At 55.2% G+C, this 121,896-nt stretch overlaps 11 protein-coding genes, 1 long non-coding RNA gene, 3 other non-coding genes and 1 pseudogene across 39 annotated transcripts in view; 8 read left to right on the top strand and 8 right to left on the bottom strand.

Moving 5' to 3' along the window:
- Positions 1 to 249: 249 nt before the first annotated feature.
- On the bottom strand, positions 250 to 5,333 carry SYNGR3 (synaptogyrin 3). Its single transcript, XM_027612015.2, has 4 exons — positions 5,100 to 5,333; positions 2,666 to 2,903; positions 2,397 to 2,539; positions 250 to 2,317 (listed from the first exon to the last, which is right to left on the bottom strand). The coding sequence occupies exons 1-4, from the start codon at positions 5,196 to 5,198 to the stop codon at positions 2,108 to 2,110; spliced, it is 690 nt and encodes a 229-aa protein (XP_027467816.1). The 5' UTR covers positions 5,199 to 5,333; the 3' UTR covers positions 250 to 2,107.
- Positions 5,334 to 7,807: 2,474 nt separating this feature from the next.
- GFER (growth factor, augmenter of liver regeneration) lies at positions 7,808 to 10,794 on the bottom strand. The gene is made up of 3 exons (XM_027611718.2): positions 9,964 to 10,794; positions 9,430 to 9,626; positions 7,808 to 8,492 (listed from the first exon to the last, which is right to left on the bottom strand). The coding sequence occupies exons 1-3, from the start codon at positions 10,693 to 10,695 to the stop codon at positions 8,330 to 8,332; spliced, it is 1,092 nt and encodes a 363-aa protein (XP_027467519.1). The 5' UTR covers positions 10,696 to 10,794; the 3' UTR covers positions 7,808 to 8,329.
- A 592-nt stretch (positions 10,795 to 11,386) lies between these two features.
- On the top strand, positions 11,387 to 15,497 carry NOXO1 (NADPH oxidase organizer 1). Of its 13 annotated transcripts, none has more exons than XM_035722582.1 (10): positions 11,389 to 11,628; positions 12,638 to 12,729; positions 13,141 to 13,251; positions 13,344 to 13,424; positions 13,603 to 13,687; positions 13,791 to 13,968; positions 14,110 to 14,291; positions 14,386 to 14,490; positions 14,717 to 14,834; positions 14,926 to 15,497. In XM_035722582.1, the coding sequence occupies exons 3-10, from the start codon at positions 13,186 to 13,188 to the stop codon at positions 15,236 to 15,238; spliced, it is 1,128 nt and encodes a 375-aa protein (XP_035578475.1). In that variant the 5' UTR covers positions 11,389 to 11,628; positions 12,638 to 12,729; positions 13,141 to 13,185; the 3' UTR covers positions 15,239 to 15,497. The 13 variants fall into 13 exon arrangements, with proteins under 13 accessions (XP_027469623.1, XP_027469622.1, XP_035578475.1 ...); XM_027613832.2 differs by having other exon boundaries at positions 11,604 to 11,628; positions 13,155 to 13,251; XM_027613822.2 differs by having other exon boundaries at positions 11,387 to 11,628; positions 12,879 to 13,424.
- TBL3 (transducin beta like 3) lies at positions 15,492 to 22,180 on the bottom strand. 2 transcript variants are annotated; one of them, XM_035722581.1, is made up of 22 exons: positions 22,063 to 22,180; positions 20,560 to 20,611; positions 20,382 to 20,477; positions 20,248 to 20,295; positions 19,993 to 20,134; positions 19,814 to 19,898; positions 19,559 to 19,729; positions 19,393 to 19,468; positions 19,221 to 19,314; positions 18,955 to 19,136; positions 18,719 to 18,860; positions 18,563 to 18,621; positions 18,374 to 18,477; positions 17,332 to 17,479; positions 17,020 to 17,250; positions 16,867 to 16,937; positions 16,631 to 16,787; positions 16,495 to 16,553; positions 16,130 to 16,233; positions 15,964 to 16,035; positions 15,722 to 15,880; positions 15,492 to 15,639 (listed from the first exon to the last, which is right to left on the bottom strand). In XM_035722581.1, exons 1-22 carry the CDS (start codon positions 22,101 to 22,103, stop codon positions 15,518 to 15,520), a joined length of 2,415 nt encoding a protein of 804 aa, XP_035578474.1. In that variant the 5' UTR covers positions 22,104 to 22,180; the 3' UTR covers positions 15,492 to 15,517. The 2 variants fall into 2 exon arrangements, with proteins under 2 accessions (XP_035578474.1, XP_035578473.1); XM_035722580.1 differs by having other exon boundaries at positions 18,955 to 19,314.
- Positions 22,181 to 23,459: 1,279 nt separating this feature from the next.
- RNF151 (ring finger protein 151) lies at positions 23,460 to 25,795 on the bottom strand. Its single transcript, XM_035722428.1, is given in 5 exon segments — positions 23,460 to 23,637; positions 23,639 to 24,093; positions 24,722 to 24,818; positions 25,138 to 25,283; positions 25,645 to 25,795. Coding segments are annotated over 5 exon segments (747 nt in total). The 5' UTR covers positions 25,648 to 25,795; the 3' UTR covers positions 23,460 to 23,591.
- Positions 25,796 to 27,214: 1,419 nt separating this feature from the next.
- On the bottom strand, positions 27,215 to 27,341 carry LOC113933799. The gene has a single exon (XR_003523503.1). It is a non-coding gene; the product is annotated as a small nucleolar RNA ACA64 (small nucleolar RNA).
- Positions 27,342 to 27,498: 157 nt separating this feature from the next.
- On the top strand, positions 27,499 to 29,720 carry RPS2 (ribosomal protein S2). Its single transcript, XM_027612641.2, has 8 exons — positions 27,499 to 27,610; positions 27,779 to 27,958; positions 28,045 to 28,134; positions 28,429 to 28,536; positions 28,790 to 28,963; positions 29,042 to 29,201; positions 29,418 to 29,509; positions 29,601 to 29,720. The coding sequence occupies exons 2-8, from the start codon at positions 27,782 to 27,784 to the stop codon at positions 29,679 to 29,681; spliced, it is 882 nt and encodes a 293-aa protein (XP_027468442.1). The 5' UTR covers positions 27,499 to 27,610; positions 27,779 to 27,781; the 3' UTR covers positions 29,682 to 29,720.
- Positions 28,592 to 28,725, top strand: LOC113933771. Its single transcript, XR_003523476.1, has one exon. It is a non-coding gene; the product is annotated as a small nucleolar RNA SNORA64/SNORA10 family (small nucleolar RNA).
- LOC113933772 lies at positions 29,228 to 29,354 on the top strand. Its single transcript, XR_003523477.1, has one exon. It is a non-coding gene; the product is annotated as a small nucleolar RNA SNORA64/SNORA10 family (small nucleolar RNA).
- Positions 29,721 to 29,831: 111 nt separating the features above from the next.
- On the bottom strand, positions 29,832 to 32,208 carry NDUFB10 (NADH:ubiquinone oxidoreductase subunit B10). The gene is made up of 4 exons (XM_027612642.2): positions 31,985 to 32,208; positions 30,588 to 30,726; positions 30,213 to 30,352; positions 29,832 to 29,996 (listed from the first exon to the last, which is right to left on the bottom strand). The coding sequence occupies exons 1-4, from the start codon at positions 32,130 to 32,132 to the stop codon at positions 29,893 to 29,895; spliced, it is 531 nt and encodes a 176-aa protein (XP_027468443.1). The 5' UTR covers positions 32,133 to 32,208; the 3' UTR covers positions 29,832 to 29,892.
- Positions 32,209 to 34,676: 2,468 nt separating this feature from the next.
- RPL3L (ribosomal protein L3 like) lies at positions 34,677 to 41,849 on the top strand. The gene is made up of 10 exons (XM_035722311.1): positions 34,677 to 34,809; positions 35,291 to 35,483; positions 36,880 to 37,048; positions 38,268 to 38,403; positions 39,717 to 39,903; positions 40,001 to 40,161; positions 40,368 to 40,469; positions 40,915 to 41,010; positions 41,225 to 41,344; positions 41,709 to 41,849. The coding sequence occupies exons 1-10, from the start codon at positions 34,807 to 34,809 to the stop codon at positions 41,763 to 41,765; spliced, it is 1,224 nt and encodes a 407-aa protein (XP_035578204.1). The 5' UTR covers positions 34,677 to 34,806; the 3' UTR covers positions 41,766 to 41,849.
- On the bottom strand, positions 36,266 to 41,878 carry LOC118356034. The gene is made up of 3 exons (XR_004819370.1): positions 41,750 to 41,878; positions 37,709 to 38,044; positions 36,266 to 37,226 (listed from the first exon to the last, which is right to left on the bottom strand). It is a non-coding gene; the product is annotated as an uncharacterized LOC118356034 (long non-coding RNA).
- Positions 41,879 to 42,140: 262 nt separating this feature from the next.
- On the top strand, positions 42,141 to 46,312 carry MSRB1 (methionine sulfoxide reductase B1). 2 transcript variants are annotated; one of them, XM_027613685.1, is made up of 4 exons: positions 42,141 to 42,296; positions 43,855 to 44,003; positions 44,219 to 44,333; positions 45,456 to 46,312. In XM_027613685.1, the coding sequence occupies exons 1-4, from the start codon at positions 42,242 to 42,244 to the stop codon at positions 45,485 to 45,487; spliced, it is 351 nt and encodes a 116-aa protein (XP_027469486.1). In that variant the 5' UTR covers positions 42,141 to 42,241; the 3' UTR covers positions 45,488 to 46,312. The 2 variants fall into 2 exon arrangements, with proteins under 2 accessions (XP_027469486.1, XP_027469484.1); XM_027613683.1 differs by lacking the exon at positions 44,219 to 44,333.
- Positions 46,313 to 57,744: 11,432 nt separating this feature from the next.
- Positions 57,745 to 64,184, top strand: HS3ST6 (heparan sulfate-glucosamine 3-sulfotransferase 6). Its single transcript, XM_027612861.1, has 2 exons — positions 57,745 to 58,157; positions 63,457 to 64,184. The coding sequence occupies exons 1-2, from the start codon at positions 57,745 to 57,747 to the stop codon at positions 64,070 to 64,072; spliced, it is 1,029 nt and encodes a 342-aa protein (XP_027468662.1). The 3' UTR covers positions 64,073 to 64,184.
- A 14,453-nt stretch (positions 64,185 to 78,637) lies between these two features.
- LOC113933344 lies at positions 78,638 to 79,050 on the bottom strand (annotated as a pseudogene).
- A 36,470-nt stretch (positions 79,051 to 115,520) lies between these two features.
- MEIOB (meiosis specific with OB-fold) overlaps positions 115,521 to 121,896 on the top strand; it is a 30,981-nt gene continuing 24,605 nt past the window's right edge. For 7 of the 11 annotated variants that reach the window (XR_003523425.2, XM_027614151.2, XM_027614149.2 and 4 more), the window contains exons 1-3: positions 115,674 to 115,817; positions 118,754 to 118,830; positions 121,277 to 121,334. Coding sequence is in view for 10 of the 11 variants with exons in the window: in XM_027614151.2 (XP_027469952.2) it covers positions 118,762 to 118,830; positions 121,277 to 121,334 (127 nt within the window). In the remaining variant the exon portion in view is untranslated. Of the gene's footprint in view, positions 115,536 to 115,670; positions 115,818 to 116,541; positions 116,701 to 118,753; positions 118,831 to 121,276; positions 121,335 to 121,896 lie in introns of those variants that run through there. The other 4 variants (XM_035721964.1, XM_027614145.2, XM_027614143.2 and 1 more) reach the window with 4 other exon arrangements.

Genomic DNA, 121,896 nt, shown 5'->3' with positions numbered 1-121,896 from the left:
CAGGTCCCAGGATCGAGTACCACATTGGGCTCCCTGCTCAGCCGGGAACCTGCTTCTCCCTCTCCCTCTGCTGCTCCCCCCTGCTCGTGCTCTCTCTCTCTGTCAAATAAATAAATAAAATCTTAAAAATAAGCACTAACACGGATAATTTTTTTTTAAGATTTTATTTATTTATTTGACAGGGCAAAGAAGCACAAGCAGGGGGAACGTTAGAGGGAGAGGGAGAAGCAGGCCCCCCCGCCAAGCAGGGAGCCCGATGCAGGGCTCGATCCCAGGACGCTGGGATTGTGACCTGAGCCGAAGGCAGACGCTCAACCATCTGAGTCACCCAGGCGCCCCAAGGATAATTCTTTAAAAAGCCACATCTCGACACAACTTAGGAAAAAATCCCAGTTAAGTTTTCCCAAGGGAAAAAACAGATAACCCGCTAAAGAATACGAATCATACTGTCATGGCTGCCCTCGTCAACAGTATAGAATCCTAAAGGAGAATATAGAAATAACTTCAAAGTTCTAAGGAGCAAGACTTCACATTTATATTCCCAGTAAAACGATCCCCGAAGAACGTGGTAGTAACACGAAAGAAGTTCAGATCCATAGACTGATGAAGGAACTGCTAAAGATGTGCGGCAACAAGAAATAATTCCTAGTCCTGCCGTTCTAAAAAGGAGAAGAGTTGGGCATCTCCCCAGCATTTCCAAGAGTCGGCTCTGAGCAACCCAGGGGCAGCCCAGCGGGATGTGCAGTGGGGGCCTCAGGGACCCCCAGAATGTGGACATCAGCCTGGCCACCACCTGCTGCCCTTTCCTGGGTTCTGGGCCCCTCGGGCACCCACAGCAGCAGGGGTAGAAATGACTCGGCCAGCCTCGGGGCCAGGTAAACTCACTTACAGTCTTTTATTGTAAAGAAGTTGCAGTTGAAACATGGGACATTGAAGATATACAGTCACGGAGTGTTCTTTCAGAAGAAGGAGGCAAAGATCCATATATACAAAAACTGTAAACATGTTCACTTAAATACCCACACAGAATTGGTCTATGCTACAATGTACAGGGTAGTTGCCCAACTGCAACTCCAGAAGGAGGTGCCTCTCTGCGAGAATGGAGCCCGGCAATCGCGTTTGTATTGACATAACTTTGAGTGATGCATGAGTAGTCAGCCACGCAGAGGGACCCCAACCTCAGGCTGTGCTGTAAAACGGGGTGCAGGGCAGGTTGCTGAGGGGCTGGTCTGGGAAGCGGAGGGTAAAGGGGTTTGCACAGATGGGCCGTGTCCAGGGCACTGTGGGCACATGGAGCCTCTAGGTCTCCCTCCTTGTGAGGGGCCTGCCTGTCTTGCCAGGCATCCAGGTGCCCAAGCCTCCCTCGGGCAAGGTCTTACTGAAGGGGTGGGAGAGGGGCTGGTGCCCAGGCCTACAGCCATGTTGTGCCTTCCTAGCCCAAAGTGCCCACATCCGGGCAGCCTCCTGGGCCAAGGCAGGTAGGGGCAGGAGCAGGGGCCACAGACAGTGGGGCTGCTTGCAGGGAACTATGAGGTGAAGCCCGAAGACTTGACCACAATCACAACATCAACAGGACCAGGCTACTCTAGCGAGCCCGTGAAAGCAAACGGATGGAGGTTCCAGACAGTGTGCACACAGCCCCGCAGGGTGAACCACCACAACTCTGAAGCAGGGACTGTCACTACCCCTAGGGACATGGGATGGGAGCAGTGCCCATGCTCCCGGGGACAGCCCCTGCACCTAGCTACGGAGGGCAGCTAGACCCGACCCCAGAGTGGACAGGTGAGCCACAGGCTAGCCGGCTCATGAGAGGAATGACCTGCTCGCAGGCTGATCCACTAGAGGCTGGAAGATACATGTCCAGGGCTGCACTGTCCCCTCCTCAAGACCTCAGGCCTGGGGTCAGCGACTAAGGGAACAGGGGGAACTTGGGGTGAGGGGGCAGCCTAGGCACCCTGGGAGCTACCCTCTCTTGGCCCCAGACGGCCCACAATGGCCACCCTCTCTGTCCCTGGCACTAGGCCAGGAGGACCTGAGGGAGGTCCCAGGAAACCCTGGACCCTGGCTTGGGGGCAGCCTTCCAGCCCCGGTGGGGGCCTGCCGGCCACTAGTAGGCAGGCACCTGGTACCCTTTGGGGCTGGTGTCCAGGGTCTCGGTGAAGGGAGGGCTCTGGTAGGTCTCGGTGCCCTCCACGCCGCTGCCCACCGGGTAGCCAGGGTAGGCCTGGCCCGCCCCGGCGCCCAGCTGTTCGGTGGCAAAGAGCGACATGTCCGTGCCCAGGCGGAACCGCTGCAGGGCCTTCACAGTGAGCGCCACCTGAGGGGGAGCCCGGGGTCAGCCAGCACCGACCCCGCCCCACCCCGGCCCCGGCCCGGCCCCCGCCGGCCGCACTCACCCAGCTGAGGATGGAGAAGAAGCTGAAGGCGATGGCGGCCCGCGCCGCGTCTCCCGCCTGCAGCGTGCCGGGCCCGGGCGCCGTGCGCTGCCACTGGTTGGTGAGGAAGCAGAAGCCCACGAACCACAGGAAGGACCAGAGCCCTGCGGGCAGGCGGGAGGGTCAGGGGAGGCCCCGCCCCCCGCGGGCCTCGGCCCCGCACTCACTGGCAAGCCCCGCCCCGCCCCGCGGAGCCCAGAGGCCCCGCCCCCCGGCCCCGGCCCGCCCACCTGAGAAGCCCAGGTCGAGTAGCACCGCGCGGCGGCGGTCGCGGACGCTGCTGATCTGCTGGAAGCGCAAGTCCAGCAGTAGGAAGGCGGCGCAGGCAAGGAAAGCCCCAAGGCCGAGCGCGACGCCGAAGCGGCAGGCGCCCGCGTTCCCGTTGAAGACGCAGCGCAGCTCGGGCCCGCTGTCGGTGTTCACGTAGCCCTCGTTGATGATGGGCCCGAAGACGGCGATGGAGAACACCTGCAGGCGGCGGGCGGCGCTCAGAGCCCTGCGGTGGCCCCCTTAGCCGCGGTCTCTGTCACCCACCGCGACTGCTCACGCCCTCGGGCCTGTCCCTACGTTCCCCGGCAGCACGGGGCCCATCTGTGGGTGGGGTCTTCGGGCACCCCGCCTTAATACCTGCCCCAGGTATTTTAAATTTATGGACAGCGTTACTATTTAGTGAGCATCTACTATGCCCAAGCACTATGCTTAAAACCGCTACGTTACATGCATTCCTCCTAGAATCCTCCCCTCAAACCACAAGGGGGCCGTTGTCATCCCCTTTATAGATGGGGAAATTGGGGCTTCAATTAGTGAAGTCACTTGGCTGATAAAAGACGGCGCTGACATTCAAATTGGGTCACTGGCACTGTGTGGGGCCCACAGGGTCTGCATGGCCCCCTCGAAACTGTAGGAACAGGAGCCTTCACCTGGACCAGTGATTCCTAGGCTCCAGCGGGTGGCGCTGTGGGAGGCAGGTGTGGAGAAGGGGGTGTTGAGAGCACAGCGGGGAGCAGCGCAAGGACAGGGGCACAGCTGTCACCCAGTCCTTCATGGAACCTACCCTCAGCATCTGGGAGCTGTGTGGCCCTGCTTCCTAACATGCCAAATATAGTAACAGGTAGAGCTCACGCAGTGTTGGGGCCAGAGAAAATAATGCCCACCCAGCATCCTGCACTTGGTGGGCACCCAATGGATGATAGCCCCGTGTGACTGATTATTAGCATCGTGTTTGGGCTCAAAGGCGATAGTATTGGGGCACCTAGGTGGATCAGCTGGATGAGCGTCTGACTCGATTTCGGTTCAGGTAGTGATCTCATGGGTCATTGGATTGAGCCCCGAGTAGGGCTAGGGCTCCGGGCTTAGCAGGGAGTATGCCCGAAATTTTCACTCTCCCTCTGTCCTCCCCCAACTCGTGCACTCTCTAATAAACAAACAAACAAGTCCTTTTTTAAAAAGGCGATACTGTTGAACTCTGGGGCTCAGCCAACTTCAGCATCCCCTTACCACAAGGGCTGAAAGGCAGGTAGGTGGTAGACCATAGTCATTTTACATTTTCTTTTTTTTTAAGTAGGCTCCACGCCCAACGTGGGGCTTGAACTCATGACCCTGAGTTGCATGCTCTGAAGACTGAGCCAACCAGGCACCCCTGGACCACAGTCATTTTAAACCAGATGCTGCTCTTTTAGCTCTGGGCAGCCTGTGTTTCCAAAAAAAGACCTCCAGTTTTAACTTCATTTCTCCTCCCCCTCTCCAGCTCCTTGAGATGGAGTCAAGAGGGAAACCCAGGTGCAGGGCATGGACATGTCCCCCCAGAGTGGTCCACAAGTCGGACCAGAGCTCGCACCAGAACACACGGTTCCTCCTTCCTAATCTGCGCAAAGTCACCCCACCCTGGGCACCGCTCTCCTTGAAGACAAGCCAGTAGGTGCAGCTGGCTGGCACCAGGTGCCACCAGCTAAATAAAACCCAGAGATCGTCACCCCACCTTCTCATCTCTCCTGCCTGGAGAGGTGGGAAGGAGGAGCAGGCCACCTGGCCTAGGGATGCCCCAGTAGTCTAGGCTGTCCCCAAATCTGCCCCTCCCACACCACCCCCAGGAAGACCTCCCCGTGCAGAACCCCTTCTTGCTGCCCCACCCAGAGGAATCCCAGCGCACCCCCCACATACACACACAATTGCAACTGGAGGGTCTGGGAAAGGGCTAGCTCCCTTGGAAGGAACTTGGAGGCTGTGTGCGGGCGAAGCAGGTGTAAGCGCTGCCTGATAGTACTCGGCTTCCATAGCCCCCTCCTCGTGCTGAGGCTGAGTGCTCAGACCCAATCCCGTCCCCGCCCCTGTGTCCGCTTCCAGGTCGTGAGAACAGGAAAAACGGGGCGAGGGCTTTGGAAGGGGACGGAGTTAGACCTAAGGAGGAATTGGAGGATGGGGGCGGCGGGCGGTGACCTCTCAAGGTCCCGGGCGTTTGCCGTCGGCCCCTCCCCCTCCCGTAGGTGGGCGCGCCCAGCCCGGTGACGTCACCCCAACCTGAGGCTGGCGGGGGAGGGGCCGGCGGGGACGAGGATGGGGTTGAGGGGCGAGGGGCGAGGGGCGAGGGGCAGCGGGGAGGGACGAGGGATGCAAGGCGAGGCGGGACCCGGGACCGGGGCGGGGGCCGGGACCGGGGCCACTCACCCAGGACGTGACCCGCAGTAGGGTCTGCGGCCGCCGCGCGAAGCTCACGGGGTCCAGGGCGGCCCCCGCGCGGCCCGCGCCAAACGATGCTCCCTCCATGGCCAGCCCAGGAGGGACGCGCGCCCCCGGCGCCCTCTGTCTGTCTGTCCGTCCGGCCAGCCCCGCCCGAGGCCGCCCGGGTGTGCTGCCGAAGGTGCTGGTGCTGGTGCTGGTGCTGCCGCTGCGGCCGCCGCCTCCCGGGAGCGCGCGCCGGCCGCGGCGGGGGCGCGCGGGGCGGGGCCGAGCCCGTGCCCCCCGCCAACTGGTCCGCTTGCGGGGCTGGAGCCCGCCCCTCCCTCCGGCGCCCCGCCCACACACCCCCCTTCACCTACTAGACCCCGGTCTGAGATGCGAGACCACCCCCCAGGCTCCAAGAGGGGCAGGGTCTGGGGGGCCGGGGACTGAGTCCACCACCTCCCCTCACAGGTGAAGTCAGGAGTCAGCAGGAAAGGTGGACGCTAGGCTCAGCCTTTGTGGCAGCCAGGCGAAGAGACAGACAAACCTGATTCTGCCCCTCTGAGCTGGGCCCTTCCGTGAGCAAAGGGGTAACAGAGGTCCAAGGGCTCCAGGTCTTCCCAATGGCTGCAGCTCCCCATTCCAGCCCTCAGGAAAGGGGAGCCCAACTCCCTGAACCTGGTTCCCCCTTGGACCAGAGATCAGTTACTGGGTCCTTTCCTATGAACCCCCCAATTACATCCTAGCTTCTCCTTCAGAGGGTTCTAGCCTCCCTGACAGGGAGGGAGAAGGCCTCTGCCCCCCAGGGGCACTTGTCCAGGAGGGCAGAGCCCACAGACCGGCATGGGTGGGAGTTGGGACATCTCTCCTCCTTTCTTGTGGGTGGATGTTGTCATTCCAAGGGTGCTCACTGAGCCCTTCACACTCCTGGGTCTCCCCAACTGACTTGTGGCTGGCATGTTTAGTCGGGGGCCGAGGGGTGGGAAGAAGCGTGAGAGATGGGGAATTTGGATAAGCTGGGGGCCCCTGCTGGGTCTCTTCCATAGATCCCCCAGCCCAAGTTCGACAGGGTCCCTCCCTCGTGTTCCCGGCCAGCCTGGCAGGGTCCCGGACGACTGCTATGTTTCTGCCTAGGCATTGAAAGAAACGTTTGCATCTGTTGAGCATTTACAGTGCCAAGCCGCCTCACAAGGCCCCGTGGGGGGTAGGGACTGTCTTCATATCACACACAGACAGCTGGTTGACTTCTTCCACCACATCAGGAAGTCAAGAGCTGGGACTCAAAGGGTCCCTGCTGTGCTGTCTGTGTGGATGGAAGAGGACGTCTGGTCCACCCCCTGTGGAACCCACCCCAAGGCAGGCGTAGCCAGATGTGCCACCCACGAGTCTTCCTGCAAGCCCCCGACACCGGGTATCCAGTCTGTCCTGAGCAGTAGCCACTTCCTCTTTGGTTGCCCCCTTTAGTGCCAGGGCGATCCAGACATCCCCACCCTCCTGGAAATGCTTGCAGATGTCACCCTCTCCTCACATCCCTGTTTCACCAGCCCCTCTCATCGCCCTTTCGGGGTTCTCTCTTCTTGTCCACCCTGTGAGCTCCTGTAACTTCTGAACTTTGGGAGCCCTAGAGTATGATCCTGGGGCTTTTCTCCTCCCTCTCTGCCCAGTCCCTTGGTCTGTGAGCTGACAGCTTGAGCCAGAACCTCCCCTCAAACTACAGTCCCACTTGTCTTAGCCTGGATTGGGGGGTGAAATCTCCAGGAAGCCAGAGTTAGGGGAAGAGGGAAGGGAGGCAGGACAGGAGAGCACATCCAGGCACTCTGTTCCTGAGCCAGGCACGGCTTCCCTGGAGAAGTTGGCTGGTTCTCCAACTGGTGGCTGACTTGGGAGAGGCCAGAAGAAAACCACGTGTTGGGAACAATTCCTCGACGGGAGGAACGAGGAGCAATTTCTCTATTGGCTGCTCTCTGCCTCCCATTTCTTTGCATCGCTGTCTTCTCTGGGGGAAGGCCCTGCCGAAGCCAGAGCCCCTGTGGCACCTGCTGGGTGAAGGTGCTGAGGAAGCTGAGCCGAAGGGAGAGGCTAAGATGCTACCGGGAGAGAGACGACCAGTGCATGACGACCGCAGGGAGGGCATACTGTTGCTGGTCCGTTCCAGCTGGGAGCCAAGCCTCAGAGCAGGTGCGGCTGAGCAGACCTGGCAAGGCCCAAAAGCTACATGCAGGTCACCCTTATGCCTGCCCCACCTACAGCGTTCTCCAGAGCACAGATCCCAAGAGCATCTTCATCCTCCCAGTGCTAGGGCCCAAACCCCCCAAGTCAACTCTGGCTCCTTTCTCTCCGCCTGTCGATCTGCTCTGACCCGCCCAGGTGCCACAGGGGTGCCTGCCGTCCCTGCTCCCACCCATACCTGCCTCATCCTAGCTCAACAGCCAGAGAAACCTTTCGGAAGTCATCGTGCCATTCCTCGGCTCCAAATCCTCCAAGACCGTCCTGTCGCGGGAGGAGAGTATTAAAACAATGTCCTTGCTGGGGACATGAAGACTTGGTGCCATCCGACCTCCCACTGATCTCTGACCCTCCCTCAGCTCCAGCACTTGGCTTCCCAGGCTGCCCCTCCTACGGAGCAGAACCTGGATGGAAGGAAGCAAGGGCAGGCCCTGCCCATCACCGCAAGTCCCAGCACAAAACACACCAAAGCCAGCCCCTCAGTCACTTCTGTACCATTTTATTTTGGTCTCCAGCTCTGAGAGGGCTGGCCTCACAAAGCCTCTTGACAGGCCTGGTACAGGTACGTGCAGTCAGAGGCAGGCAGCAGCACCGGTGGGCCCTCCGGGAAAGACTGCCTGTGCTTTCCTCGTAGGCTCTGAGCCAGGACAGTGGCCTAGCCCTCCCTCAAGGAGCAGGACAGGCGGCCCAGGCGGGCCTGTCACCTTCTTGTGCAGGGAAGTGGGCACCAGGGTGCCAGGTGAGCAGCCGGCCGCCCAGCCTGGGCTGCTCCTGTCTCCTTCACCGGCAGCCCACGGGGAGGAGCACGGGCCACTGGGGTGTCTGCAGCGGGCACCCCTGCTTTTCCTCCAAACCTAAGAGGGAGAGGGCCCCCGAGCAGTGTCTGGGGACCATCCAACTGACACAAGAGAGGCTCTGGCTCTGACACACTTTAATGAGTGCCCCGTCCCCCTCTGGCCAGGCTGCCCGGAGACCCTGGGCTTCCGTCCCACAGCTCTGCCGGCCACCACCTAGTCACAGGAGCCATCCTTCCAGCCATCGCGCCAGCGCTCGTCCACTTGTGAGCAGTCGAAGTCCGGCTTGCCCAGCTTGCGGTTCACTTCATTGTGCAGGCGGCACAGCCACTGGCTGAAGCATGCCCGAGTGCGTGTGTCTGGCTGGTTCCTGTGTATCCTGTGGGGGAAGCAGGTGGAAGGTGCGGACAGGCCGCGGTTCCCACCGCCCCTGCCCCACTGGCTCCTTGCCAGCTCCATCCAGGCAGGAGAGCTGGGGCGGCTGTCGGCTACAGCCATGAGGGCCCTTGTGCTCTGAGAGACAGGCATTCCCAGAACAGGGCTGCTCCTGCACTGTCCAACAGTGGCACACTCCTAGGCCTGCTCAACCCCTCACCTGGGGAGCTCGGCAAACCCGGACGAGAACACAAAGCAAAACATTAAGGCACCAATCATGCAACTTTACAACCTCATAACAATCAGGAAGCCTCACCCCAGCATCCCTGGCCCCAGGCAGTGTGTGAAGGGGTGGGGCAGCACAAAGGCATAACTGAAAACCAGACCTGTTTCTAGCACCTGGGGCCCTGGGGCCTCGGACTAGCAAGAGAGCTGTTCTAACTGCCCAGGATTCAAATGGCAAGGGCTGCCCTGGCCCCCACATTCAGCACAGAAACACCTATAGGTGCCAAACAACAGCTCTTCAGCTCCCCAGGGAGGAAAAGGGGGCTCCCCAGGGAGGAAAAGGTGGCTCCCGGAAGCAAAAGCAGTGGGTTCTCAAGGCCTTAAAATCAGCAGTCCTGCTCCAGAAGTCAGGCAAAGTGGACTCATTAACCTGCCCGAGCCTCCAGGAATACCAAGCAAGGGACTCTGTAAGTGAAGCCAGGCCTAGAGCCTCTGGTTGCAGGAGCAGCAGCCCCAGGCATCTTGGCCCTTGAGGGGAAAGGAGACCGCTTAGTTGATCCAATGCCCACTGTTGGTGGTCCCTGCTCTGGGCGACCCTCTGCCACTTCTGCACCTGCTTCTCCAGGCTCCCCTTTATGACATCAGCCAGGGGGGCCCCAGGCCCGGGCTCCAGGAGGGATTGCTCTGCTGCCTACAGACAATGCAGACACACTTACCTCTTCCTTATATCTTCGGCACACTCCTCACACGGATAAAACTTGGAAAATAAATGTATGAACTGGGCCATGTCTTGCTGCTGTTCAGGGGTAGGCAGATCGGGGTAGTAGGCGGCCAGGGTGTGGAGGACAGCCCAGCTGTGGCGGCCCAGTTCTTCGCGGTCCTGAGGACAATCTTCCCTAAACTTGCTGTCCCGCTGCGGAAGGAGGCCGACCAAGGGTCAGTTTCGCCTCCCCGGACCGGAAGCCCACAGAGCTCCCTTCCCCCCCCGCCACAGTCAGAGGCCCACTGACTCGAGACGGAAGCCCTGCGGCCGCCGATCCAACACACGAGTGGCTGAAACCCTAAAGGCCGGGCCTCCCTTGGGGAAAAGGTGTAGGAACAGCCCACCCTGGTTGGGGAGGGGGCACAAGTCTGTGAGGCATAGGGCCTGTGGGACCGCTCGGCTTGGGCCTCCGGAGGTCGGCGCAGATGCCTGAGAACAAGGCGTGGGGGCCGGGACCAGGGGAAGTGGCGGCCCTGGGCATCTGCACCTTCTGCTGCGTCCGCATCCACGTCTTGAAGTCCACGCAGGCCCGGCAGGGCCGCCTCCGGGAGGGGTCCTCGGCGACCTGAGGATCGGGGTTCGGCGCCGGGGCTGGCGTCGGGGCGGAGGCGGCGGCATTTCTTCGTCCCACGCCCCGGCCGCGCGCGTCCGTCACTAGGTCATCCATCACCTCTGAGCGCGCGCCACCGGGCAGGAAGGAGAAGAGGTTCCCGCTGCTGAAGCGGCCCCGCTCGCCGGGCGCCGCCATGTTGCCCGCGCAATGCCTGCCGGGCCAGCTCGGCCTCCAGCTGGGCCTCCAAGTCGGTCTCCAGGCCAGCGCGCGCGCCAGCGCTAGGGCGCGGCCACAGGAGCCGGTCGCGCGTGCCGCGGGCGCGGGCGCGGGCGCGGGCACGAGCGCGGAGGCCGTGCTCGAGCTGGGGCCGGGGCCCAGGGCGGGGAGGGGCGGAGGGGTGGGGCTCTGGCCCGCGGCGCATGCCCAAGAGGCCACAGAGCCGGTGGCCGGGGTCTGGGCCGGGGCGGGCGCGGGGTTGGAAGCCCGGGTCCTGGCCGCGCCCCTGGGCCTCGATCCGCGTCCCGAGCCTGACTCGCGTCGCCCGTGGCGGCGCTCCCGCTTCCTCCAGTAGAAGAGCAGCGTGTTGTGGAAACCACGCCGCCGCCGCGCCGTGAACTCAGGCTGCGGCCGAGGCGAAGTCCGTGTTCCGGCCCGTGACGCCCCCATCGCTCCCCTCTGACCGCCCCGCGTGCCCGCGGCCAGGCTCTGTGCCCTCAGCTGGGACGCGCCCAGCGGCCGGCCGCGCGGCGTCCTGGCAACGCGGGGTGGCGCGGTGAGCGCACAGAGTGGGGCGCGCGCTAGGGCCTGGGTCCCGCGGGTCAGCCCGGGTGACCGGCGCCATGGCAACGGGCGCTGGCGGGTCTCTGGGCTCCTGAGGGCAAGGAGTAGCCTGGATCCCTATAGCCTGCCTGAAGGGGTTGTAGCCACGTCGGGAGTGGCCGCAGCTTCTATACGTACATTCATTCATCCTGAAAATACTTGTGTAGTGTCTAATCTGTTCCAAGTACTGGTCCAGGCGCTGGGCAGGGCGGGGCACAAGATCCGTCCCTGACCTCCTCTCTGGGCTCATTGTCCATTGGTCAAGACGGAAAAAGCAAAAACAAAAAAAAAGTCACACTAACAAATATTCCCTGACGGGGCACCTGAGTGGCTCAGTCGTTAAGCGTCTGCCTTTGGCTCAGGTCATGATCCCGGGGTCCTGGGATCGAGCCCCCGCATCGGGCTCCCTGCTCAGCGGGAAGCCTGCTTCTCCCTCTCCCACTCCCCCTGCTTGTGTTCCCTTTCTCGCTGTCTGTCAAATAAATAAAAATCTTTAAAAACAAAACAAATATTCCCTGAGAAACAGGTGGGAACCATGAACAGGGGTGTGGTAAATCCAGGAGGCTTCCTTGAGGAGATGACACTTAGGCAGAGGCCTGAAGGATGAGGAATCAGCTGAGGAGGGCAGTCAAGGCCAAGGCTGGAGGTGGGCATGGGCAGAAAGGCCAGTGGAACAGGACTTGGGGAAGGTGGTGAGAGGAGAGATCCAAAGGTGGACAGGAGCACACGGAGGACCCCGTCAGCTGCCGTGGGAGCTGGGAATTTAAGGACCATAGGAAGGTGCTGGACAATTTGGGGTAGGGCCACCCCAACCTGATCCCCTTTGTGTTTTGCAAAGATTCCTCTGGAGGGTGAATTTCATAGGAGCTAGTGAGGAGCATGGGCACAGGGTGGGGCAGTTGTCCAAGGGATAGATAAGCCTGTGGTCTATAGAGAGAACAAAAAGGAACCAGGGTTGCTGGGGATGTGAAGCAGGGGCTGTCAGGTGGGGCAGGTAGGGGGCCTCAGCACCCTTCTAGGAGGACCCTGGCTGTGAATAAACAGGCCCTCTCCCAGCTTTTCTCCTGGTCTCCCATGGGAGAAGTGTCTGCCCCACCCTGGACCCTGCCAGGCCAGCTGGGACCTCAGCATGGCCCCCACTGAGGTCAGAGAGGGCGTGACAGCTGGGCTGATGCACGCTGCAATTCAGGCCTATGTCAGCAGGTGTTCGTTGCCTGGGCCAAGATCAGAGAAGGTTTGAGAGCCACTGATTAGACAGATGCACAAAGGCCCTTTGTCAAGGCTAGGGTGATTTCCGAGAGGGATGTCCTAGAGGCTAACCCCTCCCTAGACAGCTTGGGGTAGGAGTCCCAACCTAGAGCTGGTGGCCCCAACAGCAGGAAGAGCCAAAATATACCAGGGTTGGATGGAGCTCTGGAAGTCTTTCCTATAAGGAAGCAGCCCAGAGATGTGGGGCACCTGAGCACACACTGTCTGGGGATTCTAGGGTCCAACCCCTGTTCACCCGTTAGTGGGGGAATTGTGACTTCTGATCTCAGAGGCTGTGTTAGCAGTAAATTGTGATAAATCATAAATTTAGAGGCAGCTCTCAAAACAGTCCTAGTCACCAACCCCCCCTCCCCAAGTGCCAGTGACTGCAGAGAAGGACCCTCTTTGTCCTGCCCCAAGTCTCCCCACCACAGGGGAACCTCTGGGGTGAGCCTGTGAGGTCCACCCCCACATCCAGAAAAACTGACATTAATTATCTATTTAATACAAATTTCCTCCTCTGTGATTTGGAAACATTAAGAGACCTTTCCTCCAATGTGAGCCAAACAAAGTACATAAAGCTTTTAGCCCTGGGTCCTTGGTTCCTGATGACAACAGCAGTCAGCTTCCCAGGTGAGTTCAAGACAGAGCCGTGGGGGCACGCCCTGGAGGAGGCTCCGCTAGTCCCAGCACCACACCGGGTGTGGGAGAGCCAGGAGAGCGGGGCCAAGCCTGGCGGCACTTTGAGGATTCTTCCTTTTCCTCCTCCTCCCACGGGCCAGACTCAGTCCCCAACCTCCACCGCCTCTCTGCCCCTCCCCACCCCCAAGCCCTGTATTCCTGTCCCTCTACCCAGATCTACTTTGGGCACAGTGAAGAACCTGGGAAAGACCCAGGGGCAAGGCAGCGATACAAGAACCTGGCAGGTCTGGGGCGTAGCCGGGGAATTCCAATCAGTCTTCCGGGTGCCCGGGAGCCCCCCTCCTTCTCTCCCCCCGCCCCCCCACCGTGTGAGCCAGGACGCAGTGGGACCCTTGGCCACAGTTTACCCACTCCAGAAGCCCAGGACCGGGACCCGTGAGCACAGCGATGGCTGACCCCCGGCACCCGGTGTCAGTGTGCGCAGCAGCCCTAGTGCAGACAGCGCGGCTTCAGGTATGACGGGCGGAGTCGCTGCCAGCCCCAAGGAAGAAGGAAGGAATTCCTGGCCCAGCACCTCCAAGGCGCCTCAACCTTTCTCCCAACAGACATTTGCCTTCTCTGTGCACTGGTCGGATGACAGCGACACTTTCGTGCGCAGGAGCTGGGATGAATTCAAGACGCTCCAGGTGAGTGAGCCTGGGGCGAACCCGAGTGCCCCCGCTGCCGGAGGGACCAATGGCCTGGACGTTTGCCCTTGAGCCCGCGGGGGCGTCCAAGCCCCTACGACCCCCATCCCGGCAAGGAACCCTCACCCTCCCAAGGGAACCGGTGGACTCTGAGACTGATTCGCTGGTTCTCCCTTAGAAGACCCTCAAGGAAACCTTCCCGGTAGAGGCGGGCCTGCTGCGGAGATCGGACCGCGTCCTCCCCAAGCTTCCCGGTGAGGCCGGTAGGGAGGCCCGCAGGGATCCCTGGAGGGGCAGGGGCACCAGCGGCCTGGTGGAGGGAACCCTGGGGCGGGGTCCCACAGCCAGTTCCCGTCGTGCCCGCAGACGCATCGCTGTTGGTACGCGGGGGGCGCACAGGCCGCGGCCTGGCGCGCCTGCGGCTGCTGGAGACCTATTCGCGGGCGCTGCTGGCTGCGGCGGCGCGCGTGTCTCGGAGCTCAGCGCTCACCGGCTTCTTTGCACCACAACCCCTGGACCTGGAGCCCGCGCTGCCACCCGGCAGGTGCCTGCCTCATCCCCAACTCCCTGCCCGCAAGAGCCCTTGGAGGCTGGGGGAGGAGCGAAGGCTGGGCAGACTGGGGAGGGGTGGCAGGCCCTCACCACACTTCCCACCCGCCCCTCGCCTGCGCGCTACCCTTCCCAGTCTGGTGATCCTGCCCGTTCCTGAAGAGCCCCTACCCCGCCCGGCGGACAGCCTTGCCATCCGTGGCCTGGAGGCTCAGAGCCTGCGCTGCCTGCAGCCCTTCAGCACCCGGGACACGCAGGGCCGACCTTTCCATGCACAGGCCCAGGAGATCCTAGATGTGCTGCTGCGACATCCCTCAGGTGGGGTTGGACAGGACTGAGAGAGCTCGCCCATCTGCCCCCAGGACCTGAGAGGGCTTGGGGGTCTGAACCTCCGCCCACCTCTTGTGCACAGGCTGGTGGCTGGTGGCAAACGAAGACCAGCAGACAGCGTGGTTTCCTGCTCCCTACCTGGAGGAAGCGGCTCCAGGCCAAGAACGACGACCCCTAGGGAGTAGTGGTAATTACCCATCCCACCCCTCCCAAGCCAGCCACCGCCACTGGGCAGTGTGTGGCAAAGCTGGGCCACAGTAAACAGCTGAGCGATTGCTGGACATGGGGACAGAGTGTACTTGGTCCCATCATCTGGGGGATGCCTGAAGGTGGTGACTCCATGGGGGGAGGAGATAGAGGTGGGAGTCCTGGTCCCTGAGGCCTCACAGTGACCCCCAAATGCCCACTCCCAGGGTCTCAATTCTGCGCTTCCCAAGCCTATGAGAGCAGCCATGCAGATGAACTGTCAGTGCCTGCGGGGGCACGCGTGCGCGTGCTGGAAACTTCAGATCGTGGCTGGTGGCTCTGCAGGTGCGCAGGGGTGGAACTTGGGCGGGGCCCAGGATGGGGGGCAGGATCCAGCAACAGCCAAACCCCACCCTCCTTCCCGCCCCCCTCGCAGGTTCAGAGGGCGCTGCGGTCTCCTCCCCGCTGTGCTGCTGCGACCCGACGGGCTGGGCGCGCTCCTGAGTGGCGCAGGGCTCCACCGCGAGGAGGACCGTGAGGAGGACAGAGTGGGAGAGGCCCAAGGCTCCCCCGAGAACCCCCAGGCCACAACCCTTCCCCCTACCGTGCCCACCCGCCCTCTGTTGAGCGCCATCCAGAGCCGCTGCTGCACCATCACCCGCAGGGCACTGGCACCCAAGGACCCCCTCGAGGGTGTGTGGAGCTGCACAGAGGGCAGGCCCAAGGCTCCAGACCCCAGGGACGACTGACACCAGACAAGTCGCCACCGTCACCACCACTGCGGGAGGAGTATTTGAGGGAGGGGCCCCGTGGCCGGCAGGGCCAGGAAACCATACTCTCCCATTTCCCGAATAAAGCTCTTCTGACTGAGGCATAACCCAGTGTCTGTGCTGAGAAGCAGGGCCTTCTGGGTCTTGGCCAGGCCAGGGCACGCGTGGGGCAGGTCGGGGCTGGGGGCTAGGGACATGGAGTGAGACAGAGTCCACACATGGGGAGTCTGGATAGAAAAGGACAGCCTGCAGCATGTTTCAGAGAGCTGAGGGAGCCACAGAGGGGGCCGCAGGGAGGGTGGGCAGCTTCATGTTGTGCCACAAGAAGTCCAGGAAGGTGGCTGCCTGCAGTGTCCGGCTGAGCCGCTGAAAATGTCGCTCTGGGGGAGGACACAGGGACGTCAGGGGCTTCGTGGGGGCTGGCCGGCAGCTCCCGCCCTGCCCGGGGCCGGGACCACATACCGGTGTAGGGCAGTAGGGCCTCGAGGGAGGCCTGCATGCCAGGGTAGGCCAGGAGCTCTTCCGGGGCCTCGTGCCGCAGGAGCAGCCCCAGCACATCCTGTGCATCATGACAGTGCCTCGAGTTGGTGTTCCACGTGACACAGAAGCGCAGCAAGGCCTCTGGGGGACAAGGACAGTCAGACCTGCCCACTGGCTGCCCTGCCCCGCCTGGCCACTGCCCCACCTGCCCATCTGTCCCTGACCTTTCTGATCTCGCCGCAGCCGCAGCACCGTGGCTCCCAGCTTCTCGCAGGCCTCAGGGTCCCTCCGGATGGCTATGGGGGGGAGGCGGGGAGGCTGAGCCCCAAGGAAAGGCACAAGATGGACCCAAGACCCCGCCCCCCCTCCATGGCCCAAGGCAGCACTGACCTTGAATGACAGTCAGCACAGTGTGGGGCCGGTCCAGGGAAATGGCCAAGCCCAGCGCCCGCAGGTACCGTCTCTCATGGAGCAGGTTGTCCAATTCTTGCTGCCTGGTGGAGGAAGGAGGGAGGACAGGGTCACTGGGGGACCTGGCTGGGACTGAAGGCAGAGCCATCACAGGGCTGGCCCAGGAGTCCACAGCCTGGCCCTAAACATCCACTGGTGGCGAGCTGTGTTGCACTCCCAGCCTCAGTTTCCCACGCCATAAAGCAGAGGTGATGGCTGTATGCCCCACTCCGAGGGTGTGACGTATGGGATGGTAGACATATGCATGGCACTCAAGGGGACTGGGCGGGGACCCCCAGACTTACTTGACCACCTCCTCCTCCCGCTTGGCCTGCTCTTCTGCCTGCTCCACCTCGGTCACATCCTAGTGTCAGAGCGAGGTCAGATGAGCACCCTGATGCAGCCCTGCACAGTCCCCACGCCCCCCCTAAACCTCCATACCTTCCAGAGGATGACGCAGGAGTCGCCAGCACCGGTGAGGGCACGATCGTCCAGCCGGCTACAGTGCAGCCCCCAGACCTTGTCCTCATGGGCGTCCAGAGTCTTTACACACTCATTGTTTTTGATGGTCCAGAGCTTCACGAGACCATCAGAGCCACTGGGTTTGGGATCAGGAGGAGTTCAGTGCTAAGACCCATCCTGCAGCTCATCCCAACCCCTATCCCCAGCCCACTCACCTGGACAGCAGCTGGGTACCACGGCTCACAAAGGCCACCTTCAGCACGGAAGCATCGTGCCCCTCGAACGTCTGCAGGATGGGGAGGGGAGAACGTGAGACCACCCCAGGGTGGTGGGCGGGGCCTGGGGGGTAGGGGCCAGGGGGTGCTCACCTTGAGGCAGCTGAAGTCCTGCAGCGCCCAGAGTTTGATCGTACCGTCAGCCGAGGCTGTGGCCAGCACTTGGTCCGTGGGTGAGAACTGGACGCACCAGAGGCCACGCCGGTGGCCGGAGAAGACACCTAGCAGCTGGCACTGCGGCAAAGCCCAGAGCTTGGCTGTGCGGTCCTGTGAGCCTGTGGCCAGCAGCTTGTCGTTGGGGGCGACGGCCACACTGTTGATGTCCTAGTGATGGGAGCAGGGGGCAGCTCAGACCCCCATCCCAGCAAGGGCCCTGGCCCTGCCCCTGCCCCCGTGTGCCATCACCTTGTCATGGCAGCGCTGTGTGGCCTGAGCCTGGAGAAGGACAGGACCGTCGTCTGGGGCTGCGCCCTTGGAGAGCAGGGCTTCAGGGACGGGCCACACCTTCACAGTACAGTCCTGGCTGCCCGTCACCAGGAACGTCTCCTTCAGCCTGAGGCCAGATGTGGGGGCGGGGAGACCCCTGCTGAGCCCCAGCCAGCCCTGTCTGCCAGGGCATCACAGCCTGGGCCTGCAGGACCATGGTCCCGACCGAGGAGGGGTGGGTGCACTTGTCTACTCGAGCCCCCACCACCCGCCCTTGGTCCACCATACCTGGTGACTTGGTCACAAGACCTCAACCCCCTTAGCAGGGAATGTCTTTTCTGCCTGAGCATTTTTTTTTTTTTAAAGATTTTATTTACTTATTCGAGAGAGAGAGAACGACAGATAGAAAGCACGAGAAGGAAGAGGATCAGAGGGAGAAGCAGACTCCCCGCTGAGCAGGAAGCCCGATGTGGGACTCGATCCCGGGACTCCAGGATCATGACCTGAGCCGAAGGCAGTTGCTTAACCAACTGAGCCACCCAGGCACCCTCTGCCTGAGCTTTGTTTGATTTCATTCTTTCTGCCCTGAAGCATCTCCCCCAAACTTTTTTTTTAATATTTTATTTATTTATTTGAGATAGAGAGAGAAAAAGCACGAGCAGAGCAGCGGGGAGGGGCAGAGGGAGAGGGAGAGGCAGACTTCCTGCTGAGCAAGGAGCCTGACACAGAGCTCGATCCCAGGACCCTCGGATCATACCTGAGCCAAAGGCAGACATTTAACTGACTGAGCCACCCAGGCACCCCGAGCCTCTCCCCTTTAATTCCCCCAGCCCCAAGACCACTTCTGAGGAGCCCCGACCTCCAAGAGCAGCTGGGTATCCCTGGCATTCTGTTACACATCCCTAGCCTGGAGCCTCAAAGACCAAGGCCGAAGCCTCCCCCTCCACATCTCCCTGAGCTGGAACCCCATTAGCAGGGTCTGGGCCTCTGCAACACCACGGACCCCAGCCCTGACCCCTACCTAGAGCAGCAGATAGTGCCCACGCTGCGTGTGTGCCCGGAGCCCTGAGCCACACAGGCCACCTTGCCAGCCTTGTTCATCCTCCAGATACAGATGCTCTGATCCTGGGAATCAAAGGGGTGAGGACAGAGGCTGGGCTGGGCGTCGTCCACTGGGACCCATACCTCCACACCGCTCCAGATGCCTCACCTTGGCACAGCTGGCAAAGAGCCACCCCTTCCGGAACACATCCAGGGCCAGGACAATGTCTGGGAGAAATTAGAGAGAAAATGGCCATCAGTGACAGTAAAGGAGAGCATTCTAGCCCAGGAGAGAGTGCTGCGGGCATCAGCTCAGCTCCCTGACCTGTGTGGCCGTGGAGAATCTGGCAGGCCGTTGTCTGCAGCTCAAACACTTTCAGGCTGGGGCTGTTGGAGGCCACAACAATGTGGGAGTCCTTGGGCCCAAGGAACCGGACGTCCAACACCTCCTCGCTGTAGCCAGCAAACTGTGGGGGCAGGGGCCGGAGGGGCACAAGCCAGAGCCTGCATGAGTGGAGGGCTGGCAGCCCCAGCTTCGGGCTGAGCAGGGACAGCACTCACCTGTTTCTGCAGCCGTAGGGAGCACGCGTTGTAGAGCAGCAGGTTGTGGTCGGCAGTGACAGCGAGGAGCAGGCCGGCACGGTGGGCCAGAGCGCAGTGGGTCAGCTCCTGCCTGGGGCCTGGCAGCCGCCGCTGTGTGCACACGCACTGTCCGGAGGCCGCCTCCCACACGCGTAGTAGGCCTGTGAGGGAACGCGGGCTGCTGGCACTCCAGTGCACAGACCTCCCCCAGCCCCTGCTGCCCACCCTGGCCTGGACACACACACCTTGGTCTCCAGCTGTCAGGAAGTGCAGGCCCTCAGACTTCACACCCAGCCCAGGCGCTGGCTCCTCTGGCAGCAGCACGGCCGCCTCCACGCTCTGAGGGTAAGTGGGTCAGAGGCAGTAGCCCACCCTCCCCCCGCCCCCTCGACTGGTCCGGCCCCCTGGCATCCCCACCTCAAACACTGGCACCGTCCTTGTGGCCTGGTGGCTCTGCACGTCCCAGACGACACAGATCTTGTCGCGGCCTGAGCTGGGGGGGTGGGGGAGACAGCCACCTCAGTCCTCGGTCTCAGCTGCGGCCCTCCCCTTCCTGCCATGGCCTGGGTGGCTGGCCACTGACCTAAGCATGGTGTGGCCATCAGTGCTAAAGGTCAGTGAGGTGACAGCACTGTAGTGGGCAGTCATCACAGCCAGGCACGATTGGTCCTGCAGTGACCACGCACGGATGGTGGCGTCTGCAGCTGAGGAGAAGAGCAGCAGGCGTGCGGGGTCCGGGTGGAAGGCCACCAAGCTGTGGGGGGTGGGGTGGGGCAGCAGGTGAGTTGTGTGTCCCTGGGCATAAGGCCCCGTCCACCCTCTGCTGCCCTCTACTCACTGTACGACCCCTGGTGAGCCCCGAAAGTGGTGTGTCCCATAGTGCCGCACAATGTCCCAGACACGCACTGCCCCGTCACAGCCGCCTGTGGGAACGTGTTTGAGGTGAAGGGGCTGGTGTGCCTGAAGACCCCTGACTGTGTGCCCTCCAGGAGCCCAGCCACCCAGCCAGGGCCCTACCTGTGGCTAGCAGTGTGGAAGTGGGGTCAAAGGCCATAGTGGCCACAGGGGCTGTGTGTATTGCCTTCCACAGGCGGGTGATGTTGCCCTCTCGCCAGGCCCACTGAGCCAGAAGCAGTGCCCGGCTGGCTGTTACCAGCACCTAGAGAACAATGCAGTTCAGCTGGGAGAGAAGAGGCACGGCCACATGTCCTCAATGGCTCAAAGTTTGGTTGAGAGGTACCGAAGCCCGCCTCCTATCCCTGCCCCGTATACCTCGTTGTCAGGGCTGAGATCAAAGGCAGTGATGTCCTCCTGGTCCTCCTAGAGGTGAGAGTTAGCATACAGAGCACCATGAGAACAGACTGCCCTCCACACCAGCCCCTTGCCCTGGCTCTCCCCACCCTCACCTGCTCCAGGCTCCGCAGCACGGCCCCTGAGGCCACATCCAAGATGTTGACTTTGGTACCACAAATGCAGAAGAGATGCTGCCCAGTCTGGTCCAGCTGGTGACAGAAGGGTCTCAGCCAACGTAACTCTGTGCAGCCCCTGCCTGCCCCACCACTCTGCCCCTCCCTGGGCTGGTACCTGCACCTTCCCGCCCTTGTAGAAAGGCTCGATCTTGCGCTCCACAGCATAGCTAGAGAGAGAACAGGGGGAGAGAGTGAGTCACCCACCCCTTGGTCCCCAGTGCCCAGCTCTGTGCTGGGTGCTCTCCCAGAGCTCAATCCAAAAGGCCCCTGCCTTGAGGAGTTCCCAGGCAGAGGCGGGGATGCAAGGGATTGGAGATGGCTCTTCTCACTGTCCTCTCTCTGCAGCACCGTGAGGTGGGTGTCACAGAGGATGTGAGACCCAGAGCTGGGCGGTGATGCACACCAGGTTCTGAGGCAGTACCAGCAGTGTGACACCCGTCTTCCCAGATTCCCCTAGAGTGGAGTAGGCCAGACCTCGGGGGCCCTCTGCTGGCGGCGGGAGGCCAGCCCAGGGTACCAGCCCAGGATACCGGCCCAAAACAACACCCCCTCAACAGCTTCCTTCTCAGCTGCAGCCTGCCCCCTCCTCAACCCTAGCTCCTTCCTCCCACTCCCCAGTAGCCCTCATTTCTGCAGCCTCACACTGCCCTCATCCCTTCCCTCTCGGTTGCCTCCGCGGTGGTCCAGGCCACCGCACGCTCATCTGGACAGCTGCTCCAGCCTCTTCACCAGGCCCCCTCTCTACCATCTCAAGTCCTGCTGCCAGAAAGGCCTTTCCAAACCTAAGTGTTTTACCCTGCCTTAAAACCCTCCCCTCTCCTTATGTGTTTCTAAGACCCTGACTTGGAGAAACCTCTGCTATACTTTTGTGTCACACAGGCTGTTCCCCGTATGTGGCTTGGGTCTCTCTTCCCGGATTTCACTGGTGCCTAACTCCACTAGGGGAGGCTTGGCTACCAACATGAAATGGAGTCCCCAACCGTGGAGCCCAGGTGACTATGCCACAGAGATGCTATTGACCCCAGGCCTTCCCTTTGGTATTGCTCATCACTCCCACTGATAAAAATGAGCTGCTTAGTATGCTTATCCCATCAGACCGAGCTCAACGGCAGGGAGGAGTCCATCCGGTCCTGGGCCCTAAGCACTTAGATGTTCGCCAGAGTCCTTGGGGAACTGAATCAGCCCAGGATTCAGGGTCTCCAGGGCCACAGCAGACCGCCCATCTCCTGACCTCTCTTCCTGCTCCATGTCGAAGAGGGACAGGAGGTGAAAGCCCCCAGGCTGTCTGCCCAGAAGTGGTTCTTCTCCCAGTACCTGACGGTGGGGGCCTCCCGCTGCGGTCCAGGACCAGCCCCGACTTGCGCTCAGCCCGCCCCTTCCTCCTTTAGAATTTTTCATCCACAACCCCAAACCGGCTCCTAATTTAATAACCGACGCTGGCTCTCCCACTTTGTAATAACGCAACCAACACTAATCTCGCGGGTCAGTTCGTACACCGCCCTCAGGCTCTGCCCAGACCCGAATGGGCGCCCGGTCCAGGGCGAGCACATTTGCCACTCGGGCTGCGAACCTCGCTCCCTCCCTGGGCGGCACCCACAGCCCTAGCGCCCCAGCTCACTTGGCCTTGAAGCGGCCCACCCCCGCCACGGGCTCCCCCATGTCGTCGTCGCCGCCGCCGCCGCCGCCGCCGCCGCCGCGTGAGAGAAACAGGGGCGCCACTCCTTACTGCCGGCGCGCCGCAGATGACGTCACCGGCCACGACTACTGTGAGGCCATCAGGTTGCGCGCTCGGCGCCATCTTTGCTGTGGGCAGTGCCTGCTGTGTCAGGAAGCGGAAACTGGTGGAGGCATTTCTGGCCTGGAGGAACCAGTGTAGAGCCGCCTAAAGGCGGCTGGGGCTTCTGGGACGGAGGACTGCAGGGCACGGGGTTTGCCCGCTGTTTGCCTTTTAGTGGAAATTTTAAAAAGGAGTCGTAGGAAATGTTTACTAAAGTCATCCCAAGACTCTTGCCCCTCGGCCTTCTGGGATTTGGGTACAAGTGCAGTCAGGTGCTCATGGTCTGGTGTGATATATATCGCAGTAAATAAAGAAATCGGGTAATTTCTGAGACTCAAATATTTATTGATCACATTCTATGTGCAAAACACTGTTGTAGACATTTGGGAGGCACAAGAGCAGGAGGTGCTAAAGGAGAGAGGGCTGGCGGAGGACGGGCAAGGAATAATCGGGAGCGTTCAGCGATTAGTGCTGTAGAACAATCAGGGACTTTTAAATGAGGTGGTGCGGGAGGTAAGGTGTCGGCTGAATGAGTAAAGCGGGGACCCCTGTGGCTGTTGGGGGGGACAGTGCTTGTGGCTACAGGGAGTACTGAGACGATAGGGGCAGGAGGTCAGAGATAATGGCGGTTCCCTGTGAGTCATTGTGAGGCGTGGGCTTTTCCTAGGAGTTCAGGTTTTTGAGCTGTTTGTGTGACTGGCTGGGAAGTTGGTTAACAGACAGGTAGAAGTAACAGGAAGGAGACTGGGAGGGTTTCAGGGAAAACCTCTGCGAGGAAGAGGCATCTGAGGGAAGAGAAACCAGGCAAACGTGTGTGTGTGTGTGTGTGTGTGTGTGTGTGTGTGTGTGTGTGTGTGTGTGTGTGTCAAATGGGATAAAGCTGTGAGGCCTGGGGCGGGCGGGGTGTGTGTGTGTGTGTGTGTGTGTGTCAAATGGGATAAAGCTGTGAGGCCTGGGGCGGGCGGGGTGTGTGTGTGTGTGTGTGTCAAATGGGATAAAGCTGTGAGGCCTGGGGCAGGCGGGGTGTGTGTGTGTGTGTGTGTGTGTGTGTGTGTGTGTGTCAAATGGGATAAAGCTGTGAGGCCTGGGGCGGGCGGGGTGTGTGTGTGTGTGTGTCAAATGGGATAAAGCTGTGAGGCCTGGGGCGGGCGGGGTGTGTGTGTGTGTGTGTGTCAAATGGGATAAAGCTGTGAGGCCTGGGGCGGGCGGTGTGTGTGTGTGTGTGTGTGTGTGTGTGTGTGTCAAATGGGATAAAGCTGTGAGGCCTGGGGCGGGCGGGGGGTGTGTGTGTGTGTGTGTGTCAAATGGGATAAAGCTGTGAGGCCGGCAAGCACAGAGGTGGCAGGACGGGCCAGGCCTGGGCTCTGCGTTTATTTACCCCTCTGTTTACAAGGTACCTTGGCCCTGGGCCCCCCACACCTCGGCCCCAATGCTGCCTTCTGGGGTGGCCTCGGTCTCCCCTTGCGGGGCGCCCACGAGCAGCGCGTCGTCCTCCTCCAGAAAGTCTCCGAGCTGGGCCAGTTGCCTGCGGATGAGATTGGTGGTGCGGTGCACTTTGCGCATGCGCCGCAGCAGGCCCAGCACCAGGGTCCGGCTGCGCTCCTGACGCTGGGTCCAGGCGTCGCGCCGCTCGCTGTACCAGTTGTGGCGTGCACGCTCTACCGGGCCCAGGGCGGCCCCACAGCCCAGTGGGCAACGCTGCTGGGCCCCACGTTGGCAGCGCTGCGAGTGCTCAGCCAGGGCCCCACGTGGCACCCGTGCCGTGCAGCCCTCATTGGGGCAGGCCATCAGCTCGAAAGGGCATGAGTCCTGGTGCCCCCTTCGATGGGCCAGGGGGCACGTCACCAAGCAGCCAGCTTCCGCGTTCTTGCACTGAGGGTGGGGGGAGAGCACCATGTGAGCCAAACCAGGTCGGACATGGCCAGCACTGGAGCAGCCTACTTTACGCAGAATCCCCCATCCGGGACCTTCCTAATCAGGGAGCCTGCCAAGCTCTAATGATATCAATGATATGGAGGGGGAAATAGTTGGGCAAATGTTTGGAGGTGGGAAGAATCTAGACCTCTGAGACCAGGTGCACAGGGCCAAAGGCTTGAGGGATGGGGGATGGAGGGAGGTACATGGCTGGGTTGATCTTGCAGTTGTACACAAGCCAAGTTTGTTTTTTTAAACCTCAGTTTCCTCATCTATAAAATTAGGGGATTGGGGTGATGGCCAGCACAGCAGACACTTCATCCTCTAAAAATCTTGTATAATCCCCATTTTACAGCTGAGGCCCCAGGGGCTCAAAAAGGTTAGGTAACTTGCCCAAAGTCACACAGCAAGTGAGTGGTAGAGATGGGACTCAAACTCAGGCAGGACTGATGACCCCGAGGCTGCAGTGTTGCTGGAGCAGAAACTCTCAGTTCTTTCTGAAAGGATTCTCCTTACCCCCTCTCCTGGCTCTGTCCCTCCCCTGGCAGGAGCGAGAAGGGTGCTGGGAGTGGGTGCTTCAAGCTACCTTGACTTCCAGGCGGCCGATGGTCCTCCGGAGTTTATTTACATGGACCATCTTTTTCTGTTTCACCTCTTTCCTGCAGCATGGACAGGTCTTCTGTCTAGGAGGCAGGAGCGGAGGGTGGGGAGTGTTGGGAGTGGAAAGGGACCAAGAGACAGCAACACGCCTTCCCAGGTGGTCCCTTCTCTCAAGCTGGAAGAGGCCTGAGTACTTCCTGGGGAACTCAGCTGAGGTTGGGGCCATGGGCTGTAAGTACCCCAGGGTGTGGGGACACATGTATTTTAGTGTCCTAGATTTGGAAGCTGACTCTTATGCCCACTGTGACCTAATGCTTGGCCCACCTTCCTCTCTGTTCTGGGCCACAGGGATGGAAACAGCCCTGCCCTTGTCCTCCTAGCCTCTTGGGCGCCCACTAGCACCTGGCTAGCCACCGGAGGATGCATTTCTTGCAGAAGATATGGCTGCATGGCAACCTCATTGGCCTCTTGAGAACCCCGTGGCACACGGAGCACAGGAAGTTGCAGTCGGGAGGGCTGGCGAAGAGGTTGAGATCATATCCACCACTCTGCAAAGGTCAGGCTAAAATCAGTGCCTGGCTGGACCAGGTTCCAGCTACATACCCAGAGGGAAACCCCAGGTTGGGGAGGTGGGCCCCCCAAGTGGAGGGTTGGGTCAGGACCCACTTTGAGGGGGCAGCTGTGAGGGTCAAGGCCCTCCAAGACTACCAGTCCCCAGCTGGAGAAGCTGGTCTTGGTCTGGAGTTAGACGTGGCCAGAACCCTTGCAAAGGTTGGTTTCCTTGTCTTGCTGGGTAGACTGTAACCCACTGTTCACCCTTTCTCAGAGTGAGGAATGGGGTCCAGCTCTGGACAGGTCTCAATTTAGGAACACATTTAAGGGCCAGAGGCAAAAGGGTCCCAGGCTCACCATGATTTGTGTCTGGACAGCAGCTCCACTGACCCCCAGGGCTCAGGAGCCTCCATTTCACAGCAGGAGGGGACCGACCTCACAGTGGCATTGTCCAGCTCAGGCCAATCACAGCCCTGGCTCAGGGCCCACTGGGATCCTGTACCATCTGGCCCTTGCTCAGAGTTGAGGAATAGGTAGTCTGGACCTGGGCGGGTCCCTGAAGCCCCTGTCTTGGGAGTGGTTGACAGCTGATCCCCCAGCAGCACTAGGCTGGGAACTAAACTTCTGAGGACTCTTTCCCCAAAGCTGAGGCTTTGGCAGGAATGTAGGAATCATTCCCTTCTCCCTCCTCAAATAGTGCTGCCCAGGCCGGATCTCCAAAGCCCAGGGACTTTTGACATCGACCCACCATCAGGTCTCCTAGGATCTAAGACTCATGGCGCTAGCTCCAGAGTACAGATCAGGAGGGAAGTGAGGACCAAATTCCCATGCAACCTGTGGTACCACCATAGTGGGGAGCCTAGTCTGTGGGAAAGCTTTCCAGAACAGGTCGGCTCTGGCGATGTGGGCAGGCCTCTGAGAAGACATGGGGAAATCAGTCTCCACCTGAGAAACCAACATATTCCCACACGTGAGGCACATAATAGATAACTGCACATTCGGTAGCACCGAATACCAAGGTCACCAAATCCTATCCCAGACCCTATCCCCCTCCTGAGAGCAATATGGGGCCCATGCAAGCCCTTGAGCTGGGAATCTGACACTCTCATTCTTGGGTTAACTTTAAAAATAAAAGTCCACTATTTCACTGGCAAAAGTGTGTTTATTTGGAAATAACCAGAATTGCAATTCAGGACATGCAAACTATGGCAAGACTACAAGCAAGCCCCCAAAAAACAAAGGAAAAGAACTTTATTTCCTGGAGAAAGAAAGTTGGGAGGGATGGAAGTCCCCTGGACAAAAGCAAGAGTTCAAGGGTGATGACAGTTTCTCACTGGCTGAGTTGCAGAAGTAATCCCTACATCCTTCCCTGTTGGGGTCTGTAATTGATGTTGAGTGGCAGAGCTCCCCCTTCTAGCCTTCCAACTCCACCTTAGCGATGTTTCCCTTCATTGTCACACTCACTAGTGGGTTGGTAGCCCAGTTCAAAGGTACTTTATCTGCTACTGTGGAAGCTATTTGGTGTGTGAAACACACCAGGATTTCAAATCTGGCCCTGCCACTCACGGGATGCCACGGAGGAGTCACCTGCCAGCCCCTGGGACCCAAGCTGTACCCCTCTGTGGCATCCGACGCGGAATCCGGCTGGCCGGCAAGAGGTGTCTCATGGGGTCTCCCCTCCACTGCACACCTTGCTCCCTGCGCTCACAGATGCACCACCAGGCGGATGCGTGGGGGACCGGGAACACCCACACGTGCAGGACTCAGACCGACAACCTCACTGGGCGTTGAGAGCAGAGCTCCCCTCTCCCCGCGGTCCTGGCGGCGTGGGCCTCACGGTCGGGGCGTTGGCATCCTGCGGAGAGAACACGGGGTCAGGGATCAGAGGCCAGAGGCCAGAACACACGCGTGCCGGGGCCGGCGGGGCGCGTGTCGGGGCCTGGGTTTCACCTGCCCACACGGACGAGTGGGCGGTGAGCTGAGGCCCCCGGTAGCTGTAGGCGCCGAATCTCACCCGCGGCTACCGCCAAAGCCGCGGGTGATTTTCAACCAACGCCGACCTCCCAGCTACCACCCAGGGACGCGGCGGGGCGCGGACCTACCTGCAGCCCCGGGTAGCCTGGCAGTGCCGGCGGCGCCACTAAGAGCCACAGGCGCGCAAGCGCACGCGAAGCGCGCGGGGAAACCCAGAAGTGCGCTTCCACCGCCCTTATAGGCCCGTGGCGAACTCGCGGCTGGGGCGGGGCAGCCGAGATCTCGCGGCACTTGGCGTGGTATAAATACTCCCTCCGCGCGACCTCGTTCTTCTTTTCCGAGAGAACACGTGAGTGTTTTTTCTGGTGGTCGCGTGCGCGGGCCCGGCGACAGGGATCTGCGGCCTTCTGGCGGGGCTCGGTGCGGCGCGTTGGCGCTGCTGGGCGGGAGCCCTGGCCCCGGGCGGCCGCAGGTGCCAGGGCCTCGCTGACTGGTTCTTTCTCGACGTTCTTTTCAGCAAATGGCGGATGACGCCGGTGCTGCGGGAGGGCCCGGAGGGCCCGGGGGCCCCGGAATGGGAGGCCGCGGCGGCTTCCGCGGAGGCTTCGGCAGCGGCATCCGGGGCCGCGGTCGCGGCCGTGGTCGGGGCAGGGGTCGAGGCCGCGGAGCTCGTGGAGGCAAGGCCGAGGACAAGGAGGTAGGTTCGGGCCCTCGCGCGTGAGATGGGCCCGTGGGCGGTGCCGATCGGGCGACCGTAGTTATCGGCGCCTTTTCTTCCTCCAGTGGATCCCCGTCACCAAGCTGGGCCGCCTGGTCAAGGACATGAAGATCAAGTCTTTAGAGGAGATCTATCTTTTCTCTCTGCCTATCAAGGTAACGAGGGGGTCCTCTCCCTTCCCCACCTCAAGACAGGGCGTTGGCAGGGGGGTTCCCGGGAGGCTTATTTGGCCTTGGGTCCAGGGATGGTACCTGTCCACCCCGGCCGAGGCTCCACGTCTGAATGCCTAGGTGCCCCATTTTTGACTTAGGGTATTCGACTTGGAGACAAAATGTGGACAGTTGGAAAAGTAGTTCTAGGAGCTGGGTGGAGGTTCTTTAGGGGAAATGGTTACAGGTGATTCCTGAGTTTTTTAGTGAATGCTTTCGTTGGAATCTTTTATCCCACAGGAATCTGAGATCATTGATTTCTTTCTGGGAGCATCCCTCAAGGATGAGGTTCTGAAAATCATGCCTGTGCAAAAGCAGACCCGTGCTGGCCAGCGGACCAGGTTCAAGGTATTCTAGTCACCTCGTGTGTTCCTGGGCTGCGCTTGCCAAGGGGCTGGGTGAGACTCTCTCAGCTCTGCATGGTCACGCTTGTCACTACACGCGTGGCTTTCGTAACGGGGAGAGAGAGAAAGGATCTCCTCAGGACTTCAGAGTGGCCTCACGGTGGCCACTCCTTCCTTGAGGGGCGCCACAGGCCCAGTTGGTGGCTGCTGGTGCTGTGCCGACCAGCGGACCCCTAACCATGTCAGGTTCCTCACAGGCGTTTGTTGCCATCGGGGATTACAACGGACATGTCGGCCTGGGTGTTAAGTGCTCCAAGGAGGTCGCCACTGCCATCCGTGGGGCCATCATCCTAGCCAAGCTTTCCATCGTCCCCGTGAGGCGAGGCTACTGGGGGAACAAGATCGGCAAGCCTCACACTGTCCCATGCAAGGTAGGCTTGGCGGGTAATGGGGCCTCCGGTGGTGCCGACTCCCCCTAGGCCATCTCCTGACTCCTCCACCTTTTGCAGGTGACTGGCCGCTGTGGCTCTGTGCTGGTGCGTCTCATCCCCGCCCCCAGAGGCACTGGCATTGTTTCAGCCCCTGTGCCCAAGAAGCTACTGATGATGGCCGGTATTGACGACTGCTACACTTCAGCCAGAGGCTGCACTGCCACTCTGGGGAACTTCGGTAGGTGGCCCTCAGAGAGGCTGTGGTTTCTCTCAGCTCCGCTTTATCATACTCAGTGTGTGCTTGGCGTATTTTGAGAGAGAGAGGAAGGCCCTCCTAATGCACGGCAGACTGGCCCCAAGTGGCCTCTCTGTTCCTAGGAGCGCAACATTTTCTGTCTGCATCTGGGGTGTTGTGTCACGTGTATCCGCCAACCTTCTATTTTCTCTTTTCCAGCTAAGGCTACTTTTGATGCCATCTCCAAGACTTACAGCTATCTCACCCCTGACCTCTGGAAGGAGACAGTGTTCACCAAGTCTCCATATCAGGTACTGGCTGCCTAGCCACTTCCTTAGCCTGGACAGGTGTGTACAGGGTGCTGAGGTGTGGCTACAGCTAAAGACTTGTGTCTTTTTCTAGGAATTCACTGATCATCTTGTGAAGACCCACACCAGAGTCTCTGTGCAGAGGACCCAGGCTCCAGCTGTGGCCACCACCTAGTTTTATACAAGAAAAATAAAGTGAACTAAAACTTGTTAATAGTGTTTTTTGTGTATTTTTCTTATGAGCTTAGTTGTAGCTGGATTTAAAGGGAGATCGGACCAGTGAGGTCAACAGATCCAGGTTGGCAACTAAAGGTGACACCAGAAACAGGTTTCTTAATTATTCTTTATTTTAATAGTAATCTTGTGAAGGTGCTCAGGGAGCTGCTTTAGGCAGTGGCGGCCTCTTTAGCCGCCTTCCTCTCTGCCAACATCCGCTGCTTCTGTTTTGCCAGGCACTTCCTGGCAGAATAATGGGCCCCCAGGTCATGATCTGGGAAAGAGGGGGACGGAAGTCATGGGCTAAATCTACCAGGATACAGACCAGAGTTTTTTTTTAAAAGTGGGGAGGAAACAGCTAACATACTGAACAGAAAAGGGACCTGGAATATAGTGATTCTCTTAATCACCCCCTCCCCCAACCAACTGGCACAATTTGGGCAGTGAAGTTAGGGTTGAAGGATCAGGCTCAGGGTGGGGGCTTGCTTACAGCGGTCCTGGTAGGCCTTGGCCACCTGGGTGAACTGCTCCAGCTCCTTGGCACAGTTCTGCCTGTAGTTCTCACCTTCCCTCTGCTGACAGGCCTTCAGCCTTTCCTGGATAATGTTGACGATTTCTTGATCAACTTTACTGAAAAAAACAAAGGTGGTTCAAGAGGAATCTTTTCCCTGTACCCAGAGATAGCAGAATGAAAGCAAGATCTTAGGGCCCTATTGTCTGGCCCCTCCACCCTCAAGATCTGGGCGAACCCCAGGAGGCCTTGGTGGCTGGCCACCATCCCATGGTACCCCTGGGGCTAAGAACCCAACAGAGGTGCTGAGTGAGGCTCAGTGTTTCCTAAGGGACACACACAGGCAGGACATACTAGTCTCTTCTCCATTGCATTTCTGCTTCAAACATGCACAAGATATCCTTTTCCTGGCACTCAGTGATGTCTGGCACACGGCGGAACTCCCGGTGGTAGTAGTAATACCTGTTCTTCGCATGCTGCCGCTCTATAAACTCTGTAAAGAAAAAACCCCAGACTCAAAAGGCCCCGTTGGTTTGGACAGGCCACAAAAATTGCTCTTAGCTCTCTTCTTTCTCACAAGACGTGGAAGGGGCAGACTGCTTTTACAAATACTGCTAATTAGACTCTCAGAGAACAGGTGTGGCTGGTTGTCCTGGGTTACTAATGGTGAGGTCCACCGTTTATGGTTTACGGAGGGCTTCCTGGGATCCAGGCACCATGTGTATTATGCCGGGGGTAGCTCCCAGTAGAGTACGTAGGCCCAGAGAGAATTCAGGATTCTGAACCCATTCTCTGCAAGCCCACACCCTACTATAGGTCCTACCTGCTGGCCAACCTCCCCACAACACAGGGTCTTCCCGTGTAGGCAGAGGACCCAAGCCAGTTTTGCTGCCACTAACCTGGCCTCAGCATCCCCACCCAGAAATTGGTAAGTTGGAACTAGTGAAATCTCATCCTTCCAGACACACAAAACACTTTCTAAGAAAGAGTGGGTTCACTGCTGTGCCTTTTCCAGATTTGGGGTTCTGATCTGCTGACCTTATCCAAAGAAAGGAGCCACCGGGGCATCGCAGCACGTGGGTGGCTGGGTTGTTTGAACGAATGAATGAGTTAAATGCATGGATGAAATGCCAGGCACCAGTGACTGAGGGCAGAGTGTGCTCCTGCTGCTGCCTCCACTGGTCTAGCTGAACAACAAACTGGGCCTGGAATATAGTGATTCTCTTGCGGTTTGGACCAGAGATGGGATCTGGACAGTTCTTAAGCGTAAGCACACACGGAGTACAAGTCACAGCACATCTAGGTTGAAGGGACCTCGGCCAGCACTTGACCACCCCGATCATTTTGCAGCAGTTGTGCAGAAGGCTGGCAACACCCGTTTGCTGACTGCCTTCTGCGCCCAACGCTAGACGCAAAGCGTGCAGGGAGAATGGGGTTTAGCAAGTCCCAGGCTAGACTGCGATCCGCTAATATTTGGGCGAGGCCGGAGACGGCGACCAGGGGTGCGTAGAGGGTTCCCCAGGCGGCGGAGGCGCGAAAGCAGTGAGTGGTCTTGGTGTAGGAGTGAGGGGCGTTCCCAGGGTGCAGTGACGGTGGGGAGCGGGGGGTCCAAGGAGGCGACGCGGCCCGCAAGTGCGGACGGCGGGGGATGGTCACGGGGGCGAAGCCCGGGGTCGGGCGAAGGGGTGCGGGGACCGCCGAAGGACGGCGAGGGGCCCTGGGGAGCGGCGAGGCCCGGATAGGGTCTGTACCTCTCGCTAGGGTCACGGGCCGGTCCACGAGGACGTCGAAGGCCTTTGTCAAATAGGTTATGGGGTTGGGCAGCGAGGTCTGCGGCGAGGGCGCAGGCGTGCGGCGCGGGGGCTCGGGGTACACGTCCTTGTCCCAGCTGTCCGGCATGGCGGCCGCGCGCGAGGGCTATCCACTCTTGGACGCACAACCCCCCAGCGCCTAGCTCTTCCGCCGCAGAGGACGCCCTAGCGGGGCTGCGCCTGCGCGGGATGGGGGGGCGGTGCTCGCGAGGCAGCATGGGACATGTAGTTCCCTCGGCCCGCCCAATGGCGGGCCGCGGCAGCACTGCGCACGCTCCCCTCCGGTCCCGCGTCCTTTGAGCTGGGCGCTGCTCTCGGCGCGTGGGATACTCTGGGGAGCGAGGCAGAGGCCCCTGCTGGCATTCCTTTTTCTTTTCTTTTTTTTTTTCTTCCTGCTTACATTATTTTTTTTTAAGATTTTATTTATTTATTCATGAGGGGCAGAGGGAGAAGCAAGCTCCCAAGGAGCAGGGAGCCGGATGCGGGACTCGATCCCAGGACCCTGAGATCATGACCTGAGCCGAAGGCAGATGCTTAACGATCTGAGCCACCCAGGCGCCCTCCTGCTTACATTCTAAGACAAGACAGACACAGGAATAAGTAAACCATTCAGTTTTCTTGGTGTACAGGCACGTGTCAAGTGCAGCAGGGAGCAAGATGAACACAGCTGGGCTCTTCTGGAGAACTCAGGCCGCTAGAACAAACAAATAACAGCATCAACAAATAACACGCCCTACCCAACGCCCTACTCTTTCGGGAAGACTTCCCGAATTGCCCGTTCCCTACAGCCAGCCTTCTCTGGTCTCTGCTGTGTCTTCCAGAGCCTCTTATGGACAGGCTAATGCCACTGAGCTTAGGGGTCCTGTGTGGGGCAGAGCAAGAGGCAGGGCTTGCCCTGGGGGCCCCTGGGTGCACAGTGCTCTGGTGTGGCTCTGATGGTTCTGCCCTGGCTCTGGGCACAGTGTGCCCTCTGGGGCAGCTCCACTGACCAGGGCCCTGCTGACCACCCTTGGTGATCTCCATACCTGGCATGGCCCCTGACCAGTACCAGGGAGGGTGCTGGTCACTTCATGCCTAGAGGCTGGGGCCAGGGCGGGGGAGCCATCAACTCTATGGATGCAGAGAATCGTTGATCATAGAAATGTCAAATCGTGAAATCATGAACTCTTAGAAACACACGCTGTGCAACCAAAAGAATTTTTTTTAAAGATTATTTATTTATGTATGAGAGAGAGAGAGTACAGGAGCAGGGGGGAGGGGAGAGGGAGAAACAGGCTCCCCGCTGAGCTGGAAGCCTGATGTAGGACTCGATCGCAGGACCCTGGGATCATGACCTGAGCTGAAGGCAGACACCTCACTGACTGAGCCACCCAGGCACCCCCTGACCAAAAGAATCTTTTTTTTTTTTTTTTTTTTAGATTTTATTTATTTATTCATGAGAGACAGAGAGAGAGAGAGAGAGAGAGAGAGAAGCAGAGGGAGAAGGAGTCTCCCCGCTGAGCAGGGAGCCTGATGCGGGACTCGATCCCAGGACCCTGGGATCATGACCTGAGCCGCAGGCAGATGCTTAACCATCTGAGCCACCCAGGCGCCCTGACCAAAAGAATCTTAACATTGCCCTGCAACATTGGACTGAACAAGGGAACCCAACAGATTCAGGCTGGAGCCGTGGCCGCCACCACTATGGCTCACCAGAGTAGGAGAAAGCAGAGACCTCGGTTAAGGGAAAGCCCCGGGCTGGCAGCTCTCCGCTGCTACCAGGCAGCAGAGGGACTTGGAGATCATGTAGCAGAAGTGGGATGAGGCAGATGAGAGGGAGGAACCCAAGTAGCTTGTGGCTCTGTGCCCAGCCCTCTGGTTCTTGGCCTGTGCGCCTGGAGTCAGTCCCACCACAGGCCACGTGTCCTGCAGTGCACTCGGGCCTCCGCACTGGCGGCCGCATTCCCTTTGCCCTGAGTCTGCGGGCATCCCTCCTGTGCTTCCTTCCCTCAGGTAGCCTCTCTCGCCCTGGGCCACTCGGGGGGCTGAGGTTTGCCCCTTCCCAGGGATTTTATTCCTGTGCGGTCCAGCCCCAAATAATAAAAGTAGCTTTGCGAGTAACAACAGCAACAACAGAGAATTGTGACATTTGAGTTGCATAAAATCTTAGCATCAGCAAGGCAAGGCCCACAGGCAGGCCCTCAGAGACATTTTACGCCTGTGCAACTGATTCTCCGGGTTAGGAACTTTATAACCGTATAGACTCCTTGTTCTTGGATCACAGCGGTTACCACGCCCCCGCCCCGGCACCCTGCAGTTTGTCCAGGCTAGGCTCACCACCCTCAAGACAGGACAGGAATTCCCTCCACCTCACTGCCTGCCTACTGGGTCAGACCCTCGTCACAGCAAGCCTGGAAGAAGCCCCCTTCCCAGCTGGGGTTCCTTGACTCCTTAGCAGACCAAGGTGTTCCTGTCCTGGGAGGGTAATACAAGGCAGAAAACAGAGTGGGTGTGAGCCAGTCCCAGGGTCCTTGAGGACAGGAGTGACAGGCCTGGCTTCAGGTATCCCCACCCCAGGCTGCCCATCTGATGCCCCTTTTCGCCCCGCCCCAGGCTGGGCCTGCTCCTGTCTTGGGAGCCCATGCCCGCCACGGGACGTGAACAAGCTCCCCTGCCAGGGGCTAAATCTGGGAGCTGGCTGCTGTGCGTTCTGGCCCTGCCACTCGACCTCCGGTGCCTGTCGGGAGGCCCCTTCCCTTCCTGACCTGCGGGGACCGGCTGCCATGGTCAGTGGGCTGGGGGGCAGGAGCCAGCTGGCTTCCTGGGAGGGGCAGGTGGGCTTCTGGAGTCTCTCCCAGCAGGGATGGTCCTCGGGCCTATGGGGGAGTAGGTGACTGAAGGGACAACAGGGGCCCAGAGCTCAGGTTGCCAGGCCTAGAATGGGCAGGAAGATGGACAGATGGCAGTGGCTCCCTGTCCTTTAGCCCTGAGCCACAGTGTGGGCCTGTCCCTCCTGGGCCCAGCACGCGCAGCCCACTGAAGCAGGAAGCCTGTGGGTGAGGAGGGCTTGGTGCCGGCTCTGTCCCTAAGACACTGCCCTGAGCCAACCTCCCTCCTTTCCCGTGGACTGAGGGAGGGAGTTACCGAAGACCACCGGGGTCCAGTCTGGGCTCTCTAACTCACTTCTCTGGGGCGGGGCTCCGGGCCCATCCAGCCGCCCCCACCAGGGACACCCCAGCTCTGACCTCCCTCCCCTCCTGCCCGCAGTCCCACCGGAAGTTCTCTGCCCCTCGGCACGGACACCTGGGCTTCCTGCCCCACAAGAGGAGCAGCCGGCACCGGGGCAAGGTGAAGACTTGGCCTCGGGACGACCCCAGCCGGCCCGTACACCTCACGGCTTTCCTGGGCTACAAGGCGGGCATGACGCACACTCTTCGAGAGGTGCACAGGCCTGGGCTCAGTGAGTGGCTGCAGGCGGACGCATGGGGAGGGTGTGGAGCCTCCCTGCCTGCAGGGGATCTGGAAAGACTTCTGGAGGCTAGGAGCCAGAACTGGGGTCCAGGAGGGGAAGCAGCCCCAGAAAGGGCAAGGCCCTGCCCGTGGGAGCCACAGTCAGGACACTGTCAGGGAGCCCGGACCACTGGCCACACCTTGAGGTGTGTTCTGTCCTGGCCCCCATTTTACAGATGAGGAAATTAAGCCGTTCGGAAACTTGCCGGTTGCCCAATTAGTAAGGGCAGGAGCTACAATTCAAAGACAGATGCCCCCATATACTTTTCATTTTGAGATCAGGGTAGGTTCACACGTGGCTGTGAGGAGTAAGACAGAGGGATCCCATGCACCCTTTGCCCAGTTTCCCGATGGAAATAGCTTATAAAACTATAGTAATAGGGTCATAACCGGGTATCGACAGGCATACGACCTACCCATCCTGTTCAGGTTTCCCTGGTTGAGGCAAGTGTGCATGCGCATTTAGTTCTATGGGGTTCTGCCCCCTTTAAGTGCGCTACTGTGGAACATTCTATCCCCACAGGGGTCCTTCCTGTTGCCCTTCTAGAGCTTCAGCCACCACCCCTCCAAATTCTGGGCAACTGCCCATCTCATCTGCATCTCTCCTCATATGTGTTTTATTTTTATTTATTTTTTAAAAATTTATTTATTTTAGAGAGAGAGGACACGCGCGATTGGTGGGGAGAGGGAGAGGGAGGTGGAGAGAATCTCAAGCAGACTCCCCCCTGAGCATGGAGCCTACCATCGCCCTTGTGGGGCTCAATCTCACAACCCTGAGATCATGACCTGAGCCGAAACCAAGAGTCAGATGCTCAACTGCTTGCGCCACCCAGATATCCCACTCCTAATATTTATTTTAAACAAATACTTTTACTTTGTATTAGTCTCAGAAATAACATCTACAAAATCATTGGTTCGGGACAAATTATAGGTATTTTTCTAGAGCTCATCCGCACATATTCATGACTATTAAAATTAAGAATGTTCATGTGTGCTCAGCTTAAGGAATCCCGACCCTACCCTTTGGGGGATGCCGGGCTGGCTGTTGGCTCTCCTAGCCCATTTCCAGATGACCTGGTGGGGAAACGGAGGCGGGGAGCAGGTCAGGCCTTGTCTGAGATCTCCGAGCCAGAGCGCAGAGCACCTGAAGGGCCCTGAGCAGCACCTGCTCCATGCCCAGGGCGGAGCAGAGAGGGAGGGGGCAGTGAGTGGGCAGGCTGGGGACTGAGGTCAGTGGGAGCCCTCCCTGAGGCCGCGGTGCTCCACTCTCCCTCGGGCAGGAGGGGCTGGAGTTGGCTCTTCCCCACGGGGCCCTCCTCCATGCTCCTTCTTGGGGTCTCTTCCAGAAATTTCCAAGCGGGAGGAAGTGGAGGCTGTGACGATTGTGGAGACACCGCCTCTGGTGGTGGTGGGCGTGGTGGGCTATGTGGCCACCCCTCGCGGCCTGCGGAGCTTCAAGACGATCTTTGCAGAGCACCTTAGTGACGAGTGCCGTCGCCGCTTCTACAAGGACTGGTGGGGGCCGCCCCTAGGGGGCGTACGCGTGGGCTGGCCGTGCCTCCATCCCCAGCCCTGGGCTGGGACGGTGGCGGGGGACAGGCGGGCGCAGTGTCTGCAGTGCACGGCAGGCAGGAACGTGTGTGCTGGGGGTGGGGGGTTGCCTTTGCTTCAGTGAGAGACGAGGGCCAGGGCACTGGAGTAGAGATCGGGATAGAGAAAGAGAGAAAGCGAGGGTTCTAATTAAGGGTTAAATTAAGGGGCTAATTGATGGAATGCCAGAGTTGGCTCAGAGCTTCCTAGCAGCCAGAGTGAAAAGGGGAAAGAGCCAGCTGACAAGCTCTTCTCATCAGAAAGAAAGGCATTTGGAAGACTTAGATCTTCCCTGGTTCTAAGTCCTGAAAGGGAAGGCCTACCTGCCCAAGGAACCTCACACACACCCCCATCCTTACGGAGTTGGAGGCACTCCTGTCCTGGCACGCTCTGTGGGAGGTGACAGGTTTGGGCCCCTGAGCCAGAGCAGGCTGGATGACCGCAGGCAAGCTGGCTGACCTCGTAGAGCCTCTTAGATTGCGCCCCCCCATCACAGACACCATCGGCTGGGGACAGCATCGGGGGGACGGTCCCTGTGTCAGCAGGCTACTGTGAGGGTCACAGGAACACATAGCAAGCACTCACCAAATGTAGCAGGCCTTGGTTTGGCTCTCTCTTCTGTTACCATTTTGCCCCTCCCAGGGGCTTCGACTTTTGTGAACTTTGGTTTCTTCATCTGTAGTACGGGGACCATACATCCATCTTCCAGAGTTTGGGTGAGGGTTCAGCACGAAGTGGCATGGTGCCTGGCCAGCACTGGCTGTTGGCTTTACAAGTGGGGTCTGCAGCTCTAGCAACATGGGCAGGTGGCGGGGGTAGGGGGGCTGCCTGTCCCTCCCTCCAGCTTCTGCACATCTGACACTCACTCGCAGGCCTCAGAAGGCAGGAGGGTGTCCACTCTGCAGAGGAGGAACCCGAGACCTGGAGAAGGAGGGACAGTCTGTGCTCCCAGCAGGTGGCTGGAAGCAGCCCAGGGACCCCAGGGGAGGGCCCAGCGGTGGCCTCCCCGGGAAGGGAAGGAGGGAGGAGGGGACAGGCACTGTTCTAAGAGCACTGCATGGTGGGCTGTGGGCATGTGGGGCCCGGACAGGCCTGGGGAGTTGCCCTGGCTGGCCCCTCTAAGTGTCTCCTGCATCTGGCTCAGGCATAATAGCAAGAAGAAAGCCTTTACCAAGGCCTGCAAGAGGTGGCGGGATGCCGATGGCAAGAAGCAACTGCAGAAAGACTTTGCCGCCATGAAGAAGTACTGCAAGGTCATCCGTGTCATTGTCCACACTCAGGTCAGCCCCGCCACCTTGTCCACACCCAGGCTGCCAGTCCATGCCCTGGACCCACCCTCCCCCATTCTCCTCCACCCCAGCTTCCAGGAGCCCTGGCAAATGTCAGCCTAAAAATACCACGAGCCTGGGGCACAGGCCCAAAGGGTTGGGTGACTGGCCGCGCATTGGCCAGCTGCTGTCCCAGGGATGGCATGCTGGGGGTCAGTGTGCTCTGATGGCTGTGGGGCACCCGCCATGCCTAGTGCTCAACCAGTGCCCTCCCATACCCTGAAAGGCCTGGATCTCCTGCCAAACGTCCAGCGTTGAGGGCCAACCCCCTCCCTCTGGGGCCTGCACAAGTATGTATGTGAGCCAACATTTGTACATGGGGTCTGGTATGATGTGGGCTGAAAAGGTTACTAACACCTTCTGGCTTATTCTGGAACACGCCTTGGCATCTTGTCCTCAGGGAAGGCTTGCTCGCTTAGGCCTGGAGCAGCACCCCGCTCCTCCCTTGCTGTTCCTAGTTATGCCTGTCATTGGTCGTGTCCATTTCCCTTGACAGACTGGAGCTCCATGGGGGCAGGGGCCACGGCTGCCCACTCAGTCTGTGTCTTGTATGCAGTAGGTGCTCCATAAGTACTCATTGAGCACTATGCCATGGCCGGTGTCCCTGCTTCCACCTGTGTCCCCATAGCCCATGCCTCACACAGCAGCAACCAAAGATATCTAAACATATGAAGCACAGTGTCACACCCTGCACTTAGAATAAAGCCCCAGCTTCTCCCCACAAGACCTGCACAGGCAGGCTCCTGCTCACCTCTGACTTCATCCTGCACCATGTTCCTCCTCGCTCACCATGGTCTAGACACACTGGTCTCCTTTCCATCCCACCAACTCCCTGCCACAGGGCCTTTGCACATGCAGTTCCCTCTGCTCCCCAAAGTTTCAGATCTTCACTTAGTGGCTCCTTCTTGTTATTGGTGTCACATCAGAGGGGTCCTCCCTGACTGCCCTATGTGCAATTACTGTCCCCTCTGCCCCCAATATTCCATTAGAATACTCCGCCCTGTCCAAGAATTTACTTGATTTCTGTCTCCCAATTAGATAGTGTCTCCCTGAGGGCCAGGATCCTGCCTGCCTCATTCCGTGCTCTATCCTATCCCCCCAGTGCCTAGCACAGAACATAGTGAGTAGACAGACCCAAGCACTGGAACATCTGTTGAACAAATGCATGCATGAAAGCTGGCCGGGGCTTTCCAGCCAGTCATGCCATATCTGCAAATGGGGGCTGGGAGCCTCTGGGAGCCGACTGGCTGTGCCATGTCCTGCAGATGAAGCTGCTGCCTTTCCGGCAGAAGAAGGCCCACATCATGGAGATCCAGCTGAACGGCGGCACGGTGGCTGAGAAGGTGGCCTGGGCCCAGGCCCGGCTAGAGAAGCAGGTGCCGGTGCACAGTGTGTTCAGCCAGAGTGAGGTCATTGATGTCATTGCTGTCACCAAGGGCCGGGGTGTCAAAGGTAGGGCTGGGTGGGGATGGTGGCTTCGGGAAGGCTCCTTGGAGGGGGTGGGGCCAGACTGGCCTCTCAGGCACTAGCCCCCCTCCACCCCCTGCAGGGGTCACGAGCCGCTGGCATACCAAAAAGCTGCCACGGAAGACCCACAAGGGGCTGCGCAAGGTGGCCTGCATTGGTGCCTGGCACCCTGCCCGTGTGGGCTGCTCCATTGCTCGGGCCGGGCAGAAGGGCTACCACCACCGCACAGAGCTCAACAAGAAGGTGTGTCCACAGTCCCGGTGGTAGAGGGACACTCATGACCAGACCCCAGTGGGTGGGGTGCGTGACCCAGACACTGCTGGCCCCCCCAAAGGCTCTGAAACGCCCCTGCCAGTGCCTGGGTCCAAGCACACGTGCCGGTGGGTACAGACATACCACTGGCTCTGGAGGCCACCTGTGGCCCGCCATGTGCCCTGTTCTCCTGGCAGATCTACCGTATTGGCCGGGGGCTGCACAAGGAGGATGGGAAGGTGGTCAAGAACAATGCGTCCACGAGCTACGATGTGACTGACAAGTCCATTACACCACTGGTGAGCGGGTGTGGCATGCATGTGCGAGCAGGCACGTGGGGTACTGCCCTGCCCCAAGAGCTCAGGCCCCAAAGAGTGGCCACTGGCAAACCATGCTGTTCCCGCATCCTGAACCTCCTCTGCAGATGGCTTACACTCCAGCTGCTGTCACAGGGTGTGGGGTACAGAAGCTGTAACTGTGGCCTTGCACTCAGGCCCCCTGGGTTCAAATCCCAGCTGCAGTAGGAGCAGCTACAGGGCCCAGAACAAGGGACTCCACATCCCTGAGTCTCAGTTTCTCCCTCACTAAAATGTAGATTGTGAAATGAGGTAAGGAAGGACTCAGAATGTGGCTCAGATGCTGCCCTGATTAGTGATCCAGGGTGTTGCCCTGGGGCCAGGCTTGCAGATGCCCCTAACTCGGCAGCCCCTTGTGGGGTCTGCATCCTGATCCACCTTCCCGCAGGGCGGCTTCCCGCACTATGGGGAAGTCAACAACGACTTTGTCATGCTGAAGGGTTGCATCGCGGGCACCAAGAAGCGGGTCATCACGCTGAGGAAGGTCAGCGCCTCTGTGGTGGGTGGGGAGCCGGAGCCCCATGGGCCGTGGGAGGGTTGGGGGGCCTTGCTTGGAGCAGGGTGGGGATGGGGGAAGCAAAAAGGGAGGTGTTCTGGCAGGAGCTGGGTGAGTGAGACCTTCCCGGTGTGGACTGGGGGTGGCGGGAGGGGGTGGGTGAGGACCTTACATCTGGCTCTCCTCTCCCACGGACCCCCAGTCCCTCCTGGTGCATCACAGCCGCCGGGCCCTGGAGAATATCGAACTCAAGTTCATCGACACCACTTCCAAGTTTGGCCACGGCCGCTTCCAGACGGCGCAAGAGAAGAGGGTCTTCATGGTGAGCCCGCCCACCCCTTGTTCCCTGGGGCGGAGCCCCCACACCCTTCCTGCGCCAGAGCAGGGCAGCTAGAGCGGGTGAGGGTGGCGGGGGCGCCCCTGCTGCCGTCCCCGGGGCTTGTAGGAGCCCAGGCCCGGGCACTGATTCGCCCCTGCTCCCGTCCCCGCCGCGGGGCTTGTAGGAGCCCAGCCCCGGGCACTGAGTCGCCCCTGCTCCCATCCCTGCCACAGGGCTTGTAGGAGCCCAGCCCCAGGCACTGATTCGTGCAGGGAAAGAAAAGCAGAGTCGCAGCTGGCCAGGGGCAGGATTGCCGGCCAGACCTCCGTGGCTAGCGCTCCTGTGTCTCCCCCAACCCCCCAACCAGGGTCCCCAGAAGAAGCATCTTGAGAAGGAAAAGCCAGAGACCTCGGGAGACCTGTAGGCGGCTTGCGATGGAGGGAGCCTGAAGGAAGCGCGGCGCGACCCCCGCCTGTCCTCGCTGTCTAATAAAGTGCGGAGGCGACTCTGCCCGCGGTGTCTCAGAGTTGGGAGCACGGAAAGGAGGGTGGCCCGGGGCTCGGCTCGGGGAAGGACCGGTGCGGCGTGGCCCCGCCCCGCCCCGCCCCGGCGCAGCTCAGCGGCGCCCCCTGGCGCTCGGGCGGGGAGGCGGGGGGCGGTGTCGGGGACGGGGAGGAGATGTCGGGGGCGGGGCCTCGGGGCGGGCCCTGCGCCGCTGCTCGGCGTGTCTGGACGTGATTGGTCCTCTGGAGGGGCGGGGCCTCTGGTTTGCCCGGCAGGCTCCGGGCAGTGATTTGTCCTCGGGAGGAGGGGCGGAACCCCGGGTGCAGACCCGGCTGTCGCGGGCCAGCGGCCTCGGATCCGTAGCGGGCGGCGGACGTTAGCTGTCTCGCTGGTGCCATGTCATTCTGCAGCTTCTTCGGGGGCGAGGTTTTCCAGAACCACTTTGAGCCGGGTATGATCCGTGACCTCCTGAGAGGACAGCGGGGCGGGAGCGCGCGTTAGAGGGGGCGTCGCTGCCCTCGGGCGGCGGTGGAGCCCTGGAACCCCGGAAGGGCGGACCCCACGGGGGCGAGTGTGCATAAAGGGGGTCCCGGAGGAGAGAGGGGGCTGGGGGCCTGGAAAGAAGGGGTACCTGAGGGGAGAGGGGACACTAGAGAGAGGGGTCGATGACCTCGAGGACTGCGTGAGCGAGGCGGTTTCCCGGAGGAATCTGTGGGGTCAGGGTACTTGGAAGGGGTGATGCCAGTGGGGGGGGGGAGGGTCCAGATTAGGATCTGGACTTCAGAGGGACGCGATGGATGATCTTGTCCAACGGCATCCGCTGATGATACCCCAGCCTTTTCCCCTCCCCTGTTCCTGGAACCCGCGGGGTAAGCCGGCAAGCACAGAGCGTTCCCTTTTGACCCAATGTGCCCGCCTGGGTGCTTCCCCAATCTGCCCAGAGCCCTGGGGTTCCAGCTGCCAGGCCACTCAGTGCCAGTGAAGTTTGACCAGACAGCCTGAGTGGAGGTGGGGGAGGAGGGGTGGGGTGGTTTGGGGCATGGCCAACCCTCAGCCCTGGCCCCAGGCTTTGAGATGCCCTTCTGGGCTGTGCCTCCTGGTAATGGACTAATATGGTAGCATGCCCACAGATAAGACTAGGGCAGTGCTCTCCCTGGGGTGGGATCTGTTGGGTGTCAGCCCCCTAGGGGGCTGGGCTGTGACACTGGGCATCTGTGGACGTCAGCTGTGACGGACGTCAGTTTTACAACCTTTTTCTCCCCCCCTCAAAGTGATCTTTTGGGGATAGATTAAAACCTGTTCTCTTCCCTGGCCCTCTGTCTTCCTGGGCCCTCTGTCTGTCCTGGAGACCTTCTTGTTGGGACCATTCTCTTCCCACGTGGAGAGCAGGCCAGTGGCTTGGAGTCCAGCTTAAGGCTTCATTGGGCATCAGGAATGGCCACTTGGGAAGAGAGGGGGGCTGGGGCCTGCAGGGCTGGATGTGCTGCATCCTCATCAGACCACTGGGCTCCTTCCTGAATGCACACCCTCGAGTGGAGTGTTCTGTATCACTCAGTTGCCTCATCTCTAAACCGGAAAGGTCCTCTTAAGAAAACAAAACGAAACTGGAAAAGGGGCACCCAGATGGTTCAGCCAGTAGAGGATGTGACTGTTGATCTCCGGGTCACGAGTTCAAGCCCCACATTGGGCATGGGCACCTGCCTACTTAAAACAGCGAAGCTAAAATGGCAAGGTGTACATCACAGGACTATTGATAAGAGTCAATGAGATAAGTGAAAAGCGGTTCTCCTGGGCTCTGGCACATGCTAAGAACCTCTGGATGGGAGCTCAGTGGTGTGTGCCTCATGGAGCCAATACCCAGGCCTGGGGGTGGCAGGCGAGGGTGTGGGGAGGATGTGCAGGCCACCCTGCAAATGGGGACAGTGCTCTGTTCTGGGAGTGAGGATTTGGCAGCTCACCCCAGAGAGTGGAGCCAATGTATCTGCCTTTGCCTTTCCTTCTGCCCCCAGGTGTCTATGTGTGCGCCAAGTGTGGCTATGAGCTTTTCTCCAGCCGCTCAAAGTACGCACACTCATCCCCGTGGCCCGCCTTCACTGAGACCATTCATGCTGATAGTGTGGACAAGCGTCCAGAGCGCAACTCACCTGAAGCCTTAAAGGTGGGTGCAGCAGCAGGGGATGGTGAGGGGGTGTTGGTCAGGGAGAGCCTGGGGTCCTGATGGAAACAGGGAAACAGGACCGCTTTCCTGTGCAGGCCCAGGATGGAGATCGACCTCCCCCACCAGCAGTTACTTTGGGAAATGGGTGTTGGGGGGGGATACCATGTACTGGTGGCAGGAGGGGCCACTGCATGGTTGTTTCGTGGTCTTGCCAGGTGTCCTGCGGCAAATGTGGGAACGGGCTGGGCCATGAGTTCCTGAATGATGGCCCCAAGCCGGGGCAGTCCCGCTTCTGAATATTTAGCAGTTCGCTGAAGTTCATCCCGAAAGGTGAGCTCACCTTCCGGTAGCTGGACACAGGCCTGTTGACATTTTAGAGGGCCAGGGGCAGCGGGCACATTATTCTCATCCACTTACAGTGACAAATCCTGGGGGCCCCAAAGCACACTGCTCAGGAGCTGCCCAGGGCCACCCCAAAGGGGCAGGTGTCCTGATTGATCATGTGTGCCCCAAAAAGGGGCATCTGAGGGTGGATGAGGCGGAGGGTTTTCTGTGGGGGCCTGGCTCTTCCCGGAGACTGGAGGGGCAGGCAGGGCCAGGCAGAGGCCGAGGGCTGGGGCTGGGGCTGTGTGGCCACGGGCTTGCTGCTCAGCCTCTCTGAGCGGGTCTCCTCCTCTGCATGGTGGCTTTGCTTGCTAAGCCCCCTTCACAGGCCTGTCTGAGGACAGGTGCATTGACGTGGTGCCCCGGGGGCAATATGCTATATGCTCCTGTGGGCAGTATGCTTACTACGGGTTTCTCCCACTCTCTGCAAATAGACTGCTCCTACGAAACTTTTCATCAGCCAGAATGGTGTTAAGTGAAGAGTATCTCTCGCTTTCTGAAAGTTTCCCTTGTGCCACTACACTTTTGTGAAAGACCTTATACGTTAGCGCCTGTTTTCACTAACTGGAAGAAACCCAAAGGGGATTTTCACTTATGAGAAAAGCCGTTGCCTTATTACTATAGGGAACGGGCGTGTGGTATGAATGAAACGTAAAAGCAAAGTGGCCAACCTTGACCTTTGGGAAAGCAGGGCTCCCTGTGCTGGCAGTTTGGGCAGCTGTTTCCCATGTGAGTTTTATCTGAGCACGGCATCCCTTCTGGCCCTTTGGCCTCCTGCTCACATAGGTGCTCACAAGCCAGCCCACGTCTCTGCCCAGCCAGCCCCTCTGGACTCCTCCCTACCCTTTGTAGCTCAAATCCCAGCTCCCCATGTGCCCCCAGCAGGACCGTAGCTGATGAAAAGTATCGTATAACAAAACGGGGCACACAGACTCCCCCAAGCTGGGTGCCTGAGTCCTCCCAGCTGCCCGGTCCTGCAGGCTGGAGCTGGCTGGCTAGCTCGGGATGGCATCTGAAGCATAATGTAGCAGTGACTTGTGTTTCTCTCCCCTCCCTCCTTTCTTTTAGGCAAAGGAACTTCTGGCTCTCAGGAGCTGTAGGTGGGCAGCGCATACCCATTCCAGCTGGACACTGCCCTGGTCACACTCTGGCCATCGCACCTTGGAATTGGAACCCCAGACATTCAGACGGGGTGGGGGTGGGGGCTGGCTGAAGCATCAGGAGGTCTTGGCTTTGCGCAGGTTGTCTTTGGGAAGAGCACTGTTTGCCATGATGCCCGTAGCCTGCTGCCAGGATGAGCCTGGAGGGCCAGCTGTGGGCTCACCTTAGCCTCCTGCTCATATGGGAGTCTCAGGGAAGTAGGCTGTAAGCCTTGATTACACCCCACCTTCTCTTCTCCTCAGCCCACTGCCCTCTCCCTGCCTGTCTGGACTCACCCCTGTGGGACCCGATTCTGAGATGGGCTCTGGCCCTCGCCAAAGCTCGTGCCCATCTCCCCCAGGCTATACGGGGAGACAGAATGCAAAGGGAGGCAGCCTTCACCGGCTGCCCCAACTCCGGTCACTACATGATGCACTCTGATGAAACCCTTCCAGGCAGCCAGAGTGGTGAAGATCTGTGACCTGCTGGAGGAGCGGGCCAAGGGCACAGACCCCTGGTCTCTCAGTTTTGAGAGAAGAAATCCTCCCTGTTTCACAATCCGGGTGGGTACACCTTGCCTCACTCAGGCTTAGGACAGTGGTTGCTCCATTACCTTGATTGTGCAAGGTCAGGGCTGGGGAGCTCACAGCCCAGAGCTCACACCTTCCCACGAAGTGGTGGCTGTAGCTTCTTGCACACACCTGGGGGGGTGGGTGATGCCACGGCCCCTCCCAGTTTAACTCCCCCCTGGAGTCCTCAGGAGATCAGTAAACAAATGGAACCCAGGCCTGCTGTCTTCATTCCCTTCAGGGATGCCAGGACACCTTGTTTCACTTGTTCTGCAAATATTCATTGAGTAGGTGCAGCCTGCTGCTGGGGATGCAGCCATAGGACAGAGGGGCCTCACTGCCCCAGGGCCTTCCGGCGTGTTTGAGGGACAGTTCCCGTCAGGTGATGGTCGGGCTGTGAATATTTACGGCAGAGCAGTGATGCTAGACTGTGTGGAGGGGCAATGAGGGGCCTGGTGCTTTGGCCCCACTGGTCAGGGAGGAGGATGCCAACGGGAGGATCATCTCAGCAATGACAGATGAGAGAAGCAAGAGGAGCTTCCCGGGTGGCAGCATAGAGCACGCAGAGAGGCCCTGAGAGGGCACAGACGGCAGGCGACAGACAGATGCATGCTCCTGCCCTGAGGGGGGAGGTCAGAATGCCACCCATGGGGGGTAGGCTGCACTGCAGAAGAATCACATGATTTTTCCAAATTCTATGGACAAATCCAGGAACGTGTAAGAATGGATATTAAGGGGGGCGCCCGGGTGGCTCAGTCAGTTAAGCGGCTGCCTTCGGCCCGGGTCATGATCCCAGGGTCCTGGGATCGAGTCCCACATCGGGCTCCTTGCTCAGCAGGGAGCCTGCTTCTCCTCTTTCCCTCTGCTTGTGCTCTCTCTGTCAAATAAATAAATAAAAAATCTTTAAAAAAATGGATATTAAAGGGTGGGATGATGGTAAAAGGAAAGTAAAGTTGGATCAGGCTGAATTTATTGATAGGGGCTCACCAAGCAGAGATTGGAGGTTTAATGGTACAACTCGGGATGAGAGGGGGCTCGAACTATTTGGTCACTCGGTTGGCTGAGACATGGCCCGGAAGGCGGCCTGTACTGCCTTGCTTTGATGGAGGGAGGGTCCAAAGGCTTAGGGACATGGGAGTGTCACAGTTGGTTTATCCTTTAAAACCCACTCCCCCACCTCGGGTCCAGAGGACATGCCTTTCACCATGATTGTGAGCAAGCCCCAGCATCTTCTCGAGGCCAGAAATTACATACAGGACTGGCAGCGAGCTGGGAAAACGAAATGCAATGGGGATCACTGGATCCCGAGGGGCAGGGGTCATGTGCCCAAGGCAAGGAGGGTATGGTGCCTGAGACAGACCGCGGAGTCGGAGCGCCAGTCAGGTTGGTGTGAGGCGCAGAGAGCTTGGCCGTTGGCGAGCTGGTCACGGTGTACCTGGACGTGAAATCGAAGGGAAGCCTCCTGAATTCTTACTGATCTGAACGAACAGAAGTGTTCCAGGTCAAGTGAACAGAAGTCTAATTTGAATCATAAAAACAAAGTTATGATCCCTCAGTCAGTTCCCAGACTTGAGCCGGTTTACAGACCCAGGGAGGCTGGGTCCCCTTGAGGAAAGATCTTGGTACATGGCCAAAAATTGTATACTGTTAATCTTTCCCCCAGCCTTCCCCAAAAGGACCTATACTGGGGTGACTGTGCACCAGCGAAAAGGAAATAATCAGACTTTCCGGGGACTATTGGACACGGGCTCTGGCCTGACTCCAATTCCAGGGGACACACACGCTCTGTGTCAGAGGAGGGCTGATGGAGGCGGGCGGTCAATGGACTTTCAGCTCAGGCCTGTCTCCCCGGGGGCCCATCCTGTGGTCATCCCCTAGTTCTGAAGGCGTCATGGAAGTGGACATACTCAGCAGCTGGGAGCATCCCCATGTTGGGAGGACTGGGGCCTGCAGGTGTGAGGGTGGGGGTGGTAGAGGAGGGATGAGGTGTCAATGGGTGGGGAGGGAGGGGCAGGGAGGCAGGTGACACTGTTGGTCTGTTCATTCTTTGATGACGGGACTGCCCTTCCCCACCCCCCACCCCCGATCCCCAGCCACATACCAGGGGTCCCCGCTCTGGCAAGGGGTCGCTGGTCTGTGCAGGGGCTGCTGGCTCACTGTGTGACCTTGGGTGGAGCACTTAACCTTCCTCTGTGGAATCCAGCCTGTCTCCTGGTGGGGGGTGGGGCAGAGGGTGACGACAGATGTGTGGATTCCAAGCAGATGTCACTCTGTGGGTTAGATTCCGGACATTGAGTTGGCCAGTGGTCATCTGCACAGAGGAAGTTGTGCAGCAGCTGGGAGGGGTCAGCACTGACAGAAAGCACCACGGAGAACCATGCAAAAGAACCCCATGCAAGAGGGGCTTTTTGCTCTTTGCCCCACCCCGCAGTGTGGCAGCCTCCCTCTCTAGAAAACATCTCCAACTCTGCCCTGCTGGGGGCCAGTCCTGACGGCAACTGCTAGAAACATCCCCCACCCCCGCCTGGGACTGCAGAGGATGTGCCCTCTGCCCCATGATTCCAGTTCCTACCTCTGCCTGACTTCTTCCTGCAGGAGCCCCTCTGTGTCCCAAGTTGGGGCTGCCCTAGTCACCCGGGATCGTCATCAGCCCCGGGGCACTGCCTAGGCCAGCCTGTGATCCGCACACTCCGAGTCTAGCAGCCAGCCTTGGCCGAGGGCAAGCCCACTGTAGGTACGCAGGGACTGAATGCTTAGTGCCCTTCCATGGGCAACATTGCCCTGAGTCTCTACCCTAACCGTCGTGGGTCAGGCACTCATTCTGCAGGGGAGGAACAGGAGGCTCAGAGATGGGGAGGGACTTGCCTGAGGCCTCAGGCTCTCTCTGCCCACACCTTTCCCTTTCCTCTTCTCTGTGCCCCAGATGAGGAACAGTGGCTCTGGGAAGGTGGTGACCACCTTTTGAGCATAGTCTGAAGGCAGCAGGCATGTTGAAGCTGCCTGGCGGTGGGGAGGGAGCCCGCTGAGTGGTTAGCAGGAATCTCCAGGCCCAGGGCTAGGATGGACTTTGGGCTTTGCTCATCTCTCCCAGCACTCCTGGCTCAGCATGCTGGCTCAGCATGTCCCTGAGTGAACTGGATCCAAGAACAGGCTGGCCTTCTGCAAACTGGACCGATGTGTCCAGGACATGGCCCTGGGGCTGGCTTTCCGGGGCCGGATCTATAGCAGGGTGGGCTGAAGGAACTGTGGGTGTCTCGGGCTGGTGCTGGGGCTGGTGAGGCTGGGAGAGATGCCGTGAGAGCAAAATGCCTGACTACCGGGCTCCAAGCACACCCCCACACATCCAGGTTCCCTGGCAGTGGGGAGGGCTGGAAGCAGGGTCCTTGGAGGGGTGGTGGGAGAAGGGTGGGCCCCAAAGCCCTGAGGTCCCCTTTCATCAGGAGCTTGGATATGGATGGCTATGAGCAGGGTCTGTCTGCCGGGGGCTGGGTGGGAGCGAGGTGTCTCCTGTGGAATCATAAATCTCCCCCCACCCCCTTCCTTCTGCTGGGTTACACCATCCCCTTTGGCCTGCAGCCCTGCTTCCTCCTTGAGAAACAAAAGACTCTTTGAGAACCCAGCTCCCGCCATCCCCCACCAGTGCCCCCTTCCGTGCCAAGTGGAACCTCCAGGGCACGGCCTTGCAGCCAAGGGTTCTGTTCAGGGGCAGACAGCTCGTGGTGCTCTGTCAACCCCAGTCACCAGCAGCCGGCAGGCCCGTGCACGCAGGGGCACCCAGGGCAAGGCACTGGCGGGAGAGAGAAGACAAATGTCTGGGATCCCACTGACCCCCTGCAGGGGCCCACAGCGGAGGGCGTGAGTGAACTGACAGTGCGTGAGGCTTGTGCTCACTCATGGCTTTCCATTTTTCTGAGTGACAAGTGCCAGGGACAGCCGTGACCCCGGTGGGAGTGCTGCCGATGGCTAGGTCCCAGGAACCCCCTGACTCCAGGCCTGTTTGTGGGCTGGGCCGGCAAGTGGGAGGAGGCGCCCCCAGAGAGGTCAGCGAAGGTCACCGCCAAGCCCGCCACCGTGCCCCCACCCTCATACGATGTCCTGGTAGGGGACCCAGGGCGATGACCCCCTTCCGAGTGCACCCGTGGTCAAGGACCCCTCCCCATATCTAGCACACAGTCTAGCATCACTGCTCTGCCGTAGATATTCGCAGGCACCGTGCGCAGCACCCACTGGCAGGGGGCGAGCTCGCTCCGCGCTGCACGTGCCCCAGGCCGGGTCGGCCAGGCCCTGCAGTTCCCCGAGGCGCCGCCAGGGGCGCAGCGGCATCTCCGACGACGAGGACGGGTCCGCGCTGCGGCCCAGGGCCCCGCGACCCCCGAGGCGCTCCGTGGTCAGCGCCGGCGTCCCCGGGGCCCCTCATGCCAGTACCTGGGACACAGACTGAGGCCTAACATGCCAGTACCCGGGACACAGGCTGAGGTCTCCGGGTGTCCGAGGGTGCAGGGCCCATCTGGTGGGCTTCGCAAAAGTGACGGGCATAGGGAGAGCAGTCGAGGCCCGAGTCAGCTGGAGCGGGACAGAGGTGGGGGAGGTGGGACGGCTGCAGGGTGCGCGGGTGCTGGCTGGACGCTTCCAGCCCCTACTCCAGGGCAGCCTGGCGGGACCCACGTGCACCGACGCCCCCTGCCTCCCCCTCCCCGCGGCCCTTCCACACCCCGGCCCACCCTGGGGCACCAGGTTCCGGGCTCCCACCTCCCACGCATCTTTGCCTGGCCCCGAGCTAGCCTCCCCCAACTGCTGTGATCTTTGCAAAATAACAGACCACAAACTTCCCTCAGCGGTTCCCCCAGACTCTGCTGGCTCTGGTCCCACAGACCCCATTTCTCCAGCTAGATTTCCACTCCCCAGATGATAGCAGAGTCATGCACCATAACTATGCGGTTTCTATTATCCACACCCCCAGCACCCAGACCCTTGCAGCCGGGCCTCACGGCCAGCCAGACTCCTTTCTAAAACATGCCCCTGTGCTCCTGCCTTCTCCAGTTTGCTGTTCCTTCTTCCTCATCCCCTCCCTATGTGCCAGAATCCTTCTAGAAGCCTCTCCTGGTGGCTCTCTCCTTCCCCCCCACCGCAGGGGCCCTGGGCAGGTCTCCTATACATGTGCACAGAATGGGTCCCTGCTGTCCCCTTGCAGGTGTCACCCCTGCCCAGGTCAGAGACCACAGCACCTTCATCTCATTCCCTTCCCAAATGCTGAGCCCTGAGTAACCAAGGAACAGATACCAGATTCCACTTACTTCTGCCCACTCCCTCTATCTGGATGAGTGAGCCAAGCCACACATCTCCATGAGTGTGTCCGTGGTCTGGGAAATGCAGGGACCCCAGGACCACTGACCACCCTACCCTGGCCCTGGGGTTCTGCTTACCAGAGCTTAGGGGCCAGAGGCACAGAGAAGACAGTTGGTGGGCCCCCTGTGGCTGACTGGAGGGGAGGGGCCGAGGGTTACCTGCAGATAGGCTCCCTCCACCCCAAGCCCTCACCACCCCCCAAGGTCTGTCTCCAGGCGTGATTTGTTCCTTGTAAAACTGCAGAGATTATCCATGCTTCAGCCCGTCTTCATGTCTTATCATGTTTCATCTCCAACGACGACGTTTACAAGCTACTCTTGGCTTCAAAGGGCTTGGCAGCTGCATTTCGGGAGCGGGAGTAGCAGGAGATAGGGCCCTGTGGGCTCTGCACGCCCATGGTGCAGTCTGCCTGTTGCCTGGGCTGTGCCCTCCACCTCTGACTCTAGTGGCTTTTTGTTCCCTTAGTCTAGACACTGTGGATTTTTGCTGGACCCCCATCTCTGACCAGGAACCCCTGATGTGTGTCTGGAGGTATGGGGAGAGCAGGGAAGCTGGAGTCAGAGGGAGGACGGCAAGGGCCGGTGTAGGGAACAGAGTCACTGTTCTCTGAGGAGGGGGTTGGGGGTCAATTTTCAGGGTCCTCTGGTCAGACCAGGAAGCCTGCATCTTAGGGCGGGGGCTGGTGAAGGGGAGGAGTTTGAGGCGCCTGCCCCAAGATGCTCAGTCCTGGCAGCTGGGTTCTGGGTCTCCCTTGAGGGCCAAGCCTGACAAGACTGGCTGCATGCCTGTCTGGCCAACTGTGCTGGTGGCGTGCTTCCCCTGGAAATGAGGGGGCATGGAGTGTGGCCTTCTCTGGTGTCCCGTCCACCGGCCAGGCTGGACTTGCTTCTGGGCCTAGGTCACCGGTGTGTGGAGAGCTGCACACTTGGGGCTTCCCACATTGGGACAGGTGGCTGGGAACCAGTGGCAAGCCTGTGAACACCCCCCACAGTGCACACCCGCGCACACATACACCCCACGTGCACACACGGTCCAGGGCCCTCTGCAGAGCACGGGGCTCCTGAGCCTGTACCTGCTTCCTCGTTCCCAATGGAACATGCTCACAGTCACCGTGTCATCCCTGGGGACTCTCGACAGGGTATGGATGGCTAGATCTGGCCCCAGAGCCCCAGTGCCCTGATGTGGGGACCATTGAGATGATACCCAGCCTTCCCCAGGATGCTAAGCGGCGTCTGCTTTCAGAGGCCTGGCTTGGGGCTGTGAAGCTGGAGGAAGTGGGGATGGTGTGGGGGCAGAGAGAGTCCTGTCTGCATGAGACCCTTTAGATTCATTTTGAGGATACAGGCTGTTGCCAGCAAGCCCCTCTTGCACCCTGGAAGGGTTGCTATATTGTTATCCCTGCCCACTCTGTGCTGATGGCTCCAGGAAGACCTAAGGGAAAGGAGTGAGGGGGCTGGAAGCCAGCTGGTGGCCCTACCTGCGCAGGAGAGGGGTCTGGCCTCTTTCGGCAAATCCTGCGGCCTCAGGCAGGCTCCCTGCAGGTGTGTGACCGCTTCTGTGTGGCTACTGATCCCGGAGGCCCTCCTTCCTCCCCACTTCTGGCCAAGGGAACCTCTTCATCTGTCTCTCCTGACACTGGGAATCTCATCTGCCTTGGCAAAGCCTTCTGTGCCCCACTGTCCCCAGGGGGAGCTGGTCACTAGGAAGCCAGGCCCCAGGAAAGTCTTTCCTCTCCAGTCTTGTCTCCAGGGAAGATGAATTATGAGTAGTGAGGTCTGCCAGGGCGGGAGCAGCTTCAGGGCACCCCTGTGCTGGGGTCCCCGTCACTCGTCCACTGCCTCCTTATCATAAACGGCTTGGGAGCTAGGCACCTGGAGAGATGGGGGCTAGTGTCATCTTTGCTTTCTAAAGTAGGAAAGTGAGGTTCAGGGAGACTTGACAGCTGCAAGTTCCCCTGCTGGGAGGGGGCAGAGCTGGGTGACAGCAAGGACCTCTAAGCACTGAGCTGGGCTGCACGTGCCACCCCCCGACCCCCAGTGCTCCCTACCAGGGTGAGGTGGGAACAGTGGGCTCCCAGGGCGCGGGGGGGTGGTGGGGTCGTGGGTAGACGTCTCTCAGGGGTTCCTCTCCAGGAGGAAACCGCATCCTCTATGTGCTCAGGCAAATCCGGCATCTGAAGTGGAAAAACCCCACACAAATCAAGGACAGCTGGGAATGCCCTCGGCCGCAGCCCCCTCGCCTTGGCCCCCCTTGTAGGCTCCAGAACCCCAGCAGACTGCAGGAGTGGGTCTAGGGGGTAGGGGTGTGGTTCCAGGGAAGGGAGTTCCTAGAAGCCCCGCATGTGTGAAATCTCCCCCAGCTGTCCCCCGTGGAGGGAGGGATGCACAGTGTTAGTAATCACTTTCCGGAGCAGGGCAGCTGCTTACACACCCCACCCTGCTGCCCGTGGGGGCTCCTGCTGGGGGTGCCCACCCTGCGGAGGGGACAGGCTGCGAAAGAGGTGGAGAGGAGTGTGGGGAGGGGTGCGCACGTAGGCTCTTTCAGCTGCACACGTACACACACCCCCCGCCCCCACAGAGCCAGTCCACTGGTCATTCAGCAAACATTCATGAGTGCTTACCATGGGTAGCTGTGGAGCCGCAGAAAGGATCAAGACTGACTCCATCCCTGCCCTTGCAGAGCTCATGGGTAGGGGGAGGAGACAGATGGGGCTCACAATCACCCACGAAGGAGTAATTACAGTCTGCAGAGGCACTCGGACATAGCTGGGCAGCTGGGTCATGGGTCTGGGAGGCCAGGCTGGGCTCTCCCCTCACCATGAGCTTCCTCCCTAGGACTCCCTCCCTAGACGGGCGCTCTCTGTCCCGCTCTGCTCTGGCCCTCCCTGTCATCTCCCCCAGGGATGGTGTTTACTTGGTCCAGCAGGCTGAAGCTCAGCCCACCTCCTCTCCCCAGGTCTCTCTTCTCCCTGCCCGCCAGCACAACAAACCTGACTAGCTCAATGTCTGGCGACTGGCCTAGGGAGGGTGGACAGACGGACCTCTGCCTGGCCATCCTGCCTGGGCAGGGAGCCCAGACTGGGTGAAGGGGGACTGAGCCATGTTGGACCCTGAAAGCCAAGCTCCCCTCACCCCCGGGGAAGTCTGGGTGGGCAGAGAGACTTGCTGATGCATTTCTTCTTGACAGAGGAGGTGAGACTGGACAGGCAGGAGGTGGGTGACCCTCTCAAGGTGCAGGGACAATCACCAGCCTTGTGCTCCCATGGCCTGGTTTCTTTCAAGTCACTTTCTACCATGTGGCTCGAGAGGGGGATCCACTGTCCCTAGATCACAGAGGCAGGAGCCAGTGGAGAGCCAGGGCTGGACCCTGACGGCAAGCTGGGGTGGGGGCAGATGGGAGGGGCCCTCAGACATCCCGGGCAGGAGGGGAGGCAGCAACCCTGTGTGTGAGGAGCACAGATAGGCAGATTCTGAAATGCCCAAATTCAACCTTCAAAAGGACTCTTCATAAAGGGCTAAACATGGAGTGACTGTGTGACCCAGCAATTCCCCTCCCAGATATATGACCAAGAGAAAGGAGACGTGTTCACACGAGAACTTGTGAACGAACGTTCACAGCAGCCTTATTCACAATAACCCGAAAGCCGGAAACAAGCCAGCGTCCCTCAACAGACGAATGGATAACAGAAGGTGGTCCATCCACACAGTGGAACATTACTCAGCCATAAAAAGGAACAAAGCTCTGAATCTGCCAAAACATGGATGGTCCTTGAAGACGTGATGCTGAGTGAAAGAAGCCGGTTGCAAAAGACCACGTACTCTATGATTCCACTTACATGAAACGTCCAGAACAGGCAAATCTGTAGAGACGGTGAGCAGGTTAGAGGTTGCCAGGGGCTGGGGGAGGGGAGAGCGGGGGGTGACTGCTAATGGGGGTGGGACTTCTTTTTGGGGTGATGAATATGTTCTAAAATCTACTGTGGTGAAGGTTGCACGGCACTGTGAGCATACTGGAAACCACTGAATTCTACGTGCTAAATGGCTCAGAGGCATGGTATGGACGTGACATCTCAGCAAAGCTGCTACTCAGCATCAGGACTGAGGAGGAAGGAACAAGAGGCCCAGGCTGGGCTCCGAGGGTGCACTCCCTCTCGGAGACGGGCCTCTGCCCTCCACCCCTGCCCCATGCTCTCTGCTGCTGCTGTCCTCGGGATGCTTGCCTGACCCTCACCTCCTCCAGAAAGCCTTCCTTGCCCTCTCCCTCCATTTACATCCTTCCACCAGCTGACCTTTAACAAGTGTCTAGTTTGTCAAGTGTCAAGTATCAGCCAGTTTCTGTTAGGTGCTGGGGATACACTGGTGAGCAAATGTTCCAAGGCTGCCAGCCTGGGTGTCCCCAGATTTGCACCCACCCCTCACTTGACAGTTGGATGGTGGCTGGAGGGAGGGGGTCAGCTAGTAATCTGTCCTTGTCTCTGGCCTCATTCCCCTGCCCCCAGCATATTAGTGTCCTGCTGTTCTTGATAAATTCCTTCTGGAAAGCCCTGAAGCAGGTGTCTGGGTGGCGGGAGGGCTGGGGGGCTGAGGAAAAGGCATTCTCAGTGGGAAGAACAGCATGAGTGAAGAAGGAACAGCATGAGTGGAGGCTGGGAGGTGGAAACCCACTATGCCTGTGCTGGGCAGGGAGACAGAGGGGCCACCAGGGCTTAGTGCTGCATTCGGAGCCCTGAGAGCTGCCTCCTGTGACTGTGGGAGGGTGCTGCAGGTGGAGTGGGGCCCCACCCAGCAGAGCTCTAAGGAGAACCAGCCTGTCTGGAACAAATCCCCTTCTCAGCTAGACTCGAAGAAGAACTTCCTGTGACCCTGTGTGTATCAACATGCACCGACAGTGCTGTGCCAACAACCCGCCTCCAGGGCTCCTGGCTGAGTCTTGCCCTGACAAGCAGGTGCAGGCCTGGTGTCTGGGACCTGGGCTGGGGCCCTGATCAGTGGTCTCACCCCATTGGCTCTGCAGAGCCCCCTCAGTCCAGGGCTGCCTGTGGGTGGGAGCCCTGGAAATGTTTGTGGGTCATGGAGGCCCCTGCCCCTTGGAGGTACCCCAGGTTTCTGGGACTTGTCCAGATGCCTTTAGTCTCAGGAACAAGCAGAACCCAGGGCAGTGGACTCTGAGCATCCGCTGGAGAGAGGCTGGCCTCTTTGGGGAGCCCACACCCATGGGGAACCTACTTGCGGTGAGGAAGTCTGGGGCAGAGGTGGAGAGAGGAGACGGGTCCAATTCCCTGTCTACCCGGGACTGTTGCTCACTGAGCCCTCTCTCCTCTGTGCTTTTCTTGTGCTGTGCTGGGGGTTCAGTGAACCTGGGGGTGCATAAAGCTCCCACAGAGTGTCCAGTGCCCAGCAGGTCCCATAACTGTGAGTAACCCCTGGATCTCACTGCTCCTCAGCAGGAGCTCCTGGGGGCAGGACCTGGGTTCCTCTTTCCATTCCCCCATCCCGCCTCTCCTGAATCTTTTCTCCGACAGGAGCCACGTTGCCAGCGTCAGAGATGGGTCCCTGACACCCCAGGGCAACGCCAGGTGCACAGACAGGCGGTGTGACATGGTAGAAAGGGTCAGGAGATAGGTCTGCATGGGACCTTGGGACAGACGCCTGTCATCCCTGAGCCTGTTTCCCCGGACTCTAAAATGGTAATCATACTTGGCCAACCCTCTCCAGACGCCAGGGCTGTGACCCTGACGAATGGCAAGCCTACTGTCAGCAAAGCGCGCCCTCTTCACCCCTCAGACTTCCCTCAACGCCCGGGAAACCCTCTGCGCAGCAGGGCCGGGGTCCACGCGCCTCCTCGATCCACTTGCTCGGCCCGCGCACCTGCTGCTCCGCCCTGGTCCGGGAGGGCCCGGGATCCATCTTCTAGGAGCAGGTCCTGGGGCAGGCACCTCAGTCCTGTCATGGCTCTCAGAGCCGACCGGTCACCGCAGCACCCAGGCGCATAATGGTGACGACCCTGGAGCCGAGCGGGCTGGAGCGCAGGGTGTCCGAGAGGGCGCGTCCAGGTAGTCTCTGATGCTCCAAATTGCGCCCGGGCCTCCACCGGCGCCGGCGAGTCCCGGGCGGAGCAGTGGTCCGGGGGCGGGGCCTCGGCGCCGGGCGGGGCTTATTGGCCCCGCCCCGCCCGCCAGCTCCAGCCCGCCCGGTGGCGGGGCGTAAAGCAGAAGCCGGGCGCGGGCTGGCTGAGCGCGGCACGGGCCGGGATGCGCTCCCTCCTGCAACCCCCGATCCAGGGCCTGGGCGCGGCACAACCCCATGGCAGGTAGCGGCGGCGTGGGCGGCGGGGCCGGAGGCGTCCAGGGCGCGGGGGCCGGGCCGGGGGCCGCGCTGCGGGCGCCGCGGGTGCCGCTGTTGCTCGCCGCGCTGGTGCTCGGCGCCTACTGCCTTTGCACCCTCCCGAGCCGCTGCCCGCCGGCCGCCCGCGCCCCGGTGCCGGCCCCCGCGCGCGCTGAGTCGCTCCGCGCCGTCGGCAGCCCCGGGGCGCCAGGCCTGCCGGTGGCCAGCGGCCCCGGACGCCGGCGCTTCCCGCAGGCGCTCATCGTGGGCGTGAAGAAGGGCGGCACGCGCGCCCTGCTGGAGTTCTTGCGGCTGCACCCCGACGTCCGCGCGCTCGGCTCTGAGCCCCACTTCTTCGACAGGTGCTACGAGCGCGGCCTCGCCTGGTACCGGTGAGCGCCCGGCCTGTCCGCCCCGTCGGCTTCGGTGCGCGCCCTGGCGAGTGCCTTCGAACAACAGCATGTGCGCCGCTGGGGTCTCACTGGAGACACGGCGGGGTGAGGTATCCAGGGATCCGGGCTGAGACCAGCCTGGGTGGGGGGCCGAGGCTTGACCTCGGGGACACGATCCCCCTGCATTGCGTTTTACAGAAAGGAGGAGCAGTCACTGGCCGGGGGCTCCCAGAAACTTTGAAAAGTCCAGGGAAAACCCTGGTTCAGGGTTAATGAGGGATCTCAGCAAGACTGGAGAGGAGGAGTTTCGATCCCAGATGAGTAGTTGGAAGCTAGTGGGGTTTGAGAAGCATTAGAAATGCTTCATGCTCATCCATTCTTCCCCACTGGATCACTCTGGGAGAGCGTGTCTGACCTCTGGCCAGTTACCCCAAGTATTTTCCCTGTAGCCTCCTAGAAAGTGTCTGCCCCCTCCCCAAAGCCTCAATCCTGGGAAGAGGAATCCTTCTCCGTGGTTCTGGGGGTCTGGAGAAAGTGTGGGTTTTATTTAGAAAGGAGGAAGAGGTGGGAATTGGGACCCCAGCCTCATGTCAAGGGCTCTGTAGCTGCCCTGCCACCTACCAGGATGGCCTTGGGGTGCCGGGGCAGAATGTGGGGGAGCACCCTGTCCGGGCTGAAGCAGCGTGAGGCCCTGTGCTCTGCCTCCTTCAACTGTGCACAAGCCTGCCATGGTGCCCTGTCCCTTCCTGCGGGGAAATGAGGTCCTCCAGATGGAGAGTGAGTCACCCCACTCCCGGTAGCTCTCACCTCATCCCCAAGTACCGGGCAGAGAGGACCCAGCCGAAGGTCACCTGGGGAACTAATGGGGAGTGCAGGGTGGCTGGACTCAGACTCTTGACTCCCCGGTGCACCAGTTTCCTCTTCCCAGATTCCCCTCCCCCCCCAACCCACCCCACACCCGGCCGGCCCCCACCCACTCCTATTTGTTATCTTTGCCTTTTGCATTAAAACCACTCATGTGTTTGGAGGGGCCCCAGTGAGAACGGGGATCCTGGGTCCTGAGCTCTGAAGGGTTGCTGCTGTTGGGGGTCCTAGGGAAGTCAGGTGGTGATAGGGAAGCAAGTCCATCCTTGGACCCAACTGGCTGAGTCCCAGCATCCTGGATGCTCAGGGAGAGACAGCTACCCCACTCTGACAGTGCTGCAGCATCCAAAAGCATCCCTAATCCCTCACTGCTATGCAGAGGGAGAGAAAGAAGAGGAGGAGGGGCGGGGGTGGGGTGGAAGACACACTGTTACCTATAGCGAACTTCAGAGCTTTGACCGCAGGAACTGTGGAGGGGGGGGCGCGCTGAGCTGGGCTAATGAGGGTCTGCAGCAGTGCTAGTCCCCGAGGGTTCTCAAAGAGCCTGGGGTCCGGAGGCCCTGTCTAGCCCCTCCCCGGGTGCATGCTCCAGTGCTGGGGAGGGTGAGGCACCTGAGAGGCAGCTGGGCCTGATTTTCCGCTCTGGGGAGGTGTTCTTGGGATCCTGGAGTGCCTGAGGTGGGAGGTGGGAGATTCAGGAGCATGTCTAACTCTGGTGGAGAAGACACTTTCTACTTTCTCATTTTTAGAGCCCCCTCCCCTGGGGGTAGGGGGGGACGCAGAGGGTGCCAAGGATCAGGTGCCAGTGGCCTCCATTAATCCAGAGCTGTCTCTCAGAGCTGGCTAGCACCGACCCTTCGCCGGCCAGTGCAGAGCCAGCAGGAGCCAGGCTGGCTGAGCTTCTGGGGTGCGTGCATCCAGGTGCCCCCAAAGGGACTGTGGCCGTGTACTGACAAGTGTGGAGGTGGACTTGCTGTGCTCACAGCTGCCCTGTGCCTCTGGGACTATCTGTCCTTTCCACCAGCTGTGAGTGTTCAGTGAGCCTCTGAAAATGCCCATCCCTGCCTCAGTTTCCCCTAAAGCAAAGAAGTTGCCCCACCCTGGGCACGGTCTGGCAGTGTTGTCTGCTCTCAGGTCCAGGGTTGGGCCTCCAGTGGGTGCAGAGCCCTGCTCTGGGTAGGGAGTTGGGGCACTGAGTAGAGGAGGAAGCAGCTAGTGACCCCAGTTGAATTTTTGGGACCCTCCCCCTTTTACTCACAGGGCTGTGACCAATCTCATTTCAGGCAGTGACTTTGGTCCTTCCCATGGACTTGGAAGGTCGGTCCTGGGCTGCTCAAAGTTGTTGCCTCTTCCTGGGCTCCAGGAACTTCATCTCACAGGCTCTTGAAGGTCCTCTGTCTTGCAGACTGTGACCTTCAAGTGCCCCCAAACTCAGCATTTTTTTCTTTATTCACTCACTCACTGAATACCTTCTGCTTGTCAGCTGTGAGGGTCACACAAACACCCCAAAGTCTCAGTTCAGGAGGGAGGAGGGGCAGGTGGGGGCTCTACTTTGATCATAGCATTTTGGAAAAGTGAAAGGAGATGGGGAAGGATGCAGGTGGGGGAACCCCCCTGGCTCTGGGAGCCCAAGCAGCGAATGCAGGAGCAGTGAATTTGGGGTCTAAGTATGTGGGGGGAGGGATCCCGGCTTCAGTGGGACTTATCTCACGCTGCTCACCAGGAGAGAGGCTCATGTGACTGGGGACTCAAGGCCCCCGCTCCCCCCAGCACTGCAGGGTTCCACACAGAAGCCAGGACTGGTTTCTGCTGGGTCCCAGGCCTGGCTGGATGGGGCCCAGGAGAGGTGTGGGACCAAGTGAGCAGGGCTGAGGATGAGGGAGAGTCGCCCAGGGCTGGATTGAAGCCACAAGGAAATGCAGACCAGATGAACTTGGGGGGGGGGGTCCATAGAACAGCTTGTCAGATGTTTGCCGTGTGGGGGTCAGAGTCTTGCTCCTCTTCTCCTCCCCAGTCTCTCCCACCCCTCAAAAGTCCCCATCCCCACCCTACTCCGCTCCCCGGGCCGGGCCTGGGGAGAGTCACTGATCCAAAGATCTCAGAGCTCAAGCTGGTGTGTGGCAGGAGTGGGCCAGGGAAGTCTGCAGCCCCTGCCCCATCCCCACTCCTCTCCATGGTGGGTCCTTGAGGCACCTCTTTCGGCTCCTCCTCTGACTTCCTTGGAGAGACAGCAGCGGTAGGTGCTGATGTCCCCTTACCTCTTCCTTGTAGCCCCCCTCCCCACCAGGCAGGAGCCAACGGGAGCAGGATGTTCAGAAGCCGAAGTGCTGAGTCTGCTAAGGGAAAGATGGTGCACCTCTGGGGCCACTGGGTGCCCGGGGGGTAGAAGGGATGGAAAGAGTGTGTGGAAGATGGGGCGGCATCCCCTGAGCAATCGGGGCTGTTGTCTTCCCTGGGGAAGGTGATGAAGGGAGGGACAGTGACTTCTTCTTCTTCTTTTTTAAAGATTTCATATTTATTTGGGGTGTGGGAGGGGCAGAGGCAGAGGCAGAGGGAGGGAGAGTCCCAAGCAGACTCCCCGCTGAGCACGGAGCCCAACACAGGGCTTGATCTCACGATCCCAAGATCAAGACCTGAGCCGAAACCAAGAGTGGGATGCTGAACTGAATGCCCCACCCAGCACCCCAGGGACGGTGGCTTCTGATTAGCCTGGCACACTTTGTGGGTCTCAGCAGTGAGGCTCAGTGCAGGGAGACTTCCCTTCCATCTCATGAGTCCTGCATCTCAGCCCTTGGTGTTGTCACCAGCCAAGGTGTCCTTGAACTTATCCCTTTGGAGGGGGAGGACTGGGGACTATTCCCAACTGTACTCCCAGTGGCAGGAGGCAGGCTGAGGGGTGCCGGGGCTCTGGGAGCAGAATCCAAACTGATCCCGGCTGCAGTCCAGGGTTGTGGGCTAACGTCCCCCCTGCCCTTCCTTCTTCCTCCCTGAGCCTCCGTGTGCCTGCCTATCAAATGGGGCAGTGAGCAGCGTGGAGGGAGTCCCAGCCCAGTCGTTCATGAGATGGGAGAAGCAGAGTTGTCCCCATTGCTTCTGTAGACCAGCTCTGCCTGGAGCCTGGTTTTGAGGGAGGGGGAAGCTCCCATAGCTAGCAGACGGTGCAGCCCATCTGACCCCCCAGAGCCCCTGGGGGGGGAGTGTCAGGGAACCAGTGGCATGCCCTGGACTCACATGTACACATTCCTGTCCCACCACTAGCACCCTCCAAGCTAAGCACCCCACCTCGTGGGTCTGTGCATCTGCGTGTCCACCTGGCCTGAGTTTTGTTGGGAGTCTGAGCATAAGGAGGAAATTCAGGCCCAGCCTCCCAGGGACTTGCGTCCCCTAGGCTGGATGGAAACCTGAACTCCACCCTTGGGTCAGTTCCCTGGCTGGGACAAGTCCTGGGGGCTGTGGGCCAGGTAGGGGCAGCTCCCTCAGAGGACATGAGGTGGGGCCAGCCCGCAGAGGCCTCCCCTCTCTAGCACAGGTCCCACAGCCTATGCCTATGTTGACCTAGTTCCTGGCCCTCCCCCAGGGCTGTTTGCTCAGCAGGCCAGGCCACACCCCGCTGAGCCTCACCCTGTACTACCTGATTGGCAGGTGTGGCCTCGAGACACTGCTCAGGGTACCTGCCCCCCTGGGCTGGCGGGGTGGGCTGCCCCAGGTTTGGGTGGTCAGGGGGCTGTCGCCAGCCAACTCCCCCAGAACCTTGGGATGGGATCGGTGCTCCCTTCCCTGGGCCAGAAATGCTGCAGCTGCAGCCTGGCACTCTGGGGTGTAAGCCAGGTCTGGGAGGCCCAGGCAGCTGGGGGACTTGGGACGGGTCCGGAGGCCACCGCACTCACTGTTCTTCAGTGTGCAGTGGATCCATTCTGATCCGGTCCAGGTCAGTGAGAATTAGCAGGGCTATAATCAGAGGCCAGAGAGGCTGTGCAGGGGAGGGAGGGGGAAGGGGGAAGCTGCCCTTTGTTGGGGACACTTGTCAATAATTAATGGTCTGATGAGGGGATGCCATCAGCTACTTACTGAAAGTGTCGTGTGAAGTACTTACAGGGCAGGGGCCTGTGGGGCGGGGAAGGCAGGTGGGGCTGTGTGGGGGGAGGTCCAGGCCGCTGGCCTCAGGAGAACTGGGTCTGGGGCCAGAGCCCCAGCAGTGTTGGGTGTGGGCACAGTCTAGCTCTGGGAGGGGGGCGGGGAGCCTGTGCTGGGGCTGGAGGCCCTCAAGGCCTATATCCCAGGCTGCCCACCCAAGCACGTAGGATGGGTGGGTTTGCTGGGGAAGGGTTGCCCACCTTGGAGGTTTGGGACATCCCTGGAGGAAGGCGAGGTTAGTCTTGGGTCCCTGGGGGCCAGTACCCGCTCTCATCTACCTCTCCTCACCCCCGTGGCCCAGGAGCCTGATGCCACGCACCCTGGACGGGCAGATCACCATGGAGAAAACCCCTAGCTACTTCGTGACTCGGGAGGCTCCTGGCCGCATCCACGGCATGTCCCCGGACACGAAGCTGATCGTGGTGGTGCGGAACCCCGTGACTCGGGCCATCTCCGACTATGCCCAGACTCTCTCCAAGACCCCGGGCCTGCCCAGCTTCCGTGCCCTGGCCTTCCGCCACGGCCTGGGCCCTGTGGACACGGCCTGGAGTGCCGTGCGCATCGGCCTATACGCCCAGCACCTGGACAACTGGCTGCGCTTCTTCCCCCTGTCCCGCTTCCTGTTCGTCAGCGGCGAGCGCCTGGTCAGCGACCCGGCGGGAGAGGTGGGCCGTGTGCAGGACTTCCTGGGCCTCAAACGGGTGGTCACGGACAAGCACTTTTACTTCAATGCCACCAAGGGCTTCCCCTGCCTCAAGAAGGCCCAGGGGAGCAGCAACCCGCGCTGCCTGGGGAAATCCAAGGGCCGGCCCCACCCCCGGGTGCCCGCGGCCGTGGTCCAACGGCTGCGGGACTTCTACCGGCCCTTCAACCGCAAGTTCTACCAGATGACTGGCCAGGACTTCGGTTGGGACTGAGCAGGACAGGCCATCCTGTGTGGACACTCAGGAACCTCAGTTGGTGCCCATCCCCTGGCCAGAGCAGCCCGTGTACAGATGATGGGTAGAGGAAAATATTTAAGAAATAAAGTTTGGGTCTGTGTTCTTCCCCGTCACCTTGAGGGTTGCAAGGTGGGGGTTGGAGGGGCCACGGCACAGGGAAAGGATCATCACACCAGCTCCCATACAGGACACTGTTCATATGCCAGGAGTGGTCCCAAACCCAGTCCTTATACATCCCTTGAGATGCGCAGTGAGCTTGGCCACATGTGACAGATGAGCACCTGAGGCTCAGAGAGGTTTAGGGCCTGTCCAGTGACACAGCTTCAACCTGGTGATTCTGGAAGCGGCCCTCGGGCTCTCTGGTCAGCCCTGGGATGCTGAGCTATGTTGTCCCCATGTTCTGGATGAGGACACGGAGGCCCTAGGTGGCCCACTTGAAGCCTAGGGCAGGATTTAAGTTGGATCTATCCAACCCTTAGGGCTACACCCATGACCTCAGCTAATTCCACATCTTAATGCCCATTGGATGCTTCCTCCTGGAAATCTGGTGAAATTGCCCAACAGTGAGTGTGATGGGCAGGAGGTGGTGGTTCTAACAGCCTCCAAGCAGCTGGGACAGTCTGGCACCACCCACCCAGGCACTGCCCACCCTCCAGACCCTGCACAATCTACAGGACCGCCCACTCTGGGTCCCACCTCCTCCCCCAGGCCCTGGATGCCCCAGTTCTGTGTGAGACAGGCTCTCTCCCCTGGGGCATGAGCAGGGGGGAATGCAGCCCAGCTACATGCTCAGCTCCTGAGTTAGGCCGGACTAGGCCGTGCTCCGGGGCCCTAGCCAGCCCTCCCCCGGGAGTGCAGAGGCCCCTTCCAGAATGACTACTCCCAACCACAGTGCTGCCTGCCAGGCGTCCACAGACTGCCACGCCAATGGCCTCCAGGGACCCTTAGGCCCAAGCCTGGCCTGGCCTAGCTGTGTTGGGCCCTCCCGGGACATGGCTGCATCCTCTGCACCCCAGGCCTTGGGTCAAATCCTTGGCCCTGCTGTGGCCTTTCCACCCCTGGGCTCCTTGCTGCAGCTGTGCGTCCTCGGCCCCAGAGCTGAAATGAGGGAGGATTTCCAGGGCAGCGGCAGCGCCCTTTCTGGCTGACTGTGAACCAGTGACCCCATCAGGCAGGGCAGCTACTATCTTTGTCACCTGACCTCGCGAGTGGTATGGACCTGGGGTCAGCTGAGAGAAGGCTCAACAGGACATGGGGAGGGAGATGGGGGCCTCTGTGCTCTGCAGTCCGGAGCCCTGTCCCTGTTCCTGCCGGTTCTGGGCCCAGAGGACACTCTTGTCTGGCCTGTCCTGAGGGGCCAGCACTGTCTCTAGGCTCTGCCATCAGGGTCAGGCCAGGGGCCGGGCTGGGGGCTGCTCCCAAGAGACCTTGCTGGAAATGTGGTGGGCAGATGTGGGCACGATGTTCCTGTGGCCTCCTCCCCAGCTCTGACCTCTGATGTGGGTGCCGGGGGACTGGCCCAAGTTGTAACAACGATGAGGAGGAAGGAATCACTGCTGGGTGGCAAACTCTGGGCTTGGCGGCTCCGGCCCATTCCCGGGGCTTCGACCTCACTTAGTGACCGTGTGGCAGCCTGTCCTGGGCGGCACGGGTGGGAAGGGAGGCAGGAGCCTAGTTCCCAGCCCGGTCCATGCCTGTTTCTTCTTCTTCCTGGACACACCCTTATCCAGACGTCCACCAGCTCATGCCTGGACGGCTTTAGGACACTGCTTCTGTTCTCCTGCAATGAGCTTCTTAGCTTGCACGGCAGCCTGAGGGGTGTCTTCCGAGTAAACCAGATCCCATTATTTTAAAACACTCCAGTCTGCTCCCCCCACCCGCACTGCCTCCAGAATGAAGACCAGATGCCTGACTGCAGCTGTGCAGGCCCTTGGAAACCTGCCCCCACCCCCCAGCCTGCACGCTCCTCTCACCCCTGAGCTTCTGCCCCTGTCAGCTCCTTCCACCTGCCATGGCCTGGGTCCCCTTTGCACATGCTGTTCCCTGTGCCTGGAATGCCTTTCCCCACAGAAGGCGCAGACAGAGAGGGAGCCGGCCTCAGAAAGGGGTGGCTGTGTTCTCACACTGGGCTCGTTTCCTCCCCACACTTGGAGTCCCTTTCCTAAGCTCGCTGACATGACCCACTTTTCCCTTCCTGAAGCCTCTTGGAAGCAGAGCTGTGGGAGCTGCTCATTTGTCTGGCTTTGGTGCCCAGAAGGCAGACTGGAAACAGTGAGGAGAAAGGGTGGACTGGCTGGTTCCGGTCATCCCCCTCCCAGTGGAAACGGGCCCTGGCTGCCAACGCCCAGAGCCAGGTGCCCAGCTGGGGCTCAGAACACACTGAGGGCAGATGTGGTGGGTCCTCCCGGCTGCATGTGGGGGTGAGTCTCTGTGGGAGAGCCATCGGCCTTTAATTAAGGTCCCTAAATTGTTTCCCCAGCTGCTGAGTGGGTTTTCCATGTTGGAATGTTCCAGATGGGGCAAGAAGTGCTGATTCAGTTACCTTCTTCCTGTTCTGCTCCGTGGAGGAGAAAGGGCCTGGGGACTCCTTCTGCACTCCTCCTAAGCCAGCCGCACTGGGATGGGGTGGCTGGGACTGGGGGTCCTCACCAGCCCCAGGCCTTCGGGCCATGGTTGGTAGAGGCTGGGGACCCACCAGGACAGGCAGGTGCACCTGGTTTGGGGGTGAGGACAGTGTTCTTTACCCTGCGCCTTCCGCACGCGGGCTCTGGGAACCCTGAGCAGACCCTGGCCTGAGTGGCCTCCATGCCAGGCTGGAGGCAGGGGAGCTTTGGGCCCTGGATCTGCCCTCCCTGCTGGCCCGACAGTATGTCCCTATGATGAATCTTCATTCCGGAAGAGGAGAGGGGACCCAGAAAGTGCCCTGCCCTCCTCCTGTCCTTGTACCCACATCCCTTGAGTGCTCACCAGCTACAAGGCTGTCGCCATGCATGGGGCCTGGCTCCCTCCCTCCCCTGGAGGATGCCGGGAGCCCCTCTGCAGTGACCTGTCCTTCCGTGAGGGGGTCCCTGTCTCCAGGGCTGGAGGGCCTGCTTGCTCCCCTCCCAGGCTTCTAAGACTGGCTGCAGGGCAGTCCCAGGTGTGGGAGGGGAGGTTGGAAGGTGGGGTACCATTCTGGGCAGCACCTATGAGCCCCTTTCAACCAGGAGCAGGGGTGCTTTGGGGAAAGGCCTGGTCCTCCTGGTCCCCATGGCTGGTCTCCATGTTGCAGAGTGGACACTCTTGGGACCTGTCCCCTCAGCCAGAGCGGACACTCTCAGGACCTGTCCCCTCAGCCAGAGCCAGAGGCCCTTCCCAAACTTTATATGGCCTCTTTCCTGGGAGCTCCTTGTTCCTATTCAGGAGTTGCTGGTCTTAGCAGCTGCATCGCCGCCAGGACGGGCCTGGAAAAACATGCAGACCCTCGATGCTTTCCTCTGGGCAGCCGTGGCAGCCTCCAGACTCTGGATGCCTTCTGTAGCCCGCAGTCCTTCGTGCTCCTTCCAGGGACTCTCTGGTTCCAAAGTCACTCTTTCTCTATTTCCTATGTGTCTGTCTTATGTGAGCTCCCTGAGGAGAGGAACCACTCTTCAAATAACCAGAAAAACACAGCACGAACTACAGAAGCTGCAGGACGCAAGAGAGGGCAGCCCTGGGAGAGGGACGGCCTGCCTGCCGCCTTCAGGAGCCCAGCTGTGCCCGGGCCGGGGGACCCTGCAGGTGCGAGGCTGGGGAGGCAGTGGTCAGGCTGTTTAGGAAAAACCATGAGTGTAAAGCAGGCCCCTCATGTATTTACCCGGAAGGTTTACAAACCGGTGTACAGATGAGAATGCACACAATGTCCACGGCCGCATGACTCACAAGAGCCAAAGGTGGAAACATCCACAGAAGAACGGATACATAGAACGTGGTCTCCTCATGCACTGGGCTCTTCTTCAGCCACGAAAAGGGTTGAAGCTCTGATACGCGCCACATCGTGAACGCATCTTAGAAACATATGAGTGAGAGAAGCCAGACACAAAGGGTCGCGTATCGTATGATTGCCTTTATGTGAGATGTGCAGGACAGGCGAATCCACAGAGACAAAGAGCAGAGTGGTGGTTACCAGGCGCCCAGGGAGGGATGGGCATAGGTTTCCCTTTGCAGGGAGGAGAACGTGTTTTGGAACTAGATAGGGGTGCTGGTCACCCAGCATGTGAAGGTACCACATGCCACTGAATTGTTCACTTAAACGTGGTGATTTCCTTAAACGTGAATTTCAGCTCAATTTCTTAAAAAAAGGACTTCCGTAGAAAACTCTGGCGTAGGAGGATGGGTTATTAATTTTCCCAGGACATGAAGTATTCATTGAGGAGTGCCCACCACAGATGTAACCTGAGGGAAGTTCAGGGGCACAAGGGTGAGGTTTCCTCCTGTGAGGGCCGAGGGGGCGGCTCTGCAGCCGGGGGCCTGGGCCGGGCATGTATTCACGGCCCAGGGCCCACTAGCAGCAGCCCCTCTGTGGCCCCTTGCTTGGGGAGGCCAAGTTGGCAGGGGCTGGCCTTGCCCACCTCACCCTCCCCTGCACCTCTTGGAGACCCCGGGGCTGCTCCCAGGACAGAGCTGGTGAGTGCGGGGGCGGGGGCTCCTGTGGAATAATCTGGGGGCATAGTCTGTGCTGGACAAGCTGGCTTGGGCAGAAGAGGTTTGCTCAAAACCCCAGGTGGGGTTAAGGGTGGGCATGCTGGGCACGGCCTGTGTTGATTCCTGGAGCCGGTCTGCTGGCGTTCAGAAGCAGGGCCGCCCTCTGGACAAGGGTGCCAGGGCTACATCTCCAAATGGGCTGTGGGCAGAGCCTGGCTGAGAATGCCTGAAGGCCTGGCTCGAGGGGGACTCCAACGACAGCAGGCCATCAGTGCTAAGGAGACCCACCAGATGCACAAGCACCTGTAGGCCGCCCAGCCTCAGGTGACGGCCCTGCCCTTGAGCCCTCTGCCCCTGGGATGTTTGGCCCCACCTTCAGAAATGGTGAGACTCCTCTAACTCGACCCCCAGCACGGGCACTGCCCAGATTGCCAGGGAGAAGAGGCCGGGGACTCTGCTCCCCCTCAGAGCCAAGCTCCTGGCTTTGAGGCTGAGAGATTTTTTTATACTGCTTAATCTGAGCCACAATTGCATGTGCTTTTTGCTGGAAGAGCCGTATGAAAAGTCAGTCAAGCAAGACAGTGCATGCAAAACTGTTGCTAGGAGGATTTCCTACTCAAGTGTCCTGAGGAAGAGGCAAGCGGACCTGCAGTCAGGTGGTGAACGATTGGGGATCTTGTTCTCGCTGCCTCTCTGCTCCCGGCCCTTCGCTGCAGCCCCGAGCCCTGGGGATCGACAGCCACCATTGGTCTGAGCCTGTTGCCTCTCTTCTGGCTTCCAAGAAGAAAGACAGGGCATCTGATGGAGAGCCTGTCTGGAGACGTACCCTTCGGCCAGCCAACGAAGGGGAAGCCCGTGTTCCACGAGAGGACGGGAGACGGAGTGACGTTGCAGCAGGCCACACGTCTGTTTGGGAGAAGCATCTGGAAACAGTCTGACCCCCGGTGTCACTGTCTGGATTGGGTTGGGGAGTGGGGTGGGGAGCCCCCTTATACAGGGGGTGTATGGGGGGGCTGGTCCTGCTGGTCCTGCAAAGAGGGGAGACACACGGGCTGGGAGGGAGAAGTGCCGGGGTGCAGATCACAGGCAGGCCCAGAAGAGCAAGAGGAAACAAACCCGGGATGCCTTTGTGCCTCGGGAGTCCATGGCCTTGTGTGATGTGCTCAGAAGAGCCCACAAGTCTGGGGAGTCAGAAAGAAAGGGAAAGAAGGAAAGGAGGCAGAGGCCGATGAGAAAAATGCCCGCTGGTGTTTCCTGCACCCAGAAGAACGTGTGAGAGCTCTCAGCACGGGGCCCGCACCAGGCAGACGCTCATCAGTGTTATTCTATTTCTCCATCAGGTAGCTGTGCTATTAACCCCATTTTACAGATGGGTAAACAGAGGCTGCGTCGGGCCATGTGCATGACGGGAGCCAGCAGAGCACGCAAACCTCGGTTCACCTGCTCAAGGCTGAGCCGCGATGCCCAAGCTGCGGTGGGAGGGGTTCGGGTGGACACCCCCTCAGAGCTGTACCTCAGGAGGACAAGTGTGGCTGTCACCTGGGGGCTTGGCGTTTCAACATAGGAGTTTTGGGGGGCACTCATAGTCCCTAACAGGTCAGAAAGGCAGGGGCAGAAGTCACAGTGACCCCCCCTTGCTGGCCTGGCGGAAAGCCAACCACGTGCTGTGAGTGGCTACGGGGCCCTGGCAGGAGGGGCCACAGGCTGCCTCTCAGAGCTGAGGGCGGTCCTGGTCCCGCGAGCCCAAACCTAGGCCTTCAGTCTTACAAATGCAAGGAAATGAATTCTGTCAACGACCACGTGAGCTTGGTATGATCCCTGGGACCTCAGACGCTACCCTGGCCAACACCTGGTTGGGAAGCTCCGGACTCCTGACTCACGGGAATAGCGAGGCTGTAAGTGGGTGCTGTTCTAAGCTGCTGAATTTGTGCTCGTTCGTTACGCAGCATCGGAAACAAATACAACAGGGTGGGCCAGCCAGAAAGAATATTCCGGAAGTGAGGAGCCAGCCTCAGACAAGGTTCATGCCACCCTCACTTTCTGGATGGGGAGGTGTGGAGAAGGATCTGGAAGCTAAAGGATGGTGGTTCCATCTGCACCAGTGGCTCCTGCTTGTGGGGCCACGTGGGTAGGCAGCTCGCCCAGGTCACCTACCCTGTCGTGCCTCCCCAGAAGGGTTGGGAAGGCTGGTGCCACTCCGGGTGAGATGCCATGGGGTGCAGTCTGGTTTTTATTAAGTATCATAAGCTCAGTGTTAATCCCCGCCAGAAACGAACATTTACTCCCTGTCCCATGGTAGACACAGGGCTTTAAGACACAGGTAGACACAGGGTTTTAAGTCCTCAGGCCACGGGGGGATGTGCCCGTGTCTGCACAGCAGAGCCTGGGGTAAGGAGGGTGGGGAGGGCAGCGGAGGACGTACATGTCCTGCCGGCCGCGCCGGGGGCTGTCCTGCAGTAGCGTCACCCAGAACTGGCGCACAAAGGTGGGAGTGCTCTGCGTCCTCGTCCAGCAGCTGTGAGGGGGTGTGTAAGGGTGTGTGCAGCCCCAGAAGCTTTCCTGGGGACGTTTCTAGTCTTGTGACAGGCTCTGTGTGGCTCAGGCAGAGCTGACTCGGGGCCCAAGGTCCCCCTCTGTGAAGGAACCCCTCACAGCCCTGTCCGTGGGCAGAGTGCGAAACTGAGGCTGGAACTCAGGCCTGTGGGAGGGAGGGAGGGAGGCCATGGGAGGTGATGTGCCCCAGGGTCTGCGCTGGGTGCATAGGGTCCTCCCCCAAAGTCATGTCTACCCAGAGCCTGTGACCGTGACCTTGTTTGGAAATAGGGCCTTTGTAGTTGTAGTTAGTTAAGGATTTCAAGATGAGAGCATCCTGGTGGGCCCTAAATCCAGTGCCTGGTATCCTTATAGGAGGAGACACAGAGAAGCGGCCACGTGAGGACATCCGCAGGAACGAGCCTACAGGTTTTAGGGGAGCCCAGCCCTGCAGCACCCTGGTTTCCTATTCTGGCCTCCAGAGCGTGAGAGATCAGATCTGGGGTTAAAGCTCCCCGGGGTGTGGTACTTTGCTGAGGCCACCCCAGGACACTAACCAGGCTTGGAGAAGGAGAGTCTGAGCTTCGCCCACCCTGGGTGGGTCCTGGACACTGGTCGGCACCGGGTAGGGGTTGCCTGAGTGTGGGGAATGCCGCAGGGCCTCTGTAACCCCATGGGTCCCTAACGGGGGAGAGAGGCAGGGCTTCCCGTCAGGGGCTGCTGCCAACCGGAAGCCCCTCTCCCTTCTCCATCACTGCCTTAACAAAGCACCACAAACCCAGTGTCTTACAGCACCCCAGTGTGTTTTTAAATTTTTTTTCTTAAAGATTTTATTTATTTATTTGAGAGAGAGAATGAGAGATAGAAAGCACGAGAAGGAAGAGGGTCAGAGGGAGAAGCAGACTCCCCGCTGAGCAGGGAGCCCGATGCGGGACTCGATCCCGGGACTCCAGGATCATGACCTGAGCCGAAGGCAGTCGCTTAACCAACTGAGCCACCCAGGCGCCCACCCCAGTGTGTTATCTCACAGTTCTGGAGGTCTGAAGCCCAGCCAGGGTCTCCCCAGGCTAAAATGAGGGCGTGGACTGGGCAGCGTTCCTTCTGGGGACCCGGGGAGAGTCTGTTTGCTGCTCAGGCTGTTGGCAGAACCCAGTGCCTGGCAGTTGCAGGACCGAGGCCCTGTCTCTGGGCTGGCTGCCAGCTGAGGGCCAGTCCCAGCTTCTGGGGTACCAGCCACACTCCTCGGCCGCCGGCCTTCCTCTGTCTGCAAAACCAGAAACAGTGGGCAGGAGTCCTTCTCGTGCCTCAGATCTCCCTGACCTTCCCTGGATTGATGCTCTCTCCCGTTTCTCTCTGATCTCACTTCTGAGGTCGGCTGGGGTGACACTGGGCTCACCCAGATAACCCAGGATCATCCAGTACCTTGATATCCTTGACTCAATCCCATCTGCAGAGTTTTTTTTGCCGTATAAGGCACGTGGGTACAGGTTCCAGGGATTAGGGTGTGGACCCTTTGGGGAGCCATCATTCTATCAATCATGGACCCCAAGCAGTGACCCCAGGATCTGTCTTTGTTTGGAGGCTCTGAGGCACAAGACTCAGTGTCTGAGGGCAGCAGTGACCTAACCACCCTTGGCTGCCCGTTTCCACCTGCTGGGTTCTGCGTTTGGGGCCCATCCCCTGCTGCTGTCAGGCAGGGTGGCCCCAGCCCTCCAAGTCTGGCTGCACTGCACACTCGGGGGCATCTCTGCAGGTCTGTGGGGTTGTGGGTTTCTGCATAATAAGCTCCCCGCCGATCCTGAGGCTGGGCTGAGGCCTGGGCCTCATCCACCCCTCGCTCCCCCAGCTGGCACAGAGAAGCAGACTTGGCCTTTCTCTCTTCATTCAAGCCCCTCACTTGCAGCCTGAGGTGTGTGCGTCTCGTTCCTGATGGAAGTCGAGTCTCTGGGGGCAGAGCACTGTTTCCTTCTGTCTGGACATGGGGCAGGACCACTGGACACAGCTGCATAGATGCTGACATGGAGACGCCCAGGGGACCTCCAGACTGTGTTTCCCTCCTGTAAAGAGGGAAGAAAAGGCTAATTGGCAGGAAGCTCCTGTAGAGTAAGACCCTGGGGTGGGCGTACAGCAGCAGGTCGGCCTTGCAGCCCCTGTAGGAAGCCCCCTTTCTGTGGGCTCTGTGAGCAGAGACCCTGAGAGTAGCCCCCTGGACTGGGCTTCCTCCCCGGTGCTGCTGATGTGACTAAACCCTCAAGACGCTGGGACGTGCCCAGGGCTGCAGGAAGCTGGCCTGTGTCTCCCCTGCACCTTGACGGCTCTCCTAGATCTTGCTCTGCTCATCCCCCGACCCTCCCCTCCTCCAGGGAAAGCCTGGCTCCAGCTCCCAGGGCCGGGCAGCCTGAGACACGGGGAGAAAGCTGGCGTGGCCGAGAGCATGACAAGCACACCGGGGAGCTGACACCGGGGTCCTGACCAGGACAGTGTCGCTGAGACCTCTGGCTTTCTGCATGCTTACCGAGGGCCCATCATTCCCGTGGATGCATGGACTGTTTCTTGGCAGCCTTAAGTGGCTTTGAGAGGTGAGTGTAACCGTCATTCCCTTTTGGGAGGAGAGAATGGAGGCTCTGAGGGCCCAGGTGCCTCCCTGAAGCCCACACAGCAGAGAAAAGCCCCCGCCGGGCCTTCAGCCCAGATCTGTCTGGCCCAGAGTCCAGAGCCTTCCTTTCTCAGGATGCTGCTGGGGTGTGTGGGGCCCAAGGGGGTGCCGGGGGAGGCAGGGGGTGAAGGCGCGGTCATGCAGCAAAGGTTTCCAGGAGGAGGTGGGAGCTGGGCTTTTCCAGAAGTCAGATGGGGATGGCTGGTCTCCAGAGAGGGTCCCAGGGGTGCTGGTGAGGCTGTGGGGGCGCTGACTGGCTCTAGGTGGGCATTCGCCTGGGCCCCCTCCTGCATTCACATGGGGTGATTTCTGTGTCTGTCCCTGCCCCAGCTAAGGATACGCCGGGAGAAAATGCTGGAGGCTCCAGCACCCTTCCACCCATACTAGACAAAAAAAATCAGAGCCACATCCTGCTTCTGAGAGGAGGGGGAGGGAATGGGTGGCTTCATAAAACGCAGCAAGTCTGGCTAGAACCAGGTGCGGGCATTGATGTCTTAACCCAAAGCCCCTCTGCATCAACCCCATTTCCTGGCTCCCTCTTGTTTCCTCCCCGCTTCCCTCTGCTTTTTGGTTTTAATGGTCTCTTTCAGCTCCAAGTTCAGGTGGCTTTGAATACTCAGGAGTGAGCACAAATTTGTCAGCCTTCCTCTTGGCAGGATGATGGAGCTCCCTGGGCTGGGAGAAGCCCCCCTCAGTCCGGGTGTGGGACAGGGTCGTGTCTCCTGGCTGATGGGCCAGAGCACCTCCAGCTCGCAGAGGGAGTGCCAAATGCTCAGATGGGCTGTGCGCTCCACATCAAGGGTGCAGAGGGGGATCCAGCTGTACCCAGAGAGCCAACAGTAGGCGAGGCAGAGTCAGAAGGTTGGAAGGAGGAAGAAACGCACAGAGCTGGCCTAGGACACGTGCGGGGTGATTGAGGCTGTCACAGGCACCCAGGGGCCACTTGACTCAGTCTCTGGGTGGCTGTGGGGGCAGGGTGGGGAGGAGGAGGCAGGTGGGGAGAGTTTTTTATTTAGTAAGTGAAAATGCAGGATGCCCAGTTAAATTTGAATTTTGGATAAACAAATAATTCTCAGCATAAGTATGTCCCATGTCATATTTGGGGCATACTTATATTTAAGACATTTTCTTTCTGAAATTTGAGTTTAACTGTGTATCCCGTATTTTACCTCGTGACTTGAAGGGCGGGTCCGAGGCACCGGAAGGTCGAGGCGTGGGTGTCTGAGGTAGGCAGTGAGGTGGCAGGAGGCAGCCTGCATGCTGAGAATCCAGGGCCCAGGGCATGTGTTCTTGTCTCGTTGGACTTCACTTACAAAAAAAAAAAAGAATTTTAAGACAGTGAGAGCAGAGTATCAAGGCCAAGTGTGGGGTCCCCCCCTTTTTTTTAAAGATTTTAATTTATTTATTTGTCAAAGAGAAAGAGAGAGTGAGCGAGCACAAGCAGGGGGAGCGGCAGAGGCAGAGGGAGAAGCAGACTCCCCGCTGAGCAGGGAGACCGACGCAGGACTTGATCCCAGGACTCTGGGATCATGACCTGAGCTGAAGGCAGACACGTACCCCACTGAGCCACCCACATACCCCCAAGTGTGGGGTCCTTCTGAGCAGGAGGCCCTGTGTGATTGCACAGGGCCACACCCATCAAGCTAGTTCTGGGTAAATCCACCAATCTTTATCATATTAGAAATTGAACTTGAGAAAAATTTAAAATATTTATTAATGCATTTAAAATAACAATAATAAAAAATTAAAGAAAATAAAGTAACAATAATAAATCCACTAGTGGTTAACTATAAGTAACATGTTTTTATGAAAGATAACTTTATTAAAAAAAAACAAAAAAACAACCCACCAGAATTAGCAAGAAGGATGATTTGGTTTTATATTTTTGCAAGTCTTTTTTTTTAAAGATTTTTTTTGTTTTGTTTTTTAAGATTTTATTTATTTGACAGAGAGAGACACAGCAAGAGAGGGAACACAAGCAAGGGGAGTGGGAGAGGGAGAAGCAGGCTTCCTGCTGAGCAGGGAGCCCGAAGTGGGGCTCGATCCCAGGAGCCTGGGACCATGACCCGAGCCGAAGGCAGACGCTTAACGACTGAGCCACCCAGGTGCCCCAAGACTTTGTTTATTTTTTTGACAGAGAGAGAGCACAAGCAGGGGAAGTGGGAGAGGGAGAAGCAAACTCTTTGCTGAGCAGGGAGCCCAACACAGGACTCAATCCCAGCACCTCGAGATCATGACCTGAGCCGAAGGCAGATGCTTAACTGTCAGAGCCACCCAGGCGCCCCTGCAAATATTTTTACTATTTGGCTTCACGGAAGACTCCGGAAGACAGCTGGATTCTATCTGCTTTTGCATTCACCCATTTGAAGAGTGTGATTCAGGGTTTTTGGCATATCCACAGAGCTGTGCATCCATCACCACAAGCAATTCTAGAACATTTTCATCACCCCCGAAAGAAGTCTCATACCCATTAGCAATCACTCCCCATTCCTTGCTTCCTGGCCCCTGGCGACCACCGACCTATTCTGTCTCTGTGGATTTGTCTGTTCTGCACATTTCATATACGTGGAATCATATGATATGTGGCCTTTTGTGTCTGGCTTCCTTCACTGAGCACGATGTGCTCAAGGATCATCTATGTCTTAGGGAGTATCAGGGCTGTATTCCTTTTTATGGCTGAGTAAGTGGATTCGCTGTGTGGATTTCCCACATTTTGTTGATCCATCCGCTGATGGACATTTGGACGGCTTCTACTTTTTGGTTATTATGCATAGCACTGCTGGGAACATTCATGGGCAAGTTTTGAGTACATGATTGTGTTCCCTTTGCTTGTGTGTGTTCCTGGGATCACTCCTTGGGATTGCTGAATTATGCAGCATTAAGGTTTAATAATTAGGGGGACGGTCAGACTGTTCTCCAAAGTGGTGGCACCATTTTACATGTCCGTGGGTGGCGTATAAGGGTTCCACTTTCTCCACGTCCTCATCGACCCTTGCTTCATCTGACATTTTGATTCCTGCTGTCCTAGTGGGTGTGAGGGGGTATCTCACTGTGGGTCTGATTAGCATTTCCCTGATGACTATGATGGGGAGCATGATCTCGTGCGCTTATGGGCTATTTGTACATCTTCTTTGGAGAAATGTCTGTTGAGATCTTTTGCTCATTTTTAAAATGGGTTGTCCATTTTTTAAAAAATTCTAATAGCTTTTTATGAAGTTTAGATAGGAGTCTTTTACCAGATATATGATTGGTAAATATGTTCTCCCAGCCTTCTGTGGGTTGCCTTTTGACAAGCTAGATACACAAACCTCAAGAAGTTGAAGAGAGAATTTCTAGGAGATGTTAATTTGGGAGTGCCAGCATGCAGAGGGGAGTCTAACTTCTCACTAGTGCAGGGAGTGATGGTTATGTATGGGACAGAGAAGAAGGGAGGACTGAGCCTTGGGGCTCCCCAATATTTAGAGTCAGGGGTCTGAGTGGGAGCTGGCACAGGAGGGAGGACACAGGAGGACATCCAGGGGAGAATGCCGTTCTAGAATCCAAGGAAAGAAAGTCTCTCCAGGAGGGAGGCATCCGCTGCACCCAGCGTGGCTGATCAACCAGCAATAGGTGTCAGAGCTGTGGGTCTCACCTGGCGCGGCTGACAGGTCTCCGTGGGGGGGCTGTCCTGGGCCCTGCGCGGAGTTGAGCATCCCCGGGCCGACCCACCAGTGCCAGTCTCCAGACGCTGCAGAGCATCCCACAGGGGGCAAGGTCACCCCGGCTGAGAACCCCAGCGTCAGATGGATTTAGGGACCCGAGGCCTGTCTTAGCTATTTCCTATCCTCCCCCTTCGTGAAGGAGGCATGCCTGCCCTTGGCTTCTGGGGATGGTGGACACCCAGCACCCAGTACTGGGCAGAAGAGACCGTGTCCTAATGGCCCGGGTCACGCAGGGCCACGGCCGTGGCGCTTGGGAACAGAGTGAGCCAGAGGGGCTGCGGACGGTAGGCTGTAGGAGCAGGAGGGCAAGGTCCCCCCCTGCCGCCCTGTTCCCATGGGAGGACGTGCTGTGCTTGGTCGAATCATCTCATGGGCCAGCAAGGGATGTGAAGTCGGCCATTCAGGGACAGGTGGGAGCTGTGCTCCATCTGATAAGGACGACCTGTCCATGGAAGCCCGGGGCAGAGGGGGAGGGGCTTGCTGTTAGGCCCCTCGAGGCTCCCTGCTGTCAGATGTCAAAGCAGTATGTAATATTGGTTCTTAATTTGAGGCCTCACACCGAAGGCTTCTGGAATCCTGCATGGTGGGGGCCAAAGCCTTTCTATGGCCGGCTCCTGGAGGACAACCCAGTGTCACCAGCAGGATCAATGTGTGAACACGGGCTGAGGTTCTTCCCTGGAACCCTCTCTCTCCACCCCCCCCACGCCCACCCCCCCGGAACACTTCAGCTGATGTTCTTTTCTGAATTGTACTCACCTGTGCAAACATTTGCGGCGGCCCCGCCCAGCGCCCAGACCCCTCTGGCTGCCTGGGGTGGCTGCCAGTGGGGCGCTGGGCGTCTCATAGACGCTGCTCTTAAACCTCTTTTCCTCTCCCCGGGGACACGCACCGTTAACTTCCCCCTGCACAGCGTGCACACGCAGGTCCCATTTTTTTTTTTTTTTTTGAAAATCACTTGTTAGCATTTAATGAACGCCCCCAAACGTGGCTTCAAGCTACTAGAACACAGGCGCCCCCGACACCCTTAATCTTCTCCTCTGCTCTGAAGAATTTGGCCTTCACGATGACAGGCCATTTTGGGAGTTTTCCCTTTCCCAAAACTTTGTACTAGCCTGATCACACTACATCAATGATAGGAGCAGCTCCAGTCTTGTTTTTGGCAGCATTTACCCGTGTCTGCTCACTGACCAAGGTCCACAGTTTATCAAGGTTGACAGTGGGCAGAAGCTCTGGTTCCTCTTTAAGTGGTAATGTCTCATACCAACTTTTCCAAAGTAACCTGGGTGATGCATGCCACCAGCATTACCCCGGCCTCCTGGGTGCTTCCGGTGCTTGCCGATGCGGCCGTGGCTGTGGCTCATGTGGCCCTGAAGTTTCCGGGTCTTCCTCAGTCTGGATGACATGTCAGCAGCTCAGACGGAAAAGCCGCAGGTCCCGTTTTAAGGGCCGTTCGGAACACCACCGCTGTGCGCAGCCATGAGAACCGCACACCAGGAAGCTGCAGTTCACAGGCAGTCACGAGAGCGCTCGCGTTTGCCGGCGGAGAGCCAAGGACGCCGCACCCGCTGCCCGCCCGCCCAGCCCGTCCCCTGCGGGCGGACCCCGTGTTCTCCCTGGGATGATGCTCCTGCTCCCAGGGCTCAGGCCCCAGAAACACGGCCGAGCACGGTCCCTCATCCCTGGGCTTCCCGAAGTTCCTTTTAGGACCGAAGGTGTCACCCTTTCTGTCCCGGGAAGTTAACCTCCTGGGAAACGTGATTCACCGGGAAGAAAACGTTTTGTCTGCTCCTTGGAGGAGAGTGCGGGGCTCTGGGGCCTGTGTCCCTCTTGCTTAGACCTGGGCTGCATTCGGCTGTGGACGGATGGGCAGAAAATCGATGGTTTTGCTCTGCTGACAACAGTGTTCTTTGCAATTCCAACGCAGGAGACGGGTCAACACACTGACACAGGACACCTGGTGGAGACGGGCAGGGATGAGATGCGGGGGGCCGGCAGCAGCTGGGGGTGCCCCCACCCCAGGAGCCCGGCACCTTATCTGGGGGAGAGCAGGGCCTCTGTGTGTGTGTGTGTGTGTATGTGTGTGTGTGTGGTTTAACATTTGAAAAACTTTCTTATGAAAGAATTGTCGACTCACAGAAGAATCCCAGAGACAGTTGGCGGAGCTCTCGTGTTCACTGTGGTGCAGAATCTGCCTCCTCAGGGACTGTGAGCGCCACAGTGGCGGCACCGGGACCCAAACCAGGGAAACCAGCACCGCTCCCCGAGCCCCAGGCTCTGGCTCAAGGGCATCAGCTCCTCCTCTCAGGTCCTTCTTCCTGCCTAGGACCCCGCGTCCTTGGTCTCTGGTCTGTGACCGTTTGTCAGTCTCTCCGTTCCCGGTACAACCGGGACCCTTTCTGAGAACACTGTTCGTGGGGTTTTGTAGAATGTCTGTCAAATTGGGTTTGTCTGATGAGTCCTTCTGACTAGATCAAGGTCACGGATTTGGGGGAGGAATCCTTCCGTGCATCGCATCAGGGGGTTCATGCTGTTGATATGTTGACCTTCCTCTTTGTCACTCACGAATATTTGGGGGAGACACTCTGGTATCATGCCCATGTCCTGTCTCACCTTAACCCCCCTCTTGGTGTTTGTTGGTGCCTTGAGCTTTTGGTTTGAATTCCAGACGTTCTTTGAGCAGCCCTTTCTCCCTCTGCAGAATCCAACTCAGGCGGCCAAGGATCTTCAGGCAACCTCTTTCTGAAGTGTGTGGTGAGTTAGCGGACCAGGAAAACTGTCACTGCGTGGACACAGTGATGTGCGCAGTTCCAAGAAGCCGCTCTGTCCAGACCTTCCTGTGAGAAACGACCCAGGGGTCCTGCTCCCGGCTTAGGTTCTGCTCACTAGCATGACTTTTAGGATTAGATCAAAAGGCACTGGCATGTCACTTTTGTCAAGAGAAACGTGTGCTGTTAATCAAGGAGGCAGGGCCGGGAAACCAATTATAACAAACAAGGCACAGATGCAGCTTCCCCCAAGGGCCGCCAATCACCTCCGACACACGTGCCCTCAGCCCCGCTTCTGCGCCTTTGGGGACCGCTGGAAAGGTTGGTTCCGGGCCTTTCCCAGCGTGCTCAAGGCAGTGTCCGCGGTGCGTCCACCTGGGTTATCTGTGAGGAGAGCTGAGACGGTATTCCTCGCTACTGTTAGCTGCTTTGTTCTGACTCTTCTCTGGTACGTACTGGACAGCTTCCAAGAAAAGTATTGAGAAATTCAGCTGGAAAGGCCGAGCTGGGACACTGAGGGATGGCGTTCACTGATGGCCTGCTCTGCAGGGCAGGAGCCTGGTTTACACCCACGGGAGACCAGGCTCCCACAGTCCCAGCCACTGGCCCTCTGGAGTGGACACTTTTCCTGCCTCCCTGGCCTGGTGGGCAGGGCCCCTCGGCTGCTAGCACAGCCTCAGAGACGGGTCCCTCCCTCCAGAAGTTTCCGAGGTGGCCCGCCTGATGCTGGCAGCGCAGGCTGGAGCCCTTGCTCCTCACAGGAACTGGCTCCCGGGCAGTAGCAGAGGGCAGGGGTCGTGAGCTTGGCTTCCACCCCCAGAGCCCAGCACCGGGCCTGCCCCTGCTTCCCGGAGTCTGTGCTCAGTGAAGCTTTGTGCAGGTAGATCGTGGGAGATGCTCGGGAGAACTTTTTGCGCAAGCCCCAAAAACCTTTTGGGCTTCCAGAACCTCCGGAATGTTCTCCAACTGAATGTCCTATTTACTCAGCGCTTGATATTGACTGTGGGGCATTCGGTGTTGGTTAATTGTGTCCTGTGTGAATTAAGCGTTTGGCTCGGGCTGGGAGGGAGGGGTCGGGAGGGGTGCTGGGCCTACGTGGTCAGGGGGCCCAAATGCAAGGCCTGGGGATGGGGACTGTAGGTAGCAGGATGAGCTGAGCACGGGCGTGCAGATTCTCCCCTGCGGACTTCAAAGGAAAGTCTAAAAGTTAGTTGGGGGACGAGAATGCTTGTGTGTCATTGGAACAGATGCCAAGCCCTCTTTGAGAGGCTTTCAGGTGAGGGGCTGGAATAGTTTCTGAATTAGTTGTCATTGCTGGGAAGGAAACAGCCCTGTCCCTTGTCCGTGGGCGGGGAAGAGTCCACGGAAGTGGCCTCAGGATCCTCCCAGGCAAGTCGGGTGAGCGGGGAATTGGGGGGTGGGGTAAGGGGCTTCAGGTCAGTTTGCTTACCGCGTCCAGAGCCCTGTTCATTCTGGGCTGCCTCCCCCTCAAAATACAGTGCTGCCTGGAGCTCATGGGCCACGGCTGGGGTCGTGTCAGTAGGGGGCTGCTTCTTCTTGCACCCAGACTTGACTTTTCCATGTATCAGGGCCCCTGGGATGACACTGGGCCCACCTGGATAATTCAGGATCATCTTATAAGCTCAGCTGACTAGAACCCTTAATTGCCTCTTGCCAGGTAACCTAACATAGTCACATCTTGGGGGTTAAGGCGTGGACATTTTGGGGGTGCATTATTCTGCCCACCAGAGGACCCATCCCCATGAGGTTTTGAACCCCAGGGTGTGGAGCATCTTGCTCTTGCATGTGTCCCAGCAAGTGCCTGAGCAGAGGAGGCTCTCAGCATATCTGCTGCTGGCTGCCTGGCTGGGGGCGTGGCTGGCGTGAGGGGCCGGAATCTCACGCAGGACCTGCAGTGTCCCCTCTCGCAGACATCAGCAAGACACCGAGATGAACACAAGTCTCATTCATGTCTTCGGAGCAGCTCTGCCTATCTGAGATGGAACGAGAGGGTCGCATAGCCACACGGCAAATAAAGAGACCAGTGAGAGGAGGTTTAACGGTGGATTTAACTCTATCCAAAATATTACCCCTTGAGCGTGTGGTTGAAATGCATCATCAATACATTATTTTATATCCTTGTTTCTTATTCTAAGCCTCTGAAAAGCCATGTGTCTTCTACAGCACCTCTCGGTTCAGACCAGCCACGTTTCCAAGGCTTACGAGCCACATGTGGCTGGCTGGTGGCGGTGGTATTGGGTGGCACGGTTCTACATCACTGGGAATTTGCAGAGAGAATGTTTCCTAGTTCAGAAGAAACATTACCACTTTTGGGGGGAGACACAACGAACTGGCAAATTCCCATCATTGTGGTCCATCCTCCCTCCCTCCCTCTCTCTCTCCTTCAGTCTTTTGGGGACCGTGGCCGTTCTCCTCACCTCCAGAGGGAGCGTGCTTGAGTCACTCATCCTTTTAGGCTTCTATTTGTTCATCTGTAGAGTGAAGAAGGTAGTTCTTACTCCCCTGCATCGTCAAAAGGACTAAATAGCAGGCTCCCGGCTCTGGTACCCAATGGCTGGATGTCCCTGTGCTCACCACCATCATGCTCAGACCCGCGGTGGGCCCTGCTCCCAGCAGTCAAGGAGACAGCCCTGGCCTCCGGGAGCTCCCTTCCCCAGAGGCAGGGCAGGGAAAGGTTTTCTAAAAACCAGGAAATGGTGTAAGGTCGGTGCTAAACGCTTAGTGCATGAAGGTCAGGAAAACAGCCCCGTGACCCAAAGGAGATGAGATCCCTGAACGGGGCCTTCTGGGATTCTCTGCCGGAGAGCAGGACAAAATCCCTCTCCAACATCTGTCCCACCAGCAGGGCACGTGACCAGCTCTCCTCAGCTGTCCCACCGAAGCAAATTCCCCGAGTTCCTCGGTGGTTGAGTCACTGTGTATCCCAGGACCCTGCCTCCTGTCAAGGAGCAATCGGGCTTTAGGAAAAGACCTCTTCCGTGGGTCAGCAGGTTGCAGGGGGAAAGAGGCATCCTGGCGGGTGGCCGTGAGGTCCCTGCCCCCCTTTCTTGGACAATTTGACATCTCCCAGCGGAGGAGTGACAGGCGCCATGGGAGCTGGCTGGACCAGGCAGATGGCCCACAAATGCCACACTGCAGTGCTTGCGTGTCTTTCTGCCGGCAGAACGCCAGCCTCGCGATGCAGGCCGGTGAACGGGTCTGAGCAATGCCGCCCAGCTTTCCTCACATTCACAGGAGGTAGAAGAGTCCCCGTCCTCTGCAGTCTTTAGCCCCTGCCCTCGGTCACCTCAAGGCCCAAGAGAGGATGGGAAGGAACGTATTTCGGAGAAGAAAATTCTGAGGTCGCGTAATGATGCTCTGTGGTTCTCCGTGAAACAAAGGGACAGGAGTCAGAAGTTGTTCTGGGTTCAGGTCCAGTTCGGGAAGAATGTGTGGTGGATGCATAGAGAAACAAGGTCTGGGTGTTGGGGCAACCCCGGAAATTCTGGAGGGTTCCGTCTCGCGTGGTGAGTCAGTAGAGCCTGTGTGGCCAGGACCCGGAGACATCTGAGGCCCTCCACAAACTGCGGGCCGTCATGGAAGGCCGGCAGAAGCAGGGAGTTTGCATTAGTATCCGTTTCTAAGCTTTGCAGAGTTCAGAGCAAATCAGCCGTGAAGGAGAGCAGAGCTACCCCCGGGGTCTCAGTCAGGACTCACAGGAGCCTCTGTTTCCCCTGCTCCCTGCTCCCCAGGGTGTGGCTAATCCCCGGGAAAGACTACCCCTGGGCACGGCATAGGATGGTCTCCCGAGATTTGGCGTGGCTGTCTGTGCAGGGGAGGCCGGAGCGCCCGTTCACCACGCAGGCCCTCTTGAGTCTGCGTGGTGGGAAGTCTCCGCCCGGAATCTCAGACTAGCCTTCAGACGCCTCTGTTTCCGGAGGCATCAAAACCAAGCCCAAGAAGCTCTCTGCCCCAGAGCACCTACAAATTTGGGGGAATTGCTCACTCCTCAAAGTCTGCCAAATTTCCTGATTCCCTGGGCCGCCCAGAGTGCCCTTCCTTGCCCCTCTAAGGCCTGTTACCAGGGCTGCTTCCCTGGAAGGGCTTTGGTGGCCATGGATTTATAACCAAAAGCAACTTTTCTTCCTTGAAGTGGCTGGTCCTACCCGATTCAGTGAACGTGGTCTCCCATGTGACGCTTCAGGGGCAGCCCTGGGCATGCAGGGTGAAAACTGCATCCTGGTGAAAAGTAAAACAGATGCTTATTGAACCCATGCAATTCAATATTTTGCCGTGAGAAGTAAGAGTTTCCGGATTCTTCAGGTTCAGTGAAAATCATATTTTAAATGTTTAACTTCATCTTCTGAAAGTAGTTTTACTAAATTGCTGTGGACTACAGATGACCTTGCAAGAGAGGGGGCTTCCCCGTGTATCCAAAACATAGAACATTAGCAAGACATCAACCATACCCCAGACAAACGTCTACAAGTCCTGTTAGTCCTAAGTGAAAAGTTCTGTTTCGCTGGACCTTGGCTCTGAAAGCTGTCTGAGCTCAGAAGTCTGTTCCCAACGGTTTCTTCTGTGAAGTGTCAAGGATCTGAAGAGCTCCTGGGGGCCGAGGCTCAGAGATGGCCCAGCGGTAGAAACGGCCATCTGTGCCCACCACGTCTTAGCAGCTCTGGTAACTTTATTACTGAGAGTTTTCAGATCTGAAGAGCCTGATGAGAGCTCATAATCAGAACAAGGTAACTTCCCAGGAAATCTGGTTGTCTCCAGGGCACACAAAACAAGGTAATAAAACCATTCCAAAAATTCGTTTAGACAAAATGTCTCTAGGGCTAACAATTAAGCTTGTCTTGAGGCACTGAATGTTACATCTGATTTATAACTGTGGACGGACATAATTTTTATAAAGGAAAAAAATCTCAAGATAGACATATAATTCTGAGACATAATCTTTTTTTAAAAAATTTATTTATTTATTTATTTTAACCAACAACATCAAGTAGAGAGATTCGATAAGTCTGGGGTAGACATCTCTATTCTTATAAAATTTTATGGGTAGCTCTGATGTACATCTCCCGTTGAGAATGTCTGGCCTAGAGAATGTTCGAATTAGACAAGTAAGTTTGAGGCCCACTAAACATTCTGAGATTGTGACTGGTGACTTGATTCCCTTGTGGACAAACAGAGGCACAGTGCTCCCAGGGTACAGAGAAACACAGGAAGCAGGATGGAGTTATTTCATAAAGGGGTTTGATCAGTATGTTCATCTCTGTTCACAACTATTATGGAAAGCCAGGGCATTAAAGAGGATCCAGGGGAGGGGCACCTGGATGGCTCAGTCCGTGGAGCATCTGACTCCTGGTTTGGGCTCAGGTCATGATCTCAGGGTCGTGGGATTGAGCCCCGAGTCAGGGTCTGTGCTCAGCGGGGAATCTGCTTAGGATTCTCTCTCTCCCTTTGCACCCTCCTACTCACTCATGCTCTCTCTCTCTCAAATAAAATATTTATAAAAAAATAAAAATGGATCCAGGGGAGACTCCTGGGTAGCCCAGCATTTCTGAGATACTTCTGTTGATGACAGTTACGTCACAGGTCCTGACCTGTGACGGCGGGCTGAGAGCCTCCTCTGACCGCGTTACTCTTCCCTACAGTGCCCACGCTGTCAACACAAGCACAAACCTGTGTCTAGCACCTATTTTTATAAGGCGAGAGAACAAATCTGTGTGGCTTTTGGAGGGATCTGCTGGGAAAATCATAGAGATGGTATTTCGTGAAAAAGATATTCTCATGGTTTTATTTTGTTTTTCTGTATTTAGGACCCAATTTTAGGAAAGCAAAAATAAAAAAGTTGTCAGCAGAGATTCAGATACTTGATTAAGATAGGATCAGGAGTACCTGGGAACCAATCTTTGGTTACCTATTTAATCAAGGTGGAAATAAAATTTTCAATAAACACAGAAGGCAATGGGCTGATAAAGAACCTTAGCTCTTTGATAGGTGAAACACCTTTGGGTTTTGGTTGTCCCCTTAAATAATCAATAAAGTTGACTTTGAGCACAGACATTTATTCTGCTAAGACCCAGAATCTCTGCTAGTCAGGCAACGTCAAGAGTAATTTTCATGTTTTAAGAGGGACATCAATCAGTAAGCTAAGAAGGAAGCCCAGCAAATTTGAGCAAACCTCGCTAAAATTTTATCACGTTTCATAGCTTCTTTCCAGACCCAGGTAGTATGAACCAAAGGCAAATAAAAATCATGTTTCAAGTTTTGTCCTTTATTATGCTCTTTCACATTCTGGAGTAAACTGACTGTCATTTTAGGACAACATTTCTGTCTCAGGGGATTGGAGAGGTCAACACAAATTTCATGATCACACTAAGACATGATGTATGTGAACACATCAATGCTATCTTCGGTTCAATCAATACGTATTTTAGAAATGTCATTTGGCCCAAGAATGTCCTTTATCACCTTCTTTCCCAGTCCATTGGTCTCATATTACACGGAGTTGTCATGTCTCTTTGATTCCTTTTAATCTCCAGCAGCTCCTCTGCCTTGCCTGTCTTCTGTGACGTTGACATTTTCATGGACTACAGGCCTACCCCCACGAGAAGACATAGCATGTTTCTCATTGAGGGGTTTCTGATATTTCCTCATGGTCCGGTTCAGTTACTTGCCCCCAGTCGGAATTCTATGTAAGTGGCCTTTACAGGGTGTCACGTGTAGAGACCCACGACTCCAGCTGCCCCTGGCTGGAGATGTGATTCCGACCACAGGGCAGGATTTTTCTCTTGTGACCGATAAGTAATCTGTGGGCAGATGCCACGCAAATACCCTCCTCCTCATGCAGTTACCCTGCTCGATTTGACATCCATTAATGATTCTTGCCTTTACCAACCTCTCTATGGTGGTTGTAGTACGGTCATTTTCCAAATCAGCATCCCTCCACCCATACCAGTTGGCACTTGGCATCCTACTGTAAGCAGCAACCCTCCTTTCTCCCCCATTTATTTATTTATGCATTTATTTTTGGTGTGGACTCCTGATTTTTTAGAAGTGAGTTCATTACAATTTCTTAATTGTCTCGGTGTTCAAGTTATCCCAAGCGTGATCAGTGGGAGCCCTGTCAAACTGACTCTTGGGTCCTTTACACCAGCCCCCATCATCTTTTTTGGAATACTTCCTTGCTTTCTGGTAGATGGAGGTATTTCAGGTTCATCTTGGCCTTTTCTGCCCCAGTCCTGGAAAAATCAGCCATTTTTCCCGGGAGCCTTGGTTTCTGTTAGTGAGGAAGGGTGTTAGGGGCCAAGATCTGGGTGCTGGGTGTGTTAATGCTTGCTGGGGTGTCTTTGCTTTGAGACTCAGTGGACAGAGCTAGAAAATAAACACGTGTGCGCACACACACACAAACACACACACATCCATGTACACACGGATACATACCTGCACACAAAGGCTGGCATTCACACATGAGCCTGTCTTGGAGGCGATGTGACCATTCCACTATCTACTCTTCCTACCCATTCCGCAGGACATATTTTTACTCTTCTCCCAACACCATCAATACCTTTATTTATTTGCTTAGTCCTATCATAGACCTAAAATAGCTTCAGAACTGCTCCACAATTTCTCCTACAACAAACAACAAGTCTGGTAAAGAGTTCAGGACTTCTCTGTAGTTTTCCTACTGTGCTGCGCCCCCCCACCGCCGCCCCTCCCTGACCAAGATGGGGTACACAGGTAGTGAAATCCTGTATTCGTGAGTGCTTGGGGTTCAGTGGGGCAATGACAGCCATTCACAGGGCAGTTGGGTTAATTGGTTTTCATTTTGTTTAGTTTTAGGGTTTTAATTTTCCCATCCTTGTTCAAGTATGCAGAAAGTGCTTCAAAAACTTGAAACTCTCTGAACAGGTGAGAAGCGCCGCTGTTGCCCACATCCCTCCCCCCGCCCCTGTCCCCCATCCCTTGTAGGTCCCCACCATCATTGTTTTCTGGTTTATCTCCTTGCATTTCTCTTTGCACAGAGAAACAGGCACATACAGGTTTTCTTATCTCTTCTTCCTTAGGCAAAATGTAGAAGACTATACATGCTCTTTTGTACTTTGCTTTTATCACTTAATATTGTATCTTGGAGGGCGCCTGGGTGGCTCAGTCGTTAAGTGTCTGCCTTCAGCTCAGGTCATGATCCCAGAGTCCTGGGATCGAGTCCCACATCGGGCTCCCTGCTCCGCAGGAAGCCTGCTTCTCCCTCTCCCACTCCCCCTGCTTGTGTTCCCTCTCTCGCTGTGTCTCTATCAAATAAATAAATCTTTTAAAAAAATATTGTATCTTGGAAACGACCCCATATCTGTTCATAGCGAGCTTCTTCATTGTTTTTTGCTGCTACAGCTTTGTACTCCATTGTGGAGGCCAACCATAAGTAATTCCACCAATCTCCTACCATCATCAGCAATCGATGACAATTTCATTCACCCCTTCTCTGCCTTTAAAAAATGGTGATAACATACACATAACGTAAAAATTACTATTCTGGGGGCACCTGGGTAGTGCAGTCAGTTAAGTGTCCAACTCTTGGTCTTGGCTCAGGTCACGATCTCAGGGTCGTGGGATCGAGCCCCACATCGGGCTCTGTGCTCAGTGTGGAGCCTGCTTGGGACTCTCTCTCCCTCTCCCCTTCCCACTTGTGCTCTCTCTCTAAAATAAGTAAATCTTTAAGAAAACTTCTATTCTGACCATTTTCAGTGCGCAGTCCGGTGGCAGGAAGTACACTCACACTGTTGTGCCGCCACCCCCACCTTCGGTCCCGGAGCTCTTGTTCTCTTCCCCACCTGAAACTCTGCCCTGGGACGCGGTAGCCGTCCCCCCCACCCCCAGCCGTGTGCCCACCACCTACTTTCTGTCTCTGTGAATTAGAGGATTCCAGGGACCTCGTACAAGTGGAATCATACACTATTTGTCCTTTCATGATAAGCTTATTTCGCTGAGCATCACGTCCTCAATGTTCATCCATGCTGGAGTGGATGTCAGAATCTCCTTCCTTCCTATGGCTGAATCATATTCCATCTTCTGACCCTTTTTGTTTATTTATTTATTAAAGATTTATTTATTTTTATTTTTTAAAAGATTTTATTTATTTATTTGAAAGAGAGAGAATGAGAGAGAGAGAGAGCACACACGAGAGAGGGGAGGGTCCGAGGGAGAAGCAGACTCCCCGCTGAGCAGGGAGCCCGATGTGGGACTCGATCCCGGGACTCCAGGATCATGACCTGAGCCGAAGGCAGTCGCTTAACCAACTGAGCCACCCAGGCGCCCCAAGATTTATTTATTTTAGATCGAGAGTGTGAACGGGAGGGAGGGACAGAAGGAGAGAGAATCCTCAAGCAGACTGTCCGCTGAGCACAGAGCCTGACATGGGGCTCGATCCCACAACCCTGAGATCATGACCCGAGCCGAAACCAAGAGTTGACTGCTTAACCGACTGGGCCACCCAGGTGCCCCTTCTGACCCTTTTAAAATGAACTTTTCACCTCTTCAAATTGGGTTGAACAGTAAGAAATGCAACTAGGTAACAATTGCATGAGCTGTGTGGTCTGCCGTCTCTGCCAGGGGTAACTATCATAATTATGTGGGGGAGAGTTCCAGTGTGTGCACCCCTCACCCAACCAACTGCTGAAGGAAGAAATACTCATGCATGCACCCCTCCCGGGAGATGGGGGCAGGTCCCACCCTCATTCCAAAATAAGGAGTCTGGCGCGGGGGGTGCCTGGGTGGCTCAGTCTGTTGAACGTCTGACTCTGTATTTCAGCTCAGGTCGTGATCTCAGGGTCATGAGATGGAGCCTCCCATCGTCGGGCTCTGTGCTCAGTAGGGAGTCTGCGTGAGATTCTCTCCCTCCCTCTCCCTCTGCCCCTCCCCCTGCTCACACTCTCTAAATAAATAAATAAAATCTTAAAAAAAAAAGAGTCTAGGGAGGGAAAAACAAACTTTACAGCCGAGAAAACTGGCAGATTCACCTTGACCTGGTGATCAAGGTGAATGAGTGGGATGGACGTCAGGAGCCCCTGCTATGATGTGGTCAGAGGGCGCCTCACCTTGATGTGGTTATTCCCCAAAACCCATAACCCCGGCATAATCACAGGGAAACACCAGACAAACCCAGATTGGGGGACATTCGACACGACACCTAACCAATCCTTCCGGAGACTGTCAGGGTCAAGAAACACAGGGAGGGACTGGAGGCCAGAGGAGGCCAGGGGGCCTGACCACCGAGTGCTGTGGTCCCTGGGGGGGGGGGGCTTCAGGGACACCAGGAGGACATTAACGGGAAAGCTGGCGAAATCGAGCCAAGCCTGGAATTTGGTTAGTAGTGACAGGCCACTACCGGGCTCTCTGTGGCAACAAAGACACTGCGGTTATGGAAGATGTTCGAGAGGGGGAGGTGGGTGAGGGGTGTTTGGGGTTCGCTGTACTATCTTTGCGACTTCTCTGTAAAACTAAACTGATTCCAAAATAGAAAGTTTATTTTGGAAAACTGCTGAAGATCAGAGCACTGCGACACTGTCTCTCAGCATATTGAAAATGCAAACATCAGTTAAATAACGAATAGCAGGAACATTTTGATCAGAAATGTTTAACATAGGAAATATTATCTTAAAAAGTCATTTTCACTGGGCTTTTAGACAAGGGTCAAGTCCTCCATCTACTTGTCACACGTTTCTGACAAAAGCTTCTGCATCTTTTCAGTGAGGAAGCCAAAGGGTGTCCGACGCGGGAGAAATCCTTCACGCATGTGATGCTGATGTCAGCTGAGACATCCTCGCCCTTAATTCTTGACCTTCTGGCAAGATGGACATGTGACCTCATTGCTCATGGTAATCATCCAGGTGTGTTACCTGAACGGTAACTTCCTCCGGACATATGGGTACAAGGCAGTCTTAGGGGAAATGAACTCTGAATTATCCAAGGTACATTCGAGAAGTAACATTATTCCAGGCTAGTGTTCGATTTTCTCCAGGACTGTGCAGTTTGGTGGTACAACTGCTGGGTCGTTTAAGGATCTGCATGGGGATGGGATAGGTCCAGGCATGAGAATGGTTTGACTCTTCAGGTGGCTGGAGGAGGTAGTGGGTGAGGTGGGAGGGACATGGAACAAGGGTTGACTGTACCACAGTGGGATCTGCATGCTCCTACCGTGGGATGGGCGGCAGATTTTATTTTATTTATTTTTTAAAGATTTTATTTATTCATTTGACAGAGAGAGAGAGAAACACAGCGAGAGAGGGAACACAAGCAGGGGGAGTGGGAGAGGGAGAAGCAGGCTTCCCTCAAAGCAGGGAGCCCGATGAGGGGCTCGATCCCAGGACCCTGAGATCGTGACCCGAGCCAAAGGCAGACGCTTAATGACTGAGCCACCCAGGAGCCCCTGGGTGCCAGATTTTAAAGGCTCTTCAGCCAAAGTTGAATTCTATCCACGCACGTTTGTTTTGCTAATAATTTCATTCTGAAGTGTTTATTTTGTTTTTGAAAGATTTATTTATTTATTTTAGAGAGAGAGGGAGCAAGTAGGGGGAGGGGCAGAGGAAGATGCAGACTCCTCTCCAATGAGCGTGGAGCCTGACTCCGGGTTTGATCCCAGGACCCTGAGATCATGACCTGAGCTGGAATCTGGAGTCGGACGCTTAACCAACTGTGCCACCCAGGTGCCCCTCATGGTGGTTTTTAAACGACACTGGCCTATTCAATGACCAATGAACTCTTTTAAACTTTCACAGTGTGGACCCTTCATAGCTGGAGCTCTGTATTTAGAGCATCAGAGAGGCAGGTCCTGGAGGAGACGGGACTCCCACCAACCTCAGGGGCTGTCCAGTTGGCAGTGGTATGGGCAGTCTGGTGTGGCATCCAACCTGCCAACGGTCAGGGGCGGGGGACCATGCTGTGGTGGGCTTCCCGCCGCACCATCTCTCTCCCTGGAGACCACTCCCTTACCTCTCAATCGTGAGCACTAAACTTGGGCTTCAGAAGGGGGGTGTGTTCTGTGACCCGGGTGTGGCCAAGGACAATATCGTGTTTCTCTGCCCACGGTGTTGGGTTCAAGAATGCAGAAACCATGCTGCACCTGTGTCAGATCCTCCTTCCATTTTAAGGCTGAATAGTTTTTGGTGTGCTGAACTTCCATATTGAATTTTACCGACAGGTTCGGAAAGCCAGTCAGATGCTATTGAAACTTTATAAATATTGGACAAAGCACACACCTGTGACCTGGTTCTTAAATAAGGGATGTTGGGCCCCACCCATAGAAATTCCGGTTTGATTGGTATGGGGTGTGGCCTGGGCATTAGGTGGTTTCACATCTCCCAGGCGATTCTAAGTCTGCAGCCAAGGTTGAGAACCAGTGCCCTGGGGCCTGCTCCTCAACCTCTGTTCCTGAGATTCCAGGGGAGGGCAGGAAGCAGGCAGGCAGGGAAGGCTTCCTGGAGGAGGGGCTGTGAGCCTTGCAAGCAAAGAGGAGGGCCTGAGGAAAGACACAGAACAAGAGGGCAGCACTGAGGGTGGGAAAGAACCAGCTGATGTCCCTGGATGTCGTAGTTGGGATCTTTTGGGTACAAGCGAGAGAAAATGCAAGTATGTGTACATTTCAGTGCAAAGGGGGTTTGCTGGTGTCAGCACTGGCCTCAGTGGGGAGCTTGTGGGGAGTGCAGGACCTCGCCCTTCCCCTGGGTGTCCTGAATCAGAAGCTTCCTGCTAACTAGACCCCTGGGGGAACTCGTCTGCACATTAAGGTTTCAGAAGCATGGCTTTAGAAGACAGGAAGTGAGAAACAAAATTTAACAGGACGGAATATTCTGGCTAGCCAGGGGTTTCCTGCAAGCTGGCACAATAATTATATCTGCAGATCATGTCTCCTTGATTTTCGAGTCTGTGTGTGCAAGTCCAAGGAGCATTACTTTACTGACCCAAGCAAGGGGCATGCGGACCAGGTTGGTGCCCTGGGTCTCCCCAGCCTTATCCCTCCATGGGATCACTATCTTCCTCTTCTCGGCATGTGGTGCCGCATAAGCATTTGACTCCTGGGAGGAGCTGGGCTAATCAGTACAAAAAGAAAATCACCTTTTAATAGATCATTAGGAATTGCTTATGCCCATCCTTGGCTCTGATACTGCCCTCTGTGCTCATTTCCTACACGGAAAGAAGTGTAATGAACTACGCATCCTGTGTATGTTAAAAGACACAGCCCGTTCTTCTTACTCCGGTTGCTGAGCCGAGGAAGTCACCTTGAACCCTGAATTAGCAAACACTGAAGCATCTCTCCTGGGGACATGCGGGCTCAGATTCCCGTGAGCCCCTGATCACCGAATTTTCATCAGCTGATCAATATGTAACCTGTTTTCCGTGAGCCTCTGCTTAGAGACGCGTGATTTAATGCCGATGGTGCTTGCATGCACATTGAACTCACAGCCTGAGCAGCTGATGTAACAGGGTGCTTTCTCCAGAGACCATCATATACCTCCCTGCACTTAGGAGATGACACAGCGCTCCTGTGCGGGAATGCCATTCCAATTTTTTTTTAAGATTTTATTTATTCATTTGAGACAGAGAAATACAGAAAGAGAGCATGAGCAGGGTGAGAGGCAGAGGGAGAGGGAGAGCAGGGAGCCCGATGCGGGTCTTGATCCCAGGACCCTGAGATCATGACCTGAGCCGAAGGCAGGTGCTTAACCAACTGAGCCACCCAGGCGCCCCTGGGAATGCCATTTCAAATGGCAGAATCATCCACAAATACACACAAACGAGAGAAAAGGTGGCACTCAACAGGCCTCTTTGCTGGGGGGAGGACAGAGACAAGGCGGAGCCTCCACGTTTGCCGCTCTGCACGCGCATCTGAGAATGCCCGTAGAAGTGTCCGGTACTCTTTTGGGGTTACGGATCAATTTTATCAAGCAGGCGATTTCACAAATACAGAATCTGGGAATGATGAGAACTGACTGACTGTACCTGGGAAAAGAAGCATTTTTATTGAGAGTGAGACTGGAATTTGAATGCTAAATAATTTCAGAAGGTTGATTTTTTTTTTTTTTTTTAACTGGATGATTAGGGAAAATAAGTGTAGCAAATTGGGAATGGCACCAGGCGAGCCCTCTTTTTGCTCTGTTGCTGTCGTTGCTCCCTAACCAGAAGTGAGGACTTTGGCTCGGCAGGCGCCCCCCTCCCAACCTGTCCAGAGTCCCTTGAAGATCAGGACAGGGCCCGCAGGTGGGAAGGCTCCCAAAGCATGTGACACATGAGTGAGTTTATGAATGTGTGCAGGTAACCTGTCCGCACAGGTGTCAGTTTTCCTGCTAGTGGAAAATACTCCGACAAAAGAGGTTTCTCAAAGACAGGGGGAGAGGGAGGAAGGAAAAATCTGCTGGTCACTTGGCTTGTCGTCGGTACCCTTAGAGTAGAATGGAGTGCATTGAGTTTCCCGAGCCATTTCTCTGAAACCCAGAGTCTGAGGGAGTGGAAGTTCGATTATCCTAAAATCTGATAAGAGTCTAGTGTTCAGAACGGCCCAGTTTTGTGCACAGCCTCAAAGGGAGACACAGGCCAGGTGCTCCCAAGACGGGCTGGGGTTGTTTTGTGATCGAGGGGAGATGCTAATGTTTTTGAAGAGTGATGGCATGAAGCAGCGGAAGAGGCTCTGTTGTTTGATGTTTATTCATGGTCACTCCCAGGCTCAGCCATCCCCTTCCTCCTCCAAGGGCATCGGCATCAAGACTTTGGATAAATGCAGACTCTTAATTGGGCTCTTGCGGAATTCAGGACACAGGTGGGGATGTCACAGGCAGACCGAGGGTGGCTGTGGGGCTGCGGTGAGTGAGCGGGGTGAGCTCTCCACACGTGGGGCCACTGGTGTGAGCAGCCTCCAAGGCTGTGTGGAGCTTGTCCTCAGGAATTCAGCTCCAGCCACCCGCGACAGGAAACTGAATTTACGTTTCAGAAAGATGCAACAAGATCTCTTTCTAACAAAGACCTATAAAATCTGGGTCATTGAAAAGTGTCTTCGTAGGTCAACTATACTTCAATAATAAAAAAAATAATGCTGATACAAAATAATTTACTGAACAAAGGGAAGCTATTATTTTTAAAAAAGTCTCTACAGCAGATGTTTTTATTACCAGTGATGAAGTCAAACAGCACAAGAGATTCCTAGGTAGCAGCATCTAGGAGAAAAACATTCCTTGAAAGACAGACCATCGAAACTCCCATGGTACCTGTCTACCAGGTGTCACTAAGTGGGCGAACAACCCTTTCTGAAGGTGGAAGTTCTCAGAGGGCCTGGGGCGTGTGCCTGTGTGTGCACGTGCAGGCGTGTGTGCACGCATGTGTTTGTGTGAGTGCGTGTGTGTTCACACGTGTGCACGTGTGAGTGTGTTCAGGTGTTCGCATGCGTGTGCATATGCCAATGCATGTGTGCATGTACAGGTGTTTGTGCAAGTGCATTGTGTGCATACAGGTGTTTATGTGAGTGCATGTATGTGCATGTGTTTATATGAGTGCATGTGTGCGCATACAGGTGTTTATGTGAGTGCATGTGTGCGCATATAGGTGTTTATGTGAATGCATGTGTGTGCATACAGGTGTTTGTGCGAGTGCATGTGTTTATGTGAGTGCATGTGTGCGCATACAGGTGTTTATGTGAGTGCACGTGTGTGCATACAGGTGTTTATGTGAATGCATATGTGTACAGGTGTTTGTGTGAGTGCATGTGTTTATGCGAGTGCATGCGTGTGCATATAGGTGTTTATGCGAGTGCATGTGTTTATGTGAGTGCATGTGTGCGCATACAGGTGTTTATGTGAATGCATGTGTGTGCATACAGGTGTTTATGTGAATGCATATGTGTACAGGTGTTTGTGCGAGTGCATGTGTTTATGTGAGTGCATGTGTGTGCATACAGGTGTTTGTGTGAATGCATATGTGTACAGGTGTTTGTGTGAGGGCATGTGTTTATGTGTGTGCGTGTGTGTGCATGCAAATGTGGGGCATTTTTTCTGGACTCAGCACCATTCTCTGTTCTTCTCATTCTGGTCCCTTTGCATCTCTTCTGTAGATCCTGGAAAGGAGCAGGATGCTGGATCTATGAGAGAGGGTACATGAGGGAAAAAAAAGAGCTATTTAAAGGAAATAACAGGTAGTATTTATAAAAGTCTAAGACCAAATTCAGTCTGTGCAGCTTATGCAAATTGTATATAAATTGTGTGTTACTACACTTTGCCATCTCCAGCCTTCTGCATCTATAGATTGCCCTTGGGAGTTTCGATTCCAAGCCCACCCAGGCAGCTCTAATTTGGCAGATCACCGGCCACTCTTCCTCACTGTGGTCGGCAGCCTGGCCCCGTGGTGTATGCACACACAATGCTCTGACCTTCACGCAACAAAGGTAAATTCTCTTGCAACGAAGCCGTCTCAGACAGAACCTATGTTATTCTACAGAGATTTCAATGTGGGTGATGGAAGAAAGTTGTTTTTTTTTTTTTTTTAAAGCTAAGAAGGCAGCTGAAATTTCAGCCTTCAGCAAACAGGAGGCTCCCAAGAACAGCCTGCTTAGGTCTCTCCTACTGTGGATTCATGTTGGAAAGTTCTGGGTGTCTTGGAAAATATGATTAGAACATAATTTAATTTTAAGAATGCAATAGAGGGGCGCCTGGGTGGCTCAGTCAGTTAAGCATCTGCCTTTGGCTCAGGTCATGATCCCGGGGTCCTGGAATCGAGCCCCAATGCAAGGAGCCTGCTTCTGTCTCTGCCCCTCCCCACTGCTCGTGCTCTCTCTCTCTCTCTCTCAAATTAAAATCTTAAAAAAAAAAAAAAGAATGCGATGGAACCTAATACATCTCACAAATGGTTAACACAATCCAGGGCCTATAGACAAAGCATGGCCCCCACTTGATGGGACCAGAATTAGAAGGAATAAGTCCTGTACCTCTGAGGCAGGGACACTTTCAGAGATCGGAACTCTGGGGAAGGGCGCCACACAGGGCATGCCAGGGTCCTGGGGTCCTTCCCTTGACCTTGGGCCCAGCTCTGGCCAGGGTCCTGGCAGCACTGCCATGAGCTTCGGGCAGCCGGACTGCTCCAGAATGTGGATGGGCATGCGATCCCCATGGTGCACCTCGGGGGCAGGTGCCTGGCTGCCAGAGATGCAGGGGAGGGGGCGGCAAGACCAAAGTGTTGGCACCTGAATCTGAGCCTTCCTTCATCCTTTGCTAGAGGCCTGGGAGGAAATGAGACCCTCGGAGCCTCTGGATCCTCGCTGTAAATGAAGAGCTAACACTTGCAGTGTCTGTCCCGAGGTCCTTCTGCGGCTCCAATGAGGACTGTCGTTGGTAGGCTTTGTTTTAATGATCTGGGGGAGAAGCATCCGTTGGCGAATTAGGTTAAAAGCTCTAATGAAAATACCAGTGGGTGCATGGCATCCCACCACAAAATTCATGTCCAACAAGCCCCTCAAAATGTGAGAATGGGGGCTTTGCCGCTGTAATTTACACAAGGTCACACTGGATTAGGGCTGGCTTTCAGCCCAATGGCTAGTGTCCTTACCAGAAGGCCACGTGAAGATGCAGTCACACGCAGAGGGAGAGCGCTACGTGACCATGGGAACACACTGGAAGGACGCGGTGGCCACCCAAAGAATGTCATGGATGTCCAGTAGCACCCCAAAGCTGGCGGAAGCGAGAGGACTCTGCCCTAAAGCCTCTGGAGGGAATGTGGTTTGCAGACAGCCTGACTGAGGACTCCCAGCCTCCGCAACTCTGGAGAATAAATTTCTGCCGTTTGCGGCCTCCCAGTTTGGGGTGCTTTGTGACCGTGGCCCCAGGACATGGACTAGGTGCCCAAAGGGGCTAGAGCAGCTCCACCAAGCAAGTGATAGAGGCCCCACGTCCCTGGGGACTCACCTTTGTCCCTGCCTCCTGCACAAGCCAATGCTTCGAGTGACAGCAGATGAACCAGGGCCAAGCACAGACCTTCAGGCCCATTTTCATAAGAAGCAGGGACTTTATCAATGGCACCTGCAACAGTGCCTGGCACACAGTCGGAACTGTGTGTTTCTTGAATGAACACATGAAAGACTGAGTAAGGAGAACAAGATAAATCAGTGTTGCTGCTATCCAGATGGGGGGCAACAGGCTAAATGAATAATACATAAATAAAAGAAATAAAAAGTCAACAAAATGATGATGAATGGAATGAATGCTCTGAAGGAATTGAATAGGGGACTGAGATACAAAATAATGTGGAGGCCCGGGAGGGAATCAAATTGGCCAAGAGAGGCCTCCTTAAGGTAGAACATTTAAGGTGAGACTCATTGGTGAGGATGAGAAGGAGCCAGGCATGGGGGGAGAAGGAGGGTTCCAGGAACATAGCAGGTCCAGTGCAAAGGCCCTGGGGCAGGAAAGAGCTTAAATTGTTCCCGGCACTAGAACCATGCCCCTCCCGGAGTTGAGGGCTTGGGGAGTTGGAAACAAAGTGGGAAGAGGCTAGTGGGGAAAGGGGTGAAAGGCCGGGTCACCCCAAGCCTTGTCAATAAAATACAGGACACAGAAGTTTTTAGTATAAGTATGCCCCATGAGATATTTGGGACACATTAAAAAAATGATTCATTGTTTATCTGAAATTTAACAGGCATCCTGTATTTTTATTTGCTAAATCCGGCAACTCTAGCTCTGAGAACTAAAAGAATTATGGTGTCTTGCCGCCAAATGACTCCAAGTTTAAAATAATCTAAATGGTATTTTATATGTAGGGAAATGTCCCCCCTCTGCCGCCCCCCACCATGATGTGACTTAGAAGACTTTTAATCTCAAATTCTTGCATGCCCATTTCCCCTCTCTTCTCCTGAGCTCCTGTCTAGCAGATGTGTGCAGGCTGCCCCTTTGTTGCGGGGAGACGTAGGGGGTTTGGATTTGCTTCGGGAAGCCTCTGGAGGATTTGACGCAGGAAAGATACATGTCCCAGGTTATTTTTTTTCCAGCAAGGATTTCTCTTTATTGATGTGGAATTCATGTAGCGTGCAAGTAACCATTTTAATGTGAATGACGCGGTAACATTCAGTGTTAGGCCGTGAGGAAACCAGTCAGCAGAGATCATTCCCCTCCCCTGTCCCCAAGGGTCCCCAGCTGGTCCTCTAAAGACCTCCCACGGGTCCCCCTGCAGTCCCCTCCCTGCTGCCCAGGCTCTACCTCACGCTGTCCCCATTCCCCTCCCTGGGGCTGGTCTGTTTGCTTTCACACCCACATGGAACACTAATAAAAGTATTCATGAGCCACTAATGAGAACTGATCGCAGCGTTAGAGGCTGGGAACTCACTTGTTTGCTCTTGAGAAGCACTCTGTGACTAGGTTCTGTTTTTATCCCCTTTTTATAGTGGAGCAAACTAAGGCACAGAGAAGTTAAGCAACTTGCACAAGGGCACACAGCCATCTTATATCTCCCCGACCCTCCATGCAAATAAAATCAAGGCCAAATTCTTAAACTAAAAATCACTTTGGTTTGAGAGATTATTGAGGTTGAAATGGGGGTGGGGGGGCTGACCTTCGATTGCCAGGGTTCTGGATTAGTAAATTATCTGTCATTTTCTTTGTTAAATGTGTGCTTGGATCTTTAAAAAGGCATTCTAATACCTCAGTAAGGCACACAGTTATGAATCTTAAAGTAGAAGCTAGCAGAATCACTCATCACCCTCACTCACTCATTGCGCTCCCAGCCCTGTTGCTGCTGGTGGCCAAAAACCCCCCAAAAAACAAAACAAAAAAACAACCCAACCAACACCTTGACAACATCTTGCTCTTGCTTTTCTTGTCACTGGTCTGACCGGGGAAAATGAACTTGCTCACGGGTGCTCTCATTTCCCTTCTTGCTCTCCTCCTGTCCGAGGTATAAATATTATATGCTTTCCCCAGGAGTAACAGCACATGGTACAAATACAACTTCATATTTTGTGCCTTGCAGTGTGGTTCTGATCCACCTGGCAGGTTAAGATTTTCCTGGGGAAACTTTCTTAAATAATTGTAATGGATTTTTTTTTTTTAAGAAGCAGAATAACAAGGGGATAAAATTCGTGTCTACACTACATACATTATGGGTAAAAGCAATATGAGCTCCCATAGGAAATGGTATTAATCTTGAACAAATTACTTTGTGAATTATAAGATGCTACTGGGACCCCCCCCATTTGTGTTATCAGCAAAATTTGAATTGATTCTTCCCAGGAACATTAACCACAGTGAAATGTGCTGGACAGGGGCATTAGTAAAATCTCTTTATTAATTAAAAAAGGAAAAAAGCAATTATAGTCTCTGTCAGGTCCCTTAAATCGTTTTCTACCTGCGAATTCTTGAAGCTGCTTGAGACTTGCTCAGATCTTTAGGTGAGCTGGGTGAGGAGAAAAAAGCATGAGCTCTCAGAACGCATCTAACTGTGTCCCCCTGGGGGACAGAATCATCATCCTCCCGTCAAGACTCACTGTGCTTAGTTGGCTGGAGGAACCGTGCAGGCCATCTTTGGTGAGGGTGCCAGATTTAGCAAATAAAACTATAGGTCACCTGGTTAAATTTGAATCTCAGATAAGCAAACCAGTAATTTTTTAGTATAAGTATGACCCAAATGTTACATGGGCCATACTGGGCATCCTGTATTTTCTCTGGCAGCACTGAGGGGAAGGTCATGGCTTGGGGGAAATTGGACGCTAAGCTGAGCCCCCTGATGAAGCCAAAGCAGGCGCTGAATGGGGAACAACGAGAGGATTAGGGGCAAGCTCCAAAAGAGACTTGAGTTCCACCCGGCTCTGAGCTCCCGAGTGAACACCAAATGCAGTGACATGTTTGTGAAGGAAGTGAACGATCTGGGAGGTGTGTTTCCCTTTTTCGATAGTTGGGAAAGATAATCTAGCTTTATGATGTTATGAAAAACACTACTGCTAAAATATTTACTTCTTTTCTATATTTTTTAGCTAATTTGTACACAGAAGTGAATTGGCTTTACTGATTTTCGTTCTTCAGGTCTAGACTACTTTTAAAAAGATGACAGTTATTGGAAAGTAGCTTTGAGTGTCGTTTTTCCTTTTAAAAATAAAAATAATCCATGCTTATGGTACAAGAAAAGTAAAACAGTATACAGTAAGGGGCACCTGGGGGGCTCAGTCGGTTGAGGATCTGACTCTTGATTTCGGCTTAGGTTGTGATCTCAGGGTCCTGAGATCGAGTCCCATATGAGCTCCATACTCGGGGAGGAGGCTACTGGAGATTCTCTCTTTCCATCTCCCCCCACTCATGTACATGCCCCCTCTCTTTTTCTCTCAGATAGATAGATAGATCTTAAAAAAAAAAAAAAAGTGTACAGTAAAACCTGAAAGACTGAGTTTCCACTGTCTCCAGTCCCCGAGTCTTACTTCTGGAGGTGATCACTACCCACAATTCCTAACAAATTATTCTGTGTTCTATCAGAAATTTTCTATAGGTAATCAAGCAAGTAAATACACATGTCCTTGTGTAGGGCACAGCTTCTGAGATGGCTCCCATCACTGCTGGCTTTGGGGGTCCATGCCCTGTCTCCCCTAGAGAACGGGGGAGACTAGCGGGAGGGGCATCACTTCCAGGACTAGATTGTGGACAGGCCTGCGTCTTGCTAGCCAACCCCATTCTCTCTCAGCTTGCCAGCTCTGGTGAAGCCAGCTGCCAGGATGGGGAGTCCCATGGCCCGCAGCTGAGGCCTTCAATCTAACGGACCCCAAATGATCAAGTTCTGCCGGCAGCCACATGAGCCTAGAAGGACATTCTTTCAGCTGAGCCTTCCGATGAGACCCCAGCCCGAGACAGCCTGTGGGAGACCCCGCACAGAGCACTCAGCGGAGCCATGCCCACATTCCTGACCCACAGAAACGGTGATGATTAATGGCCATGTTCGAGGCTAGGTCTTGTGGTGGTTTGTTACATAGCAATAGGGAACTCAGATGCCTTCCCTTTACACAAACAGGGTCGACTCTTAAACCGCTGTGTGTGTTCTAAGAAATCAGATACAAGAGTTGATCAAGAAGGAGAAACACCGGGAAAAGGACTAAGGAGTAACCTGGACGGTTTCTCGATGGCGAAGCAGGACAGCCTGCCGTGGTACTGTGGATGGGGCACACAGCAGTGCGTCTGTTTCATGAAAACAACCTAAAGGTGTGAGAGGTGAAGTCGGTGTCAAGTCACGCCCAACGTTTAAGAAAATGTGCAGAAAGGCAATTAAAATCAGAGAAGAGCCCAGCCCGAGAGCTTTCAGCTTGGAGTCAGAGACCTGGGAGTGATAAATAGTGTTGTGAGCCTCACGCTTTGTGGGTCACTTAGTACTTCTCTGTAAGTAAGTACTTACTTACTGCAGCGGCTAACATGCAAGGGGTCCCGTCGCCAGGAGAACGTGAAACACCACGAATGCCTAGGTGTCATTAACTTTAGATAGGGAACAATTTCCCCCCTTTATTGACACTTTTACTATTGGTTCCTTTTTTTTTCTTGATGTAATGCTCTCAAGACTTCAGAAAAGCATTTTCACGTTGCTTCTCAAACGCCCAGAGCCACAGTTTCCCTGGCAAAACGCGGTGACAGCAAGAGCCGAGCCTTTCTTTTTTTTTTTTTTTAAAGATTTTATTTATTTGAGAGAGAGAGAATGACAGATAGAAAGCACGAGAGGGAAGAGGGTCAGAGGGAGAAGCAGACTCCCCGCTGAGCAGGGAGCCCGATGCGGGACTCGATCCTGGGACTCCAGGATCATGACCTGAGCCGAAGGCAGTCGCTCAACCAACTGAGCCACCCAGGCGCCCGAGCCAAGCCTTTCCACATGAGCTCGGACCGGCCCCATCTCAACCTAGGCTAGTACCACAGAGCTTTAATGTACATGGGGAAAATGTCCCAACCCTAGGAATTTAACAGCTAAATCTGTGCCTTTCTTAAATATTAACCTGTCCCACCAACCAGCGATGTGTCTCTAAAACGCACTTGCTGCCCATGGATCCCCTGAAGGGCAGTTCACCTTCACTTCATATAATGGATGCACTGCAGTCGCGTGGACCCTAAGGCAATTCCTACACAGACACCACTGATGTCTAGGATCCAACCATAAAAGTAATCTCAGGAAAAGATTCCCTGGCAGGGCAAATTGTACTTTTTGATGGCTGATTTGTGCTCACTGAGCTACACCGGTGTTTTTAACACTCACGTCTAAGTAAGATTTTCTCTCTTTTTTAAATATTTTATTTATTTATTTCTTTGAGAGAGAGAACATGAGGGGGGGAGGGTCAGAGGGAGAAGCAGACTCCCTGCTGAGCAGGGAGCCCAACGTGGAACTCAATCGCGGGACTCCAGGATCATGAACTGAGCCGAAGGCAGTTGCTTAACCAACTGAGCCACCCAGGCGCCCCTAAGTAAGATTTTCACAAGACACAAGCCACCTTGCTCAACCCCACCTCCCACAAAATCTCTTTATGTCTAGAGAGTATCTAGAAGAGAGGTCAATACATTTTTTTCTATAAAAAGCCAGAGAGTAAATATTTTAGGTTTAGTAGGGCATGTGATCTCTGTTGAAAACATTCGACTCTGCCATTGCTGCATAAAAGTTCTAGACTCGGGCACCTGGGTGGCTCAGATGGTTAAGCGTCTGCCTTCGGCTCAGGTCATGATCCCAGAATCCTGGGATCGAGTCCCGCATCGGGCTCCCTGCTCCTTGGGAGCCTGCTTCTCCCTCTGCCTCTCTCTCGCTCTCTCTCTCTCTGTGTCTCTCATGAATAAATAAATAAAATCTTTAAAAAAAAAAAAAAAAAAAAAGTTCTAGACTCTGGGAGTGCCAGTGGGTGTGGTGGGTGCCCCATTAAACCTTTATGGACTCTTAAATTCGAATTTCGTATCATTCCCACGTGTCGTGAAATATTCTTCTTTCGATTTCTTCAACCATTAAAAAAAAATGTAAAAACCATCGTATGGCTCACCACTCATACAACAGGTGGCAGCCAGATTTAGTCCACAAGCCCTTGTTTGCTAACCCCCGATTGAGAGAGTACATTTCATTCTCCAGCTCCAAAAACTCTTCCTTCCGGGTCTGGATATTTTCAATGCCTGTCAGAGTTGAATTGCACAATTCCATATTTGCATAAGGTGCAAATATCTAACGATCACATTTATCTGTTCATTTATGTGGACTGAAAAATGCCACCTGCCAATCTTTGTGGGTTTTTTTTTTTTTTAAAGGTAAATTTGGGGGCAACTGGGTGGCTCAGTCGTTAAGCGTCTGCCTTTGGCTCAGGTCGTAATTCCAGTGTCCTGGGATCGAGCCCCGCATCGGGCTCCCTGCTCAGCAGGAAGCCTGCTTCTCTCTCTCACTCCCCCTGCTTGTGTTCCCTCTCTCTCTCTCTGTCAAATAAATAAAATCTTTAAAAAAAAAAGGTGAATTTGGTCCATTTACAATAATTGTCATTATTGACATGCTTGGACCTGTTCCTACTATCATTTCAGTTTATCCCACTTTTTCTGTTTCCTTTTAATTCTTTTCTTACTTGAAAAAAATTGATACGTATATTTCCCCCATAATGACATAAGAATTTAGCATCCTCTCATCTCCTACTCCTCCCATTCCATTATGTTGGTAACTTTTAGTTTATATTTTCTCTTATCTGGTATTAGAGATTTCTTAAGGACAATAATTATATTTTTCAAGGAATTTTAGCACCTTTACTTCCTATATCTCTTGTATCTTCTCCTCGTATTTAAATACTTCATCCCAAACAGTTTTGCATGGGTCTTGTGTCTCAAAGTTTCTTTCTTAAAAATATTTTTTTATCATGCTCTCATATCTGAAAGCAGTTTGACTGGATATAAAATTCTGAGTTTGAAATTGTTTTCCTTTAATATTTTGAATATACTATTCAATCGTCTTTTTTTTTTCCTTCTTAGCTTGTAGTTTCACTATTGAGATGTTTGTTAACATGGTCCTGGGGTTGGTTTTTAAAAATTATTATTCTTGAGATATAATTCATATACTATATAAAATTCACTCTTTTAAGGTGTACATACAGTTCATTTTCTAGAATATTCACAAAGTTGTGCAACCATCCCCACACCCTAACTAGAGATCATTTCTGTTGTGCAAAAAATAATCCCTGTGTGTATTAGCAGCCACTCCCTGTTTCCTCCCACCCCCAGCTGCTGGCAACCTATGATCTAATTTCTGCCTCTACAGATTTGCCCATGCTGGCCATTCCGTGTCAATGGAGAAAACCAAGCTTAATTCTTCACCCCATTCCACAACCCTTCCCATCAGGTCTTTACCATCTCCTTCTCTTATGGGTTGTCTTGTGTTTTCAAAATATATGTCTCAGTCCTAACCCCCAGGACCTGGTTAAGGTTAAATCCTAACCCCCTTTACCTGGTTAAGACGAGGTCATTGGGGTAGCCCCTCAACCAATATGACTGGTGTTCTTATACAAAGGGGAAATTTGGACATAAGCAAGTAGTTGATGTTAAGCTACAGGGATAAGATACAAGAAGTCTACAAGCCCAGAAATACCAAAGATTGTCAGCAAACACAAAAAGCTGGGAGGAGTAAGATGGATCCTCCCTAGAGCCTGCAGAGGGCTCCATGCCCCGCCTCCCTCCCTGCACGCCAGCACCCTGGCCATTCCTCAGTTCCTTGAACACAGACGGGACAGTTTGGACCGTGAGGGTGGGGCCGCATTTGAGGGGTTGGCAGAGCAGTGAGCTGGAAAAAGCCTGGGTCTTTGATAGTTTTGCCAAGTAATCCTAGAGTGCCTGCCTTTGGACTTATACATGAGAAAGAAACAGACGTCTCTCTTGTTTCTGTTTCTGTTATTTATTGACTGTTATTTGCAGTCAGGGTCAGCTTCATGGGTGTGCATCTTGTGTGGTGGCCCAGAGTGCCCCACTTAGAAGGGCCCCACACTGGTTTACTATCTGCTGTCGCCACCTTGAAATTCTTTTTTTTTTTTAAGATTTTATTTATTAATTTGACAGAGAGAGACACAGCGAGAGAGGGGGAGTGGGAGAGGGAGAAGCAGGCTTCCTGCCGAGCAGGGAGCCCGATGCGGGGCTTGATCCCAGGACCGAGATCATGACCTGGGCCGAAGGCAGACACTTAACAACTGAGCCACCCAGGCACCCTGCCACCTTGAAATTCTTACTAATATTTGAAAAAGGAGCTCTGTGTTTTCACTGTGAACTGGGCCCCCAGAATCATGGTTCTGTTTGCAGCTGGATTTAATCCCAAATGATATACTGTGTGACTCTGGTGCCCGCATTCTTCCTACTTCCTGGACAGCCATTCTCGGAATGATCTACTTCCAAGATCAACCTTTTGTGCCTGAAGTGTAAGGGACATGGGTTATTTTTGCCTCCTGGTGTCCATTGGCCTTTCTTTTAGAAGGACACCAAATTTCCTTTAAATTCAGGAGTTTGGTTGGGGGGGGGCTGACCCCACCCCAGCTCCAGGGTTGGGCATTTGAAATAGGCCCAAGATAATCAATGCTTTCCATCCCCTGGTCATAGGGATTGATTCAGGGACGGTGACCCACTTCCAGCCAATGACACTCAGACCCAGAATTCGTATTTCGTCTGTAGGGAAAATGAGCTCCACAGGGGATGCAGAGAAGCTAGGACTTGAAGGCATGGTTTCAGCCTCTGGACTACCCTGACTTTTCAGTTACTAGAGCCAATAAAATCCACCACCAGCACCACCATCTTTTTCTTTAAAGCTGGTTGAATTGTATTTTCTGTCCCTTGCAATGGCAAAAGCCCTAATTAATCCATACAATTTTCTCAAACGAAGGGATACCTTCACAGGGCTATCTTAATGAAACTATTCAGGACCATTTTCTTTGCAGGGTTTTGATATTTGGTTGTTGCTGTTGCTGTTTGGGAGCCTCTTTAACACAGCAAATCATATTTGGCGAACTGACCAAGATGTCGGGGCAGCTTCTATAACGCAGGGTCAGAAAGGATCTGTTTAGCTATAGTACGCTTGCAGGTCTGGAAGAAGTACACTCGGAGATACACAGGGTGAGAGATAAATGCGGTGAACAGCATAAACAGTCTTCATCAAGACTTTAGTAAGCAACCATCTGCCATCCTTGAGAGTGTAGGAAACTGGAAAACACTATGATTTTGGCTTCTCTAAAATGTGTAACCTCAAGTTGGTATAATTCGTAGGGCTGGTACGAGTCAATCTTTTTTGGGGGTGTCTGTGGTTAAAGACACATAGTATCATATTTACCATTTTAAGCACTTTTCAGTGTACAATTCAGCGACATTAAATACACTCACCGTGATCTCTTTCCAGAACTTTTTCATCATCCCAAACAGAACAGGGGCGTCTGGGTGGCTGTTAGTTAAGCATCTGACTCTTAATTTCGGCTCAGGTCATGTTCTCAGGGTCATGAGATTGAGCCTAGCACCAGGCTCCACGCTCAGTGTAGAGTCTACTTAAGATTCTCTCTTCCTCTGGCCCTCCCTCCTCCACTCGAGTGCGTGCACTCTCTCTCATTAATTAATTAATAAATCATAACAAAGAACACTGACACAAAGATAAATTTGATCCAGTTGGGAAACTTTTCGTCTTCGGAGGCTGATTCCTTCCCTATCCCTGTAACGGCAAGTATACACTCATGCCAGGACTCTGGACGCATTTACAGAGGTAGGGAAAGGATTTTCAGATGTTGATCACCTAGGATGCATTTGGGAACTAGAATTCGCATCTGTCATTCCTTATTTCTAACTCCCCGTAACACTTTGCTATTTTAAAGCTCAATGGATTCTAAATTAAAAATTGGATCAAAACTTAAAATGTACCTGAATTGACATCTTCTCCCATAAACTAATTATTTAAAAGTGGATCTATATAGAATCGTTGCTGTAAACTTGAACATATTTTCTCTATAGTTATAGTTCAAAGAACATCATTTTTTTCCAGAACGTTTTCAAGGTTTCCACTTACAAATATAGAGACTGGTATAATAAATACATCCTACTTATTTGAGAGCCTAACAAAATATAAATGAAAAGGTGTGATATGCAGTCTTTTTTTTTCCTATTGATCCGTGGCAGAAAGCCTTTGAAATAATTTGATCAGTGGTTGGTATTTTGTGAAATGGTGACCCCCAAACAGCCTGTCAGTTCCCTGGCATGCCGTTTTTCAACAGCATGGTGTAATTAGAGTGGACTCTATTGACATAATAAATATGGGAGCACGGGTGGTATCCATTTCCAGGTGTTTAACTGAAGAAATCAAAGATCTTGTAATATGGAGTTGACACGGAGAATTTGTCCAGCCACAATAAAATTTTGAAATAGCTGTGATCTTGGGGTCATAAAATGACTGATCAAGAGAAAAAAATTTTTGTGGGGGGTGGGAGGGATGGGGTGGCTGGGTGATAGACATTGGGGAGGGTATGTGCTATGGTGAGCGCTGTGAATTGTGCAAGACTGTTGAATCACAGGTCTGTACTTCTGAAACAAATAATGCAATATATGTTAAGGGAAAAAAAAGAAGAAGCTAGCAGGAGGGGAAGAATGAAGGGGAGTAAGTCAGAGGGGGAGACGAACCATGAGAGACAATGGACTCTGAAAAACAAACTGAGGGTTCTAGAGGGGAGGGGGGTGGGGGGATGGGTTAGCCTGGTGATGGGTATTAAAGAGGGCACATTCTGCGTGGAGCACTGGGTGTTATGCCCAAACAATGAATCGTGGAACACTACATCAAAAACTAATGATGTAATGTATGGTGATTAACATAACAATAAAAAATAAAAAAGAGGAAAAATTTTTTATGATATAGAAGTGATTATATTGACTTATTCTTGGCTGTAGTGTCGACAGAGAGAATGAACTGTTTCCCACTGCTTCTATTCTAAACCTGAGTGGAAAAATTGATACAAGTATTGTCTGAAATCATAAGCTACCATTAAATAATAAACATAGTCAACTGTTATTTTTAAGAATACGGACCTAGGGGCACCTGGGTGGCTCAGTCGGTTAAGCATCAGACTCTTGGTTTCAGCTCAGGTCCTGATCTCAGGGTTGTGAGGTGGAGCCTCACCTTAGATTCTATGCTCAGTACAGTGTCTGATTGAGATTCTCTCTCCCTCCCCTTCTGCCCCTCTCCATGCTCTTCCTGGCTCTCTCTCTCTCTCTTTTAAAGATTTTATTTATTTATTTGACAGAGAGAGAGACATAGCGAGAGAGGGAACACAAGCAGGGGGAGTGGGAGAGGGAGAAGCAGGCCTCCCGCTGAGCAGGGAGCCCGATGTGGGGCTCGATCCCAGGACCCTGGGATCATGACCTGAGCCGAAGGCAGACGCTTAATGACTGAGCCACCCAGGCGCCTCAGTCTCGCTCTCTTTCTCAAAATAAATAAATAAAATCTTAAAAAAAAAAAAGAATACTAGCCAAAAAAACAGTGAAGGGTCCTGGAATTCAACCATATGGATTTTTGAAGCTAAAGTCCACATGTGTACACATTAACGTGGAAAAAAAAAAGGGCGCCTGGGTGGCTCAGTTGGTTAAGCGACTGCCTTCGGCTCAGGTCATGATCCTGGAGTCCCGGGATCGAGTCCCACATCGGGCTCCCTGCTCAGCAGGGAGTCTGCTTCTCCCTCTGACTCTCTTCCCTCTCATGCTCTCTATCTCTCATTCTCTCTCTCTCAAATAAATAAAATCTTTAAAAAAAAAAACATGAAAAAAAAGTTGGTAATTTTGTTCAGAGCAGTAAATGAGGCTACATGACATATCCTCTTTTCTTGTACAACTTGAATAACATTTCATTTGGGGGGTCAAACAACGCGAATCCCAGTTACCGTACACTGCCGCCCGTTTTCCTGCCGCATCTCCCCCTCCCTCACCTCCTGGGGATGACTACCCCAACTAGGACGCTTAAGGGGTGTGAAACCAGGCAGGGGAGGGTCATGTTCACTTACGTTTTACACAGAGCTGAGTAACTCTTCTAAGGTCATAGAGCAAATTCAGTCTCAGGCTAGACCCAGAAGCAGCCCTATAATGCAAACCTGCTGGTCTCCCTGTCCTCGCTCACCGAAGCCTGCCTGCAGCCCAGTGACCAGAGGGCCCTCCCCTTCTCGCCGCTTTGCCACAGACTAGAGGCTGACACTAGTCACAACTATAAAGGATCTAGGGTCTCACTCAAGCAAGCACCAGCTAAGTGCAAGGCCCGGCATGAGCAGTGGGGGCATCCTGAGATGAACATGCTTTCGAGAAGCTTCGGTGCAGAAGACGACGAGATATACACAGATAAATCCCCTGCATTTCCCTCCCAGGGTTTGTACCTTCGTGCTCATCTCCATCCCACCGGCCCTGCCCAAACCTTTTATCTGACAGATAAGGAAAACAAAGCTCAGAAAGTCTTGACCGACACAGCTAATTAGTGGCAAAGCTGAAATTTGACCGGACAGCTTGACTTTTAGTGTCTATGATTCATGCTAGCCCCCACCCCCAAACTCCACATGTTTTCTTATCTTAGACAAGCATGCGATAAATCTGCTCAGAAAGAGAGCGGTGATGAATGCGTATTGAAACTCAGCACGTTAAGAAACGGTCCTTTTCTCAGAGTGATAATTTTAAAATGTAAGATGTCTTCTGTCATCAGGGTTTTCTGTTGCTTCCTTTAGCGTGTGCCAAAATGGTGAACACTACAGAAAAGCTTTTGTGCTCTGAGCAAATTACTGGACGTGTAAACAAACCCAACAAACAACACAGCACACAGCCTGGGGTCCGGACCTGGAGGGAAGGTGGGATGGCGCCACACACGGGCATCTCTGCCTTTCTCAGCGCCTGTGTTCTACCTTGGAGTCATTGTGGACGCTAAACTAGGCAAATTGAGTAGCCGCTGTCATTCAAAGTGGTATAGTGGTTTCCGTCGGGGAAGCCCTTGAAAATGTTTTCTAGGAGTAATAATGGAAGTCATGAGTGTCATAGATAATGAAATGGAGGAGATGGAAATAAACACATTGCTGTCACAGGGTCACCAGCTGTTACAGATCTTTAAAAACATTTGTACACTTTATTTTTTTAATCTTATTTTATTATTTTATTTTTTAAAAGATTTTATTTATTTAATTGACAGAGAGAGAGACACACACACAGCGAGAGCAGGAACACAAGCAGTGGGAGCGGGAGAGGGGGAAGCAGGCCTCCCGCCGAGCAGGGAGCCGGATGTGGGGCTCGATCCCAGGATCCTGGGATCATGACCTGAGCCGAAGGCAGTCGCTTAACTGACTGAGCCACCCAGGTGCCCCACATTTGTACACTTTAGAAATTCATTTCTAAACATAAATGCAGGACTTAAATAAAAGTTTTGGGGAAGTGGGCATTTTTTAAGAGAAATGGTGGGGAAGAGGGCAAGAGTTTTAAATTGAGTCCAAATTCAATAAAGTGATGAATGCCAAAGTAAGGAATTGTGACTTTAATCCAGGGGTCTGTGAACGATGGCTCACAGGCCAAATCTGGCCCACTGCCTGTTTTGTAAATAAAGTTTTATTGGGACATGGACCTGCCCGTTTGTTCAGGTATTGTCTGTGTGTGTTTTTTTTTCACTCAAACGGTAGAGTTGAGTCATTTCAACAGAGACCCTATGGCCTACAGAGCCCTTTAAATGTATACTCCCTTACAGAAAAATATGGGTGCACTCTATGATAGGCAGTATTGAAGGTTCCAGACCAGGGGAACGCTGTGATGGAAGCCATGAGAATCTCAATCTGGCAGGAGAGTGTAGGATGGGCTGGAACAGGGAGAGGTAAACGTCATCAGATAAAATGCCTCCGGAGCTCAAACGAAGGTGGTCTCAATAGATATGGGGAGACAGAAACAAGTTCAAGAGAGATGCCAAAGAAAAACAGAACCTGAAACCCGGTTAGATAAAAGTGGAACAGAAATGCGGATTCAAGACTCCCTTTGAGGCTCTGCGCTCAGGTTACAAGCTGCGTGGTTATGACAACTGGGAGATGAGCAGCCGGCCTTGGGTGAGTGGATGACTTTAGTTTTACATATACCTGCTCCCTCAAGTGCATGAATTGCCTGCAGATGGTGGCGATGTGCAGCTGGAACTCGAGAGGTCCGTGATGCATTAATTGCAATGCCACTGGCAAAGTTATGTTGAGTAATCTAGGAAGGTTTGAACACGTTACATACGTCTGATATAAATTGTGATGAAAAGTGGCCCATGACAGCCCTCCAAAGAGGCGGGCCCTTCCTAATGTCACATGAGTAACTTTCTGGTGGGGTCGGCTGGGGGGAAGCCAGTCGGCTCCAAGGACCACAGGTGTCTTGTGTGCTGGTGACCTTCTCCCCTGCTGTCCCCTCCCTCAGCATGATCTCTTCAACACAGTGGACTCCAGGCACGTGGAGCAGACGTGTCCCTGTTCATGGACTACAGACATTGCGGGGTTCCAAGCCCGCTCATTGCTCACTTTGGCTTACCACAGATCATCGCCTACTTTAGGCTCTCGTAGACTCTCCAGTTTCACTTGGAATTCCAGCCTCAATTCCCACCGCTTCTGGCTGGTGCCAATATTTCTGTTCCTCCTCTCTTTGCTGGTGCAACAAGTCAAGTTCTTTCTAGCTTGGGCCACCCAGACTTGAGAAGGGAACTGTTTTTCCCACAGCCCCCCTGGATTCTGACTCAGCAGTTTGCATGGATTTTCCCCAGAATTTTCCAGAACATTCCTGGGCCCCTCGTGCTCAGGACACTCCACAGCTGCAACAGCTTTGTTTTTTTCATGAACTCTCTCCTTTCTGATGCTTCTTCAAACTTTCCCGAATCCAGCTCCCCCCAAATGTGCTTTCACTCTCTTCTGTCTCCCCCTCTTGTTTGCCCTGATAGTCCCTAATCAATTCGTATCACCCCTGAACCCCATCTAGTTCTTCCTGCCCCACTCATGAGTTACCTCACTCCTTTTCTCCAGAAAAACTGGTGCAAAAATGTACACAAATAATCTGTCAATGCTAGCATATCTACAATCTATTTAAATGTTGGCTGGTCCCCTGGGAGGAGGGGGTGGGGAGTGAGACTAGTAATTGATCAGTCGGTATTTCCACTCCTGGGAGGGAGACTGTAACCACAGGATTGACTTCAGAAAAGTTGTTTTGTTGTTAAATAAATAAGAGGCGGTCTTGTATTTCATTAAAATAATTGTCAATCTTTTCCTCCCGATTAGTAAGTGTAAAGTTGATTACTATATCTTTTTCCTGTCACTCCTTTCTGACATGCTCTTAGATGGCTTGACAGCTGGCATGCACTGGGGAGGTGACAGGCACAGCCTCATACCATTTCTTTAGTCAGACACGCAAGCTATTTTACCTCTGACCTTTGTTCACTCACCCTTGCCTTCTTCATCTAGCGGCAAGCCTAGGCTTTCCTGCCCTTGCTTCTGTTCACATCCATCCAAAATGTACTGACAAGTCAATTCTACTGTTAAGAACAAACCAAGTTCACAGAATTGCTATGAAAAATGGAAGAAATGAATTATTTTCACAACAAGAGGGTCCCAATCTCATTGACATCAAGCAATCCCACTCTTTCAGGATTGCATTTCCAAGCTGCGTTTTAGGAAAAGCCTTCTGTGTCTTAGTGAGGCTGACTCTGCTTGCTTAATCTTCCATAGCTTTCAGCAAAAATTAATTTACTAAAATATGAAAAATACAAAAATTTAAAATATTACTCCCCTACAGAGGCGCAAATGAAAAATGCATGCAAACTATTTTTATACCTTCCTCCCCCCTCTAAAATTGACTTAAAATATCAGCTCATTCCTTTGGAAAGATCAAGATATGTTCTTTTAAAGACAAAGCCTGGAAAGGAATACAGAAAATTTTATTTTATTTTTAAAGATTTTTATTTATTTGACAGAGAGAGACACAGTGAGAGAGGGAATACATGCAGGGGGAGTGGGAGAGGGAGAAGCAGGCTTTCCGCAGAGCGGGGAGATCCCAGGACCCTGTGATCATGACCTGAGCAGAAGGCAGACGCTTAACGACTGAGTCACCCAGGTGCCCCAGGAATATGGAAAATTTTAAAAAGCTTTCTCTATTAAATTTGAAGTGGTGGGAATGCAGGTGGCTTATTTGGCTTTCGATTATTATTTGGGAATAAAAAAACTAACAGAAGAGGAAAAGTAAGAGCTTTGTTGCGACGAGAACATAAAACTTGCCTCTGATGTACTTTTTTTTTTTTTAAGATTTTATTTATTTATTTGACAGAGAGAGACACAGTGAGAGAGGGAACACAAGCAGGAGGAGTGGGAGAGGGAGAAGCGAAGCAGGCTTCCCGCGGAGCAGGGAGCCTGATGTGGGGCTCGATCCCAAGACCCTGGGATCATGACCTGAGCCGAAGGCAGACGCTTAACGACTGAGCCACCCAGGCGCCCCTCTGATGTACTTTTTTTTAATATATGGCTGTATACTAAGTACCAAAGTTGTTTCTCCTTCTAAAGCGAGAAGCTAACTTAATGCTACATGTAGACAGCAGGTGGGGACAAATGTAATGGATTTAGTTGCTGGATCTTGACTCATCTGCCCCTGATTAGTACTCTAGTAACACAAAGTAGTTTTTAAGTCCTTTGACTAAAAGGATTTCCCAGTGGCGGTAATGAGACACACGAAGAGTCGGCACAGGTCACTGTCTCCGTCCGCACCGGGAACCACGGAGACAGGGCCCGGACGCTTTGGCGCCGGCCCCGCTACGGGCCAGCGGGGTCTGCGGCACTCCCTCTCGGGGGGCCTCGCTCCCGGAGCCGCGAGCAGTCACAGGGCCCCGCGGACCCGGCCCACGCGCCCCGCCGCGCACCTCGCAGACCCCGGCCCAGCTCGCCGCCCCGGACCGCCAAGGGTCTGAGCCGCACGCTCGGGCCCGCGAGAAAGGGAAGAGCCGGGACCACTCGCACTCGGGCCTCCCCGAGTCTCGCCGCTCAGGAGCGGGACCACAGAGGGACCGCGGGGGCGGAGCCAGAACGAGGAGCGGGGTGAAGGGCGGGAGAGGGCGGAGTCAGAGAGGGGCTAGGCAGAGCGAGAGCACTGCCGGAGTGTGAGGCGGGGCGAAAAGTGGGGCGAGGACCGAGCCGGGGTGAAGGGCGGGGCGAGGGTGGGGACCGAGGGTGGGGCTAGGGCGGGGTCGGGGCGGGGTCGGCGTGTGAGGCGGGGCTGCGGGCGGGGCCTGCGCTAACAGTCGCGCGGCGGGCGGCGGGCGGCGGGCGGAGCGCACCGTGGAGAGGCTGTGGAGCGCCGGGCCTGGCGGTCGCGAGGAGCGGCGGCTGACGTGAAGGCCTGCCCGGACGGCGCGTTCTGTGAGGCGCGGGCGCGCGAGGGGGCCTGCGGCGCTGCGCGGTGCGGACCGAGTTGGGGCGCTAGTCACGCGGCTGTCCTTTCCTCTGCTGCCGTTTCGGGGCGCGGCGTCCCGAAGTGGGGTTCGTTCCCGGGACGCGGGGACGCCCGGTTCCGTGAGGGCGGACCACGAAGGGCGTGGCTGGCGGGGCCCGGTGTGCGGCCGCCGGCTGGGACCGCCCTGGTGCGAGCGGACCGAGGCGGCGTGGCTGCCGGCTCCCGTCAGAGCGGGGACGCCCGGCGGGTTCTCTCCTCGGGAAGCGGCGGAGGGAGGCTGGGAGCGCCGCTGGTGCGGAGCAGCCCGCGCGGGGGAGACCCGCGGGAGGGGGCGGCGGGGGCGGCGGGGGCGGCACGGCGCGGCGCCCGGGAACGCAGTCGGCGGACGTGGCGGCGGACGCCCCTGCGGTCCCGCGCTCGGCCTCCGTCCGTTCACTTCGGCCGGCTGAGAACTGCAGCCGCTGGTTTGCCCTGCGGGTCCGGCTGACTGCGCTCCTCGGACGGCCGACGCCGTGTCAGAGCCAGCCCCGACGAGCGTGCCTTCCTCCCCCGGCTCCAGGGCCCCAGCGCCAGGTCTCCGCCCCCTCGGGGCCCTCCAGCCGCGCCCCGGAAGGCAGGCGCTGGGCCACACTCGAAGCTGCCCTTTATTACGATGATTTTTAATGATTTTATTTTTAGAAATCATCATTCTTTCATCGACAGTTTGCTTTAAAAAAAATTTTTTTTTAAGTAATCTCTACACCCAGTGTGCAGTTGGAACTCACAACCCGGAGACCGAGAGTCGTGTGTTCTACCCACGGAGTCAGCCAGACGCACCAGGGGGTTGCCCTTCAAAAGTGGGAGGAGGGTTCCGAGCCCAGGAAGGGGGATTCGGAGATCCGGACCCGAGGTGCGCGGCTGTCTGAGATGGTCATGATGTACCCAGTGTCTGTAGTGTAGCGCCAGCCCAGAGCTGTTGCCTGCGACGGTGCCATCACTTGACCTTAAACTGGACTGGGTACCCGCACCATTGCCAAGGGTCTGGAGCAGTGGGGCCTTGAGGCACTATACAGCTGCTCCTACCTCCCACGCTCTGTTTGCCTTGCTCCTCTATGCGGTTCCTGGGTGAGGCACCAACTCCCAGCCCTACACCTGTCCTGATTCAGGGCCTGGCACAAATCAGACACTCAACCGACATGTGCTGCATGAATAACCGAAATTGAGTAAATCTACTGGTTTGGTGTAGCTGACCAATGTTATTACATTGAAACCCTTTACAGTGATGATACTGAGGACCAGCCACCATTTGATATTTTAATATCACTCATTTGATATTGAGTGCTTTTTATGCACGAGATAGCGTCGAGATACACTCATGAAATCTCTATGGCCCCACCTCTGTTCTCATCTAGATATGAGGTTAAAATCACTGCCATCCCCACACATAGTGTAACCAGGTTAGAGGTATTTGCAATAGAATTTTGCTGTATTTTTTTTAGATTTTAGTAATTATTTATTATTGACAGAGAGCACAAGCAGGGGGAACAGCAGGCAGAGGGAAAGGGAGAAGCGGGCTCCCCACTGAGTAGGGAACTGGATGCGGGCCCCATCCCAGGACGCCGGGATCATGACCTGAGCCAAAGGCGGACGCCTAACCATCTGAGCTGCCCAGGCACCCCTGTATTTCTTTTCTTTTCTCTTCTCTCTTTTTTTTTTTTAAGATTTTTTATTTATTTATTTGACAGAGATAGAGATAGCAAGAGCAGGAACACAAGCAGCAGGAGTGGGAGAGGGAGAAGCAGGCTTCACCTGGAGGATGGAGCCCGATGTGGGGCTCGATCCCAGGACCCTGGGATCATGACCTGAGCCGAAGGCAGACGCTTAACAACTGAGCCACCCAGGCGCCCCTCTTTTCTTTTTTATTTATTCACCCATTTGAGAGAGAGAGAGTACACATGCGCTCCAGCAGGGGGAGGGGAGGGGGGAGGGAAAGAGAGAACCCCAAGCGGGCCTCCCCCCTGAGCACAGACACCGCCCCCCCCACGCCCTGGCTCTATGCCACAACACTCAACCAAGCCACCCAGGGGCCCTGAGTTTTGCTGTATTTCTAAAAGTAGGCTCCATGCTAATAAATATTTAAATCTGCAAATGTCCCATCGAATCATCTTTCATCCGAAACCAAATTTACAGGGTGCACAAAAATTGCTAATTAGTGAGGCACCTGGGTGGTGCAGTCCGTTAAGTGTCCAACTCTTGGTTTCTGGCTCTGGTCATGATCTCAGGGTCAAGAGATGGCTCCATGCTGGTGGTGGAGCCTGCTTAAGATTCTACCTCTTCCTCTTCCTCTGCCTCTCCCCACCAATAAATAAATCTTTTAAAAAAGCTCACATTCTCTGTTTTACTGAAACTAACATGCCATCACACACAAGATGCCTCTTACATTCAGAAATATTAAAAAATTGCTAAATTATACATTCTTACCAGTTTAAATTATACATTCTTTGGAAAGTGAAATTAAAAATTGAAACCTAACTATATCATTCAAAACTGTAAAAGGACATTTTGAAACATGGTTTTTTACAGATTTGATCTGTACTTACATTTCACTGTTATAATAAAAAACGTTTCCCAAAGAGTGAGTAATATATTCAATGCTTTCCTAGATAATTTTTTAAAGATTTTATTTTTTACTTATTTGAGAGAGAGTGCATGCGTGCGTGCACAGGGGGAAGGGGCAGAGGGCGAGGGAGAAAGAGTCACAAGCAGACTCTGCACTCTGCGAGGAACCCCTACAGGGCTTGACCCCACAGCCCTGAGATCATGACCTGAGCCAAAACCAAGAGTCCGACTTTCAACTGACTGTGCCATTCAGGCACCCCCCAGATGACATTTTTAATCTTGGAATTTTTCATGGGTTATTTCAGTTATTTAATTTTCATCAACTTATGTTTTCTAAAATATAGATAAAAGAATGGCACATTCCTTTGCATCAAAGACCTTCACTGCACTTTCAGATCTGCATCCAAATATGGCTAATCTGGTAGGTTTTAATGATAGAGTGGTTTGGTTGTTCTCTAATGAAACTTTAGGTGGTAATATTATATTATAGCAACATTATTGGTTCATTTGACACATGCCTATATAATTGACAAGGATATAGCTACTCATTCCATCAGTACAATTGTTGATATTATAGATACCCCTAAGCTTCTTTGATTTTATGCCAGCTAAATGAAAATTAGTTTCTCTTTTGTCTAGAGTAGGACATTGTAGATATGGCTAGCAATTGTTCAAAATGATCAAAAGTTTAATTGTATTACTTCCATTAAATATTTAATAACAGCTCAAATTTAACATTGTAAAATTAGAACATTTTTGCTTGGAAATATCTACTCTCTAATCAAACTGTACTTAAGTTACAGACTTAAACACTTGGCACTGTGCTCCTTTTATGACATAAAAGAATACAAAAGCTGTATTTGTAAAATATTATGTGAAAATCCATTTTTTACTGAAGGGTTGTTGGGGAATTCAATCATTTCAAATATGCCAAGACTGTTTTTAGGCAAACAAAATCTAGGTGGAATCATTTTATGAGGTGAAGAACTGCCCTGAGCAGTCTGTTGTTTACATTTGGCATTTACAAATCAGATTTCTTAAAATGGGATACATTTATATGTAACCTTAATGTGCAGTTAAAGTTTATTGTTAAAAATAGGGGCCCAGGGCGCCTGGGTGGCTCAGATGGTTAAGCGTCTGCCTTCGGCTCGGGCCGTGATCCCGGGGTCCTGGGATCGAGTCCCACGTCGGGCTCCCTGCTCCTTGGGAGCCTGCTTCTCCCTCTGCCTCTCTCTCTCTCTGTCTCTCATTAATAAATAAATAAAATCTTAAAAAAAAAAAAAAAAAAAAAAAAAATAGGGGCCCAAATCCTTCTGGAGGCCCAGAAAAAGAAAGAAAGAAAGAACGGTAAGCGATTTGTTAATTTCCTCTTCAGTTAGAAAGATTTGTCAATATTTCCATTAGTTATATTTTTCCAACACAGTTTGGTGAGATCAAGGTGCATATGGAATTTAAGAAATAACAGCAGTGTGTCTAAATGTAGTAAGATTAGTTAATAGCTCAGCTAGGATGTGGCAGTCTTAAGAGCTTGAACATATTTTATTTTATTTTTTTTTAAAGATTTTATTTATTTATTAGAGAGAGAGAGAAACAGCATGAGAGGGGAAAGGGTCAGAGGGAGAAGCAGGCTCCCCGCTGAGCCGGGAGCCCGATGCGGGACTCGATCCCAGGACTCCGGGATCATGACCTGAGCCGAAGGCAGTCGCTTAACCAACTGAGCCACCCAGGCGCCCAAGAGCTTGAACATATTTTAAATGTAACAGATTATTGCAAGGTTAAAATCAGTTGCTAGAATTAGTGTGAGTTTAGGTTTATCCTTTCAGGAAAAGGTAGTTATTTTTGTTTCCCTTTTTTTTTTTTTTAAAGATTTTATTTATTTACTTGAGAGAGACACAGCGAGAGCGGGAACACAGGTAGGGGGAGTGGGAGAGGGAGAAGCAGGCTTCCCGCTGAGCAGAGAGCCCAGTGTGGGGCTCAGTCCCAGGATCTTGGGATCATGACCTGAGCTGAAGGCAGACACTTAACAACTGAGCCACCCAGGCACCCCTTATTTTTGTTTCTTAAAGTACTTTTTAAATATTCAGTTTTTATCTGGTAGTTGCTAAAGACATTAAAATGCTTAAGGAGATGTTAGTATCTTTAAGGTTTAAGATCTAGGACTTTAGAGCTTAGATTTATTAGCAGCAATGTATAAGTTTTATTACAGTCTACTTTATATTACTGTTAAAGATGTTTGGATTAAGAAGCTAAGCAATTTTATGTGGATGGTTAGAAAATCCTATAGTAGGGTGCGTGGGTGGCTCGGTCGGTTAAGCAGCTGCCTTCAGCTCAGGTCATGATCCCAGGGTCCTGGGATCGAGCCCCATGTCAGGCTCCCTGCTTGGCGGGAGCCTGCTTCTCCCTTTCCTCCCTGCTTGTGCTCTCTTGCTATCTCTGTCACTATCTGTCTCTCCCTCTCAAATAAATAAATAAATAAATAAAATCTTTTTAAAAATCTTATATTAAAGCTTTGAAGACCGTGGCAAATTAAATTATGTATACATGTGCTTTGAATGAATTCAGTGAGAACTGATAGCACAGGGCAGCTACTGTGCTCCAACTAGTGACTGAAAATAAAGTAGAAACATGCTAAGTATTAAGTGATTATATTTGTAATAGCAGTTAACTGTCCTGTTACTTTGTACTATTCCTTGTGGAATTGAACATTTATGAAGTTCTTTAGATGTTTTTCTGGAGTAAATATATTTAAATGGCTCCTAGTCAGAAATGTTTGTTAGAGCCAGTAAAATATAACAAGTCCATGTAATTAAATTTACCATCTACATCTGTGTTTGATATTTGTCTTCTATAACCCTTTTGTTTTTCAGAAAATAATTGGTATAGTTATTGGGAAAACAGATGTCAAAGGCTTTCCAGACAGAAAAAGCTGAGTTCTGTTTAACTTTTTACTTCATTTTTCATCAAGTGTGGCTTATGACTACAACAAAGTGTATTTAAGTGATTAAATTTCTCATGCCCGTTTAACTCCTTAAGAGCAGTGGCCATTGCTCTATTGTATGGTAAAGTACTCAATTTAAGGCCATATGTGTGAGGACATTAAAATCATTTTTAATGACATGTAAGGCTGTGTGACTCCCTGTTAACGATCACTTTCAGCTTAAGAGATACAAATACACAGGAAAATCTAAGACAGAAAATGTTAAGGAACAGGATTTTCGAGCGGAGATGTGTCTTGATAGAGGAGCATGGAGGGAGAGAAGTATGGCAGCAGTATCAACCAGACAATCCTGTGAATAAAATTCATCTTTCATATGTGGAAAATACAGTTAACTCTGGCTGTAGTGGCTCTTATTGAGTTGCTTGAACTGTATAAAAGTTTTAGGACTATGGAAATAATCCAAGACTAAAATTAGATTTTTTATTTTTATTTATTTTTTTAAAAGATTTTATTTATTTATTTGACAGAGACATAGAGAGGGAACACCAG

Source organism: Zalophus californianus, chromosome 10 (assembly GCF_009762305.2).
Source record: "Zalophus californianus isolate mZalCal1 chromosome 10, mZalCal1.pri.v2, whole genome shotgun sequence".
Classification (NCBI taxonomy): domain Eukaryota; kingdom Metazoa; phylum Chordata; class Mammalia; order Carnivora; family Otariidae; genus Zalophus; species Zalophus californianus.
Note: the sequence above shows the minus strand (reverse complement) of the source record. Positions and strands in the feature narration are given on the sequence as shown.

Bases quoted from the DNA above. Each gene is read 5' to 3' on its own strand.
- SYNGR3 (XM_027612015.2), bottom strand. From the start codon at position 5,198: ATGGAGGGAGCATCGTTTGGCGCGGGCCGCGCGGGGGCCGCCCTGGAC. The intron at 2,540-2,665 runs GTGGGCGGGCCG...GCCTGCCCGCAG, and splicing joins ACTCGACCTGGGCTTCTCAG to GGCTCTGGTCCTTCCTGTGG. The intron at 2,318-2,396 runs GTGAGTGCGGCC...GCTCCCCCTCAG, and splicing joins TCTTCTCCATCCTCAGCTGG to GTGGCGCTCACTGTGAAGGC.
- GFER (XM_027611718.2), bottom strand. From the start codon at position 10,695: ATGGGGGCGTCACGGGCCGGAACACGGACTTCGCCTCGGCCGCAGCCT. The intron at 9,627-9,963 runs GTGCAGATGCCC...CTCCTTCCGCAG, and splicing joins GGATGCGGACGCAGCAGAAG to CGGGACAGCAAGTTTAGGGA. The intron at 8,493-9,429 runs GTAAGTGTGTCT...CTTCCCCCACAG, and splicing joins GCCGAAGATATAAGGAAGAG to GATACACAGGAACCAGCCAG.
- NOXO1 (XM_027613822.2), top strand. From the start codon at position 13,254: ATGACGGGCGGAGTCGCTGCCAGCCCCAAGGAAGAAGGAAGGAATTCC. The intron at 13,688-13,790 runs GTAGGGAGGCCC...TCGTGCCCGCAG, and splicing joins CAAGCTTCCCGGTGAGGCCG to ACGCATCGCTGTTGGTACGC. The intron at 14,491-14,716 runs GTAATTACCCAT...GCCCACTCCCAG, and splicing joins ACGACCCCTAGGGAGTAGTG to GGTCTCAATTCTGCGCTTCC.
- TBL3 (XM_035722580.1), bottom strand. From the start codon at position 22,103: ATGGGGGAGCCCGTGGCGGGGGTGGGCCGCTTCAAGGCCAA. The intron at 18,622-18,718 runs GTCAGGGAGCTG...AATTTCTCCCAG, and splicing joins GATTCTCCACGGCCACACAG to ACATTGTCCTGGCCCTGGAT. The intron at 15,881-15,963 runs GTCAGGGACAGA...CTTGTCCCCCAG, and splicing joins GCTGCGGCGAGATCAGAAAG to AGGCCTTGCTGCGCTTCTGT.
- RPS2 (XM_027612641.2), top strand. From the start codon at position 27,782: ATGGCGGATGACGCCGGTGCTGCGGGAGGGCCCGGAGGGCCCGGGGGC. The intron at 28,135-28,428 runs GTAACGAGGGGG...TTTATCCCACAG, and splicing joins TTTTCTCTCTGCCTATCAAG to GAATCTGAGATCATTGATTT. The intron at 28,964-29,041 runs GTAGGCTTGGCG...CACCTTTTGCAG, and splicing joins CTCACACTGTCCCATGCAAG to GTGACTGGCCGCTGTGGCTC.
- NDUFB10 (XM_027612642.2), bottom strand. From the start codon at position 32,132: ATGCCGGACAGCTGGGACAAGGACGTGTACCCCGAGCCCCCGCGCCGC. The intron at 30,353-30,587 runs GTATGTCCTGCC...TGTTTTTTTCAG, and splicing joins ATGCAATGGAGAAGAGACTA to TAAAGTTGATCAAGAAATCG. The intron at 29,997-30,212 runs GTAAGCAAGCCC...CCTCTTTCCCAG, and splicing joins CAAGGCCTACCAGGACCGCT to ATCATGACCTGGGGGCCCAT.
- RPL3L (XM_035722311.1), top strand. The intron at 39,904-40,000 runs GTAGGGCTGGGT...CACCCCCTGCAG, and splicing joins CAAGGGCCGGGGTGTCAAAG to GGGTCACGAGCCGCTGGCAT. The intron at 40,162-40,367 runs GTGTGTCCACAG...TTCTCCTGGCAG, and splicing joins GCACAGAGCTCAACAAGAAG to ATCTACCGTATTGGCCGGGG.
- MSRB1 (XM_027613683.1), top strand. From the start codon at position 42,242: ATGTCATTCTGCAGCTTCTTCGGGGGCGAGGTTTTCCAGAACCACTTT. The intron at 42,297-43,854 runs GTATGATCCGTG...TTCTGCCCCCAG, and splicing joins CCAGAACCACTTTGAGCCGG to GTGTCTATGTGTGCGCCAAG. The intron at 44,004-45,455 runs GTGGGTGCAGCA...CCTTTCTTTTAG, and splicing joins ACTCACCTGAAGCCTTAAAG to GCAAAGGAACTTCTGGCTCT.
- HS3ST6 (XM_027612861.1), top strand. From the start codon at position 57,745: ATGGCAGGTAGCGGCGGCGTGGGCGGCGGGGCCGGAGGCGTCCAGGGC. The intron at 58,158-63,456 runs GTGAGCGCCCGG...CCCGTGGCCCAG, and splicing joins CGCGGCCTCGCCTGGTACCG to GAGCCTGATGCCACGCACCC.